This window comes from Ixodes scapularis, unplaced genomic scaffold, assembly GCF_016920785.2.
Source record: "Ixodes scapularis isolate PalLabHiFi unplaced genomic scaffold, ASM1692078v2 PGA_scaffold5__190_contigs__length_132052651, whole genome shotgun sequence".
Taxonomy (NCBI): domain Eukaryota; kingdom Metazoa; phylum Arthropoda; class Arachnida; order Ixodida; family Ixodidae; genus Ixodes; species Ixodes scapularis.
In genome coordinates, this window is record NW_024609880.1 from 93,873,318 (window position 1) to 93,979,877 (window position 106,560).

A 106,560-nucleotide genomic window follows, 5' to 3' on the forward strand; every position below is an offset into this window, starting at 1 on the left:
AGAAACCTTCAACGCGCCACAGAGGGTTGCCCACGCGCGCACTACTACTGCGGGGACTTTGAAACCTTTCAAACTCCCGCCCATAATCCCATAATCACGTGCCCCCCTAGGTGTTAGCGGAACAAAAATTATTCGTGTTGTAGTCCGAGTGAAATGTATTCGAAGGAGGTGCCAACGGGTGTTAAGAGAATGCACGCAACAGCGGAAAACTAGAAATAAAACAAAATAGAAAGGAGACCGCTGATCAATGACATCCGCCACACTGGCATCACCAGGGCGGCGTCACGATCGCTGATGCTCGGCGACTTCCGGTTGGCGATTCAAAATGGCCGCCAGAAAGAGAACGCAAGAGGAGAAGAATTTAAAAACTCTTCGAGAACTCGCCGCTTTGCCAGCGAATAAGCAATGTTTCGACTGCCACCAGCGGGGGCCAACTTACATAAACATGACAGTAGGATCCTTCGTTTGTACGTCGTGCAGCGGAATCCTGTAAGTGCCGTTTTGTGACCCAGTGTCAGTTGTGAAGTATGCGTAGTTAGGGCTACATTTCGGCCCTGCTCTGTCGTGCCCTTCATTCATTTGCTGCTTCGTACCTTTTATTCAGCTCCGGGCCGAGTTCGGCAGCGATTTAGGTTGTTCGTGTTGCTAACGAGGTCCCAGCGCCGCGAATGTACGGGTCGGCCGCCGGCGTACTACGTGGGCCGTTTAATGACTAATTAGGAACGACCGTTTCCTCGACGCACTCATGTGCTAGTCTGCGCTCGTTACAGAGGCACATTGAATGCGCGACGCCGCCTAAGCGCGTGACATTTTAATGTTCAATATCATCCGAAGTGCCCTCGAACACAATGCGACTACTCAGCCGTAATCGTTGAGGTAGCTTGTATTCTTAAATCCAAAAGCTTCTCGTGAAATCGTTGCTAGGAGAAAAACTAAGCAAATAAAACCAACTTCGGCACATCTGGGATTGGCAAAAATAATATGAAATATGCGTATATGGCAAACGGACAGGCGGTGTCTACGTATCGAGTGCATGAAATTCCTTTCTTTTTTTCCTTTTTTTTTTTTCTTGTGAGTGTTACCAATATTTCGATTTCCGATCGATGACAGTTATCGCTCATAGACATTCCTCAGCCAGAATGCCTATCAGCTGTTTGAATTCCGGCACTGCGCAATCAGAGCAACGAGCCAAGTTCGCGTGTGAGGGATGTTGGCCGGTGCGCTCAATCGCACGCATAGAAAACCGTCCAAGCATTTTGTGATGACGCCCCGTGACACATGCACCTGGCTTGAAGGTGTGTGCGTATGTTCTCCATAGGTTAACATCTGAAAGTCTCAGAATAAAGCGTTAGGAAAAAAAAAAAGAAAGAAAACCTCGAGAGGAATTGGAATCCACACCTGTTTACGGTTAAGGAACTTAGATAAACGACTTTTTAAGAATGATCACTGTAATTTCGTCAAAACACACACTACAGCGCACACTGTAGTGTGTGTTAATATGAGCAACCAACTCGCGTGTTACTGAAATCACTGCTCGCATGTTGTCACACATTGTTCTGTTCAGTTTTGTTCTGTTTACCATGAACACAAACTGCTCTTGTGCTTAGCTTCAGCCAAAGGGATAGTGTAGATCGTTAGGTGACGAACTGCGACTAAGTGATGAAAATTTGAATGGAGCTGACTTTTGTGTGACTGATTGGATTTGAGCCCTTTACTGATGTTAGCATAATATAAATTGGTCCTGATTGGATTTGAGCCCTTTACTGATGTTGGCATAATATAAATTGGTCCTCATGTTGTCAAGAACAAAGAAGGTGCAATAGGTACAGAAGGTGCTATATCTGTGAAGTAGGTCACAATTCACTCTATCCTGGGCTTGTCATACAATGTGTGTCCCTAGCGCAAGTCACCATGACCTTTGTGCTCTGAGCTCTTAGAAAAGATTGTGAATGAGCAAGTATAGTTCTGGGCTAAAGCATGCAACTGAAGCTACTCTAGAAGATCTGAATCAGAACATTTATACTCATCACTGTCATAGGCAGTGTTGGAAAGTACTTCAGGTACATTGTACTTAAAGCACTACTTCAAGTAGGTTCAGGAAACTTGTACTTTACTTGAAGTACATTCTCTTACTATGTACTTGTACTTTGCTTGAAGTAATTTTTTCTGGTACTTTTCAAGGAAAGTACAATTCTCGACCTCAAAGTACATTCCCCAAATTTGGTTTGTTAAATTTGTATCATGAAATGATGCTCTGTCAACTTCGAAGAAAAACTGGGAGGGATATTCTACTCTCACTAGAAACGCAAGCAGACAATGCACCGCTACATTTGTTTTGGGGGCGGCTTTCCTGTAGGTTTTTGAACGCTCACTACTTCTCGGTCGGTCAGCACAAACCAAAGCAAAAAACGCATCGCTCCGTTTTTTGTTTTTTTTTGGAAAAGAAAGGGGCGGTTTTTTTTTTTTTTTTTTTTTTTTTTTAGATTTTTAATCTCTTTCTAGTTCTCAATCGGTCAGTACAAGCGAGGAGCTTAAAAATATTAGGGGAGCAAAATGAATCATATTGTAGCACTTGAGACTGTGGTGCGGAAAAATTAAACTTTCAGGTCGAAGAAAAAGACAACAGAGGAAAACGTCACAATGTTTTGAGACATTCTCTTTTGTCTTTACCTTCGACTTGAAAGTTGCCTAATTTTTTTCGCACCACCATCTCAGCTGTCACATTATGATTAATTATCACCAGCTCGCTTGCACACTTACTGTTTGTTTCATTAAGGAGAGGACACTCCTCTATGAGAGGATTGCTTGCGGAAGCTACGGGGCTGACGTCATGCTCACTCCTAGTACATTTAACCCCCTTGAGTGCAACAATCCAGTGCAAGCAGCACCAAATTCAGAAAAGGGACTTCCGAATTTGGCTGCATTTTTGAAAATAACTACTCTGTGGCCACTTGGCTTTATCAAATATTTGCTGCTGTTTTTGAAAATAGGGTCATGGACCCCTGATTACCCCTGGGCGATGCATATAAGTTAAAAAAATCACTGTTTAGGGGAATGAAAGGGCATCATGAAAGATTTGGTTAAAATACTTGTACTCTAATTTGAAAGTACATTGTATTTATAGTACTTTTTTTCAAGTACATTGCACCCAGTGTACTTACCATTTTATTTGAAGGACATCACGTTTCATTTACTTTGTACTCAAAGTACTTATTAAATATACTTTACCCAACACTGGTCACAGGGATCCATTAGGAATGGCATATCCATTATTAATAGAACTTTTATTTGGCAATTTTCACTGATGTAACACACCTCATAAAGTGCCTTTGAGGATTATTGACTGAACTGAATTTAATATTAATAAATATGCTTCTCTAGGACATGAACCAGTTTGACAGTTTGTCTTCTCTGCATGTAGGATCTACAAATATTACCCAGAAAACGGTCAAAGTTTTGCTTCGATTTTCAAAGAGTATTTTAGATGCTGTGGTCAATGCCAAAGGGCCCCTGAAAAGAAAAGTTATTTTTAAACAAACTAATTGGGACACACGTGTCAAAAAAGAAATTTTACGCGAAAAATTTTTTTTTAGCAATATTGACAGTGCGAGACGCGATTTAGTTGGCAATCACCTCCTTTCCACTTGCTTTCTCTCTCGGCATTTCAGGCACGTGGAGGAGAGGTGGAGTGGCCTCGCCCTTAGGTCCGAGATGGTCATTCCAGAATGACCAGTGACGTCATAGACTTCTTGCGCAGAATTTAAAATAAATCTCTCATCGTCAATATTGCTCTTATAAATTTTTTTATGCGTACAATTTATTTTTGACATGCGTGTCCCTTCCAAACTGCCAAAAAAAAATTTTTTTTTCTTTTTAGGAGCTTCTTAAAGTTATGTCTGTAAGGTCCCCGTATTGTGTGCTGGCATATGAAATGCACTTCGTCTGAGTTGAGTTTAGAATGCCTATAGAGGTAGAGTTGTTCTCTAATGGAGCATGGTAGCCAATACAATCGTCCTGGAGAAATTTTCGACAAAGGGCATCTGTTGATGGAGTGCACAGCCTAAAAAATTATATTTGAACATCTGTAAGCTCTGAAATGGAAGGTATGTTTTCTTGTTTTTTTCGACTGCTGTTACAGGAGATTGCTGCCGTTTGCTCATTTCTGTGTTTTCTTTTTCGTTTCTCTTTGGCCACCCAAGACGCGGCTTGAATCCCCCCCATCGTGTCAAATCCATCACCATGACGACATTCACACCAGAAGAAATAGAGCAAATAAAAAACAAGGGAAATGAGGTGAGTGTCAGTTTTATAACCTCAAGGTTATGGCACATTATTGTTTTGATAAATGAAAAAAAGAAAAAAAAATGAAATTTTTTTGTTTAGCGTGATACAATTTTTGCATGTGAAGAAACGTTGCAATTCAGAAACAAAAGGTTGTCTGCTTCAATATACAATGCAATTTTTATTGAAGCAGAAAGCCTAGAATGCACGCATATTTCACTTTGATTTCTGAAGCTTTTTCAATAGAACGTAAATTTTCTATCCCTTTGGTTATTCGAAAAAAGGTAATATTTACAGGAAAGTTCCTTCTCTGGAGGAAGTAGCGTGGTTTTCTGGTTAAGATGGGTAGCCAATCAAACTTGGGATCAGGTAAATTTTCTCTAGAGAATTATCCCCAGAGAATTATCCCCATATTGGCGGCCTGGGTATGTTTGAGTTTAGAGGGGTTACATACAAAAATGTAAATCTCTTGTCGCTGCCAACTTCAATTACAAGTATTCTTGATTCCTGTTGGGTTAAAACCATTTTGCTGTTTGAACTCGTATAAAACATTGCAACGCCAGATACATTCTCATACTGGATGAGGACAATTGCTTTTAATTTTGACAAAAATAAAATAAAAATATTTGACAAAAATAAAAAAAACAGTGCAACACCAGATAATTTTGTACCGAATGAGGTAATTTTTTTTCTGGTCTTAATTTTGACGAACAGTAATATAAACCTGTCCGAACTTAAATAATGCATTGCAATACTGCATACAGTTTCATACCGAATCAGGTAGTTTTTGACAAAATTGTAAAATTAAACTGTCTTTTTTTCAAATATTTGCTGACACCTGGGTGCACATCTGGGTTCGAGATTGAGTGGCTAGAAAACTATGCACTCGCATGCTTTTCATATCCGCTCGACCACACTCTTTGAATGCATTCTTACCCAAAAACATCAGCTACATCTTGTAGGCTCTTTGGGATGCTTTGACCTAGATATGGCTTCTCCAAACATGGCTTTTTTTCCCTATTGTGGATTACCTTTTGCCTGTAGGAAGAAGCAATCTTCCCCCTCTGCTTGGCCTGTAGAAAGAGAGGGAAGGCACCAAATTTATTTACTCTCAAACCCATATTTCCAAAAAAGGTTCATTAAACATGTTGAAACTATACGTAAAGTTTGATACCGAAAAGGTAGTTTTGTGTCTATTTAGAAGGTTTATACGTTGCATGGTGTGTTTATCTTGTTTTTGACAATGCCCTTGTGTGCACAGTTATCACATTCAAGCAGGCAACAAAACCTAGTCGCATGTTAGTAGCAAACATAATGTTTGTTTAATCTGAACCGAGCAAAATATTGTTAATTGAAGGCTAAACGTGGGATCTTCGTGTATACACATAACGCTGTCACGCTACCATTCAAGGTTTGTGCAGTAATTGGCAAAACTGCTTCCAAAAATGAGCAGAGAGCAGAAGTTCTATACCTCACTGATAGCAGCAGGTCATTGTAACGCCGACGGTATTTTGTGCTTTCCGGCTAATACAAGTCTTATCTTTGCCCTGCATAGTTTCACAAGCTTTTCCCATTGTTTCCGCTCTCAATGGGGTATCTGCATACTTTCGCTTCATCGGCCTTGCCACCAGGCAGTCAGGCCAGCTGCCAACCGCAAGATAAAATTAGTTGCACTTTAACTGAGTGGCCTAGTGCTTTCCGAGGAGACTGAGTCGGCACGTGTCGTTTCTAGCCAGCTCGGTGGCTCCGAGACAAAGTGTCGGCCTGCGATTACCCAGTCGGCAGGTTCGAATCCTAGCCAAAGTGCTCACACTTTGACGGAGGTTTATTGCGGAAAACACGCCGGGAAACTGAGATATTGTTTGCATCCCAAAACGTCCCCCCAGGTGGTTGAAATCATTCCCTTCGTTGGTTTGGCACGCAAAATTCCCAAACTTGACCTTTGTCCGTCGTGTTCGTCGTCTGTTCAGTACTGCAAGTACGTCTGGCTGGGCCTGTACGACTCGCGGTGCCCGATGGAGCCGGACTCGAGGGACGAGCAACGCACGAGAGACCTGATGATCCAGAAGTATGAGCGCAAGCGCTGGTACGTCGACCCCGAGATCGCCATGCAGAAGATGAACGCCGAACGCCAGCAGAGCAGGGTTGTCCAGTCTCCGGTCGGCAACAGCGTGGCCCCCAACAGCGTGGTTTCCAACAACGTGGTAGCCAACAACATCGTCGCAGCCAATAACTTGGTCCACTCCAATTCGGCCGTGCCGGACACGAAGCCCCTTTCAAGTCTTTTGGGCAAGAACAGCCTGCCTCTAGTCATTCACAAGTCACAGGTGCATTCTACTTTGTCGTCTGGTTGCAGTTGTGCCCCGTCTGCAACGTCGTGCGAAATTCTGGCACGAGCGCGTGGCTTTAGCTATACTCCGTTCACCCCCAAAGCTGATGGTGCGGCGGAAGCTACATGCTTGTTGAACCTGTCATACATTTTATTTTTCGTCGCATGATCACGGTCCCGCCCACACCCACGCACAGGCAGCAAGGTCAGGTGATAAAAGGGAGGCGATTGATCGGTCTGGAGAGCGCGTAGCTCCCACTGCACTGTCGGCTTAGGAGTGAACAGAGTATAAGGATGCGCTTGCGAGACAGCTTGCACAAATAAGGTGTTAAGTGTATAGGTGCAACAAAGTTAGCGGGAATATGGGACCAGTGTATTTCTGCAATGTGCTCGAAGTGCATTGATGAAGACGAAATTTTGCTGCCTAATTGGTGTCGAAGATGAGTACATTCCACTGCGCTATTGGTTTTGGTGACGGACTTGCAAGTCTACAAAACTACAAAAATAACTACAAAAACTGACTGTTGTTTGTTTCCTCTGTGTTGTGCCATGTCAATGTTTGCATCAGCACTTTTTGCAGTGTCGTATGTTGTGTATGAAATGGATTATAGTGTTGCTTATAATCCTCAACAAAGGCCAGCTGCTGCACAGTTTTTGCTTGAGACGAGGGATTTGTTTTATAGTCTTGGCTCAAATTTCTTAATGTAATCATGCTAGGGCTGCTCAGAAGTAAAATATCCCTCAGAACAATTGGCAAGTGAATAGTCACAGACACCTGCACATTACATTCCTTTCCATGCAATGCACTCGTATTTCACTGATGTGACGGTGTAACACCTCGTTACACGGGTATGTTTAACTCAATCAAAACAGTTGCAGTCTGCAAGTGGCCGTGCCGCGAGTCATATCGTTCGCTGTCATTGACAGGAGGTTCCAGAAAACCACCGCACGGCCCACTTTTGCCAGATCACGAGTCAAAAAAGCTTTATAGTTACGTCTTGAAACGACGCGGTTTTATCTTTTCGCGGTAGGGCAGCTAATCTCTCGTGGAAGCCGTGCGTGACCGTTTCATTGCCTACCACCCTGGTCTTCTTTTATCGTTGCTTACTGACAAATGCAAGTTGAACGTTGGGAGATCAGCACCTATGGGGATGGTTCGCACAGATGCGTTTGAGTGCACTCGACCGCATTATAACAGCTTGTGGCCGCTTATAAAAGGAGAACACTGGCGCCACCTACTGGCTAGCCCAGAAACATTTTTGATCTGCATATATTTTATGCATTCTTCTTTTTCACCGTGTGCTTGAAATAATTCTGACAGTATTACGAGAGATAATTTCTCATAGGCGGCGAAGAGATTTGATTTAGCAAATACTGCAAAACCTTCAGTCTGCTTGTACGCAGACAAGTGTTCTAAGGCCACTTGATAGATGATGCCAATATCTGAGTGTGCTCCCTCCTCATAGACCGTCACAAGCGCTCGCAATGCGGTTAATCACGCTCAAATGCAAACATGTAAGCCAGGCTCTAGTGTGGATCTTGCGCAAATAAATAAAGCTTTTTGTAGAGTCTGCTTAACATTTTTTTGTCATGCTTCGTGTTGCCCAACAGCCTTCCACTCCAAGCTCGGCGACGTGGCCAACGCCAATCTCGTCTGCGGCCGCCACGACCACTGGCAGCCAGCCACTGTTCAAGTCCAACGTAGACATTTTCGGAGCTTTTGGAGGGGACCCCTTCAGCTCTGGCTCCGTCGGATCAACCCCCACAGGTAGTGCTGTCCACCGTTCTGTCAGACTGCATTCGGTTCGTCGTAAAGACACCGCCAAATGTTCCCGAGTGTGTGACGTTCCATAGCATCGGTTGCTTGTACAGACCGTTCACAAAGTATCCACATTCGCACTGCTGACGTTGTGGTCCTGCATTGCCTCGCATTGTTGCCACACTTTTTACACGTGAGCAGGGTGTGATGTAGCTAAATCGAATGTGCCTAGTGTTAGGCATTCTGATATAATTTATGAAGCTTGATGTCTCGCTTTTTTTTTTTTTTAGTGATAAACATGCTTCATTTTGCTTCTAGCCTTGCTGTCCTCATTGGTGCATTTTTAGCCGCTTGCGTCACAGATTGTTGTTGCTTGAGCATTCCCAGAAAGTGTAAAAAGTCCAATGTTACAACTTGAGCTCGTGTTATGGTGCTAATTCATTTATGTGCGTACAGTAACGGGAAATGTTTTTTTTTTTTTTCTTTCCACTCCTGTAACCACCCTGACCAGGGTGAACAGTGTTGATGACTAATATAAATAAATAAATGAGCACCTCATTCATGGATGTGAGTATGTGATCCTGTCAAGAAGCTGCCTAAGCAAGTTTCACCATGATGCCCTTTCTCTTACGATGCCATTACATATTAAGGAGTGGAAGCTTAGGAAACCTGGTACTGCAGGTATGCTGAGGGCTTTAGGGACTAAGACCAAATACACAATGTTCCAAAAATCCTCAATTTGGATTGGAAGATAATTTATTTTATTTCTGCCACCGTAAAAAAGATAAAGCTTGATGGCAAGTTTGCTAGGATGAAACACAAATGGCTGATATCACGTGGTAAGACTTAAAATCTTGTAAAGGCTAGAGTGACTCGAATAAACGAAGGAGGGTGCCATATGGTCCAAAATGTCATACCGTTTTTGAATGTCGACCTGTGTTGTTTGAGGTTTGAGTAACTGGCCAAATTTAATTATGAGAAACATCTCGATTGAAGAAGCACAATTGAATCAACATTTTTTTCTTTCATTCTCGCAGTTCCTGCAAAAGCATCCCCATTCTCTGCAAATGGAAACTTTGCCAACTTTGACAGCGTCTTCTCAGGTGAGATATCTGCCTCTTGAGACGAGCTACTCTGCCCCCACATCTATACTGTGTTTTAGTGCTCTTCTTCACACTGTTGAAACTGAACCAAAGCATAAAAACGTGTGGCAACGTTTCTCTTATAATACGCGGCAGCCTACCGTAAAATACCTAGCGAGCGCCCACTCAAGATTGGGAGATGGTCGTGGAAAACTGGGGGGACGGGCACTTGCTAGGTCCAAGAGCGAAAATGCAGAAGGCGCATACAGCCGGGTGGGCCCTTGCTCTGTTCGAGCATTGGACTCAGAATGGCCGTCGTTCGAAGAGTAAGCCGAGCACTTCAAAACAGAACTTTAACATTGTTTTCGCCGACGAAAAAGTGCCATGCGACACTCAACGGAGTTTACGGGTTGGCGGCACTTGGCATAAAAGCTGGCACAACCCTGCCTAGGCCTAACCCCTTTCCTGGTTTCACCATTTGAAAACGGACCACAGGCCACAGCATGTTTGTTGATGTCAGTGTGGAGAGCAAGTTGTCTGCTTCTTGCGCAGGGATTGCGGTGGTGTCAGAACGACGCTGAGCTTTGATTGAAAGGATAGTGGGCAGACCTCAATGCTAGATGCCTTCAGGTTTACTTACTATTTTGTTCAATTTAGCCAATAAGAGCTCGGCGTTTTGACATCATCGCAACCCCTGTGCAAGAAGCAAACGAACTTGCGCTCCGCATATATCTGATGGACGAAATGTGTTCGAGGGCCGGGCAATTCCTTAAAAGGGTACTTTGGTGATTTTTTTGTGGTCATCGATTTGCCTCAAAAGTTCCTAAACGGACCAACAAACATACCTAGCTGAAATAGTAATCCAAATATTGGGTCGAATTAAGTTTTTTTCACAAAGTTATTGAATTTACAAGTTTGGTCCTGACCGCATTTTTTTAAAATGAAAGCCTCCTCTGGCAACAACGAAAAAGTGACGTCAGTGAAAGCCTCTACTTGTAATAATGAAAAAGTGACATCAGTGGAAGGCAGGAGTTCACTCTTTTGACTGTAGATTTGGTTCCTAACTGATTAAAAGCAGTTTCATGGTGTCAAATGAATGCTCTGGATGCTCACTCCAGCACCCGCGCAGCAGCACGAAACAAATGCTCGGCATACTCAATTTTTAGACTGGCTGCCTGACCTGTATGCCTGCCTTCCCCTAATGTCACTGCACTGAAAAGCAGGGGTATATTTGAGCGTTGGTTTTGGCATCTTTTTCACTTGCCGATTTCACAATAACTATTCTGAATTTCGCAATACTAAATAGCATACGAAAAAGGGTAATGGCCAATGATTCCGAAAATATAGTAGTTGGGGTAGCTCAAAAATTTGCCAGAGTGCCCCCTTTAAAAGCACAGGGTAAGGGGGAAAAAAATTCCATTTTAGTTTTTTCGCAATTTGAAAAGTTTATATTTTTCTCTGCATTTTCCTTTGTCACACTTTTTTTAGAAAGTCATATTTCGGGCTGAAAAAATCTTTTAAGGCAAAAGCCATAGTTGTCCCATTGCACGAAAAAGCGGCGTCCTTGTGCCTAAAAGATGGCCATAAAAATATGTCATGAGCACGTGCCGCTCAAACATATACTCAAGGACGATGCCGTCCTTGAGGTCGTCCTAGAGGTCATCCTAGACGTTGTCCTCTAGGCATCATTCTAGACGTCGTTCTCTAGGTGTCGTCATTGAGGTCGTTCTAGAGGTTGTAGACGTCATTCTTCGTGTCGTCCTAGAGGTTGTATAGACGTCTTCTAAACGTTGTTCTCGACGTCATCCTTAAGGTCCTCCTAGATGCCTTACTTGGCTTCGATATCCAGGACGTCGTCCTCGACATACTAGACTTTAATACGAATGGAAATATTACTCGAAAACATTTCTTCCGTGGGACTATAATGCCTTCGCTTTCCTACACGTAAGCAGTCTCAAGTGTACTCCTGTAATTTTGTCCGAAAGCAAGTAGCGGGTGACCACGCCCCTTTTGAAGATACACTCCCCATTAATCGATAAATTTTCCAACAATAAAAATTAATACCAGATTTAAAAGCATCCCTGGAATGAGCTACCTTTTAAAAATGATCTTTTAACTACAGTAAAACCTCGTTATAACAAAATGGGATATAACAAACTAATGCAAAGCAATCATAATTCCCCTTGCTTGCTAATAGTGGGAAGAAATGGACATTGGCTATAACAAACTAATGGTTATAACGAAAGAATTGCGATCGCTCCTTCAACTTTGTTATAACGAGGTTTTACTGTATTGCAAAGCTCTTTTTGAACCAAGACAATCCCAAGACGCTGTGCATGTTTTTTCCGTGTAGTATACTTTCATGCGCCTGTGTTTTTGAACGACAAAATGGCGACATTGGATGCTGTTCTTTCATTCAATGGTGGTAGCATCGCATGAGCCAATATTTTGAAGTCCTATGAATTAAACCCTGGGTGAAACACCATGAAGTGGCTGAGGGAAATTTACGTCGCTTAAATACTTTGTGGACCGAACAACACGACGGGTCACAAAAGAGGCCCCGGCAAGCAAGGCGACAAGCCGAAAAGCGAAGAAATGACTAGCAATGACTACCAAGCTGGTGGCCGTTGAAGAAATACCTCTGAGGATGTTGGTGCCTATAACAATGTTATTCACCTGTATTTTTACTTTAAAATCATTTATTTCAAAATAATGTTTTTCAGCACATACTACGTACCATTATTTCCTTAACCTGCCAAAATAGAGGGCCGATTTTTTATTTTTGTTAACACGTCACGGGGCGTCTGTCATTGCGCCAAATGCGAGGCTTGGAGAAATTGGCTGTCATCTGCTGGCCAAGAGTTGTCTGCTGCAAAAGCAACCAACTTCGGATGACCGTCCATTGCTGCAACATTGTCGTCTGCTAGAATAGCGAGCTCTTCGGTAAAAGTTCATAAGACAAGCATACACTCAATTTACCTGCGAACCTGTGACGGGTGCTAATGCCAGGGCCCAGTGCGATGTTTGGGCAGAAGCGGCCAAATACACGGCTGCGATTCGCAGCGGCCACGGCGCTACAAGGAGAAAAAAAATCGGGAGTGGATACGGATGTGGCAGCACTTTTTTTGGTTTAAATTAAATTGAAATTCATAAATATGTGATTATTTATTCCCTATTTTTCAAATCTTCTCGATAGAGATGGAATCTCACGACTTCAGTTGCGTTAAAAGAAAAAGAAGCCTAGAACTGCTTTTTGTCGCGGGAGGAGTTGTTGCTGTAGGGTAACGAAGCCCTTGTGGCCACAACAACGTAGTGTTATCACCTACCTTGCTCCGACGATCTCAGTTGGGTCGCTGGGGCCACAGGCTCCACAGTTCGCCAAGTCACTGTGAGACTGAGCATAATCTTCGTCGCTAAAGCCGCTTTGTCCGTGCCATGTCCATGCCGTCCGCTGGTCACGGAGATAATGGCCACCTCGGCGACGGGGCGCTCGATGCGTCTCTCATATTTTTGGAACTTGCTTAAAATAGGAGAGTGGGCGCTCAACGTGTCCTTCAATGATTTGTTAAATTTCTCAAAAGTAGGCGCCTATAGCGACATGGGTACACCCTCGGTATTTTAGGGTAGTTATGTTGTCTGAAACGTCTCGCCAAGCGGCGCGTTCACCGTTTGTCTGTGATTCCTCGATTTCCACCCGATGATGTCGCACTTGCGTCATGCTGTTGCCTACCACAGTCCTTCCTGGAGGTGGCACAGTGGCAAAAGGTGGATGGGACAGACACCCATTTTGCCATAGTTCACTCTCCAGTTCGACAGTCCACGGAAGCTTCGGCAGGAAGGAGTTGGGCCACCGCAGTGACGGCGACACTTGCATTCGCTCATCTTTTTTGCCCAAATTTTTACGACTAACCGCCGGGATTGCGACATCTGACGGTAGAACCGGCCGTTCCTGTAAGATAATTTGTGGCCACTTTGGGACCGCTTCCGTCGTATGGGCGGTATGGGACGTTGAGCGCGCCAATCAAAGACGTGCTCCAGGTCCCGTAGCCTAGTGGCATCTGTTAAAAGTCAAACGGGCCTTTTCTTCCAGCCAATGCAGAACCGCAGCCTTGTACACCCCCCGTTGCCAACAGCAGCAGCAACCACAATCACATGCCCGTGACAGAAGGCGGCGGATTCGTCGCGGCCTTTCCACCAATCTCGCAGCCGCCGGCCACAGCCACGAGCCTAGCCGTGGCCTCTCCCGTGACGGGGGCGTCGGGAGATCCCCCACAGACTAAGGTGCCCTCAGCGGACCGCTACGCGGCGCTAGCCGACCTGGACAACCTGTTCCATCAGGAGACTCCCTCCCAGCCGCAGCCACAGCCTCAGCCCCAGCCGCAACAGCAGCCGCTGCCGCAGCCAACGTACGGTGCCGCGACATCTGCCTTCGGGGCCCCGCCTGGTGAGTGAACTGCCTGCTCGGTGAACAGGGGTAATCCACCTTGTTTGGAAGGACTCGTGCCTCTTGTCAAAGACCCGGTTCGAGGATTTTTTGTAGGAAACTAGAGGAAATGAGGGGTGTTATTAGGAAGAAGCAAGGAGAAGCTTCTGTGTAAGAACTTGGTGGTGAAAGATGATCCGTAATGGGCCCAGAAGCAATGTTTAGTAGCTCGGCGCAGGCTGCCGTTGCTCGGTAGAGCCAACGAGTTTGATCTAGCTTTATGGCTCGAAGGAACGTTTGCACTTTCTCATCACGCTCGTGCAAGTTCTTACCGAAAAACTTTCAAACCAGAAATTCTGAAAATGGTAGATGTAGATTTTATTTCAATATGCAATATATAAGGACCATTTAAGTTGACAGTTTTCTTTTCAATGCACCCTCTGGGCTGGTCTTTCCTCTTGACATTCCTCAATGCCTTTCGACGCAGCATCTGCGACCTCGAACCCGTTTGCCGCACCTGCTCCAGTCTGGGGCATGGGCCAGCCACAGCCCCAGCCGTCCCAAAACTCGGCCTTTGGGACTCCAAACCCTTTCGAAGGCATGGCACCAGCAGCCATGGGTGGAGTCTTTGGAGGCCTGGACAACGGCACGGGGTTCGTACTCTTGCCTGATTGACCTCGAAAGACAGTCGACTTTCGAGTGGCCTTAGAAACCCTCATATAAGAAAGTGTAGGCTGGTTCACACGGCCCCGTTTTCTTATGTTGTGTTACATTACGGAAGCTGACATCTGCTTACGTCGAGAGTCGCTGGAAGATCGCTTTTCACAAAGCGTGGTAACCAATTGAAGGAGTAGTTTTGCACGTGACATACGAAGCACGGAAGTCTCGGCGACATGTAATGTAACATAAGAAGACATAAGTTAACAGCCCTGTGTGAATGGGCCTTATGTCTGTGCCAGGGTAAAGCAGGGGGCACATGAGAGATGAAAACGGGCGCCGCGCGGTAGTATCATAGCAACCAGTGGTGGCGTCCCTAAGTCACTTTTGCGCGGTGCGGCATCGCTCGTATCTGATAGATACAGATAAAGCCGCGCAGTGCGCCTGTGGCGCGCGGCACCCAGTTTCACCGCTCATGTGTTTCATGCTTAACATCTGCTATGGTTGTGACCATGAAGCTCCAGTGTTATCTGTTGTGTCAATTAAAGGCTGTTTCTTGTTTCTGACATACGAGTTTCAATGTGACCGACCACGTTACGACTTGCATTCCACTGCAACGCGTTGCATGGACGTTGGGTTGTCGTAGCAACTGCATCGTCACAAGCAGTCTTAGTGCATTGGGTCGTAATCAAACGGAGATGTCTGAACCAACGTTTAGAAGCTATAGACCAACAGACTGTTTACAAACTAGCCCGCATTTGCCCACACCAGGTGTGGGCACTGCACGGGTGCAGAAACCACATTCGTGTGAGGTGAAGTTCCTGCGCGTGTGCCATGGCGACACCAACGCCACCGCAGAGGCGCAATGTCAGAGCCACGTAGTGCCCCCTTGGGGAAGTTTATAAACCTCTCACTGTACTTGTCATGAGTACGTCAAAATAAATTTGAACAGCAATGGAGGCTTCATTCGACGCAGATGTTTCGGGAAGAGGCTTCCTTTTTTTAAGATTGAACACACTATGGTCTGTTGCAACTCTAGATCAGCAGCAGGTGCTCTGCCTCCAGCACGAGCTCTCTACCTTCCGCAACAGTTTGGCGCACGTGAAACCAGACACACCGGAAGGCAATGAGCACTTGCTCTAGGCAGAGCATCTATACTGCCAATCTTACGTTCGAGCAGACTATACAGTTGCAGAATGTTTTGCTCTGCAACTGTTGTTCAAATTTCTCTGAATGCTTATAATTTTATTGATAAAAATTACCTACCGTAAAATACCGGGCAAGCGCCCACTCAATATTTAGAGATAATTGCAGAAAAACGGGGGATGTGTACTTGTCCGGTCATAAATTTTACACATAAATGTACTGTAGATATTTTCTGAGATCTTAGAAATTTGGATACAGGCGCTTAATGTGGAATGGGCGGATGCACGGTATTCTACGGTATATAAACATAAAAAAATGCGTGAACTCTGCAGCAGCAGCATGGTCCCGGCAGCTCCCATGGGGGGCGTGTTCGGCACCGGAGCCCCACCCAACGGCTATGCCATGGCCCCGCCAGCGGTGGCGCAGCAGAAGGGGGTGTACCCCGGCTGGGGTGTGGCCTCGCCCCCTGGGGGAGTGGTCTCTCCGCCCGGTGGAGTCAATGCCTGGGGCAAGGTGGGCAGTGCCATGAGCCACGACTGGTCCCAGATGGCTGCGCCGGCTCCGGTCAATCCCTTCCTGGTGCGTGATATTTTTGAATTGAATGCAATGGTTTGACCTTCCGTGTCGGTCAGTCACAGTGTTGCTAGATGTCATCGCGGAAATCTGCAGGCTTGTTTCTTGGCAAGTTGGCTGGTTTCATATGGTTGAGAAAAATGTCGAAATGGTGCGAAGTCTGGATTGAAAAGCGACAAGCATGGTGTAGAGGGCGCTAATGTAGCGACCGAATTGTATCTAAATTGTGTTGCCCCCTTTCGGCGATGATTGTATTTATAAAAGCCGTGCATAATAAATGGGGGGCTTTTTTTGACCGATGCACTTGGCTGGCGGGCTCCTTGCCTTTGGTCGCCCCAAGTACGAGCGGCCTCGGACTTTCGGGCGCTCTCGCGCCTCGCGCCTCACTATTACGTGACGTGGTGCCCTTACATTGTGGAAGTAGTAGTCTGTGCCCTGGTTTGCGAGCTGCGTTATTTAGTAATACTTATTTAATGCGCATTCTTTAATAATGACAAGCACAGACGTGAAACAGACTTGCGAACAATCCTGATGCTAAATGTCTTCAGTGATTGTTTTTCTTAGCTCCCAGACAAAAATAAAATAAATAGAAAACTGAATTTTCTTTTTATGTTGCAAATGCAGGCACACTAAAATTCAAAGCCCGATATTTGAATCCTAGGTATATACAAAATGTGTGCACAGGGCAAGTAGCAAAACGGCATTTCTGCCATTTTATGCGCACCCCGGGTTGTCTGCCCGTACATATATGTCATCATCTCCTTTTCAGGTTATTTTCGTATTGCCAAAAAGTTTTCTCAAATATCACTTTTGATGGTATCAAGATAGTGAACCGAGAGGCAACTATTGGATAGTCGACTATCGATGGTACTATTGACAAGACCTAACTCTCAGTGTCCGTCTACTAGTGATGCAAAACTATTGATAGTGCACCATCGATAGTTGTCGACACTATCGGTAGTTTTTTATAGTTTAGAACCACAAACAGGGATTATGTCTTTTGCCCTTACAAAACGTAGTGTCCAAGTGTGCTGGTCCATGTTCTGACCTTGAGGTTTTCTGCTGTTGTGACCAATATGTTTATTACTCATGATAAAGCCTGTAGCTGATCAAGTCTTGTCTCTCTCCCCATCAGGTAGCCGTAAGGGCAACATACCCTTGCAGTTTCACAGCCCTGCAAGAAGTTTACATCAGTCCCAGAGTGCCTCACACTATATGTGGACTTATTTTTGCAGTTACATGTTCAAAGGGTCAGTAGGCATAGTACTACTATTCATTGCCTCCACTTAGTTCCCTTTCCTCAGAAAATGCTGTTCGGGATCAGCAACATCACTGAATTTAGATACGGCTCCTGAAATGAGAACCAGTCGCCTACAAAGTGGAGCATTTAATTAGTATTTGCCTGGGAGTACTCTTCTGCATCAGCAAAAGCACATTCTAAAAGGAAGGTTAGAGACACTGTAGAAAAATGCCGATACGCTCGTTCGCTATAGTTGGTTTCAGGTTAGGAAGTTGGGATATGCCTTTTTCTCGAGTGCCTCGTTGCCTACTGCCAAGCTCTGCACGCGACGAAGTGTTTTTAAAGACGGAAAGTTTGTGCTCAAGGCAGAGCATCTGCTGTGTTCTTAACCTGTATCCGACTATATAATATTGCACTTTCTCTCCGACAAGTTCTAAAGGTTGCCCTCAGTTTTAAGAGTGCAGATTTTAACATTCATATTGCTTTGCGGCGCTTGTTGCAGGGCGGCCAAATGCCAAGGACGAACTCCAGCAACCCATTCCTCTGATAGCAGGCACCGAAACAAGTCGCTCGACCGTGGGGCGGCGTTGGGGGAACAGCCGGGGGACTACGGACGAGGAGGCTTTTTTTGTTCCAGCGTCAACCGCGCTTAGGTTTTTGCCTGCAATTGATCTTCTCGCCCTAGAGGACGGTTTCGATGTCGTCGCTCTCTCAGCAGTGATCTTTCTCCCACCTTCTTCTCTTCTCCGCCCTTCTTTTTCTCCTCTTTTTGTAAAAGAAGCGCTGCGTCTTTGTCTAGTCTCGTTTTCTCGTCGCGCGAGGAAGAAGAAACATGTTCAGAGCTCGGAGGGAAGTAAAAAGAAAAACACGAGTCAAAGCAGTTTTCAGGTTTTTTTTTTCTTCCGCTCTCTTCCTCTTTCTGGCGAGTGTTGTTACGCTTGTTCCCGCCCGTTCTCTACAACGGCGGGAAGCCACATTGGAGTGCTTTTTGCGCAAAGTTTACATCCTTTTTTTTTTTTTTTAACCGACTTTAACTTGTTACCTGGTACATAACGTGTTTAGAATGCCAGCTTTTTCGTATTGCCAGCGAGATTGACGTTGTTGAAGATGGCGGTTTTACCGAAAAACAAACATCATCTCCCCGTGGGCTTTGACATGTCCAAGGGGAAACATTTTAAGGATGGGGGGAGAGGGAGGAATGTCAACAGTGGTTGTGAGCTAGAGGGGTTCTCTTTTTCTCTTTTCTAAGTGCATCTTTTGCTCCCTTCGCAACCACTGGTAACCCAACACGAGAGTGGTCGTTACTTGAGAACGTCTTATCGCAGCGTTGACTTCGTGGTCGCCAAATTTTTTTTATTGAGCCGTAGAAAAGAACTAATTGTGGGGCATTATTATTATTACTGTAGGCACGTTTTAAGTATCTCGTTTTCTTTTTTGTCTGGAAGCATTGCGTTCTTGACACAGTAAACTGCGGTTTTTCTCGAGGTAGGCAAAGACTGCATTGACGAAATTCCAACGAGGCACACAGTACGACTTTTTGAACTGGGATAACGGTTAATTTTTTTTTTTTTTTTTACTACTAATCTAACACAGGCTGCACTTGGTGCTTTGTCTAGTGCGACGCGTGGGGAAGGACCAGATTTCTTTTGCTGTGTCGAGAACTTCGTCCAAATTGTGCTTCCAGTTTGAGCGTTTACGTTGGCTGCGTTCTGCCCGTATAGTAAAAGAGCTGGTCTCGTGCATCCATCTGTTCATCTGTTTTTGGTCTCCGAGCGGGGACGTCTTCGAGGCCAGCGATGCAAGCGTTGTAGCGGGTAGTGTCGCACAGATCCCGAGGTATCGAAAGTGAGTAAAGAATACCAAGTTGTGTGTACATACAATAAAAAAAAAGAAAAGAAGGCTTTAAGAGCATGTAGCATGTGTTATATGCCACTATTCCAAAAATTGTTTATTACAAGCAGTTTTTTTTTTTGTTTTTTTTGCGTCTTTGCAATAAATAGTGTAGCATGCTTTCGTAAACCAGCGTCATTTTTCCCCAAGTGCCTACGAACTATGCACGCCAAACACGTGCGAGAGCACAATTCAAACATATATTTCTGGTCTTTAATGGCATTTAATGGACTGATCTTGCGAAGCATTTTGCACATGCACGGAACCGCCATAGCTTTAGTTCACAAGAGACTGGCGGCAGTGCCGGATACTTCTCGGGCTCTGCACGCGCACAGCTCTAGCGAGGTTGTCGCATTTGTAGAAAGACTAAAGTTATCTCGATACATTGCGGTCGTGTAGCCAAACTGGCTGGTGAGATTGGTCTATTGAATAAAAGTCTGCTGAATGCAGAGAATGATATGGAAAGTATGCCTTATATTCACAGAGGGCTTGGCTAACTCTGGTAAATTGCAATAGGGTCTGTTGTTGCATGTGCAGCAGGTTATCGACAGGGAGTCTATCTGTGCTCAATACAACGACATGAGCCGCCGCTAGCAATGCAAAGCTCTTGCGAACAGTCTACAAAACGTCCTTAATGCTTTTGAATAGCTGTCGGTGATGGAAGTGCTGCGCCAAATTGCGCCATGAGCGAATAGAGAGTTTTAGTAATATGTATAGGGGCAAACGCAAACCCCCTACGTTAGCGTTAACGTTGCGTTTACGGAACGTTATGGAGCGCGTCGAATACGCACTTTTAGTACAGCGGAAGAACGCATATGTAAAGACTTGTAGCGCCATCTAGATGTGCTCCTGTAAACTGCTTCAAACAATCCAAGGCGGGTATTCGGTCAAGCCAATCCAAAGCCCCGATTCTCCTCGCTTTGTTACGGAAGTGCGTGTTTCCGTGTGCCTGTTGTGTACGTGTTTTGTCTTTTTTTTTTTTGTACCGACCGCACGGTAAACACGTTTGTACCGACCGCACGCCAACGTTCTTGGCTATCGACACTCATCTTTGTGGGTGCTCGAAAGGGTTTGTCGCGTTGACTTCTTTGAGGAGGTTGATGTCATTTTTAATGGTAAAGCGAACCCATACAATGCGCGTAACACTTCCGCTGGTTTGCCTCACCGCCGCCATTTTTCAAACTGGACTAGTCTCGCGCTCTCCCGTGCACGACGAGAGCAACGAGATGGCTCGCAAGGGGCCGCTACGTACGTTCGCAAAAATCGATAGCGAGCATACATACGCAAGGCTCGCCGCAGTGTGGCGCATGCGCAGTGTGGAGGACGCAACGTTAACAAATGGGGTCTGCGTTTGCTCCTATACATATTACCAAAACTCTCTAATGTCTACTATATTTTGTGCCAAAGCCGCATTTTTAGTGAGAATTGCGCCACACCCTCGGTGGAAGATAGTGTTCGGAGCTAGCCTCGAACCAGGAGTGGTTAGTTCCACGCCGCTGCGGAGGGTACTGCAGTATGGGGTCCCTCCTCGGCAGCCACGGTGCCAGCGGCGTAGCGTGCTCACCTTTTTCACGGTGTGGTGGTGTGTGGCCAGCGGCTGGCCTCGTGTTTTGCTTTGGTGCTGTGTCGATCACAGGTGCCACCATCGTGCACGAAGATGAGCTTTAATCCGAAGAAGCCATGTTATAAGAATGGGAAAGCAATGCTTCGTTCCCAACTGCAGTTAGGGGTACCAGAACTGTGCAGAGCGAGTGCCCTTGGTTCAAGCTCCATCGAATGACGCTCGGCTGGAGCAGCGGTGGAAGACAGTTTGGGAGGGACCCCATACTTGGGCCACATCCTATCCCTGTGCGAGTGAAGCCTGGAGCACTGTGGAAGAAACACAGTTTGGGGGGACCCCATGCCTGGGCGCCATCTATCCCTGTGCGAGTGAAGCGCGCTCGGTGCCCGAACATAATGTGGCCACTGCGTCGGACGGAGAGTCATCAGCCAAACGTATTTCTTTCACTGTGGCCACACTTGTGCTAAGGTAGGCTTGAACAAAGAATTTTTTGTTATTGGTTCATTCCAATATTTAGAGAAGGAAACAAAAATGGTACAAATAGGTGTTTTATAGCATCTCTACCCGCCTTATAGTTTGTTTAATGTTGGGTCGAAGCACAGTTGAACGTTCAGACACACTAAAAGCGCAGGTCACGGGACTTTAGCTGCACTTGATTTGTCTAGCTGATGAAAAAGCATGTAATATAGTGCTGCCACAGCTACCAGTCCGAGCTAACCCGTGCTCCTGGCTTTGAGACGTGTATTTCTGTTGCGAGCGCTCATTCTGCGGAAGAATGTCGCCTGCGCTTTGAGTTTAAATGAAACAAAGTAGATACTTCTCGACAACCACCGTCCTGACATTCGTCATATTCCGTCATCGTCTGAATTTCGAGCCAATGTCTGGCGCTAAAAGTCGCGAGAAAAATTTGCAATATAGTGGTACGTCGGCTACTGTAAGAACACAGTACCCAGGGTTCTTTTACTCCTAAAGATATCACTTGATTATCATGTCTGCCACATGCCTTTATGTCCTGGCTACAGTGTACCGTGGCACTTCCGCCACTGGCGTCAATCTTCACGGCCTCGCACCGGTGCGCGCACTGCGAGCTTCACTGCTTTGCACCGAGGTGCTAGGAGCAGCGACTGACATAGGGAAGCGCATGGGTTAGTGTGCTTGGCTCGAAAATTATGCTCAGTTAATTTACAAGTCGACCATCTTTGTTTTGACATCCAATTTTCAAAAACTGTCCCCCAAATGGAAAAGAAAGTCTATATTAGTATAAATACGGTAGTCAAATGAAAGGGCAGCAAACTGACTCGACTCTTGTTCAAACGCCACTAAAGTGTAGTGTCAATTTTAATGCACAACTGTAGGTTTTCATTATATTGGCTAGTTATTTTGCAGTTTACGATATGAGGACCTTGAGTATGGTGCTTGTAAATATTGGGGAACATATCTTTATTGATAGACGTTTCAGCAGATGTGCTACTTTTTGCCGGCATTTTGCCCGAATTCTTTTTGAAGGCTAAATTAACTAGAAAGTGTAAAAGGGGAGGGAAAGAGGCTTTATCTCGACTGAAATGTTGAGCTAAACTTTGCTTTTCAACCATTTTTTAATACCCATTGTAAATGGATGCCACTCTGACCCGAACCTTATTTCTAAAACGAAGTCTGTGTTCCTTTTGCGTCCTATCTATTTTTACTGCAAAAGGTAATAACTAATATGCTTCATTATGAAAGAGGAGCTCTCTGTCATCACCAGATATGAACTTGTTCAGCAACCCAATTGCATTTTCATTTTTAAGTGATCTGCTCCAAATGCGTTGCTGGCCGCTTCAAACCAACATTCCGTCTGCTACAAAACCTGCAATAAAAAGATCAAATGCCGCTTCACCCACTGAGCTGTGCAAGGCTGCAACCATAGCTGACCTTCCCATTTTGTTTCCTTTTATTCAATTCACTTTGGTTCACTGTCACTACTACCGTAATATTCCAAGAGATAGCCCACCTAAAATCAAAAGCAAGTCAGGTAAAAATAAGGAGCCAACTAACTTTCGGTGAGCGATCAAAAAAAGTTGCGAAAATGCTACTAGTTTTAGATTTCGTGGCCTGCGAAACTCGTGATTGCAGGGAGGGGCGATGAACCAGGCGACTGTCCTTCGGGTATCTCCCGTCGTGAAGATACCCGAAGGCACCATTGGCCAGGGCCCTGGAATTACTGGAAGTAAGCTATCTTTTGTTGTTCTTAAAACAATAGGGGGCAGGTTATCTTTTGAGGGTGAGGCATCTCTCGTGATGTTACGGTAGTCCCAAAAAGGTTACTGCTTTTCTATACACCTTGGTGTTCTCATTGAAACGGGCTTTGTGCAGGTCTATCATTGTTGGTCTCGGCAGCTCCCAGTACTGAAGCAAACGCGTGTTGCGTCTCTAATGCACAAGCGGATCTGAAATTTCTGGATGAGCCCCACTCCTGCGTGCGATGCATCGCCACTCTTTGGCGTGCATGTAGTGTGGGGGGTGCACCCACAAATTAGAACACCGCCACCGCCGTTCTGTTGCTTCGCTCACTGTCTGCAAGACTGCAATCTGTACTGCCTGGTCATTGTATTGCCGGCCACTGTATCTTGCTGCTGGTTTAGGCATGTGTTCTTTGAACGAGTAATTTTATCCAGACAGATTGTGGAAGGTCTTCCTCTGGATAAATGTAGAGGTGCACAACAATGATTGCAGACCAAACTGTGCCAGTAATAGTTAGCATTTATTTACATTTCCTCTATAGTGTTCACTCAAACATTTATTGGCTCTGCTGGTATGTACATCCTCTTGGAGACGTAAATCTTCTGATTCGACAGCGTCACAGCATAGAAGTAGTTGCCGAGGTGAACTGGAACACAATGGCAGCAATTCAGCGGCAGTAAAGAACTGCATGACCATGGTTGGAACAAAGCGATTGGTCTCAAAAACAAATCACTTGAAAGACAGTAAGCGAGCTAAAATTGTACAGTCGAATCTCATTAATTCAAGCTTGCTGATAATTCAAACTAATATGCAGGTCCCATCCTATGCATCTCTATGGGAGGAAACTCCCAGTAATTCTAACTTTGCTTTATTCAAACAAATTTTCGGTCCCCCTTGAGTCAGAAGTAACGAGATTCGACTGTACTGTTTGTTAAGACAGGGAAGTGAGTCGTCCCCAATGGACATCTGGTATCTCCACTGTAGATTAGAAATATTGCCAGTGCAGTATGACCACGAACCTGGGATCTAAGGTGTAACACGCGGTAGTGATGCACAACCGCACACCGGTACAATGCTTGTCCAGATCGAAACGGGCATTTTCTTGAAGCTTCGGCTCGGAAATCAAGCCCCGTTCATACACTTGCAACTCCTTACGACCGAGTGCCTTGAAACGTCTGAAAATCTCTTACGACGAGAGGATGCACTGTCGCCACCTATCAGGTGGCAGTGGAACACTTGGCAATCTTGTATATTTAACTTCTTTTTTTTTTTTGTGCATTCTTTTTTGACTTGATAAGCTTTTGTCAATGTTATAAACGACCATTTCTCATAGGTAGTATGCACATTTGACCTCGCAAATAGTGCAAAACCTTAGTTATAGAGAAATGCAGTTTTAGGGTCACCGCATAGATGGCGCCAGCGTGTTCACTCGACGTAAAAGATTTTAAGAGGTTTTAAGGCACTTGGTTCTAAAGCGCCGTTCATACACTTGCAACCCAGTAGGACTGAGAGAAACGAGACCAGTTTTTAAGCCTCTTGTGATGGCATAGGACCAGATGCGCTGCTGCGGAGCAGGTCCTACGCTGTTGTAAGAGGCTTAAAAACCGGCCTTATCTTTTGGTTGTACTCAGTTGCACATGTGTAAACGGGCCTTAAGGAGTCCTGAGTGTGTGAACGGGCCTTTAGGACTAAACGTCGTTTGACAGTGGCAGCTGTTACGGTCCCATCCCTCCGGTTTCACGACAGCGTAAATGAATTGAGGTTTCCCGCCAAATTTAGTGGAAAACTTTACGTCACGTGACCCATCCACTAATTCAGTTTGCTTATTAAACTTTGCGGGAAATTGATGTCATATGAGCTTTGCACCAATTCAGGTTCCTTGCTAAATTTTGGTGGAAAAATTGATGTCGTGTGACCTCTGCACTGAAAGACCATCTACCGAATTACCCGAGCATCAAAAAGATGTAAGTACAAGTGCTGTGCATGCTTCCATCTTCAGCTCTAGCTGTTCTAAAGCAAAAATCTAGAACATATGGCACTTTGCATGCGCGTTCCAGAGACGCTTTGTTTTGGTTATTTACTTAGAATTTTTTCTACAGGGAAGGCGAGCATGTGCAGCACGTGAACCTATGTTCTTAACATTCTCTTTGATGCTTGGGTAATGTAGTGAAAGGTCTATTCAGTTTCGCTGCTAAATTTGTTGGGAAAATTGATGTCATCTGACGACGTTATGGGACCTACAAACAAAAAATGAAAGACGTTTACAAATCTTTGTAATGCGAAATTGAAGTGCAGCTCTTGAAGAGAAGGGGAGGGTACAAAGAAGAGGGTATGCCCCTCCTCCTCCTCCTTCTTACCCTCCTCTCCTCCCACTGAATTTGCTCATGGGTGACGTGACACCAAGTCATGGGACGTCATTTTCCCGGTTAAACTTAGTGGGTAAGCTGAATTGGTGTAGGGGTCCCATTTGACGTCAATTTCCCCGCTAAATTTAGCAGGGGAATTGACGTCATGTGATCTCAACACCAATTCAGTTTTCCCGCTAAATTTAGCGGGGAAACTGTGACGTCCCGTAATGCAATGCGCGCGGTTATGTTGACGGTACCGCCGCTCAACCCGGAAACGGGTGCCCAAGAACTGTGCTAGAAAACAGCTTCCCTGCTAAATTTAGTGAAGAAATTTACATCCGCGGCCTATGCACCAATTCAGCCTCCCTGACAGATTTGGCGGGAAAATTGATGCCGCGTGACCAGACGTCACGGGACCTGAAAACAAAAACAGCTTCCCCGCTAAATATAGCGGATAAATTTACATAACGTGACCTATGCAGCAATTCAGTTTTCCCGCTATATTTGGTGGGAAAATTGATGTCTCGAGACTTATGCACCAATTCTGTTTCCCTGCTAAATTTGGCTGGAAAATTGATGTCACATGACCCGACGTCACAGGACCTACAGACAAAAACAGCTTCCCCGCTAGCGGAAAAATTGACGTTGCGTGACCAATGCACCAATCCAGTTTGCCCGCTAAATTAGGCGGAAAAATTTTGGTGACGGCGTGAGTGTAAACTAAAATAATTACAGCGGCAGCTGCGAGTGGCGCGTCCCCCGTTTTCGTCACAACTTGAGCGTAAATGAAAATAAACAAAAAAGCTGCCTCTGTCTATACACATTATGCCGTCTGATCGTCAAACAACTTTTAAAAAACTGAAAAGAAAAAGTTTTTTTTCTTCAAACAGTCTGGTTGGGACATGCGTGTCAAAAAATTAATTTTACGCGAAAAAAAAAAAAAAATTTAGTGCAATATTGACGGCGCCAGACGCGACTTAGTGGGCAGTCACCTCCTTTCCACTTGTTTTCTCTCGGCATTTTGGGCACGAGAGGTGGATCAGCTTCACCTTCACGCTGAGGTGGAAAGACCGAAAGACCATCTCGTTGGGCAAATGACCATTCCGTGACGTCATGGACTTTACACGCAGAATTTCAAACAAATCTCAGCGTCAATACTGCTAAAAAAAAAAAGGTTTTTTTTTTGGCATAAAATTAATTTTTTGGCATATGCGTCCCAACCAGACTGTTAAAAAAAAAAAAGTTATTTTCTTTTCAGGGGCTTTTTAAGGCAGATTTCTGCTTCAGTAGTTTTACACCATTCGCATTTGAGCAAAAACAGCCTTGTGAAAAAACGTAGGGTTCCTCGCATGGGCTGCGTCAAGATAAGATTCCCTTTGATTGTAAGCTCTGCTACGTGGGCCAGATGGGTTGGTGTGTAAAGGACCGCCTCTTGGAACACAAAAAAGTGCTAGAGATAGCTGAATGTAATGCATGCTTGCTATATGGGAAGAGGCTTTAATCCTGTGCAAGGAGGCGATTCTTTCAAGAGTCCATAGTTTTTAGCAAAAACGCTAGAGAAAGTTCCTTCTGGGTTTTTGTTGTTGTCGGGTTGGTCGGAGGGAGTGTGGTCTTTTGCTCGATTCACATAGCCTTGACGGGGTTTATCTTGTCGGGTAAATCCCCACCCCTGCCCGTTTCGATCTGGATAAGCATCGTGCCCGCATGCGGTCGTGCACCACTACTGCGTGGTGCACTTTAAAGACTCCAGGCAAGCGGTTGTACTGCACTGGCTGAATTTCTCATCTACTGCTGGGAGACTCGTCGCCCGTTGAGGCATACTAAGTTCTAGGCTGTATAAACATACACACAACCCAATTTGTTTTTGTCGGGTAACTTGGCGGCGGGTGTCTGTTGGTGGTGTGGTGTCTGGGTGGAGGTCAGTTAGTCTGAATCAATTCAGCCAACTTTGTGGCGGCTTTTTTTTTTTTTTTTTTTTTTTTTTCTCTTTCTTTTTGTACATACGGACGGATACACGAATTGCGTTTGAAATTTCGTGTCGTCTTTTCCGCAATTTTACTTCTCCTTGTCTCTGGGTTTAGATTACATTTCCCTTTAATTTTAGGCAGGTAATTTTTATGTAGAAAGGCTGTTAGACTGCTCGCTGCAAGTGTTTACTTTTTTTTTACCTTACAGAAAGTCAGAGACCTTGCACTCGTGTGCCCAATGTGCCTTTTCCAATAAAAGCTCGAATTCATAAGTAAATATATCACGAGCTGTGAAACGCTTACTAGACATTCTGTTGACGGGATCTCTGTTGTCGGTTGGCATCAGGTCGCTCTTGTCCGCGCAGTAGACCATCTTGTGAATGATTCCACCGATTCTCTCTTCATTCTCCAGTTCACCTCCAGACTACGAAAGAGAACGCAAGTTTGTAAACATTCTTTCCCGCAGATCGCTTGCGTTGAAAACGATGGTTGTCGTACGACGTAAACAAACTTACGCTGATGACACCTCCGTCGGAGTTCAAAATAAGGAACCCAACTTGGTCCGGTATTTTCTCCATCCACCCGTGCATCATATCAACACAATAAAGGGCCGCAGAAGGCTGCGTTTAGAGGTAGTACAGGTACAGTTTCTTAAATATGAACTACAACCGAGAAAATTCAGATTCGATAACGACAGTCCAAGACAGCCCCCCTCAACTGCAGCCGGAAATTGAATGACAGGAAATGGATGATGACTAGTTTATAATCCTTGAGTTTAGTCGTAAAATCATTTCATATAATATTTTCAATACAACTAAAATGTAAGAATAAACGTTTTTGGACAACTAAAAGTTTAATTTTTTTTTTAAATTGTTTTGCGTATTTGTTTATGTTTTTGAGCTCGTGACGCAATATCCGCTTCCGTATCCGCTGAGGAGAGGTGTGTTTTTGTGGCTGGTCGCGGAAAGTCACTTGGTCAAAATCGGGAATTTTTTGAGCGTTGTTTCACTAATTAACGTAGTTATCGCGGCGACGCTCAGTTTGAGAGGTTTTAAACCACGTCAATTTTCAGTCCAAAATATGCCGCCTCTTAGGAGAAAAAGGAACGGTCCTCCAAGTTACTGAAGCACGGTATGAGGCTAGAGGTTTCCCTGCTGCGAAATGTTCACTTGTTGTGTAGACACGCTGGGAGCAGGCAGATACATCTGATTCGTGCCGCCGAAGGAGACCGTTATGGAACTAACGGACTACACGTTCGACACACGCATCAGGAGGAGGCACATTCCGCTGCTCAGTCACCAGGTAAATGCCGTGTAAACTCGTGTAAACTCAGTGACTCCAGCCGTGCCTGTATGTTTACTACTTCAAACTTTGCTTCAATCTCTTTTTTCACAATCCTGCAATGTCGTGTTTTTGTTGCCTTGGTTTCCTCATAGCAGAATGCTCATAAGGGGCTAACCGTGTTTGCTTTGGTTTGCTGCACAACGTATGTCGAGATCCGTTCTGTATCCGACATGTCACAGCGCTTTGATATGAATTTATGTTGGTCTTATAGAGACGACTAAGGCACCTTAATGCCGTGCTGGCGCGAAACATCACCTCGGCAGAGATTTCGGAGGACGACAACTTCGGACTGTTGTACACCATTCATCTGCACAAGGACGACGGTGGTAAGCGTTTCACGTTGACTTGGAGGCGTCGTCGTGGGCTCCTCGCTCTCCGAGTGACCCGGTCTTGTTTTTTAACCTCGTCTTACAGCTATTTATACCAGTGAGACGTCGGAAGGGAACCTGGTAAGCTGACAGTGTCTGCATGTTTGCCAACTAAACCTTTTTAGGTTGGCTTGCATCTCTACTAGCGTTTTGCCAACTTCCACCATTAATTATTCTGTTTTCTTTCTCTTTTTAAACACTGTAGAATCCCATTTGGCAGCAACTGCAGCTCTCGAAGTTCAACAGCCTGAAGAGTAACTCCTCAGCATGTATCCTTTGGCACAAAAATCTTGATATGGCATCAGCTGCCCGCATAGAGATCATACATACTAACTCTAGAGGAAAAGGTCCGCCATTTTCCCATGCATTCTGGTTGCCGCAAGCGGCGGAGTATGCAGGCAGACCCTCGAGGTCCCACATGGTTACCAACTGCCTTCGATTTCACAAATATATCATCAGAGCAGTGTGATGAACTTCAACAATCCACAAACTTACCAGTGGAAAGATATTCGCGTTCCTTTCGAAGTTTTCTTTTTGCATAGCGCGCACATGTACGGCCTAGAGTCAACGCTAAACTAAACCAGATACCCGGCTTCGCCGGTGGGGCGCGGGGGGGCACGGTTGAGGAATACGAAACCGCGCAACCACCAGATTTCCGAGATTTCGACAGAAGGAAAGTTACTGCAGCGTAATGACTATATTGCTTTTTATAAGCGTTAGAATAGCTCAGAATTTAGTTTACAACGTTAAATTATCACTGTTTATATTGCTGAGAGTTTTCAGTCTTCGCGTTTACCATTGCGACTGTCGTCCTTCAGCTGGCAACGTTGCTTTCTTTCTCTCGTGTTCTGTCGCTCTCTTTCGCGATCGTTCACTCGGGACCCAGGATGTCGACGCACGGGATTTGCCACTCCTCCTCACCCACCTTTACCCCCGTGGCTGCCCGTAACACAGCGTTGCCAGATTGGAAAGATGGTTCGGCACCAAATTCTGGCCGAAATTTCACCAGATTTCACCAGCACTAAAATATTGCGTCTATTACGTATTTCCAATTCCTTCAGCTTTTTTACGCATGCACTCGCAAAGCGTTGCTTTCAGGAGGTTCACTAATATAAAGCATCGCAGCACAATAAAAAAGGAAGAAAGCAGACATGTGGCGCATTATCAGCATTGTTACTCTTTAATATACCATGTTTATGAGATGTTGGTGCTGGGTAGTCCTTAGACGGAAAATTCAAATTAATGAAGGCCACCGACACGTAAGAAAGACCACATAATATTGTACTTGAAGACACTCGCAGTCTAAATTAAGCATACATTCTCTGCTCAGCAGTAAGAAAAAAAACCGCATAAGAACGAAGTGGAAATATAACACCACGATAAAGTTCAGTTCATAACAGCTTTTGAAGTCAAGCTTCAAGAAAAAAACTGATAAGCATGACATCTAGTCAGATAAAACTTCACACAAAGTCCAGTCACACTGGCACGGACTATCTCTTGACACATAAAGCACATCCATCGCTGATATCCATAAGAATATGGAACATAAACAAATAGGTTACATAAATACACTAATAAAACGGTGTAAAATTGATTAATGCAAGTGACAAGCCATTTCTCAAGATTTTTCACCAGTTTTCACCAGATATTGTCTGGTGTAGCTGTTCTGGTACATCAACACCAGGAGCCCCCCAATTTCACCAGCCGGATTTCATTATCTGGCAACGGTGCCGTAACATGCTCAATTTTTCCAAATTGATGTCATATTGATTTTTGGAGTGTCAGTTACGTAGTGCCATCTGTTGACGGCGCTGAAAATAAATAAATTAACGAAGCAGTCAATAGTCAGTTTAAAATAAATGTGCCTCTTAAATACCAACCAGTGGCTTTACTTCTGGCCGTCAATTTAAGCCTTGGCATTTATCCTGCCCTTTTAAAAGATGTGCCATTGCCCATCTGTTGAGTAAAGGCAGAAGCATTTGGCTAAGTCGCGAGGGCTTGCGTTGAGTTAAGAGCTTGAGTCACAGAGGCATCTTCGAGGAGTAACTTTGCATTCGACATACGAAGCACAGATGTCCTGGTGGCTCAAGCTTGTAACACAATGTAACGTAAGAAAACATAGTTGAAATCTACTATGTGAATTGTCCTCTAGGCATATGGTTGTAGTCACTGTGTTCGGCTTTCGTGTCAGTTTCAAGGTTGCTCGACTTCCCCAACGTCCTTGACTTTGTCTGACAGCGTTCATTATCAGAGTCTGGATGGTCAAGAAAGGTGTCACCACTTGCTTGATTGAATGGGATGTCAACCTGCGAGGTCTCTCGTTCCTTGGCGAACAGGCAAGACTTTTCCCTAGTAGCTTGGTACTTTACTTGTAGTACATGGGAAATCTGAGGCTGAGGCTTTCCTTGACAAATAGAAACTCCTCCACTGAAAGAGGGGGGGAGGAGGAGTTTACAGGTTTTTTAAGCTTTTCAGTTTTCAGTTAATATCTTTTTGGTTCTCTTTGAACCATTTAATAATAATAGTTTATTACACATTCATTCGTGTGCAATGATTTCGATGACCCATTTAGGTGCATGAGCACTTGTGTGTGGGATTTCTTGTATTTGATGATCTTTATCAGTTTGGTTCAGCCTTGCTTCAGCTTGAAGCTGCTGCTCAATTTCAGTTTTTGCATGAAGGTTATATCTTTTATTCAGCTGTTTTTTTTTTTTTCTTTTTTTTATTAACCGTTTTAATGTGCTGGGTAGGTCCCAAAGGACGGACGGAAGTTTCTTCCCAACACGCTTCTCTTCTCCATGCCAGAAGGCATCTATGGACCGGGGGATTGTGTCGTCAAGGTACTGTGGCCTTTGTTCAGAAATCAGAATGAAAAAAAAAAAAAAAACTTTCCCTTTGGCTTTGTCATTCATTCGCACTATGCTGTCTGCAGAATTTCTTGTGTTAATGCTGCTATCTGTGGTAACGGTGTAGTTGACGTCGGATTCTCTAATACATGTACAGGTCAGAAACAATGTTAAATAGTATACAGAATATGTAGAACATTTCTCTGATGTTATATTGAAATGAAAGTGTATAAATTGGTGCTTCAAAGGGACCATGAAGGCAATGTGGAAGCTTTAATTGATGATTGAAATGGGCTTCAGGCAACTCTCGTTAGAGGGAGCAGACTCTGGAGCCGCGTCGAGGAAGGCTGCTGCCATTCTGGCTGCTTGTTGTTTATAAAGTATTATATTATACTTGAACCCCGAAGTATCTGAAGTACATAACAAAATTCAACCGAAAACCGTTAGTGCTCCTCAACGTCACGTCCGAAAGTTTGTTTCGGTTTATCAAATTTATTTGGAGGCACAAATATAAGAGCCACGGAGTTATATACAATAAATTTTAGTGGCATGCTAGGATCTTAATGCGTCCGAAAACACCTTTTTTTAAAAAAATTTGAAATTGCCTTTATGGTTTAAAGACTTTGGGCTTGTTCTGCATAGTGACAAGATGCAGCACTATCCCAGTCGTTGCAGTCTAAAGCTTCTCTCTTTATTTTTTTTTTTCAGCTGAGCTTCTTTATTTGCTTCTGCATATTCTATTTGTCATGAAAAATAATTATTTGTTAGTAATTTTTTTCAAGTTGAATGTTGTTAGAGCAGTAATAATAGTGGTGATAGCAGTAGTAGTAATAGTAGCAAAAACAGTTGTATAAGTAATGCAGAGATTTGACACCTGATTTTTCCAAAGTGTTCAAGACAGGAGTTGTTACTTATGTATGGGTTGTTGCTGCATTGATAGTAGGTGCATCCAACTTTTCAGGGGCCAAAAACTGACCATCCTGGCCACAACGCTTTTGAAGTCTTGTACTCGGATCCTTCCATTGTCAGGAATTCCTGCACAGTGAACACCTTAAGGAGGTTAGAAAGTCTTGACCACTACATTTTTACTCCACTCTAATTTTTTTATCTCTGTTTTACATGTGCAGATGTTTCGTAACTTCCAACTTCAGTTTCCTCGATTTATTTATCGAATTATCCCGATTTTTCTGGCACTGAGGGGCAAAGGAACACGTTTGAAAATTCTAATCACCTACAGCCACTTAACGTGATACCTTATCTTAAAGAACATTGGAGATAGCAGTAGCCGACATGAAGTAGAATGATTTGTACCGTTGTGATCGCTTTACAACGTATAATGCCAATGAAATTACAACTACCCAGGGACATGCTGGTGATGTTATGAACCATACATAACTCTATAATGTGGTGGAAACACCCACTATTGCAAGTTATTGCGTAGTCAAAAAGGGAGTCGCGGGCTACGTCCCTTTGTTTTTGCATCCTGGTTTTTCTATTGTCCATTTAATGGCTCACGTGATCGTTTGGGTAACCCGGGGACAATTGCCTCATTTAGAATCACGTTTGCTGCCTGTGAATAATGCGATATCTTTGTAGAAGTATTCAGATGATTTTTTTTTGTTGTAGAAATAGAAAGATAATAGAACGAAGATGACTGGAGGCCGAAAGACATCACTAAAAATTCTTAATTTGGCGTTTCGACAATGACGGCAAGTATACCGTGACTCTTGCAGGATGATGACGACGGAGCGTGCCATCAAGCAGACACAGGTGTCGGTGTCGCGCGTGAGGCGCGCAATCGAGAAGAAGCTGCAGCAGCGGGTGCGGCTGCACAGGAGCAGGGCCCGAGAAGAGAACCTCAGATTGCGGATATCTCTTTTAGAACAAGAGATTGTGCAACGGCAGTCGAAACTCGAGCAGGAGAAGCTTGTCTGCCAAGCCAGAAACAAGGAGCAAGCAGACAGAGGTGCGAGACTAGCCTTTACGGCATGTTTGAAAAATAAGTGGTTTCCTGGAAGACTGCAGAGCAGTGGGCGTCATTTTGACTGGGAAGTTGGCTTTACTCTTGGAGAACCTAAATGCTGGCTCTCTTGAGACCCTGGTATGCTCTGTTTTATGTTACAATGAACCACGGAGAACGCTACAAGCCATAGAAGCCGATGAAGTGCCGCGATAGTGACGTGACTCTTAGAAGGGGCGCGTGCAGCAACGTTGGGAGCTGCTTAATCACGTTATACGTTCACACAGTGCTAGATTGTCTTTGATGGCTTGTGGCATCCCTCTCCTGTGGCCCACGGTAAAGTGAAGCAGAGTGTATCCCGCAGTTGGCTTTTATGGGTGCTCTGAAAGTACACGTAATTGTGACGTTTTATAGAACAGCGTTAATCCTTGACATTTATATTGTGAGTTACAAAAGGCACGCACATGTTCTTGTTACCAGCAGAGGGTTCGAAGCATGTTGATACTTGCAAGCTTTGGGGGCTGTGCCTGAAATTACCATGTCTGTCTGCCATGCCCGACAGTCTTGCCACTGTGGCAGTGCTGCTGTGGACATTGCGCGTGCGCCGACACTTCTCTCCTGGATCTGGTTCGTACATGCGTGCACTGCCCATACCTGGTGGAATCAAATGTGTGGAAACAATTATAATGCAATTAAATGCAAAGGGGCAAGCGAGCTAGAGAGGTCCCGGGTTCGATACCTTGACCAGGTGGATTTTTTCGGTCGCTCACCAGTCACCTAGCTGTGTTTGGAGATTTGTGTCTGTCCTTTGTCCCTTTGTTCCTTTTCTCCAGGGATTTTTTTCGTCATGTGTGGAAACAGTTGTTGGTGCATCTTTAATTTCACAATGCTATAGGCCAGATGCCTGACCCAAGCAAATGGGCATTTTTAACAAAAAAAAAAAGGAAAGTAGATATGATTGCAATGCAACGAACCACACAATAAAAAAAAGAGATTAAAAGCAAAAAAATAAAATTTTATATTTTTAACAAAACATAATGAATGCTGCACAAAAGCAATGTTAATGTGTAAAATGCTGTTCTGGGGCCTGTTTTAAATCGGGTGATCGAAAAATGTCTTTCGAAAGAGAGTTCTACTATTTGGATAGGGTATGAGGAAAAAAACTACCGTAATATCCCGAGTCATCGCCCATCCCCGAGCCATCGCCCACCCCATTTTTTGGGCCAATATCGATTTCCGAAAAAAACACCGAGTCATCGCCCACCCCTTCAAATACCCCAGCGCGGACTCTGCGATACGCGAACACTCATCCTACCCGAATGACGAGGCCGCGGACCTTACAGTTGGAGGACGTCCGTGACAAAGTAAAACGAAGGAGGGAAAGATACTTCTATTTGTTTACGCATTTCCTCCGTGAGCGACCCCAAAGTGGTCGTGTATCCGCGCGAAAAGAAAACGATGGAGATAAAAAATAAGAGTTTGTTAACGTAACCGTGGAGTGTTAGGTCAAAGTCTGTCTCCGCCGAAGTAAGGTCACCGCGAACCCGCTCCTTCTTCCCGCCTGTCGCGACCGCGGTTGTGCAATATTTTAGGCAAAGCCAAAGCGTAAATAAAGCTTTGCTGAAACGTCCTACACAGACGTTTGCAGAGCGTCCCAACCGTGCACTGATAGCCCGCCGTGCACGGACGCACGTATGTACGCGGCAAACAAGAAAGTTGCGCAAAAAAGGCGCCCGACTTGGCCCGACGCCAAAGTATTTGCCAACCCGACCGCCGGCTTTCCCGCTTTCCCAGCATTGCTCTTGGTCGCTTCTTTAGTCCGCTCGCTCGCTCGCTGCGCCTGGTCGGTTTTTCTATTTTCTTGTAGACTTTTTTTTTTTTTTTTTTACTAACTAGAAGAACATAATGGTGACATTCTTTCACGGAACAAACGTTCGTGCTATATGCAGATCGGCGGTGTTTCTAGCGCGTATGCAAGCAACGGACTTCGCTATAGTAAAATATTCTTTCGTGAGCATTTTTTTTTTCTATAAAACAATGAAACTAAATCGAGTTTTGAGTTTGATGTATCTCTTGTGCATCAGCGCTAGATACGCAGAGAAAAATAGGCGGTTTTTTCCGCTTTTTTTCAAGTGTTTGTGCTCACCCACCGAGACATGGCCCACCCCACTTTTTTAACGAATTTCAGGTGGTTGGGGGGTGGGCGATGACTCGGGATATTACGGTACAAATTTGTTTTTGCGAAAATGGATTGCAGTGAATGCTCCCCGGTGTGACATGTTCTAAGAAATGTGGGTGAAATCGTGTTGGTTTTCTGTGACAATATGTTGTAAAAAAATAATATGCAGCTTATTTGTCTTTATAATTATGGAGATGGAATGTTGTTGTCTCTCACAAGTTTAGTTTGCGAGTCTAGTCTCATATTTACCTAAAGACGAATTGAACGGCCTTTCTTTCAAGTTGTTTTTTGGTATACAGGTCCCATATGTCTGATGCGTACTTGAGTTTAGACACAAAAGTGTTGTGTGCCAGATGCTTAGTGTTATTAGGGGCGTGTTTGAGTTTTCTCTTTAGAAAACACTGCATTGCAAATGTAGAGGAACAAATGTCTAAAATCTGTGTTATCCTAGGTCAGTTGTTAGTAAAAGTAGCACCAGGGTACTTATATGTACAGTCAAACCCACATTTATTAAATACAGGGGGATTGCAAATTTGTGTGATATATCCCTAATTCAATGTACAAATGTGTGTTAACCTCCCATGCCTTTGCCAACACTGAAGACCGTCAAAAACGGGAGCATATCAAATGGCCCATCCATGAACTGCGAAAAACGGTAGAATCCTGTTAAAGCATGGTTAAAGTGTTAGCCGCGGGTGGTGCCTCGCTTGCGTGCGGGGCCACGACCTCAACAGCACGGGCCACGAAATACGAAAACAATAAACGAAGAAGAAAGCTGAAGATTAAAAAAAAAGTAGGATGCATAAAAAAAAGGCACTCTTCATCCGTAAATGAAAGCCAAACAAGGAACAACAAAAAGTTTGTAAAATAAGTAAAAACAAGAAGAAAAAAAAAATGCAGGAAAAAAATAACCCAGCTAAAGGCTTTCCTTTTATTTGGGGGCTAAGGAGTGAAGGTGGAGTGTCATTTGTCCCCGCTGCCTCCTTGCCTCTTTCTCTACCCATGGTCGGAGCTAGAGGGACTGCTGGTGCGCACTTTGATGTGCCTTCGTTCAATTTCGGCAATATAGTTATGGAACACTGCATGGTCTTCAGCAGGAATAATTTCCTTAAAAAAATATGATCGTTAGCAAGGAATCTTATTGACAGAAACTGAGAAACAATTTAAAATTAAATCATTTATAAAAATTAAAAACAGCCATGGTCCTACTAGCACTCTCTACTGGTATACACTGGACGTAATGCCAAGAATTTCGGAAACAGAACCATTAACATCAACAAACTGTGTTCTGCGTTGTAAGTACTAAGCACCTATCCCATGAGCAAGATCTGAGCTTATAAAGTAGTTTTTTCATATGGAAACTTTCCTCATAAGTAAGATTTCATACTCGAGCTTATAAAGTAGTTTTTTTATGAGGAAACTTGCCTCATAAGTAAGATCTCATAAATAGCTACAGATAAGGAGGAGAGGTGCAGAGAGACATGCTCCGTTGCTCGCGCTCCTATGTTGCAGGAAAAGAACTGGAAAACATTGCGTCGGAGCTCGTTGCAAAGCGGAACAGCCTGGTGGAGCAAAGGAGACAGTACTTCCAAGTGCGCGAGAACCTGCTCAAGGCAAGCTCCATGCTGGCGCTGAGGCAGAAAGAGCTGATATCTGAACTAGCCTTTGTCTATCCAATTGCCCAGGTACCTAATCCCTTTTTGAGGCTTCATTGACGACTCATGCTTTGTGCGTGTGTGAACTGATGTCGCTCTTTCTAGTTTCCAGACAAGAAAGGGTACAGCATATGTTTCGTGCATCTTCCAAATAGTGAAGACTTTAATGGTGAGTGTTAAGAAAGGCGTCTCAGATTTTAATGCAACCACATCCTAAACGTTGACTTGAGTACTGATATTGCCACGTGCTTACGTAGCCGAGATGGTAGCCCGTTTGGCTCACACGCAGTGCCGGGAATCGAACCCGAGCCACCTTCGTGTGAAGTAAATGGACTGCCGACTCCTTTTGTGGCGAACTTGTACCAAAAGAAAATAAGCATGAATGGCAAATAACAAACGTCACAGGCATCGATGACGGTGAAATGGCAGGATTGAGCGCAGACAAAAGGGTGACTTTGGCTCGACGCACGGAGCCCCTTACGTACACGCGTGGAATTCTGGAACAATTGTAGAAGGTTCGACGCATAGAACATATGAACCTCAAACAAGCAACAGAGTTATTGGATTTACCAGAACACAATTACAAAAATAACAAAAAGGTATGTTCACTATACCAGGAATCGAACCTCGGCCCCTTGCGTAAGAACCAAGCAGGATAACCCTTCGGCCATGGTTGTGCTTGCTTGAACACGCGTGTGGCTTTACTCCCCTTTTTAAGAGAGCATTGTCTCTATGCTTTGTACGAGAAAGCAAAACGGAACAATCCAAACAAAAACATTGGGAATCTATGGAAGCTGGTAAAACACGGTCCTATCAAGCATAGTACGGGATCACGGTTGAGTCTCATCGAACGTAGTACGGCTTGAGGCGCACGACGTGGACGACTTCAGGCCGCGGTGGGCGGCGTGATGATATTCTTGTTCCATCAGGTATTACCTTGTAGTTCAAGTCTCCCAGGTGGTGGAGTACTTTGTAGGGTCGAAAGTAGTGCTTCAGGAGTTTCTTGTTTGGACCACGTCGTCGTATCGGGGTCCAGGCCCATGCAGAATCTCTGGGCTTGAAGCGAACGTCGATCTGATAAAGGTTGTACCGGGTAGCGTCGGCACATTGTTGATCTTGAATCCAAAGTCTGGTGAGCTAGTGGAGCTCCTCTGCTCGCTGAGCAACCATGTGGGCATCATCGCTGCTGTCGTGACCAGATTCGTGGGGTAGCATCGAGTCGAGCATCGTCGTCATCTTTCGACCATGCACCAGTTGATGTGGTGTCACTCCTGTGGTCTTTTCCACTGCCGTGTTGTAGGCAAACGTGATGTAGGTAACACCTTGTCCCATGTCTTGTGCTCTACGTCGACATACATAGAGATCATGTCGGTGATTGTTTTGTTCAGCCGTTCTGTTAGTCTATTTTGTCTGCGGTTGGTACGCAATGGTTCAACGATAATTGGTGTTACTGAGACAAGGGATCTCTTGTGTGAACTGGGCCATGAACGATCTACGGTTGGTAATGAGGACTTCGGGGGCGCCGTGCCAGAGGACGATGGACTCAATGAAAAACTTGGCGATTTCAACAGCCGCACCTGATGGAAGGGCTTTCGTCTCGGCATACCGTGCGAAATAATCAGTTATGACAATTATCCATCGGTTTCCTTGCGTCGATGGTGGGAACAGTCCAAGTAGATCCGTTCTGATTTGCTGAATTGGGGCAGATCGCAGTGCAATAAGCTGAAGAAGTCCTGCCGGTCTCGTCGCTGTTTTTTTTCCATAGCTGACGCTTGTGGCAAGATTGGGTGTAGTGATGAACTGTCTTCACAAGCTTGGACCAGTTGTACTTCTCGTGTATCCTGGCAAGAGTCCTGCTGTGGCCAAGGTGTCCCGTCGTCGGGTCATCATAACAGGCTTTAAATCCCTCTTTTCGAAAACTGGAAGGGATCACCAACAGCCACGCCGTGTTGTTGTCGTTGAAGTTCTTCTTGTACAGCAGATTTTGTTGGATGAAGAAAGTTGGTTGTGTTCTTGTAAAAAAGCGGGGAACCGCACTCCTTTGTCCCTCTAGGTGCTCGATGAGTCCTCGCAGTTCAGGATCATCTCTTTAGACTGCTGGCATGTCACTGACATCCAGTGCGCTGAGGAAACTCTCGTCGTCATCGTCTTCAGTGCGGGCAGGACTGTCCTCGATGGGGGCCCTTGACAGACAATCGGCGTCACTGTTTTCGGCTGGACGTGTACACTACGGTGATGTCAAACTCCTGCAGTCGTAGACTCCACCGGGCCAGGCGTCCTGAAGAGTCCTGCAGATTAGCGAGCCAGCAGAGCGTGTGGTGGTCCGTAACCGCTTGGAACGGACTTCCATATTAGTATGGGCAAACCTTGGTGATGGCCCAGACAACGGCGAGGCATTCTTTCTCTGTTGTAGAGTAATTACTTTCCACCTTGGACAGTGTCCGGCTTGCATAGGCGATTACCTACCCGCTCTGTACCCTCCTGCATTCGGACATGCACCGCGCCAAGCCCCGTGTTACTTGCGTCCATGTGGATTTCTGTTTGTGCATGCTGGTCGAAATGGCAAAGGACGGAAAGTGTTTAGAGTCTTCATTTAAGCTCGGTGAAAACCCGCTGGTGCTCTTCTGTCACTGAAACTTTACGGCATCTTGTGTAAGGTATGTCAGTGGTGCAGAAAGCTTTACAAAACCTAGAATGAAGCGTCCGACGGCGGGGGAAATGCGGCTACGGTGCGCGTCTTCTCCGGGTTAGGATGAACACCTTTGCTGCTCAAGACGTGGCCCGGGAACTTGAGCTCACGATAAGAGAACCAACGTTTCGTTGGCTTGAGAGTTAGTCCAGCGGCCTTGATAGTTTGAAGTACAGCCCTTGCCGAGGAAGTAATGACGCACGCTTACGTAGCCAAGTCGGGAGCGCGTGTAAATCACACTCCAATGGCTCAAACTTTTTTTTTTTCAACATTGTTTAACAAGGAGGTTGTGGTTAAGATTGCCATACTTTGTGCATACTATAGGCGGTCCGTATGAGATTTTGCAAGCTGTCCATGCCGCCGACACATCTCGTGAAAGATGCTGTAAAGTTTGGGAGGACAAAAGAGCAGCAACGGTCCTTCGACGAGCTAAAGCAAAGACTCCAGATACCTCCTACCCTTGGACATTTCAACCAATTTGCAGAGGCCAAAATTCACGCGGACGCATGTAATACTGGGCTCAGAGCGGTGCTGGTCCAACTGCAGGATGGCACAGTACGACTAATTGCCTATGCCGGTCGGACACTTTCAAAGGTAGAGAGTAATTACGTGACGACTGAGAAGGAACGCCTTTCTGTCGTCTGGGCGATAATCAAGTTCCGCCTGTACCTGTACGGGAGCCCGTTCCAAGTTGTCGCACACCAGCATTCGCTGTGTTAGCTTGCCAACATTAAATACCCGTAAGGAGGCCTCGCTTGTTGGAGTCTCCGGTTGCAAGAATTCAACATGACCGTCGTGTATAAGTCCGGCCGCAAGCACAGTGATGCTGACTATCTTTCTAGAGCCTGTACCGAGCCAACTCCTGTTAGCACTGTCTACGACAACGACGAGGTTTTCATCGGAGCCATCAACATGAGTGACATGGCAGCTCCCCAGCAGGGAAATCCTCAACTCCGCGGGCTCATCGAGACCAGCAGTCCGCAGAATCTTCTCCAGAATCCTGCCAACCTTTGTGCTGGTAGAGTGTATTCTACAAAGAGAACTTCAGCACCAGCAGCTCGGCCGCGGCTACTGGTGATTTCCAGTAGCCTTCGCCAAGACATTGTCCTAGCCTGTCATGACGATCCTACAGCTGGACACCTTGGATACAGCAGGACACTCGCCAAGATTTGCGAGGAGTGCTACTGGCTCAAGCTCCCGAAGACTGTCCATTTCTACGTCCGATCATGCCATGTGTGTTGACGGCGCCAGAAACCGCCGACCAAGCCGGCAAGACTTTTGCAACCAATTGAGCTTCCGACCACACCAATCCAGGAGATCAGAACGGATTTGCTTGGACCGTTCTCTTCGTCGACGTGAGGCGACCAGTAGAGAATCGTGGCAACCGATTACCTCGTGCGATACGCCATGACGAAAGCCCTTCTGGCGAGAACTGCCATGCAAGTTGCCAAGTTCCTCGTTGAATGCATCGTCCTTCGGCACGGTGCCTTCGTGGTCCTGATCGCTGACCAAGGATCATAGTACGTTGCACAGCTGACGCAAGAAATCTTTCGGCTCAGTCACACCAGCCACTGTCGTACCACTGCATACCACCTGCAGACCAATGGGCTGACTGAGCTACTCAACAAAACAATCGCCGACATCATATCCATGTACGTCGACGTAGAGCACAAGACGTGTGACGAGGTGTTGCCCTACGTTACGTTCGCCTACAACGCAGTGGTTCAAGAGGCCATTGCAGTTACACCTCTTTATCTTTGTACATGGTTGGAAGGTAACGAATATGCTCGACGCGATGCTGCCCCACGAACTAGCTGACGATGGGAGCGACGGCGCCGAGGTGGTTTCTCAGCGGGCCGACGAGTCCGCCAGCTCACCCAACTCTGTATTCAAGACCAGCAACGCTTTGACGCTGGACGTCTACTTCTAGCCCAGAGACAGAGTGTGGGCGGGGAAGCCTATTTGTTGCCGTGGCCTCAGTGAGAAACTGTTGAAACGGTACTGTGGGCCATACAGGGTACCTACTCCGTCGTCTCGTGGAGGTCAACTACGAAGTGTTGCCTGATGGAACGTAAGCATCATCCCGACACCGACTGCGACCCGAGGTGGTTCACAGCGTTCGGCTCGAGCCATTCTACACTCGATAAAACTGCGGACTTCTTGTGTTCCAGACAGAGTGTCGAACCGAAATTTTTATCGGTTCGGTTCGGGTTCGGGTTCACGGCTTTCGGTTCAGTTCCGGTTCAGCTCCGGGGAGTAAAAAATAACGGTTCAAACCGGTTCGAACCGGTTCAAACCGGTTTGAACCGCTAAATTGAAAATTTGTTTTCCGCGGTTTTTTGCAATATGCACTATTTCCGCCGTGAAACGAGTAACTGTATAGTGGTTTATCGTTCGTACAATCTACTTTTATTTTCAGGTACCAAAAATAAGAAATTGCGTTATTTATTTTGACACAACAGTAAAATAGAATCTAGATTAACATAAAGAAATGTCGTGTTTATACGACTGAGCATTCATCTGTTTACCTCAGTTACATATATTTTACCTTGATCGAAAGGTAGTCACGAAGTACAGTAGGCCACCTAAAATACCCGTGATTGGTACAGCTTTGCATCGCAGGATTAAAAGCTGAATCGTTAATGTGTTCTTGAACTAGGGAATTAATTGCAGTGCCTAAAATCATGGAATGGGTATCTCGTCGCCGTAAATATCATAAAATATACTTTACAAAATATGTTTTACAATATACCGGGAGCGGCCGTAAGGAGCAACATATTTTGCACGCCTTGCAACATTTGAATTCCAAGCGGACATATCTGAAATTGGGCGCGCGGACATAGTTTTTAAGAAGTTGTATCTCCAATTTGTTTCTTTAGAGCTGAATTTTAAGGTCGTGAAGTATTAAAAATAAAGCAAAATCGGAGACCGTGCATTTCCTGTGTCCTATACCAGCCTGTTTGTCGTCTGCACACTTGTTTCTGAGGTCACTCCCAGGTCGCTTGCTGAACGCAACAACGCCGAAACTCAATAGCAGAAGCTGGCGATGAGCAAGATAATCGCGATAATTAATACTTTTAACGAAATATATAAACAATGTCTACTTGCGAGCAATCTCACAAACCAGTGCGAAGACGATGAACATCCGGTACAGGGCATAGGAAATGCACGATCGCCATTTTTGCTCTATTTATAATACTTTACTATAACCTTAGCTCTAAAAAAAAAAAAATCAACACTTTTCGCGAGATTAGGTTCGTATGCCCAATTTCAAGTATGTCCGTTTTAAATTCAAATTTCGCAAGGCGTGCCAAATGTGTTAGTTCATAGGCCGCACCCTGTATATGATGACGACGCGACTGAGCTAAAAGCAGTTGAAATATTTATGACGAACGCATGCATTTGTAGTCACTCTGAATCAGTGACATACCTTTTATAAAAACGGTGACAATCACAACACTCGTTTTCCTAACTAACACCCTTTACACTCAGCGTCGTGATGCAGGCGAAGAATCATGCCGATAAAAGGGATCCGAAATGGTGCACTATCATTTATACGCAGCTTCGCACTCAGGTCGAATCTGGCCTAAAATAGCGCGTACTCAAGTGAACATTTTTCTTATGCAGTATAAAGTGGCATAGCCGGGGTTTTGAGGTTTGTTCTTGAGTAGATGCCAGGTGAATTCCATTTGAAAATAAGAATCGCACTTGCTAATTGATATTTTATTTATTTATTTATTTATTACATACTGCAGGCCTTGATTAGGACCTTGCAGGTGTGGGGTACATTTCCAAAAGATGTAATTAATAAAAAAGGGCACATTTCAATATTTCAAATATCGTTTTACATAACGAACAGTAAAAAGAATAGCAATGACTGTCGGAATAAACGATGAACGTACCGATCTAAAAGACGCATATATATATATATATATATATGAAAGGCACATTTGAAAATTTCAATCGTCATTTTACATAACTAGCAGTAAGGAGAATAGCAAAGACTGTGATAATATGCAATCAACGCTCGAATTAAAAAATGTGACAGAAAATATAAATATAAACTTCAGTTGCCAGTCAGCGTTGTGTTCGGTCACTTCTCGTTCTTGTCCCTTGTTTTTTGTGTGTGTTTTTTTTTTTTTTTGCGCTGTTTCCAAGCTTGTAAGATTTAGTGCTTTATTGAAGTCAGGGAGATAAAAACATTATAGGGCAGTGTGTTCAAATTAGATATAGTGCGTGGAAAAAATGACAACTTGAAAATGTTAGTTCGAGCAAACATAAGCTGGAGAGAAAACTCATGGTGGTTCCTTGAACAAAATAGTATTTTATACTCTACTCGACATGACAGCCCTGACGTTCTGCGTGCGTAATCGTCATAGTTCCGTCACGCTTTCCTGTTGACTTTGTTTTTGTCTTGCCCAAAGACGCATAAAATTGCTGTTCATGACATAAAGGAGGCAATAACAGATTTCTATATGTTTGGCAAGTTAGATATGGTGTGAGGAACACAGTAACGTTATTGCAAATCGCTTCGGGTCTATCGAGGATAAAAATGCAAAAGAGATTTGCAGAGCATCTTTCAGATAATTTGCGGGTGAATTTACTAATGATATATATCTTCAAGGTGATCGACCTTTCATTTATGTTGTGAAACCTTCAGTCAGTAATTAAATATAGTTTTGTTATCATCAATAAATGTGACTGTATTAAGTTCACATAACTGAACATAATGGATTGACGGGCTCGTTAGTTGTTGACAGACGTAATCAAAGAGCAGCGCATCCCTTACAAAAATTATATATCTGGCCAGATCTGAAGATTTCAGATATGGCCATATCAAAAATTGGCCACATATAACCTGATATGGTATATCTGCCAGATATAGCCTGATACCCCCGGCCAGCTATGGAAATCCCAGATCTGGCTAAGTAAGGAAATTCCAGATCTGGCCAGGCATTTCAAAAGGACACAAGCCTGAAATCAGCACTTTATATCTATATATTGTGTACAATTCTCCCAAGTGCCCCGGCTCGCACGAGTCCTTCGGCTCCTTAGTGATCGCTAGTTTTGACCAATTCCATGGCTACACAGTTTCCAGTGTAATTCGTAGTCACCCTGAACAAGCGTCCTATAGGGCTCAAGTACCTGTCATATCACTTTTAAATTTTCTCGTCAATGGCAGCGTTTGTGATACTGTGCATTCTGTCCAACCTTCAACCAGGCTGAGCAGCCGAAATCTCTTACCATATTATCATTCTCGTGATTGTTGTTTCAGCAGGAATTACTTAAAAGCCGAGAAATTACAACAAACAAAACGGGGATTTAGCTCGGATTCAGCGGAGATGTTTAAGACATTTTTAGCGTTTCTAACTTTATATCAGCGTCTTTGAAGCTGTACGAGAATGATAATAATGTAAAGGATATGTCTGCGGCTCATCCAGGTTGAAGGTTGGCCGGAATGCACAGTACTGACATTGGCGGGACATTTTAAAAGTGGTATGGCAGGTATTTGGGTTCTGTACGGCACGTGTTCAGGGTGACTCCGAATTACACTCAAATCTGTGTAACCATAGAATTGCTCGAAATTTTCGATCACTAGGCAGCTGAAGAAACACCATCCCCATGATTCCTGGAGTACGGGCCGAAGCGCTCGGAGGATTTAGCAAATTGTCTATTCGGGCGTAATGTTAACACTTTGAAATAATTAAGCTACATTGAAATCCTCGCGAAAACTAGCACAAATAATCTTAAACTGAAGCTTGTCAAAGCTGAAGTTTGGGATTATTTGTGCTAATATTTAGCTCGCGAGCAATGAGTCATTCAGAGTTTGCTAACAAAGAATTTTTTTTTAACTTTTTTTAACTTTTTAATATATTGAAAACCGGCCGCCAGATAAGTCTGTATATACGCCCGATAAGTCTGTATATACTCCATATCAGGCTGTATATATGCCAGATAAGTCTGTATATGCGCCAGATAAGTCTGTATATATGCCATATCAGGCTTTATATACGCCAGATAAGTCTGTATATACACCAGATATGGCTGTATATAGGCCGTATATAATCATATAATGTTTGATATGGCCAGATATGGCCCAGATATAAGATTTTCATACGGGATAGAAGACGAAATAAACCTTTTAGTTGCAAGTTAGCGGTGGTCCTGTGTTTTACTTCTCTGTCCCGTCTTTTATGCAGTACTCTTTTACCCTGTCACATAACTGCTTGAGACCGACACGGAAGGACAATACTCGAATACACCAGCGGTTGAGGGCTGTGGCAACATTTTTTTTTTATTTCGCAGTTTGGAAGTGTGAAACATCGGATCGCCGGATATGCATAATAGGACTTTGTGCTAATATAATAGTTCTGAAGTGAAATACGCGAAATGGGAAGAAAGAGAACGAAAATAAATGGTAATCTTAAAAAGAATATGATGCACGACGCATTAACGCAAAAACAATTGTAGAGACGTAATGATATACCCATTACACATAAATAGCCCAAAGGACAGACGAAGATTCTTATATCACTAACTTAAATTACATTTGGCCATAAGTTTGCCTAAACTTGAAACTTCGGGAAATACCGCCTCGGGAGGTTAATGTTACATTCGGCCTTGACGTGCACTTGTTTTTGGCACTCACTTAACAACTTTGTGCTTTCAGTCATGCGCTCTAACATTTTGTTTGCCTGCTATATATCATCGCGAGACTGCTACCTATACTGCGCAAATATACAATTCGATTATCTGCTTTTGCCAGTTTTGCGAACATCGCATTTCATAAGGAAACTGAACTGTTTAACATGGTTTGCATGTGACGTCATCGCACTATGCTGGTGGTATTTCCTTTCCGGAAATATGTGGCGCCCCCATTGTGTGCTTGACGCATTGTGACGTTCCGATGTACGGCACGTGAGATTAATCAGGAGGTAGGGACGAAGTTGACGTTGGTTTAATGTTCTGTGGTTTAATAACACAGAGAAGGCAGAAGGAAAGCAAAACGGAGAATGCGATGAGCTCTTTTTGTGTTCGCAATATTTTTTGGGCGTTCTAAGCTCCTAATTATAAGAGAATGAACCGCGTCGCTACTAAAATATACGAATCGTTCGAGCCGGCACGAGCGTATATCGGAACAGCCCCACAATTCTCACTGCAGCGGAATCGTATGGGATTTTCCGGAAGGCTCTATTGCAATTGCTCTTAGTCAGAAAATAAAAACAGGTAATGCAAAATGCACGCTGCAGAAGGTTTACTTTGAGTACAAGCCATGTATTTGAGAGACAAATTATTCTTGCTTGGAGCAGCGTCGTGATGAACGGCGCGAGAACCTGGCACCACGAAATCGCGCTTTTTGGTTAGAGTATCTTTTGCAAAGATGCTTTTTTCCGGGGCCACGCTTTCTTGTCTATGCCGAAAATGCGGAGCAGAGAAACCGTTACAACACAGTACGCTCTTAAAAGTACCCCCCCCCCCCCCCCCCCCCCCCCCCGGCCCCATCTTTTTTTTTTTCTTACTTTTTTTGTTGCTCCTTTAGAGACTACTTTTTTTTACTGAGGGACTCTCTACTCCGTTTGTGGGTGTTAATTCGGCTTATTAGGATAATTTTCCATCGCTTTTATTTTGCACCCAAAAGTTAACAAGCTACGGAGATGGTCGAAGCTTGGGGGAAAATGTCCCTCCGAGGCCACTAGAATCTTTCTTTTCCGATATCCCTCTCGTACACAGTTGTAATTCTATATAGCATAGGATTAATTAATAATAAATTTCGTAAATGCTTCACGGGGACAACTATCTGAGGCAGTTGAGGAACAACGAAAACATGTTTGGGTGTCTCAATGATGTATAGGCGTAAAATAGGTCGTGCAACAATTTTTGTACTTTCAGTAAATACCAAAAAGAGCTAATCCCTGACTTTGATAACTTGAATAAATAGTAATACCGATGAGACGCAGAAAAAATCAAGGAAAGAAACGATACCCCCCCCCCCCCCCCCCTCACCTCGCAATTCGAACAAGCGGTCGCGTGAACGGACGCTAATAAGAGTAAGGGGTGAGCTTCAGACATTGTTAAGGTTCTACTATTCTCATCTTTAATTGACCACGACCCATTACGCGAGAGTTTCGTGATGCTGTCTGTCATAAACCCGAGCACTCGACTCCGGCTCATGACAAGCGAGTACGCTAGGGTGCAACATGACTTGCGGTGCGAAGTCGTGATGTCATGTGACGTCACGATGTCAACAACGCCAATAAATCTCGTGACGTTCTAAATTTAAATCAATTTGACAAAGTGAGTCACATGAAGTCACTGGGCCAAGTGACGTGACATCACTTGATAGCATGTCTTGACACTAGGGTGCCTTGAGCGCGCTTTTGACTGGTGTGTTTAGAGTCTCATCTCTCTTAACAGCAGTCCCAAAGTGTTACCAAATGACGTCATAAAAGCTTGAGTATTCTGCTGTCGAATGACGCGATTCTGGCGGCTCGTCGAAGGAATGCTGGCGAAAAGCACAAGCGAACTCGAGTGTCGTGGTCGTCATGGCGTCCCAACTTCTGGCTGCCGAAGCTACCGTGAACTGCCGCACTGGAGAGCGACCTGCAGCAGAATAGGCGTCTGCCACATCAACCACCGCTGCTGGGACACCGCCAAGATCGCGACCGGCGACTGCACTACACTTCTATGATGTCATCAAGCGGACATTGAGGGACCACTTTTTTTGGCGCAGTAAACACACCAGTCGGAGACGCGTTCCAATCATTGTACATGACACTAGGCACGTCAAGTGACCACGTGACACATGATTAATCCTACTTCCAAAACAAAAGCGCTACGAGAACCCATAATTTCTCACAGGTAGCAGTTCTTAATATGACGATTTGATCAATATATATAGAAACGCAGCTGCCAATTTCTTATTCTCGAATATTTGTGTTGTGATACTAACAAAAAAATATCCGTGCACCGTTTTGAACCGGTTACCGTTATATTTTTTTTCGGTTCAGTTCCGGTTCAGTTCCAAGATGGCGGCAAAGATTTCGGTTCGGTTCAGTTCCGGTTCGGCTAAAAATAACGGTTCGGTTCCGGTTTTCGGTTCGGTTCGGTTCCGGTTCGACACCCTGGTTCCAGATGACCTTTACTTCACCATTCTTTGGATTTGCCTTGATTTTGTTTCGTGTTGCATCGGAGCGATACACTTTTTAAAAAGGGGGAGTAATGCCGCACGCCTACGTAACCGAGTCGGCATTGCGTTTAACTCGCACACAAGTGGCTCGGGTTCGATTCTCAGCACTGCGTGTCGTTTTATCTTCCTTTATGAAAATAGAAGATTCGAGAAGGTTGGAGAAGTGTCTGGCCTATTCGTCCTAAGAATGTATCGTTCGAGAAGGACCGAGGCAGAATATTCTAGGCTCCCAGGGAGGGCTTAAAAGAAGCTGCGTTGCAGCATACAAGTCGGCCTTGCTCTTGCGCTCGATCGTGCTATGCCACCTTCCTTCAAAGCCTGCGACGCTACCTCTTTGCTCCTTTTGTTTTCGGCACAAGTTCGCCAAATTAAACGTTTAGTTTCTGTTCATTCGTCGCCCCATCACCTGTCATTCGTGACAATATGGCACACTACTTCGAGCCTGGACTTTGTAGTACTTACATTATAAGTTTTGTTATATCTTGTAAGATACCGAGTACTGTCGAGACCAGTTATAACGAAGTCAACGGGAATCGGAAATCACTTCGCTATATCCGCTATTTCGTTATAACCGACTTCGGTTATAACCAAGTGCAAAAAGGAATGGGGAATCGTGACCGCTTCGCTGTAACCGCTATTTCCTTATAACCGACTTCGTTATAACCGGCCTCGACAGTACTATATACTTAATGGGGAAAAAAATTGTGTTGCACTTCTAATACTGGAAGAGGCACTCGAAGTGCTGGTGCAGTAAAATACCGATTGAGCTTGCGTGTTTTCTTTTTCTCAACTTGCTCTGTTATAGTTGTTTTACTCTATACTAGCTAGGGAATTAATTATCTTTTGTCTCCCCCGGACTGCAAAAGACAGGGACGACCTGATGATTTCCGTGGCCCTGGGATATGTCACCCACGTGCTCCTGATGATGTCGCACTTCCTGGACGTTCCCCTGCGCTATCCACTCATCCACTACGGGACCAACTCGTCGGTGCGCGACAATCTCGTCGAGCATTTCTCTGACAAGGAACGAGAGTGAGTGCCTTCATATTCCTCCACACCGAATGTCTGTTCCATCGTGACGTTATTGATAACACGTGACTGCGGTCTTTTCTCTTTCCCTCCTGTCACATACCATAGGTTTCCTCTGTACCTCAAGGGAAAGGAGAAAATGTTGTTCAACTACAGCGTGTACCTCCTTAATCGGAACATTGCTCAGGTAAGTGTAGAGGTGTCTTTTTTAATTTCTTTTTTTTTTGTTTTAACGCACTGCAGCTTAGAGCATGTAGAGTAAAAGCTTGCGCTGTGGAACCTAGAGATGCTGGGTTCAATCTCCGCCCCTACCCATTTCTATCTGAATGAGCATCGTACCGGTGCGCAGTCGGAACAGACTGGTTTCCTGTTGTCTAAACATACAGCACACAATTACTTTACAGTACGTGCTACAACAGTCCTTTGTGCTTCTTAGGCATACCTACCAGTTTTCCAAAAATGCTTTGGTCCGAAATAGCAATAGAGTGCAAACTTTGTCAAGAAATAATGGGGCTTGTGTTGATTGCAGACGCAGAAAACGGCCGGATTAGCTGTTGCAGCTCACATTGTTTGGGGGGAGTACTTCTTTTAGAAATGTCTTTTTAATTGGAATGAGAACAACTTGTGACTTTCTGTTTCTTCACCCATTTGGGCATCCCAGAACATGTTAATACTAAGTGTGTTGTTGATTTTCCCGCTATTGTCATGACCCTACAGCAAGGGAAGTTACAGAGTGTACCCACGGTTGAGAGGTATATTTATGAGGGATGCTGAGATACGACCACGGTGCAAGAAAGACTGTTTAGGTGATGAAACTACTCCGACCAATGTGGTCAGATAATGTGCGGAGGCCGGCCTCAAACCCGGAGTTGCCCGATTGCGCCGATGTAGAGGGCGCTGCAACTTGGGTGGCTGGGAAACCTTCAGCTCTTCCTGGCATGCGCTCCGGCCGTGTTACTGTCAGGATTGTTTTCAGGGTTTCTTTATCATTTAGGGGCCTGAAAGCATCGTCGGCGAATGTGAAAAGTTGTTACGGACGTTGTTTTAGGTAGTGACCATGGTGGAAGCTACGAAGAGCTGAAAGAATGCAAACTGGGCACAGCGGTCTCTCCTGTAGTGATCTGGCGGGCGGGCTTTTCTCCAGTGCCTTCGAACCACGGCGCATGCTTCTAACTGTGTTTTAATTTTGATCTTCAACGGTACGGGAAATAGCGGAGCCGTGGTGTGTACCCTGTCGACAGTTACCAATCCCGTAACTTATTCTGCTACTCCCTGTTCTTCGTTGTTGGTTTGCATGCCTGACGGTTCTCTTGCTTTTACCGTGCTCGCCTCTTAAAGCTATGGACAACGGGTGTGGAATGCACCAGTTGTGCACTTGTGCATATGCTTGCAGGGCATTTCTAGTTGTATTTGTGAAAGCAGCCGAATTGAGGTGTAAATTACTTGGAATCAGCGTGGTAGATGTCGTGACGCTTGGTAACAACAGCTACCATGCCGCTGCCACCAACCCACCTCTCGGAGCTCTATCGACCTTTAAAGAACGAAAAACAGCTTTTGCCTGCATGTTTTAGTTTTCATTTTAAAAATGGACAAAGATTGAGGTTTTCGGCACCTCTCAACTTCTTCACCATCTTCCCAGTCACGTGCGCTGTGACGTCAACAGGGTTTGCGCGGGGTTCCGGTGAAGCTCTCTCTCTAGAGCCATCAGTCTGCAGCGAGAACTTATCCGCTCGCGACCGTGTGACCACATGCTGGCGGGCGCCGCGCGAACAATATGGTGAAAGGAGGAAAGTCTCATCCGGGTCTGGCCATACCCATCCGGCCCTGTCCCCCTCCCCCTCAGGCTTCCGGCGGTTGTTCGCTGTTCACGGTAGCAGATAGAGCTGACGGTTTTGAGGACCTAGGATAGATGGCACCTCTAAAACACCAGATAATAAAAGTTTTGTCGATGATACCAGCTTTTGACGCATTTATATTTATATTGGAACAACAAGATTTATAGAAAAGTTTCCTTTTATCGAGCAGGTATTCGCACAACTTGCTATCTTTCTACAAGACCCGCATCGACGTCATGCCGCGTGTTTCTCATGGCCGCCGCTCGCAGCTGCTGGTCGAGGAATATTCTAATGTTTGACTCGTGATTATGCGGCGGAATCGCAACATTTCGAAGGAAGTAGGTGTGTTTTCTGTCCTTTGTGACAAGGTGAACAATGTCAAAAGTAGAAGATGCCAATTCTTTCAACGTTAAAATCATTGCACAGCTCTTTTAATCTCATTCACATGGCATCGTAAATTTTTTTTTTTTTTAATATCACCTTTATTAACGGTTTTGTGGTTCATCCGCAATAACACCAGAAACGTTCTGCAGTGAAGCCAATATCAAATCGAATTTTCGGTTCATATTTATTGTGATGGTCTCTTTTTGTGCTTTTCCGATGCTGCTACTCCCATTACGTAAAGCTGAAGACTTGATTGTTAAGCCTCTGGTGAATGTCATCCCCTTGCTCCTTCATTCTTTTTGGGAAATGAGTGATTCAGTGGAGCCTTAGAGTGACTCTTGTTTGTGTGTAAGGGTGAAAAGGTCTGGCTGAAACATGCAACATCAAAGACAAATTTAAGGGCTTACTTGCATAACCTGCGAGGACATCTGGCACACCCCAGCAGAGGACTGAGGATTAATTTCGACTACCTCGGGATCTTTTGACTTGCAACCAAAAGCTTGGTTACATGTGCCTTCTTCGCAATAAGACTCCGTCGTATTGCGGGCACCTCAGTCGGCATTCGAACCCGCTACGTGGGGATCTGTAGGCCGGTGCTTTACGTCGGAGCCACCGAGGCAGCAGCATGCAATATCAACTGGTGTTCTACTAAATACTCAACATTTGAGCAGAAAACATGTTTATTTGTGAAGGTAAGAAACAATATTGAGTGCAGCAAGGGACAAGTCAAATTATGAAAGCAGTTAAAACGATTGTGTCGTTTACGAAAATCTGTCCACATTCTGTAGTGTCGGCTTAACGGCAATAGGGAAATGCAGCCAATACAGTGTACTGCGCTGACTAGATTTTTCCCCTACGGCATACTTTACTTGCTTCCACCACAGTGTGATTTCCCACTTCTTAACATTTTCACTGTCATCTTTAAAATTTTAGGATATCTTCCATGAGCACAATTTTGACAGAATGTTTTTTTGCTTCTTTCTTCAAACTTTGGTTAATATGCTTACTCTGTTGCCTCATCCGCATGCTTACAAAGTAGTGCAACACATGAGCAACTGTCTCTTCTTTGTGTTCGGCAGGTGGAAATGTTACTATATATCAAGTACGCCCTTAATTGTCTCCCAGTAAACAGTCTGGCATTTTTTATTTTTTTTTTACAAAACTCTCTTGTTTTCTTTAGCAGGTTAAACAGATTTTGGTTTGAATGAACTAGGCCTCCCCTCTTTTTGATGCTCGTCAGCGCTGCCTCAGCAGACATGCTAGGCTCGATGCTGAAGGCAGAACAGCATGTGGTGCATCTCGTCGCCTTTTTCAATTTCCTGCTAAATAATACGGTATGCAATCTGCGACATTACTCCTTCAGATTTCTTTTCGTAGAAAACATCCTCACACTCGCAGTCATTAACAGAAATCAGATTGTCCAGTTTCTTCTTCACCTGGTCGAAAAAGGGGGGAAATGACCTGCTCTTGTCATCTGTGCTGTTGAGGGCTCTGAGGTCCGATGAGTCAAGTAAAGGTTCCTCTCCTTCGACCACTCTGCAGTTTCCAAACTTTTGAAGTTTTAGAAGATTGTAGTAGTTACTCAACGTCTGGTACAGTTTTAGAAATGTTGGCATTGATGAATGGTCATTCTGACTGTCTGCCATTCTGATTTTCCCAAGGAAACGTTCAGTAGCATTCTGGTCCATTTTGCTTGTGAGGATGAATTTGAAGTTGTGCTTTTCCAGCAGGAGCTCGGAGAGTTCTCGCATAGATTTCAGGGTGACACAAAGTCCTGACGTGCCCGTTTGTTAAGAGCGTGTCCTTAATGATCGCACCACTCTTCACTTTCTTTTTTCATTTGTCAAGCCATTCCGCACCATGGTTCAGGATAGCAAGGTCCAGGCTATTCCTGACAATGCCTTCATCTGGATAACGACGATTCATTGCGTCGAACAAGTCATTCAAGAACAACGTGAACTCTTCGGTTCCTTCACTGTTCGCCCGACTGTACGCACCATGTCTTCTGTAAAATCGAATTCCTGAAGCCATGGAGTGATTAAACACTTGCGTAGCAAGCTTGACACATTTTCTCGCAGGTACTAGGGAAAAATAGGTGCATGTGTAATCTTGGGACGTGCCTTTAAACCTCCAGCTACAACAAGGTCTTCTTTGTAGACAACAGCGTAGTCCTCCCACTTTATCTGCTGTCTGTCCTTCTTCAGGTACCTCTGCTGTTTAAGCTGAAATCAGATGCACTTGAACAGGTGCGGTGCATCAGAAAAGGCAGACACCTTCCTATCGGGGTTACCGTATTTATTCGAATATAGGTCGACCTTTTTTTTTTTTTCGGAAATGTTGTCAAAAATTAAGGGTTGACCTAATTCGCGACCAAAATTTGAAACCCTACCGAGGGTATGGAGCTATCAAACACCTAGCCGGCGTCGCGGTAGAGCCGCGCGGCTTCTTGTTTCAAAAAGCTTTTGATGCACAAAAACAACCGAACAGCAGCAGCCGACAGCCCGTGGCCGCCGGCTACGGCTCTCGCGCACATTCCCTCGGCGTCGGGTTTCGCCATCATGCCTGTAGCGTTCCCCTCGCTGGGCAAGGGGGAAGGGGAGGGAGAGGAACGCGATGCGCCATGCACTTTGCCCTCCTATGCGCTCCATTCCTCTCCCTTGCAAACGCGCACAAAAAATAAAACAAAAAAAAAACGGAGGTACTTTATAGTCGGTTACAAGTCAAGAAGGTAGGAGAAGCTCCTCCCATAAGCGTGATGCGCCCGTTTCAAATCCCTCTGCAGTCGAAAGAAGAGTTCCCTGGAAACACCCCTTGTTCCGCGTCAATGGATAGATAATGGCTACAGAGTGATGCCAACTTGTCTCCGACCCCCCCCTTTTTAAGAAAGTGACCTTTGTATTCATCGGAGAGGGGGAGCCGAGCCCCTGAAAGCAGCCTTTGTATCCATCGGAGGGGGAACCTAACCCCCCCGTAAGTCGTATTTGTTTCCATCGGAAGGGGAAAACTCTAACCTCCCTCTCGTGGCTTCCACAACGCTAAGTCACAGCCGAAATATGAAGCAAATATTCACAGGAAGGCAAAACCCTCTCCCACGTTGGCCACGACGTCACGAAAACGAAGGGACACTATTGGATGCGGAGGTGGCGGAGGGATATATGAATCCCTTTGAGGGGCATTTGCCGCTACCTTCTTGCCCTGTAACTTACTATAGTTTTTTTTTTTTTTTCGGCGGGTCGCGTGTTGCTCACGGGGCTCGCAGCGTTGCTCATGTCTTTGTATTTGGTCTTTCGTTGCTCGCCCGTCTCCACCTTCTTTCGTTTCTTCTTGTCATTTTACAACGGTGTCAGTTAGGTATTGTTGCCCATTTGTGAGGATGTCTACCAAGCTGACGAAGCTTCGGACGATGATATGTCCGGAAGTTCTGACGATGAATAAGTTTTTGACATCGCCCTGTGATTTAGCTGAGAGTGCTGTAAATAAAGGTTTGTTTCTTTTGCCCTAACTTTCCCCTGTTCCTTAAAAAAAAGAAAAGTCGACCTATATTTGAATTATTTTTTTTTATTCTCGGTGGGCTCAATAAATAGGGGTCGACCTATTTTCGGGTAAATACGGTAGTTGGGTGTGTGAATAAGTTGCAACAGCCATCGAGTCCTCCACTAATGCCCAAGATTTTCCACATTCTTCTGTTGGTGGATGCTTCATCACTCACAAAACCGTGACATTTTGCACCAGCGTTTTTATAAGTGAAATGGCTTGCACCAGAAGCTGTGCAAGCACAGTGCCTTTTGTTGCACTTTTAGCAACAAAAACTCCAATAGGCTGCAGGTAACTTTCTTCGGACGGACAAAACAGAAAGACCAAACCATGATCTGCAAGTTCATCAGAGTGTTCAGTGTCTGAAGTCCACTCTACATAAGTCATTGTCTTCTTGTTGACAGGCTTGCTCTTCCTGACTTGAATTTCGTCAAACATGATCATGCCATGTCGTTTGAAGTCATCCTTTTTGTCCATTTTTCAGCTGTGCTTGCACAGAAGCTGTGCAAGCACAGCTGATTCTGTGAAGATAACTGACTTTACTCCTAAGCCACCAAGTACCTGTACAGCCCAAGCTTTGCTGGGAAGGGGAAGGCTGGATGCAGAGCTAAACAGGAGTGAAAATGTGAGGTGTTCTTCCCCGAGGTGTCCGCAACCAGTTGGCGCAGGAGGCTGCTTGTCAGTCGGTCGAGCGTGACGTGGCGCTCCCGAACAATCTTGTTCCAGCGAACCACGAGTCGAGCCATCGACCTGTGTGGTAAAAAAACTGGGGCTTTTCAAGTTAAATGGGAGATCCGCTGGTTTTTCATTTGTGTGAAAGCAATACAGTTCTCTTTGTCATCATCTACAAAAACCACATCACAAATATTGCAATGTAATTCCGCCTAAAAGATTCGTAAAATTGCTGTCAAAGTTTGACAAGCATGAATCCGCTAGTTTTGCATGTGGTTGTGCGTTCAACAATGCGAGGATTACTATTGGATAACGTTCACCAAGGATTGTGAATGAATTGAAACAATGGTTCGCCGAGGGTTGTGATTGAGAGGAGAAAACGCGATCGAAACTCCTGGCGCTTTTCGCGGTACGTAGAGAAGGAGTCTCGACCTTGCCGACGACAAAAAGACGTGGTGCGCTTTTCGTCGTCGACGTACAATGAAATATTAGCTACTGTGTGAAGTTTAGCTTATCGAGAGGCTTTTCGTGTTGTTTGATATCTTTTATACACAAGGTGGAGAAGACGAAAGATGATTGGTGCAGCCAAAGCTACTGCCGGACGTCGCCACGTTTCCTATCGTCATGGTTCCTACGCGGCATCTTGAGCTTGGCGTAGACACCGTGGGCTTGTAGTAAGATCTGTTGCACTACGCCCCGTGTTTCAATGCATATTTAGGTGTGATCGCTGGGAAAAAGTGCAAAGGCGAAGACTCTCTGTTGTGTCATTGGCTGCTCCCAATACAAATTGAGCAGCATATTTATGTGCGATTTACTAAATATCAGCTTTACGAATCCTTACAAAATATGCCTTTGGTAAAACACCAGTTGGTGCGTTTGTTTTTCACGGAAGCCGTCGAATGCAGCGATGAGATGTGTTATGCGGACTATGTGATGATGTTTGTGCAGCGCATGTACGGCGTGATAGATTACGAGGGTGATTCAATAAATAAGGTGAATTTTCTTGTATAAGGACTTCTAATACAGATAGAGGCTTACTTTTTCTTTTCTTTTTCTACATAGTCTCCCAGCACTGTCACACACTTTTCCCATCTGTGCAGAAGCTTCCGTATTCCCTCAGCATAAAAATCTTTGGACTGATATCTCAGCCAGTCGCTCACAACATTTTTGACTTCATCGTCACTTTCAAACGTCGTGCCTCTCATGAACGCTTTCAAGGGACCAAACAGGTGAATGTCTGAAGGGGCAAGGTCTGGGCTATGAGGGGGATGAGGGAGCAGTTCTCAGCCCAGCTCGTTGATGGTCTGCACCGTTAGGGCTGCTGTGTGAGGCCTTGCGTTGTCGTGATGCAAGATGACTCCTTTTGACTGATGACCTCTGCGTTTGTTCTTCATGTCTTTCTTGACCTGCCTCAGCAGTTCACAGTAGTTGGCACTGTTCACAGTGCTTCCTTTTTCAAGGAATGAAATGGGGATTGGGCCTTGCATATCCCAAAAAACGGTGAGCATCACCTTCCTAATGGACCGCTGTGACTTGAACTTCTTCTTCACTGGAAAGCCTTCGTGCTTCCACTCCACGGACTGTCGTTTAGACTCAGGCTCATGGTGCCAAACCCATGTCTCGTCAGATGTGACCATCTTCTTCAGAAACTCATCACCATCTTTCTCATAGCGGGAAAGACACTGCTGGGACAACTCGATTCTCCTCTGTTTGTGCTCCGCAGTAAGCATCTTTGGCACCCACCTGCTGCTGACCTTCGAGTAGCCAAGGTCATCATGGACAATTTTGTGTGCTGTCTCCACAGATAAGCTCAAAGTCCTTGCAATGCCATCCACTTTCACCGTTCTGTCAGACTGAATAAGGTCATTGACTGATTCGATCACCTCAGGAGATCTCACTTCTGTAGGCCTCCCAGGCCTGTCTTCATCCTCAACACTGCTCCATCCTTCTTTAAACAATTTAGCCCACTTGTAGACATTTTTTTGGCTGAAACATGTGGCACCATACACAGTTGACATTCTCCTATGAATTTCAACAGGTTTGCACCGTTCAGCAACCAAAAACTTGATAACTGACCGCTGTTCAATCCTGGAGCATGCTTCTTGGTCGGCCATCTTTGTTACTTTGTAAAATTCTCACAGTTTTTTTTTGTAATCTGCATAAGAAATTAAATCCACGTGGAAAAGTATTAAAACAATAAAAATAACAAAAAAGTAAGCTTCTATCTGTATTAGAAGTCCTAATACAAAAAAATTCACCTTAATTATTGAACCACCCTCGTATGTGACCCTTTGTATATCACGGAGGATGCATGTTTGGTGTGCCAAAGGAAAAATGTTCTCCGTCTTAGCCAATGTTTTGGTTTGCGATCATGGTTTAAGTAAAATTGCACAAAAAATATTTTATTTTTCGCAAAACAAACAATTGAGGATTGTTCTTGAATGCTTCTCAGAGCAAGATCACCCGATTTCGAGATACTGGATCACCCACTATCTCGAAATTGAGTGGAGTCGCCCTTTAATTGACAGTTCTGTATTAGAAGAGAGAAAGTGAAAATATGCACTGTTCTCTTACCTTTCCGCAACCAGTCAGTGCAGGAGGCTGCTTGTTAGCCGGTCAAGTGTGGCATGGCGTTAGGGAACCACGAGTCGAGCAGACAACCTGTGTGGTAAAAGAACGGAGCGCTTGAAGTTAAAAGATGGTTCCATTATTAGAAGAGAGAAAATGAAAATGTGCACTTTTTTTCTCTTACCTGTCCGCAACCAGTCGGAGCAGGAGGCTGCCTGTCAGTCGGAAGAGTGTGATGCGGCGCTCCCGAACAATCTTGTTGTTCCAGGGAACCACGAGTCGAGCGGTCAACCTGCTTGGTAAAAGAACAGAGTGCTTTAGTTTAGAGACTGTTCCTCTACTAGAAGAGAGAAAGTGAAAGCGTGTGGTGTTCCTCTCTTACCTATCGTAACGATGATGCAATGCAGCTAAGATAAAGACGTCTCTTACATGACCCTGCTGCTGCTTGTGGATCATGTTCTGGATACAGCATGGGTGATGCAATGCTGCCGGGATCAAGGCGTGCCCTCTTACACGATCCCACTGCTGCTTGTGGATCATCATGTTCAGGATCACGGTGTTGAGGATATACCACTACCGCTGACGATACGGCACTAGTTGAGGAAGCCTGGATGGACTCCATGGACACTTAAGTGGCAGATGGCTTAGGATGACGTTTACAAACATCCGTCGGGACAGGTACTCTTTTTCGAGGTGGTTTTCTGGGCTTTTCGTGCCGCGTTAAATACTTCGGGCATCCCGGAAAAATGCTGGGTATAGCGTCCACTGACAGCACGGGCTTCTTTGGGGCACCCAGAAGAACTTTACTATCCAACTCTGCATAATGCAGTCCTGACAAGATCTCGGCGAGAAAATGCTTGGCGCAGACATGGTCACTAGACAACAATCTCCGATCAGCTCTTGGGATTGCACAACACCACTGTTTCAGGCGAGCAGGATCCAAAGATCTGACACTGGCTCCACACAGGACCGGTAGTCCAAATTGCAATTCTGAACAAAGCAATGCTTGCCCATTTTACAACATGGCTGCAACTACCTGCGTATCTCTGAATTGTTTACTGTGGCTCCGTTCCTCGCTTCCATCGTCGTCAGTACCTCAAGCTACACACAAAGCACATTTCCAGCTTCGTGTACAATGTTATTAGGCCACTAAATTAAAACAAAACCCACTGAAAGCGTTCCAGCATTTACATCGTCAACGCACGCACAATAGAGAGTCTGTGGTTTTGGGCAGTTTTGGGCACTTCATGTTGCAGCGCCCCCTATGTCGATGCTGTCCGGGTGGTCCGGGTTCGAGGCTAGCTCTGAACATTATCTGGTTGCGTGCGCCTGTTGTAGAGCGTGGCCAGTGTCATCACCTAAACAGTCTTTCTTACACCATGGTTACGACCAATGTTTGAAGCTAGTCCGAACAGGATATGAATGTGGCAGCCGCTGGTGCATGCTGTCCTGAAGAATATGTTACGTTTTAAGAAATATATTTGTGTACTTAGTGGACCGCACATTTGGTGCACAACCGTACACAGAGGCCGTGTCGGCAATGATTCCACACTCCCCTAAATGTTGGCCACAAAGTTCAATCTCTGGTTCAATGTAGGTTTTGAAGATTTAGCTGTTCTCTAAGTTGGGAAGTCTGATGTTCCACTGCGCCAATGCCAAGCCGACGGGACCTTAACACATTGCTCAATAAATATCAGTCCAACTAAGTGCCACGGCTGGCAGAGTTCTGCATGCCACTGGTGCTGACGTAATATAAATGCCTGCATAACTTTAAATTTGGTTTGCACTTCCAGCTAAGATGCAACTGCAACCTTGCCACAAAGGACCTGCGGTTTACGTTGCATAACTTGCACGGACTTTTCGAGCACTACAGCATCAAGGCGTAAGTATGAACCCGATTCTTTACAGCTTTTTGTGCCGCCAAAGTGTGGCAAATGTCTACAACTGACTTTACAACACCATTTTTTTCCTTGGCTTTTGGTTTGCAAACTTTGGTATACAGCAGCGGTAGCGGCCAAGTGAGTAGCTCGGCACTGCTGCCTGCCCCTAGCCATTCCGTTCCTGTTCCGATCCAGAACAACAACCACCATGATGTTACAGACAACTTGCCATCGTCGGACGAGGTATGCCTGAATTGGGAGTCAAAGCATATCATCCTTATGTGTGAGAATCGGAGAAATGTAATCTTTCAAGCTAGAGAGAAGTCATTTGGAAGAAGGAATAGATAGTGATAGCAGTGGCATTCACGGTCCCTGTGCTAGGATTAAGAGCTCAAACTGTCTGAAAAAGAGCTCAAACTGAAAGGTCTCTTTTTTGTCAGAATTTTGTTTAATACTAGTTGTTTTAATCGTGCACGAACACATAACCAGAGCAGAAACCAAATTTCAATTACCAGAATGTTGACTTTTGCAGTTTTTTTTATAGTAATTAGTCTCTAAATTGAAACCTGTGCACAACATTCAATTACATCCGGGGAGTGGAGAGGCTGAGGAGACGTTTGTTCCTGAAAGTTCAACCTTCGTTGGATTCTAAGCATGTAAACTGCCTTGCTCAATCCTGCAGTAAAGAGACCATTTTCTTGTAGAGCTTTTACCTCTTCCTCGTCATTTGCTGAGCTTGTTCTGTGGGTTGCTTCAGTTAGTTATCTACATTCTCTATGAGAATGTAAATAACTAACTTTATTTTTAATACAGAATCTGTCTGGTGAGTCGTTTCCTATGAGCAAATCGTCGTGTACGAGTGTCATGTCCAAATGCCTGGAACAAGCGCAGTTAACGAACGTCATGAACAAACGTCATGAATGAATATCATGAACGACTGACGTGGTAGGAGTGTTGCATGACATTAAGATTATATATAAAGCTTCTATTTAACAAGCTTGAGCCCTACCGGGGCTTGAACCTGGGTCGGTGCGGTGGCAGTGGGTACTATACTCACTGGCAAAAGCGGCACGACGTCACACCGTGTGACTACTCGACTCATTGACGTCACACATCGCGCAAAAGCCATGTAACGTAGCACCCGTGCGGCGCGCTCGTTCTCTTGGTCTCGCCCTGGCTAACATCTGCGGTGCACAATGAAAAAAACTAGCACGATTCACACGGAGTGTGGTGTGTTTTAGTGTCCCCCGCGCCTGTACGGTGCACGGAACAGATTCTGTACTTCTTGGTCTTCGCCGGCATGATCAAGCAAATTTTTTATGTGCGAGGAAATACAGCATGATGAACATCAAGTTCAGCTTAAGCCAGGTTGCTCCTTTGGCATTTTACTTTCTGTTTGCATGGTTACTGAACTCCGGGACGGTAGTTATTGGCAAGTAGGACAAGGGATGAAATACCTGGGTGTAGGGCACATAAGAAAATGCTGCATATATATCCTTTGGAGCTTCTGTTCACATAAACGTGGTGTGTGAAGTTAAACAAAACAAATATATGTGACCGAACTTCCAGGGGGGAAGTATGTTGCTTCCGGTTGGCTATTGTTCGTGCTTGTTTTTGGGCACCCTTGGCGAGTAGCGCATACTTAAAGAGTCTCACTGCCGAGGACTAACTGTGGTACCTCCTGAAATATACTTATATGGGATCGACTGCCTTCCTCATTCAATAGGTGAAAAGAGAGAGCACTTGTTCCTCAAAGAAATGACAAATCTGCCGATGCTATCGGGTGTGAATCTTGTCGACTACCTATTTGAGCCACCTGGTCCACATATCTGAGTACGACATAGAACCTACAAGCCCACGTTCATCTATTTTGTGAACGGGAGAGCATTGGCGATTGACACCTACACCCCCCACGAGTTGAAGATATGCGCCGAGCTTTCCCGCAGGGGTCGCCGAGTTGGGCCTTGGACTTAACAATCTTCTGCAAGTTTTACAGCGAAGCTGTGATGCGCTAGGATCTGGGAAAAAATGTGTCCGCAGATGTTGACAGAAAATTCCCCATTGGTCGTGGCAAGTAAGAATAAATTAAAAGTGAAAGCCGTTTACAACTCCCTGTAACGCCAAATTGGAGCGCAGCTCTTGAGGAGGAGGGAAGGGTATTGAGGGGGGGGGGGTAGACCCCTCCTCCTCCCCTCATTCTTTAATATGCTCCGGGTGGGTCACCTGACCTCGGGGGGAGGGGGTCACGTGACCTCGGGGGGGGGGGGGGGGATGTCGCGTGACTTCGGGGGGGTGGGAGGGGGGCATGTGACCTCGGGGAGGGGGGCATGTGACCTCGGGGAGGCGGGCCACGTGACCTTGTGGAGGGGGTCGCGTGGGGGTCACCTTGTGGGTCACGTGACCTTGAGGTGACCTTGGGAGGGGTCACGTGACCTTGGGGTGACCTTGGTTACGCCGCCGGCGACACCGCTCAAGCCGGAAACGGGCACCTAAGAGCTGCGCTCTAAAAGAAAAAGAGGGGGCAACCAGCATGAGTCAGCCTTCTTTGTCATCATTAGATAGTGAGGTCGTCATCCCTTGTTGTCATCTCTAGGCATTGTCCTCGAAGTCGTCCGAGAAGTCGTCCTAGGTGTCGTCCTCAAGGTGGTCCTAGAAGTCTTTGAGGTTTTCCTAGAAGTCGTCCTTGAGGTCGTCCTAGAAGTCGTCCTTGAGGTCGTCCTAGAAGTCGTCCTTGAGGTCGTCCTAGACGTCATCCTGTAGGCATCGTCCAAGGCGTCGTAAAAATAGCAGCTTCGCTGGTCCTCCATCTTCACGTGAAGTGGAAGGGCTCCACAATTTTTGTTACGCTTCCTTCAGCGCAACATGAATAGCTTGCTTTTGTATTCTAGGTTTCTTTCCCAGAGCACCGCGTCAGCTTGCATTTATACGTGCTGTAATGGTCTGGCTGGCACCTGCCGTTGTACGATGATGGACGGTGCCCACCTACTTCGATGTGCTGGCGACAGATGGCGCAACGCGACAAACACGAGGATGAGGTCGCTGCATCCTCGCATTTGTCGCGTTGCGCAGTCTGTCGGCAGCACATCGTTGTAGGTGAGTACCGTCTTGTTAGTTGTGATCACCAAAGCTCTTCAGCGTCAGTGGCGTCCCTCGTCTAGAGATAATCGAAAGGACTTCACTTGTGACATTTTGTTTGTGCCATGTGTATCGGCAACTTCAATGCATGAGACTGGGGTACTTTTAAAGCGTAGCTCTTGCGCAATTGCTTGCTAGTGAACAAAGAGCCGTGGTGCGCCCACCCAAACATGAGGTAAACATAGGTGAACCAAAAGTACCTCCCCCCCTCATGGTGGCCGGAAGTGGTGCGAACATCCTGTATAAACCCGTTCAGTAAAACAATTATCTGCTTATATGTGCATGAACATTTTTTAAAGTTTTGTTTTTATAAATATGAAAAGATTGCATATAGTACTCAAAGTGAGATTTGCTTTGGAAAATTTGCTGGTTTACAACTAATAGTTTCCTTTATAATATAGATACTTTTTTTTTTTTCACAGCTGTAGCTGTTAGTGTTTCTTCCCGGAAAAAAATGTGCATGTATGAAAGCAAAGCCCCACTCTACAGTAGAGGCACTTCTCTCTCCCTCTCTCCCCATCGTTCCTCACACATGGCAAGGCTTCTCGCTCTGCCCCCCTTCCCCCCTCTAGGCCGCTGCTGTTCCGAATAACCCAGGTGATTACGGGGATAACGCTCTCCCTTTCTCCCCACAACCTCTCCGCCAGCCGCCATTGCGAAATACCCACCTAGTCACACTGTATGGACACGCTCCCTCGCCTCCCCTTTGCCGCCACCCAAATTATGCACGCGAGCTGTACTGTAGAGATGCGGGAGCACCTGTACAGAACAGCTCACTCACATACTTTCGCTTCTTCCACCACAGGCTTGGTCACGGGTGCCCCCATTCCAAAAGAGCCTATCAACAAAAAAGAAACCATGTCTCTGCAGTGGCGTAGCCAGAAATGTTTTTTGGGAGGATGGCTGAGGTGGTTGGGATGTCCATCACTTGGGGTGTGGAGGGGAAGAAGAGGGCTCAAAATGCATGTGTATAAAGTATTATGGGGTCGGCTGGATTTTAGGGGTGGGGGGGGGGGGGTGCTGAAGCCCAGTAAGCTCCCCCCTGACCAGGGTGTAAGATAGACAGGTGGGGAAATGAGAGACAAATGAGCGACCAAATTGTGTCCCCCTCGGTTTTCTCTTTTTCTGTGGCGCCATCTATGTGGAGCACCGCGAACTCTCACTCCGGGTGGGCGAACGGTGGCGACCGGCTAAACTGACGGAGATGGTTTCTCGTGGATTTTCAATGGAGGACTGTCGTGCTCTCGGTTTATTTTGCGCACTCTCCCATAAAGTTCCACACAAATTCGATTCCAATTTTTTTCTTCTCGCCGCAGCGCCATCTGTCGCAAATCGGGGGTATCCGCGAGCAGACGAGTACACAATCCGGTCACGGCGCTGCGGTAGGTTTCTATGGGCCGTTTCCCCACCTGTCTATCTTACACCCTGCCCCTGACTATGCTACTACATCTCTGTGTCCTCCAATGCATGCAACATCTCGCGCAATCGTTCCACCAAAGCACACATCTCCTCGTACATGTCTCCTACATCAATTGCGCTGAAAGCAAAAAACCCATTACAAACATTGTAGAGCACACTGGCTGAAGGATTCTTTCAATGTGCCTTTCCACAGTGCAGCGGCTGCCGCTGTCAATCGCAGCACACTTTGTGTGGTCGTTTGCAATTTTTTACGTATACAACCACTTTTGACAACTAACAAGAATGTTTACTTATTTTATATGCACTTGTAGATCATTCTGATGAATCCTTCACTTAGCTTGAGCATAGAGCATCACATCCGTTGGCCTATTGCACGACTGAAGCAAAGAGTGGAAGAGCCAACCCTTTCTGCATTTACATACCTCAAATACAGACACATCAGAGATGTCACCGTGTTGAGCAATGACGGGGCAATGCGGAGGGCAAGTTCGTCTGCTTCTTGCGCAGGGGGTAGTGGTGACGTCAGAGCGCCGAGCCCTGATTGGCTGATCGCGACCCCCTATCTGAGCGTCGTCTGTTCCTTTGCAACGTCGTCTGCTCGCAACGTCGTCTGCGTCTGTCTTACCGTTCCTGCGACTTTCGGAAGGCCAGATTCACGAAACGACCTTACGCCAAAAATGTGCGTAAGACAGAACTTAAGAACGAATTCGTATTCACGAAACGAAATTTTTGTAAGTTTTGCGCAGTTTACGACGAAATCCTGCGACAGCTCTGAAGCTCGCATGGCCGACAGCGTCGCGGTCGCGACGACCCACTGACGTTTATTTTTCTATGTGCGCTTCTCACGCGTCCCGACTTCAAGCAGCAAGAAAAAAGTAAAAAGTACTTGAAACAGACCACGACGAACAAGAACACTGGATCCACAAACACCCGGGAAAACCTCCAACGGCCACGATTCCACCAAACGCGACCAAGCGAGCTTTGGCAGTTAGGCCTAGCAGGCACTCCGCGACTCGGCGACCGTCTGCCCACGACCGGCTGGCGTGCTGAATGGAATATGCCCGCGCGACCGTTGTGAATCCTTCCCGTATTATACTTTGATCGCTGACCTCAATTTTAGATTAAGAGGTCAATTTCTTCCTCTTATTTCCCGAGGCAACGGTGACTCTCGCCGATGAAAAAGCGGTGAATCTCCGACAGACGGAGGAAAGGTAAAGCAGCCATCGCTTTGACTAGCAGACGTAAAGCAGACAACGTTAACTGCGCCAACCCACCGACGCCGTTAAAAATTGAGGAGTCTCGCCGCACACGAAAGGAGGGAAAAAGTATTCGGGAGGGAACTTGCGGACACTAACACGCTCACTCTCGGTTCTTAGCAAACAAACCTCGGCGCCTCAAGACACCTCGCCACCTTTGACTTCCCTCCTTGATGCGCGTCTGCTAGTTGTTAGACAAAAACAACGTACCGCTCGAGCTATTTCGTCTGCCCTCTCTGAAAGGTGAAGTCGAGCTCGCTTGTAAAGTCGCAGGAACGGTAAGACAGACGCAGACGACGTTGCAAAGGAGCAGACGACGCTCAGATAGGGGGTCGCGATCAGCCAATCAGGGCTCGGCGTTCTGACGTCACCACTACTTCCTTTCTCATGCGCAGAAGACGAAAATGAGCCCACTTGCGAGGCGTATAGCTGCCAGCTCTCACATGCCGCTGATAGCTCAAGACACAGAAACACACAAAAACAATGAGCCAATCAAATGGTATCGTGGTCGTCCGGTACCCCTACCTTGTCGTGCACTTTTAATAGCTCAAATTACGAAAGAAGTGTCAAACTCCTGCAGGTACTTTCCCCTCCGGTCCAGCCGCCCCCCATAGAGGGCTCCTTCCCGTCGTGCACATCACACGAGACCGACGGCGAACTGGCGACCTCCCCGAAACTGAGCAGCTCCCTGGACGAGGGCCTAGACCAGCTGCAAGTGAGTTCGGCAGAGACCAAGTTGCGTCAGTCCCTCGCCCCCAACTTCCAGAGCCTGCAGGCGAGCCAGCACTCCAGCGAGCCCAACCTGAGGGAGTTCGAAGCACGCAACGCGCTGCGAGTGAGGCAGGGCGGAGCATCCATTGAAGAGTGCCTCCTACCCGTGCCGCCCGTTGTCTACGACGCAACCGAGGAGAGTGCGTCGCTGCACAGCGGCGACGGCGTTGAAGTCGAGGTCGCCGTGGACACGCTCTTCGACGCGGACCTGACGGCACGGACCGAGGTGCTCGCCAACATTGTACGGAGCTTCCAGACTTATGCTCCGCCATTTTCCTCCAACGTGCCCAGCACGAAACAGTAGAGACTGGTTGTGAGGTGTGACGACTGTGCGAGAGACGGACGCTCTAGCTAGAAGTGGAACTGGGGCCTTGTTAGCTAGCAGATGCGTGCGTTGGGTAGAATTTCCTGCGTTTTTTGTTTTTTTTGTTTGTTCTGTTTCTGATGTTTACTGTGCAGGCAACTAGTTTTATGCATTGACGTTGGAGGGGACAGAGTTCCAACGTTGAGGTTGGGTTTGAGCCATTTTCGAGCGGGCGACCGTTGGGGATTGCGGCGAAGGGTTTGAGGACGGATTTTGCATCTAGAGGATGCTGTTGTGTGTGATGTTGGTGCAGATTGTGATATCTTTGTTGTTGTTCTTTTACCAGGAGGTACTGGGGACGCCATGTTTACCCCTTCATACTAGTCAGCATCTCTTTAATTTTGCGTGTTAATTAGATCGGGCAACTATGCATTATTTTCTCGTTTTGCTCAGGTACAGAAAGTATACAGTGGTTACAAACTAGAGACTTTCCGCATCAGCCGTAACCTTTCCACATATCTTGGGGGCAAATGCCTCCATGGTTTGTTAAATACATTACAGTATAACATTTATACTGCATAGTGAATGTTTGGAGGTCTCCTTGGACTCGCTTTTCTAATCAGGTACATTATACAAGAGGGCATGTTCAGTAAGCATAGCCTTGCTTCAAGGGCCCTGATATCTATTCTAATAAAGCCTATGTAACATATTAGTTTGGCTATTGCTTGTCTTATGTAAGATACGTCTATGCTGTTAACTTCTAGTTGTTTCAGATTTTATTTGCATTCCATTTTGATCCATTCTGGACATGCTTTGTTCAAAGCTGTCCGACAATGTTATTCAATGCGAGATCCTGGTTTTGCTGCTACTGAAGGAAAAGATTTACTTGACATTTTTTGTAGCGCATTGCATTATAAATCATTGCTTCCAAGAGGTTCATTGTGTTCTCCATTTATCGCCGATTGAAATGGGCATAAAAGTAAGAAAACTCAAGCGAGTTCGCCTTTTTCAGCCCAAATAGATTTTATTTTTTAATTGTTTCTATTTGTACTTAGATATTTTTTTATATGAATACACGCATTCTGAAGAAAATTCCCAGAGTCGGGCAGGCTTGTGCAAATTGAGTTTCTGCGCAGGCGACTTAGGGCCCTAATCTGGACACTTGGCGAGAAAGTCGGCGAGAAATCCGGCGGCTCTCATTGGCCGGCGCCAAGGTCAAGTGCGGCGTTGGCCAATCACAGTCGCTAGATTTCTAGCCGACTTTTTCGCCAAGTGTCTTAGGGCCCCTGGTGAACGATCATAGTAAAAAAAGCCTCAAGACAAGAAATAAAAATGCAAACAACCATAGCACCACACCACCCAGATGGCGCGAGCTGCCTCCTGTATACATGTGTGAAGTTGGTGCTAGAACTTTTAGACCCAAAAATTTCCACAGAAATAGCTAATTAAAAAATATATATATATATCTTAGCCATCTTTTTTTTTTTTTGATCCACGAAGGTCAAAAGTCGCAAGGTTTTTTTATTACATCATGGTATGGTGACGCACGCTATCACCCAATTGAAGGTTGCAGTCATTGCATACGTCCATAGCTCTCCGAGGGGGAACTGGTTAAATTTTCTCTCTCCCATCTTGGGTTCACTCGTTCATTCGTGATACCTGTGAAGCCGGTTCGAATGTAAGTACTCTGCTTGTATTATTGGAACTGACCCGTGTAAGTTAATATTTCTTATATTCTCAGCAGTTTTGCGTGACAATTTCACTAAGCCGGCTCTAAAACAATGTTTCTTTCACACGTAATCGGGTACTGCGTCTTGCGCGGTGTGTTGACTAAGCCTAACGCCGGATAAAGCTTTTGAAACTTCACTTTTCCTTTCAAACTGACCAATGCGCGACGTTTTGTGTGCTAAGAAGTGTTCTTTGACATGCAAGGGTTGCTTAAAGCTCTTAGTTCAGGTCCGCGACCGCTTATTTGAGTGGTTGCGCACAAAAATCGCGCCGGTCACCTGTCAATCGCCCTTTGTGAAAGTAGGCCTAGCGAACGCGCTCGATCCGTGACGTTGCGCAACCAAATGACGCCCGAATCCTGTGGTGCGGTCGATAGCTCGTGGTTCGTGCCGCCATTCATCATGCCCGAACGCCGAGACTAAAGTGAGCCGCTGAAGGCCGCATAGTGTGCATGTTTTGGACCGCCTCGGTGGCGTGACCCTTTCCGGGTTCACTAGCGTTTTTATGAGCACGCTTCGCGCGCTGCGTGTAGTGTCGTGCTACCACTATATTCGCTTCTTCGGTGTGGGAAACGCTCATGATCGTTGCCCCCTTGATTTCTTTAGTAAGCGGCGAGATGCACTACTCACAGTCAAGTAGTGCCAGCTCCTAAAGCCATTCAAAAGTGTAATGGCCTATTTTAGAAAGTCGCCGGTTCAGGAGGTTCTGCTATGAAAATACGTCAGCACGTGCTCAAGCGAGCGCGGGCACTTCCTCGGCAACACAAGCAAGATCCGGCTGACTCATTTGAGCTGCAGTGACCTCGATTGGGCTCCCTGAAATCATCATTTGTCCCTATTGTGGCTTATCCACGTTCGCTCTAAAACGCTTTTTCCGTCTCCTTCCTAATCAGTTCATTGTTCACGTCCTGAATAGGCGACTTTCTAAAATAGTCTATAAATAAGAAAACAAAAAACAACGATAGGAGAAAGAAAACAACCGGGGAGCTAATTAAATGTAGGGATGTTATAATGTAATAAATAATAAAAATTCCACACAATATTTCTTAATCGTAATAAATTCTTAAATTTCTAGTAGTAACTGAAACAATAAACTTGTGCACCAGTTGCTTACGCGCGTTAAAATAAACACAAGTGCTATCCTGTCATACGATAGGGTAGCTCTTGTTCCGTGTTCTGGTTTTTGTGTTGTGTTTATTTCGATGGCCAGATAGGTTGACTTGTTTGGCGATCTGTTTTTGTTCACACAGATTGCTGCACCAACAAAGTATAACAACAGCTTCCTGTTCTTTGTTACCTTTTTGTGGTAGTGAAGCCAAGGCCAGTCTGTGCATTGCTTTGAAGAAGGTGCTTCTTACCTTACTTTCATGGCGCTAAATGAAAGTTAATATAAAATGCCCGTCTTCTGACTACATATGGCAATTTATTTGCGAGCTATCCACTTGGTGTTCAAACTTTGCTTGTGAGTGACTGAAACAGACGTTTACCTGGACCAGTTCTTGCAGGCTTCTCCATACTGGGGGTAAGGAAATGATCTTCAGCGAGAGATATAAATAATTTTGCTTGTAAAGGGAAATACAGGCAAGGAGGCATTTTTATGGCGGTTCAGTCATTACAGTTTTTCATTTTCAGATAACAGTTTCGTTGACTCGATGTCATGCTGAAGGCTCCACTTGATTCTCGGAGCTCTGATGAGTTGTGTATCATGTTGCAGAATCGCTGCAGACATGGACGGCGGCATGGGCAGGGGCGGCATGTCCAGGGGCATGGGCAGGGGAGACTTCTCCAGAGGCCGCGGTGGCCCCATGAGAGGCCGTGGTGGGCCCCCTGGGTAAGTCATATCCCTCTTTGGTTCTCTAGTGCTGTTTCGGCTTTAGAAGTCTTGGTTTTCGTGTGCCTTGCTTTGTAAAGAAATGTTAGAATGGTTTGAGAACCCTGATTAAAGATCAAGCAGTTCAGCGAGCACCCTAGTGGAATTCTCTTCGGTGTTTCTCTAAAACACGGCCAGCGACCGGAACAGGCAGATTTTGCTTATGTGAGACAAGTAAAAATTGTGCAGAACTGCATTTCTGCACAGTTCTGCAGTCTTTGTTTCTGCGGTGCCATCATGGCAGTTGCGAACCAAGCTTACTGTTTCCCACATAACGTTTTACCTAATGCACATACGGGTTTTCAGCACTCTTCGGAACTGAAACTTAACATCAATTGTTTCTTTGCTTCTATTTTCAGCCGTAAACAAAGGTAGGCAACTCAATTTATTGGTCACACCACTTCATGTTAAATACATTAAACACTTGCATGTTTCTGGTTTTGTGAAAATGGGGAAAAGTGGTATTGGTGGTGGTGATAACGTCTTTATTGTAAGACTTTGTACTTTGTTAGGTCTGATGTGGCACCTTGGCAGGTCTTTGATTATATGCACGGTTTTAGCAAGATCTTGCTATACCATTTTTTGTGCATGCCTCCGAACACTGCTGTGTGTTTACCTTAGGTGAAACAAAACTGTTGACAGCAGGTCAACCACTCTTTAGCACCACTACTGAACGGTGTCTCCATAGCAAGCACATGATGCCTGTAACCTGAGCACACTATTGCTGAATTTTAAGGTTTTATCACATGGCGTGAAAGCCTTCCATCAAAACTAGCCAGTTGCAAGGAAGTGCAAGTCAGTCTTTAGGGAACTTGCTTGAGAGCTACACTTTCTGCAGGTGTGCAGGCAAGGCAGATGAATCCAGCATTGCTTTGTTTAATAAAATTTACAAGACGACACTATAAATGTATGAAAATTGATTGTCATAACCTGGTCTATTTACAATTATCAATCCATGAACTCATTTTCTGTACACTAAGGGAGGTAAAACCTCTAGAAATTATTTTTCATGTAATGTTTATGAAGGTCTTCAGAATAAAGTGTAGCAATATCACTAAAGATGGGAGTAAAATCTAAACATCTTAACGAATGTCCAGCTCAAGATTGCCAGGACATTTTTTCAGCTAAGTGTCTTGGTGACGAAAAGCACCTTCTAAGATTCGTGTACCGCCCTGCCAAACATTTTCAACCACCCTCCGTCAAAAAGAAAAAAGTGTAGCTCGTGTGGCAAGAGTGTTTAGGTGTTGCGACACCTTAGTGAAATGATTCTGAACCCTAAATGGCTAATTGTTTTTCATTATGCCTAAGAACTCGTGAATGTGTTGCGGTGACATTTCAAACCTATTCGAAGGGCAACAGTCGTGCAGGAATTTCGGTTCAGTTTTAGCATCTGGATGACAAGTCGCTACCCACCACCAGTGGGTAGTAAAATGTTCCTAGAAAATCTGTAAACGGCACCCTTGGAGACAAGTTGACATCAAACTAGCTGTCTTTCAGCCGCCTCTTTTTGCTTTCAAAGAGCTCTTTTAATCTTGCAACCTAAAGCATCAGTTCAACCTTGTTTTTCCACAAGGAAGATAATCCTCTTAGCAACTCCCATTCCTAAGCTGCGAGGGGAGCCAAGTTGGGGCAAAGTAAAAAGTGGAGAAGATGAAGAAAGGAGGTGGGCAAAAGTGGAATGTGCTCAGTGTATGCCTGCCTTTGAAGGAGCTGTGCAACAATTTCAGTGCTGCGCTTAAATAATTTGGGAGTTGATGTCTCGACCTTTCTGAAGTCAGGAACAAACGCTTTTGCCTGCATGTCCTAGTTTTCATTTTAAAAATGGCCAAAGATTTTCAGAGTCACGTGCGCTGTGATGTCAATGGAGGTCGCGCGTGGTTCCGATGAACCTCTCTCTCTAGAGCAATCGGTTAGCAGCGAGAGCTCATCCGCTCGCGACCACGTGCTGGCACAGCACCAACAATATGGTGAAAGGAGGAAAGAATCATCCGGGTTCGGCCATCCCTGTCCGGGTCCGGTCATCCCCGTCCGGCTCTGCCCCCGTTCCCCTCCGGCGTCTGGCAGCTGTTCGCGGTAGCAGATAGAGCCGACGGTTTTGTGTACCTAGGATAGATGGCGCCTTTAAAACTCCCATAGTAAAAGTTTTGTTGATGATAGCGGGTTTTTGACGCATATATATTTATGTTAGAACGGCAAGATTTATGGAAAAGTCGCCTTTTTTTGAGCAGGTATTCGCACAACTTGCTATCTTTCTATAAGACCCCCATTGACATATGCCGCGTAATTCTCGTGGCCACCGCGCGCGGCTGCAGGTCGGGAAATATTCTCATTTTTGCCTCGCGATTACGCGGCGGAATCGCAACATTTCAAAGGAAGGTGTGTTTTCTGCCCTTTGTGACAAGATAAACAATGTCAAAAGTAGAAGATGCCGATTCTTTCAACATTAAAATCGTTGCATAGCTCCTTTAAGACAGGTGGCGGGCGGGATCTACATAATTGTTGCTTTCTTTCGGCAATAAAACCATGCATGGCAAAAGCCAAAAACCTGCTCGTGACATTTTTTTTTCCTCAGTGCGTATTGCAGTTTTGTATCCCAAGATAGTGCAAGAGTGTGCTGTTATCATTTGCACCTGCATTTTTATTGTTTTGTGTACCGTAGGCACTTCTCATGGCGACCTAAATTTGTACGGATTCATGCAAATGTCGTAAAATTGATCACACCTTGCAACAGTGAATGCATGGTTCGTGATCCCCTTTTCACCTGGTTACGAAGTTTCGTTGTTGGGAAATAATGTCAGAAGCTATGCTTTGATTAGTGTGAACAATTTCAGACCATGAATGCCGAGTCTTAAGAACTTCCTATTTGGATGAGTTCAGACTTCCATGGCACGGTTGCCGCGTAAAAACTGCCTCGCCCCAAAATACTAGAGGCATGCAGTGTGGTTCGAGCTGTAACAATGTCAAGAAAAGGATTCCTGTTGTGGTGGTGTTGTAGATTCTTCCAGATGTTGATTTCTTTGAAGCTCACGTTTTTAAATTTGGGTAAGTAAATGTTTTACTCCCTAAGTGTGCAAGTCCTACTTGAGCCCCCCTATAGGAAGAAGCTTACTGTGACTAATAGAAAGTGGAAGACTAGTGGAGAGTCATATTTTGTGATAATTAACGAAGGTACTTACTATGCACCATGCAGGTTGATAATCTGATCAGGCTAGTCGTGGCAAAACAACTTTGTTTTTTTTTTTAATTACATTTTATTGTGTTAAGATGTACTGTGCAAGTTCGAAGACTGCGTTCGAAAGCTGGTTTGATATTGTTGGACAGCTGAAGAAACTAAAAAATGTAAAAGAAAACTTTTGTTGACATTACATTTCTGGCGCATCAAGCTGAGCTTCCTGTCAGGACGCTGGAGGCTGCACGAGTATGCCCCAGCTGTGCACACTCGCAAAGCCACGATTTTGCACATGCTCGTTTTGGAAGCGTTGAGGTGACGTGTAACTTCAGTTGTCAGAAATTTTGCTGGAAGCATTAGCATATATTTACGGTATTATGAGATTGAGGCAGTTCGAAAGGTTTAGAATTATAGCCTAATAGGCTGCTCTTTTGCAAACGAGCGAGTATGCTTTGTCAAGCGTCTGCATGAAATCGTGTCGTGAAGTAGAGTGTCACTGTGGCACTGGGGAAGACAACAGTGATGACATACCGTAGAATACCGTGCATCCGCCCATTCCGCACTAAGTGCCCATCCCCAAAATTTGAAACATCTGAAAAAATATGCACAGTACATATATATCTAAAATTGATGTTGTCTCATGTGCCCATCCCCTATTTTTTCACGATTATCTTCAAATTTTGAGTGGGCGCTTGCCCGGTATTTTACGGTGGGTGCCCTGGAGTGGCATAGATTTTGGATAGCCTCGGCAGTTGTGAGCTACAATGTGACACATTGCGAGATACTATCACAATTGCTACACTGGCATAAAGTGCTCGTTCTGGCACCCAACCTCAGCTTTCAAATTTGGTGCTTCTTCGTTTGTCAAAATGTGACAAAGTGCCTGATGTCGGCGTTTCTGCCAACTGTGTTGCGCAGTGTGCTCGTTTTGTCACTGGTGACGAGCAGCACAGCGGGTCAGGATGTAGTGACGGTGCTCCGGGAAGGATTTAACGAGCTTGTCGGCAAACTCGTCCTGAAGCCCGTACTGGTCCGTCTTCGTGCATTTTTGATACGCGTTCATCTTTGATGAACAAGCGATGCGGCCGTCTTGGCAGCTGCCTGAGTATCGGTTTCCGATTGTTTCCCACAGGTCCTTCAGAGGTGGCCCGCCGAGGGGAGGGGGCCCTCCCGGCCGTGGGGGTGGAGACTTCATGGGCCGAGGACGAGGAGACTTCTCGCGGGGCCGTGGCAACGGAGACTTCTCTTCAAGAGGCCGTGGGGGTGGCGGCGACTTTGCCCTCAGGGGCCGAGGGGGTGGAGAGTTTGTGCCCCGTGGACGGGGGGGCGGAGACTTCGTACCCCGTGGGGGCCGAGGGGGTTTCACCCCGAGAGGCCGCGGCGAGTTCACCCCAAGGGGCCGCGGGGACTTCACGCCGAGGGGCCGTGGCGACTTCACTCCGAGGGGCCGCGGCCGCGGCGACTTCACGCCCCGAGGGCGGGGAGACTTTTCCTCGAGGGGACGCGGAGACTTTGCACCAAGGGGTGGTGAGTGGTCCCGTCGTTTTTCGAGGCTGCTGTTTGCTTAGTTGGTGTGTAGCTGAATACGGTCGTGTCTCTGTGCTGTGGCCATCTCGGTCTGTAAGGGAAGAAATACTGTTTGTCCCCAACAATGTTTTCTCTTTACATGGCTTGACTTAACACCATCCATAGAGCGCTCCGATGGTCTCCAGAGGAGCTCTCCTCTTACCAAGACCCTCTTGATTTTCCTAGACGTCATTATTCTTCCCCCAGAAGATTATAGAAGATAACCCGTCACTCAAGATGTCTCTACAAAAGCAGCTTCCCCCTCCCTCCCCTCTCTCTCTCTTTTTCATGGTGGCCAAAAGTATGCAGTGTGATACACTTTTGGCCACGCAAGCCCTGTATAGTGGGGCGTCTACTATATTAACTGGGTCTCTATTAACGAGATGATTGTACTGCGCTTGATCTAGGCTACATCTGCTAGGAGCTGTTTGTGGGGAATAGGATTTCAGTGTCCAATTGAATTGACCTTCTTTTTTTTTTCTATTTTGAAATGGGTTATTTTCTGCATGGTAACAAGGAGACCTCTGTTCAGTTGCGCTCATTTTTTTTTTTTTTTTTGTCACACCAGGAGGCAGCTTTGATTTCTACTGTTAGGTCATAACGTCATACTATCGAATTTGAAGAAAGCGAGCTGATACTGCAATCTGCTTGTTGGCGTGTCTGCAAGTCTGACGAGAACAATGGACTTGCATAGTAAAAATATGATTGGCTAAGGATGAGTAAAGGTTTTAAGCTGCAAAAGCTTCATAGCCTGAACTGCAACTAGTATCTTGACAGGTTCTACGGTCTACATAAACTGTATTGCATAAAAATTGGGCAGTTCCCGCGGTTTTGACGAAGTGCTCCTGCTGTGCTCGAGTTTACTTTTGAGGATTCTCCACAGTGTATCAAGTTTACACAGCACATTTGGCAGCCAACCATCTCACTTTCGGTCGCATTTCTTCTCCCGACACGTTTACGGAGGCAAAGTGGTCTCCGCTCGTCTCTGTAAACTGCCGAAAGGGAAGGCCTCCGCTTTTTACCTGCCTCACTGGCACTCGTAGGCCAGCTGTCAAATCTGCCGTCCGTGCAGAGTTGCAATGGTGTCGACGAGCGGCACTCAGCGGTGTTGCACCCCGCAGGTGGCTACTCCGGGGGCCCCCCGAGCCGGGACCTGGGTGGCATGGGTGGGGGCGGACCCCCGGCCGCGATGGGACGCGGTGGACCCTCGCTGAGGGGAGACGGACCCCCGAGGGGCATGGCGCCCCGGGGAGGCATGGGGGGAGTGGGAGGACCACCCGCCAAGAGGGGCCGCTGGGACGGGCCCTCGGCCTCCTCCTCCTACGCCGACTCCTACTACAACAACGGCAGGTGGGCCCCTTTCTTCAGTCTTTGAGGTTCCGTGTTTTCGGTGATACCCCATTAACCCCCTAGGCAGTTTGATCAAAATAAGGGAAAACCGAAAAACCCCCAAGTTAAAACCATCCTCTAAAGGGAAAAAGATTTTTACGGGTAAGAATGTTTGTCCCTGCGGCTCTATTTTGCAGCGACCTGAAACACAGTTGCCAATATAGTGTCAACAAAGATTTTTTTTTTCTAGCTTCAGAACTGCAGATCTTGTCTCATTGCTTTTTTGTTATCGGTACAAGGACGTTTTTCAAGTATTTAGGTCACGCATATGTTCCCTGAAGGTCCCGTGCCCCTGGCCTATTTTCTTCAATACTAGTCCCTTTGTACCTTGGTTTTTTGTCCGACACTAGTAATTGGCACCGAAAAAAAAATGAATTTGGGAGGGGGGGGTGAATGAATTAACTCCGAAGACTCTGAACCCTAGTGATATTGTATGGGCGTTGTAGTGGGTGACAAGACGAGAACGGCAGGGTGGTCCTTCGTTTGTCTCGCATCCAGCGTGGGCTTTTCGGCTTCAGTGGTGCTTCGATGTCTCTTGGGCCTCCAGCGTTCGGACCTTTAAAAGAGGCGTCCTGCCGTTCTTGTCCTGTCTGTAACCATAGTTGCTTTCGTGGGCTACAGTTCGTTGCAAGCCTGAAAAGTGGGTCGAGCTCCTTCCGCAAAGCCCTCTGTTCTTTTTGATTTAGCAGAGCAAAGGCCAGATGTGTGATGAGTGGAGAGGAGGAAACAACCGATTGTAGTGAGCAGAGAGCTTTGTGGGAGGGCTTTGTTTTGCTTGTCTTAACCTGCTACAAACTATAGTAAATGAATGGGTGTTTTCTTTGTGATATTGAAAAGTCCATGTGAGAAACCGCTCGCTTCCACTGCTGCAAAGTGCCGTTTTTTTTTTGTTTTTTTTTTGTGAAGGCAGCATCAATTTACTAATCCCGAGCTGTGCGAGTTTATCAGCGCCACTTGAGAGTTTGCTGTTTCATAATACTGTAAGCGGGGGAAGATGCACAGATAGTACCTTTGTGTACATTTGGCATGAGCTGTTTTGTGCTATGCTGCCGGGGCTACACTCAGTTCACTCCCGAGACTACAGTAGCAGCTACGTGCCTGCCGGATCAATCGGTCTCCTCCCTCTGATCACCTGACACGGCTCTGCGCGGGGGTATGGGTAGGAGCATGACATGGCGAAAGAGGTGTATGACTAGTCCAACAAGGACATAGTACCTTCAACTGCAGTCTTGGTTTACGACTGAATGAAGTATAGCATAGCTTCCTCAGTGCATGCAAAGAAGACACCGAATAAAGCCACGTGCTTGTGCAAGTAGCGTTCAAGCGCTGCAGAAACTGTACTAGCCCTGACAACCTGGCACACAAATTAGGAGTATAGTTGTTTTGTCTTTTACTCTGATAGCCTGCTTGCAATGTGGTTTTTGGGCTCTGCCTCTTGTGTTGGAGACCTGCCCAATTATATCTACCATGCTTGCCCTCCCTGTGGGTTGGCTTAGGTGCCCCCTCTTGCCCCCTCCCAGCCAAGACTTTGGAAACGCTGCGGGCGGCTTCGACGACGGCGGTTACGGGTCTGCTGCGCCCACAAGTCGGAGCTCATACCAGGACCCCTACTCCGCGCCTCCGGACATGATGGGCAACGGCTACCAGGCCCCCAGCACGGGTGGATATGGGGAGCCTGCCGGCGGATACAGCTCCGAGTTTTCCAAGCCCATGGACCGAGGAGTGGGCGACTACAGGAGCAGCAGCGTGGGCGGATACGCCGCCCCTCCCATCGCGGGCGGAGGCTATGCGAGCAGCTACGACGACAACAGGGGCTACGGCGGGGGCCGACAGGACGGCGGCTATGGCAGTTCCGTGCCTCCCGCGGACGGCTTCGGAGCCAGACCTGCGGTGGATGCGTACGGCGGAGGTAAGCTTGCTTTCACTACGGTCTCGACGGGTATCCTTCTCAAGACTGCGTCTGGCTGTCTGAAGACGTGGAGGTGGAGAGGAGCTGGTAGAAGCGATCTGCAGAAGTCTATTCTGAAGAGAATTGGAGTCTTCAAAGTACCATATTTTCTAGTTTATAAGTTGCATCTTTGGGGAACTTATAAACGGCAGCGTTCACAGAAGTAGTTGGTGTATAGGTCACACCTTTTACGAGTTGTAGTTAGCACAGTAGGCGCTGTGAGACCGCAATGTTGTGATTGTGGTATATGTGCAAGTTGGAGCTAGTGGATTGAGCAAAAAATAAAAAACCTCTACAGCAAATTTGTGTTTGTGTGCTAGCCATCGCTTCTACAGGAAGCTACCATAATAACGAGTGTGAATTATCGTAACGGGATGAACTTGTTACGATGCGACAGTGTGTTAAAATCACTGCTCTCCATTTGTTGTAAAAAATATGACCTAGATGTTCCACATTTATACTGCACCGTTGTACAAGACACGCTGCTGGAAATTTCGGAAAAGAACTTTGGCTGGTACACCGGAAAATATGATAATTGTGTTGCGTGTACATTTGGATTGGGGGAGGTCACTCGGGCTTAATGAGCAGTATACAGGAGAACACGTTTCGCGGCAATGCTGTAGAGTTGCTGGCTTGTCTGTTGCCCTTCCGCATTTGTTTCCTCAAGGTAGATCCTTCGTCCTCGCACTCCTCCACCTCCATCGGAAAAAAAAAAAAAACGCTCAAGTTGTTTGACACGCTAATTTTTATGTTGTCGGTTTTGTTCCTAGCAATGTACAAAACACCTCATTAAGTGTGTTCCGGCGTCTCTGTGGGTTGACATAGGTAATGCTTCGTATAGCTACCTCAGGGCTACACTTCACCTGTGAGCTTGCGGCCCAGAGGTGCATCCCCCACGTTCTGACATATACTGTCACGTTGCAATGCGGTCCGTTGAATCCACATCCGCTGTTTTGCCTCTAAGGAAGAGGAAAATGATAACATTATGGAGGGCAGTTGTCTAGAGAGCATCAAGTGCTTGCTCCCTTCTCTCCCCTTGATGCTCGTTCAGACTCATTGCAAAAACTGTGACAAGGAAGTACCAACACCAATTGTGTCGTGAGCCTTCCTGGTACTGCAACATGACCGGAACAAGGGCTTAAATTTGACGTTTATATGTGGAAGTACGAAAGTCGCACCTGTGTCCAGTTTATGCGAAAAAAGAAAATATGTATTCCGCAAGATCCTGGCTGTTTCTGTTCAGCCAAAGAATTTAAGTATAAAATGCATTTCCAGAAAGTAGGAAGCCAAACATGTCTTGCTTTAGAACCGCATCACCGAGTTAAAGTTGGAAAGGTACCATCTAGCATAGCCTGTCCAAAACTACATCACTATACCCTGTTGCAGGTTAGGAAAAGCGGGGCAAGCTTCTCCCATCAAGCCCTCCACTCTTACCATTTTAGTGAGTGAACGTTGAAGAAATTGTGAAACGATGCATAGATTGTGCACAGGCCGTTAGTTGGCCTATCGGTTCCGACATGAAGCCTGTGATTGGTTCAGAGTTTTTGCCGAGCACCGACTCTGCACTCGTGTGGAATGCGTTTCGATCCGCGTACACCCTGAATGCAGACGAAGCCTCGTCTCTAATACGTGGCCCAAGTGCTTGATAATGGCTGCCACACATAATCTGTGCATTATTTTGAAACTTCAAAAAAGGTCTATTGGACTTGCCTTCTCTCCAGCATTTTTTTGCCAAATAGAATGAATATAGGCCTTTGCGGGGAGCAGCTTGTCCTGCTTTTCTTAATCTGCAACAGGGTATAGTTCCAATTCACACAATGCAGTTTTAATCACGAGGCTTGCTATAAAAGTTGGCTGACTAGTGCTTGAATTAGTTAAAGTGCAGTTAGCATGAAGGCCTGATTATGGCTGCTGCTTTTTTTCTGGACCTTTGTGGATGAAGTGAGTGTAGAATTAAACTTGGAACTTGCAGAGGTCTATGAGAAAATAGTACATTCTTGCATTACATATGCTCGATCAATAGCTGTAGAACTCTCGAAACTCTTTGGCGGAACTAATAATCCCATCTCTAGGCGTTTCATTTTTGGGGTACATTGTCCCGACAAATAAGGGATTGCCTCTGCCATCTCTACAATGCAAACATGGCGTCGAGTGAGTGCCTTTGTCACCTTAGTCTCGGCAATGCTACTTATTGTACCAGTAACGATGGTACCGTAGGGGGCGGTTGCCAGAACCTCTGAGCAAAACAGCCCATGATAGCAGATAGTACTTCCTTTAAAGCAACGCCACTTGATAAAAGGAAAAAAATCTTTTTTATATAGTATATCTCCTTACCGATAACCATGTCTCTAGTGGCAACAGTATCAAGGCTCTCTAGCAGTCTTCTTAAAAGTACATTGCTTCGGTACGGGGGTTTTTGCAAAGAGACACCACTGATAAGACATTGAGCGTTAACCCGTGTTACCACATAAGACAGAACGCTATCTGCTTGTTTGTTTATTGTGGCGGTGGATGTTGCCTAGCGACAGCTCCTCCACATGCGCCGAAAAAGACCGCGAGGTCTGGGCAACGTAGTGGCCGTCGCTCGCCGCTCACTTTGTCGCAAAGGCGGCGAGGAGGCAGGCTGAACCAGATTGACCGCTGTGAAGCCCCCCGATGCGACCGGGTCGTTGTAACAAATGTCGGTGTCTGTCATTACTTGCAGGTGGCCCGCCCCGTTCAGACGATCGCTATGCGTCGTATGACAGCTATGGTGGCGCTTCGTACAACCAATCTCGGGATAGCTATGGTGGGGCAGGCCGCTATTAGGAGAGAGAAACAAGGCCCCTTCCTCTCTCTTTGGTCTCCTAGAAAAGAAAAAAAAAGGCAAAAAGCAGAGAGCGGCAGTGTTTTGGGAGACGAAAAAAGCACATCCGGCATTCCCCTACCACCCCACTCTTCACGATACCCATCTCTCTTCGGAAACGCCTTGATCGGAAGAAGTGCAAACAAGGCTTGTTTCTCAAAGGACACACATTTCTAAGCATCGTCCATTTGTTTCCCACTCTCTTGTACATTTTTTTTTTTTTCTCTTAGTGTTTTGAGAAAGGACAGCATTGACCTGTACCCGAAAGCATCTTTTTATATATATGTAGTGCCCTGTTTCTTTAATTTACGTGGTGTTAGCGAGACCCCTTCCATGTCTTTAACTCGGTGCGTTGTACGCGCTGCCTGTGTCTGTGTACTCTGAGCGATCCGGACGGATCAGTGGAAATAAAACGTGTCGAGTGAAACTCATAGTTGCTGCGCAGTCTGATTTCCCAGGTTCTAAGCGTTTGGCAGTGGAACCAGCTCCCAAGCACGTGAGCGATACTGCATTTAGCAATACGCTATGCAGACTGCATTTTAAATGTTGCTAAGTAGCACTGAACTACTCATCAACTGGCCCATTGCACTGTTCACGTTTCTTAGTGGTGACCCCTGTTAATTGCATTACCTTTAGCACTTCTCTTAGTAACTGGTAATGTTTTACTTGATCTGTAGGAAGACTATGGTATTAGATAAATGAGGTAACATGGCAATCAAACTTTGTGTAGTATTGCTGTGGAAGTCTGATATTGGTCAATGTACTTACTTAAACACTGTCAACAGTGGCCACATTCATGCAGAAACAATGTACCAAGGTGCTCAATCTGATTTATGTCAGTGACTGCTATGGAGACCAAGCATGTGCCAGACATGGCTTAGTTAATCTGTGCAAGAGCCTGCTGTGGCCCATAAGGTGCTGTGACAAGGCTGGGATTAGTAATGTTGCTAGAAAAGTCAGTGATAAATAAGATAAATTCTGTCACAGGCAGCGGGCAGAAATAAGCTATCCTAATATCCTTATAAGATAGCCCATCCCGATCTTGGGCACGATTTCCTCTTCATGCAAAAACGCTAAGACTGCCCACTCCTAGGAATTGCACCACTCAGTTGACCTTGGCAGTCATGGGGCAGCTTTTTTTTAACCACCGTCGTCTTGCTGCATTTGTAGGGATCTTTGTTGGTGTCATTTAGAACAGCTTGTGATAACATTCAGTTGACCAAAATCATTTCACTGCTAATATACCTAGTTTTTGTTTTTATATATATATGTGCGAGCAATGCTTAAGCTACAAGCATGAGCTTGTTGCCCCGAACGATGCTGGCACCGTAACTGTGTGTATGCCTGGCAGGGATGCTAAAAGTCCAGAGCTTGTTTTTATAAATTTTGGTGTGCTCGCACTTGAAGAGAATCGGAGTGTAGGCATTTGGCAGAAGACACCAAAGAGCATTGAAAGAAGCAGCTGCGCCGTTATTGTCGTGGGGATGAATGGCAGTCATGGTGCCTATAACAAAGCCAAAAGATCCCACTGTAGCCTTAATCAAACTTTGTGTAGGACGTGGGATGTAGTATCGCGGCTACAAGGCAAAGGCAAAATGGTGGCGACTCGATTCACAGCGGCGCCAGCCGAGAGAAACAAGAACAAGGTCTCAAATTTTGGTCGCTGTTGCGCACTATAGTAAGTAGGAGTGGGAACGCCGGGGCACGTGGCCTAGGCGGAGCTCAAGTTCGCCTGCTTCTTGCACAAGGGTTGCGGTGATGTCGGAACACCAAGCTCTTAATGGCTGATGGAAAAAATAGTGGGTAGATCTCAAGGCATCTCGCATTGATGTCTACCCACTATGTTTTCAATCAAAGCCAATCGGAGCTTGGAGTCCTTTTGACGTCACCGCAGCTCCTGCGCAAGAAGCAGTCTACTTATTCTCCACATACATGCCGTGCCACCTCGAGGCTGATAAAACAGCATAGTGGAGAGGAGGTTGTGACGGTGTGCACGTCGGAGTAGGCCCACACTGTCGGCCCCCTCTCCGCTACACAATTTTGTTAGTCTAGACTTAGCGCAGTGTGTATCGAAAGTCATTCACTCTGGCATTCCTTTTGATACTGTTCGCTATAATACAGGATTTCCCCCCCAAAAGATCTGCACGGTTTTTTTTTTCACCACAAAATTTAATTACATATCGCCACCTCTGTTCGAATGTAGCACCAGCAGTCCGAACCAGGTGTAAAAGTGTCGGGACTAACTGTTGTCTCATTCAAAAGTTACAGATGATTTTCTGAAAATTTCAATGGGAAAATAGGGCCTGTTTTTTGTAACTGGCTCCGTCAGCCGCCAATTTCCCATAAAAAAAAAAAAAAAATCCTGAAATTCGCGTAACCTTTTATTAATGTGCCAGAATGCTGTTTTGCAAACAAGCCCACACGAGGTGTGGGCACTGCGCATGCACAAGAACCAGATTCACGTGATGAGATGCGTCTATGCATGCACCCTACCAACAGCGCCGTAACGTCAAGACCGCGTGTTGGTGTATATAGTGGTTCTGAGACCTTGGCTTCAGATTCGGATTGCTCGTGCTACATTTGGGCGGATAATGAGCGTTCGGTGCTGCATAATTCATTTTTGCAGGGGGAAAAAAAAAAAACTGTAAATTGGGAGGACACGTTTTGCATTACTCTATGGGGCGAGTGACACTGTCACAAAAACGTGCAAGTAATCGAGCATTTCTCAAAATTTTGGCATTTGAAGTCTGTTAGCGACTGTAAACCAACTTTTGCATTTCAGGTAGCTTGTATGACGAGTTGTGTGAATAGACGTTAAAGAAACCAATTTCCAGATTTCTTGGAATACCTTACATTCCCGGTCTGGCTACAACACCAACTTTCATTTGTCACCCTACGGAAGTTAACCCTTCCCGATAATTTCGCCCAATTTTCTCTTTGTTTTAAGTGGGCTATCTCGGGATGCATTAGCTTGTGTGATGAAAGTTGCTTCTAGAGACAAGAGCTCATATTCTTTACTTTCTCTGTGTACCACTCACTGGTGGGGATTGACCAGCCTTTGCTTGCTCTGCAAGTGTAAGAAACGTTGACAATAGAAAGCTACAAACAAAAACGCATGCTCATGTGATTGAGTGTTGCATTAGGCCACAATGTAAGCGTTTCTGGCTAAAGCAAAGGTTCAAATTAGCACTTTAGTTTCTTTGTAGAGCATATGTCCACAGCTCAATTAGTGGTCACCCCTATTTACGAAATGTTTAAAAAATGCTCAAGTTTAAAACGACACGATGGACACCTCACAGAGGGTAGCCAATACCTTTTGTAGTGCTAGTCGCAGTTGGGGCTTTAGCGGAAACGAGAAATTGAGGTAGATTATTCCACAGGCGTTCTGCTTACTGATTGCAGAACGCATAAAACTGCTGCCATCTTGAATTTTTTGGTCAAACCAAGCAAGTGCCCACCCTACCATGTGTGACCCTTCTGCATCGCCACTCAAACCTAACAGGCACCCATTCCCTAGTTTATCCCAGTTGGGGACTTTTAGAATAGCATGCCCAATTTAAAGCTTCTTATGAGACATGGCAAACGTTGGTGCAGATTATGCCAGGGAGTTTCAGACTACACCCTGTTGCGGGACAAGAACAGTATGAATTATTCCTGCAAAGCCCTCCACCCTTTCTGCTTAGCAGAGTGAACACCAAAGAGACGAACGAGGCAAGGAGGGACTTGCCTCTTTCCTCTCTAGCGTTCGATCTGTTAAGTACAAGGGGTGGAGGGCTTTGCGGAAGAAGCTTGTCCTTGTCCGGCTAAGTAGAAAGGGTGAAGGGTTTATAGTGTTTCCAAAAATAGTTGCAACATTTGTTGCTAAAAAAAGAAAAAAAAAAGAAGTTGAGAAATTGTATTGCATCGGCTTGCACATGAAGACGTGACGACAGCTGTCGTGTCCACTTGTTTTGACACACTGCTCTTGTCTCCGAACTAGCCATCCGATACTTGCTGCTGGTGCCGATAACTTTGTGCCTGTTGCGAGCAGCAGTTTGCTGGCAACTGTCGGCCATCTTGATAAGTCTTCAAAACTGTTTAAGGCATGCACCTCCCAAGAAAATGCAATGTTCTGTGCCAAAAATCGACTGCTAGGCTGTGTTCCTTAGGAGCTGCCATCGCACAGTTCTCACAGTTTTGCTCCCAGAATTCCCCGCACCTCTTTATCCACGGTTCCAAATTCTCTGCATCTCTTTATCCAATCTGGGATTGTCGCAAGGCCTCTTTGGCTTGGAACACGACTCATCTTGGCTTTAGCTCTCTGGCAACATCTCATGCCTGGCGAGAGTTGCCCAATTTGTTTGGGGAAAATTCGGCTGTGTGCATGAAACCCAACCCAGAATGTGAGTTTGGCAGAGGTGACTTGTTTTTTTTTGACCCAAGGAAACCATGTTCAGAATCTCCCTGTTATCCCCAAGTTTTGGGTGGGCACTTGCTCTGTTATAGAGTAGGATTTTTGTTACCTTTGATTTTTTTAATCCTTTAGTGGCTGTAATAATGGTGTAGGGCACATTTCATGACACTGTTTTGCTTGGAATTAAGTGCATCAATCACCTGCAGGTGGTATTAAAGAGAGCCCTTGGGTGTGAAGAACTGTTTCTGGCTGGGTTAGTTATAGAAACAGTTATTCCAGCTTTCTGATTGAGAAGTCTGTTTGTTACTAGCCTGTGTGCTGCAACGCTCATAGTAGCAAGTCTTGTCTATTACTATTTTAGCTGAAAGCTTGTACTGCTAGCATAATGTAATGTTCACTTAGCAGTTTAAATGTAATAAATTGTGCTGTATAGATGTCGCAAGAGATTGTCAAGCTCAGTCCACCATGGCTTTAAATATGACTGGACAGTAGGGCCGGAGAGACGGTGTGCCTAATTTAAGCAGAAAACTAACGAATCTCGGATTTACATAGCAGGAATCATTAGCCTTAGAGCTAGAAGTTTCGTCGGGGTTTGTAGCTATACGGCTGCCGTAGTCCCTAACCCATTTTCTCTGGCACTGCAGGTAGTGCACCGAGGTCAATCATTTGCCAGAGCTCTGGCTGATGCCAATCTGTGCTCAGTGCTCACTGTATGTCTACTCTCCCGTGAGTGATGCTAAGGTTAGCGATAGCATGACTTGCCTGTCACTAGGTGAACACCTAGGTAAATCCTAGTGGCATCTGTTTTCTCTGAATCTTGATCTCAAGTGCAGTCATCTTAAGAAAGCCTAGTTGATGCTTCTCCATATTTAATGTTATGCAAGGTCCCATTAGTGTTCCTCTAGCCCTGTGATGTGTAGTATTAACTCTGCCAGTGCACACCAGCACCACTGCAGGAGCATTTTTGACTCTGCGCCGTGCAAAAGACGGCAAGCTTGGGACTGTAGGCATGTAGTTGTCTGCCAACAATCCTGTGACCGAGAAAGGTGCGGCCCGACCTTGAGCAAACGATACACTACCACAAAGAGCTCGGTTCCGCGATGCTGAAAACAAATTCATCCGAGGATGATGAGTACCACAGGTGGGTTAACCAAAGTTTCATTACATTGCTTCCATCGTGTTCACTCGAAAAGCAAACCGGCTCGAGAAAGCCGAGATTGACGCTGTAGAAACCGCTGTCTGCCAGAGGCAGAAACAAAATGGAGGCAGTTCGCTCTTTTTTTTTTCCCGTCTGTTTTATTTACGTTCTGCACCGACGTGCACAAAAGAAGTATCCGGCCTGGAATTCGGCAGCACTTCAAACTGTTGCTGTCTCTGCGAGTTTGATGCGAATTTACTTTGAGTGCTGCCTTCTGCATGAGCAGCCGTATAAGACCTGTCAAAAGTCACATTTGTTTCTGTCAAAGAGCTGAACCTCAAAGTGCCGAGCACATTTTATAGTTGTGTGATGTTGTACTAGCGTTCTCATTGCACATAGTAGTGAGAAAAATTGAAGTGCACACTCCTCGACGCCAATCAATAGTATTGAGAAAAATGAAAGTGCACACTCCTCGACGTGGATCAATAGTATTGAGAAAAATGGAAGTGCACATTCCTTGAGGCTGATTAATACTACCGTTCAAACTGCTAAATCTGTTGGGGTTGGGTAAATGTCTCCGGTTCTTGTTGCATGGTGTAAGTCTGCCCGTATGTGCAATGCCTTGTGCAGATGGTGTCCTAATAATGCGTTACTGACTGCTCCCCAGGTTGAACGTCCTTTCTTATGCATGGATTTGGATACTGTTCTCGGTGAGTATAACTTCTGTTGAGCTTTCCATGTGTTGAGGTTGTCACCGTTGCTGTATGCTAATTAGGTCTTTACAAAATAGCTAGCTTGGGGTTAGAAAATGTTTTTTCAACTGGAGTTTTATTGTTGCATCTTTATGCATAGCTTGCACCGACTTGGCTAGACATAATAGGGGAAAGGGTGCATAAGAGTGCAGCTTCCGCTGCACTACTGAGACTCTTCTGGCTACCTGCAAGATGGGCAGACTGATGTCGCGTGCAAGCCATATATAGGCGGCAAATCAAAAATTTTGTTGGACGAGGTAGGTAGGGACATTACCAACTTCAGTGACTTCCTTCCACGGGAATGATGCTTATTTGTAACTTTGGTGGACAGTCCAGCAACATGCAACAACAGAGCAATGCTATGTAGCTTAAAATGTCGGGTTACACTTTGTCACAAGTTCCATGCCGAATTTCAAAAGACTTCGATATACTTGTTAGTGAGCGCGTTGGTAATGATGTAAGTTTAGAAAGAGTTATATACGTAAAGACGGGGGACGGGACAACACATCTTTCATGATCTGTTGTCCCGTCCCCTGTCTTTACGTATATAACTTTCTAAACTTGCACTTGGATATAGCTTTAGAGTCATTAATGCGAAAGCCTTAACTGTCCCATGGAGCGAGCTGACGTCATCAGTTTGAAGCGTAAAAATGGCTCCTAGTTTCCCCAATCCCGAAGAAGCAAAGTAAAGCTGATGGATTTTGCCTTCAGTTCCATTGGCTGGCGCGCGTCGACAGGGCCACTATTGGTGGCTGCTTTCGTCACTTTCCACGACCGCTCACCCCATGGTGCTGCGTGTCCATCAGCACCGTTAACACAGAGCGTCCAAGGTCGGCGTGCCCAGGTACCATGCGCTTTGACCAGCGATGAAAAGTATGCAGCAGGCAAAAAAGGGAGCGGAGAGCGGCTTGCATGCTTTCGCATTCACAACTCGTAAGAAGTGCTTAGGTGTACTTCGCGCTTTTTTTCCTTGATCACATGTAAAGAAGTGATTCGCAGAATATACTGTTGCACCTGTGCTTCTGATAACAGTATACACATCATGGGAGGTGTATTGTCTGGTCATTGCAGTTCTCGCTACCGTTGATGACGCCACTTCCGACTATTGCCCAAGTTGTGGTAGTTGCAATGTCTTATTTCTAGCATATTCTGACATTGTGTGGATATGTTAGATCTTTGCGTGCCTGCACAGACAAACTATTTAGGACTCGAAAACCTGATTGTACTCTGCTTAACTTCCAGTGCGAGCATAGCAGAAGCTACAAGGGTGGGCTCTTGGCATTTAGCAGCTCTGCCAAACACACAGTCGTGCAGTGCAAGTATTGTTCAGGACAGCATGCTCGTGCTTGTAGCTCCAACTTCACTTGCACACAGCGTGAAGCATGGCGAACTTCCGGGGAACTGTATTGCTTTACTTCCAAAGCTTACAGTAACTGTAACCTTTCCTTCGCATTTACCGTTGAAAACATAAAAATGAACATATTCCCCATCGATTACTACTACTTTGGTTTCGTGTCAATACATGGAAGTATATTGTCCATGTGCATTGAATTGAAATGTATTGGAAGCAGTATGACTAATGCCATTAGGAATAAAAGTTGGTGGGTTGTCATAGCGTCTATAGTCCAGACACTACGATATTCTACAAGAACAGACTTGTGAATGTCTAACTGTATTTTTTAACTGAATTACATTTCAGCCTAATTACTTAAGGGCAGGTAGCAAACAAATCACGAACCTCCATTAATACTCTACTGAGCTCCAACAGACTGGTGATGATCTGTCTCCTTCGGGACACCACCTCACGCACAGAGAGGATTGAGCCCCATGAGACATGAAAGCACCTTGAGGCTTTTAGAGCAGGGGTGCACAACCTCAAGGCTGACAGGCAGCTGCATATTTTTGGTGTGTAAGTATGCTACATCAGCAGTTGAGGGAAAGGATGTATGAAAGCTTTACGTGCTATGGGTCTGTTTTTAGTAACACTACACAATCTAGAAACAAACTGTTGGGAAGAAAAAGTGGGTAACTGGATTGACCGAGACAGTGCAGAAGACCAGGATTCTAGGGGAAGATAATGTACAGTGGCCGGCGATGCGAGCTGGAATGTGCGAGCAGTGACCAGGTGGTCAGCGAGCGAAGCATCAGAGGGGCAGTGGTGGTATTCAATCTCGTTGATGCACCCTCAGACACAATATATCCTTACCCTCTGTTGCACGCGTGTTTTGCATCCATGTCGGCCGACGTCATCAACATGCATTTGAATGGCATGTTACGAAACGTGAGGGCAGAAAGGGGGGGGGGATGAAGTGTGTGTCCACTAATTTAAACGCAGCCACTGCCGCTGGGGCACTTCGCTCGCTGCCCGCCACACTGTTGCATGTAGAGAAAAGCGGAGCAAGCTCTCGCAAAACCCTAAACTCTTTCGAGTGTAGCAGAGATAACTCTGGAGAGGAGGTGAGGAGGGTCTCTTGCATTCACACTGATGACGTGGGAACAGTGCAGGATTTGGCGAGAGGGGCTTGCTCATCTCTTCTTGACCCACACCTGTTAATAAGCCGTGAGGTCTGTAGTGCCTAATTGCTGCTCGCACATTGCAGCTGATATAGCCGGCCACTGTACACCGCCGGCAACTATCTCCAGGAATACTTTTCTTGTTCGCAGTTCTCTGGGGCTTTTTGCACTGCTTTTGCCGTAAGGTGCCGACTCGCCCGCTGGCCCAATCTGCTGCATTCGAAAACTTTTGCTTCTCTGCATGTCCTAAGGAGAGAAAACCCACTTGGTACATGAAAACTTGCCGCATTCTTGGGGAAGGAGGAGACCTGCGCTGGTATGCCTTGGAAGCACACGCAGATGAGAAGTAAGCGTCTTCGACACATACTGAAATGACGCAAAGACGAGAACGAAAGCAACACAGCCCGATGGAGAAAGGTTTTCTAGGGACCTACCTGCCCGAAGCCGCCTCATTTCCAGTGTCTCACGCATATGTACTATGGTGAAGCTCATAAAGGCAGTTCGACTCTAATCATATTCGTCATCTTCTTACTGTTGTATTCAAAGGTTGTGCACCCCTAAGCTTTGATGGCTGATGTAGTAAACTAAAACTACCTTCTGCCTTTTTTCTTTTCTTAATATACAAATGCAGAGAAGACACGTTTTTTGTTTGTTTTTAGCAAAAATGTTCATTTGTTTGGTTACAAACATGGAGGTGAGGGGGCGATTTTTTAATTTATTTGAGGGAGAGGCGTGCCATTTTTTGTTTTTTCTCTGGCTGATATTCTATCATTGACACGTGCAAGTTTTTAAAAAAAAAATTTATTACCTGGTTTTTAATATTGCTTGACTCTAAGATGACATGCTGCGGTAGCACCATAGAAAGCAGTTTACTGAAGGGGGACGCCATCAAGGTGCAGCGACATTCGTAGTCCCTTGGTTATCGTGCTTGGTGGGAAGTGTAATCTTGAACTGTGCTTCGTAACTGGATTAAACCCTCACACCATGGTGTACAGCAACACTCGTGTGGGCAGGGTTGCGTCTCATCTTGCAATGCAGATGTGTACATTGCTCTTTGCATCGTACACAAGCTCCAAAATGGGAACGAAAGCTTGTTCCTTCTCAATCTTGGAATGAGTTCCCGTTGCAAGTGGAAAGGAATGCCTTCCCGTTACTTTTAAAAAATCCCAATGTGTCGTTACGTTATTGTTAATTTCCACATTTTAATGCAATGTTGTGCTGGATAATCTGCATGTAAAATAAAGCAAGCGAGTGAAAATATCCACATCAACCCGCGTGTTGTGTCTAAATACCTACTAAATTCTGGTAAAATTCCAGATAAACAGACAAAAATAACAAATAAAAGGAACGCCGTTCCTCCTATTCTTCGCTCAAAAACATTATGCGTTCTTGTTCTGCCGATGGTAGATGGAACGTTTCTTCCTTCTATATATATATATCTGGATATATATTTTAAAAAAATGTTTTGGGAAGTATTTTTTTACAGTTTCGTACAACATTGAATGTTACCGTAGTGAGTGATAGCATCTTTCTTTATTGATACTGTCAACCTCTTGCGAGATCGTAACAGGGGTGGTACATCGAAACTTCAAGCAGGATGCACCTGCTGTGACAACAGAAAACAAAAATCTGAATATGTGGTAGCATTTTAAACGTCAGGTGGTAGGCTGTTCCAATCAATCATGGTACGAGGAAAGAAGGAGAACTTAAATGCATTGTTTTTATATTTATATGGCTTTTTTGCTATGTATATTTGGTAGACCTGGGGAAAAAAAAAAAGTATCCTTCTCTACTCCAAGCTCGTCATTGGCGATAAGGTAAACTTATTCCATAGAAAAGTGCAGTGTAGTTTTACTTAAAGGTTCAGCATGAAAACTCTTGACTTCTGCAAAGCACATAATGTCTCCCTTGCTGAAGTTCAAAGCTTTTAAGTTTGTATGTTTTTTATGCTAAAGGTAGTGAAAGTGAAGAACCTGGCTCTGCTTAGCATTGATCACTGTCAAATGCTTAGAGGGAGGGGGAGGGGGCAGGTAAAAAAAAAGTGGTGAATATGTGTCGGAGTAAAAATGTAAAGGCCGTGTTAGCCTTTAATTGTTTGGGTAGTTCGTTTGAATTGCCAGGGGCCTTGCAAACTGCATTGGTTAAAAGTCCCAACTGCGCAATATCGGCTGCCATTTGGAGCCATTTGGAATTCATTCTCGACAGGAACAAGGTTGAGCTCTGTAAGGAAGACGTGCGCCAGAGTTGATGTGCTCTTTCTCTGATGCAGCGCTACTACCTCGTCCATCACTGCTTCTGCCTCCGGCCTGACGGCTTCATTCAACAGTCCAGGGTGGACCTCTGGCATCTGTCAAAGCTTCAGGTTGGTCCTCACTCCCTGGTAGTTGCCGAGCTCTTGTTTGTTAAAGAAACACTCGAGACAATTAGTCTGAATGTAGAGAATGATTTTGGCAAGGGTAACTTAATGAAAACACTAAATGCAAAAGCCAGCGTAAAAGCGAGATGCCGGTGGTACCTCACCACCCTTCCCACTGCACGTATGCAATGCGCATTGGTGTTAAAAGCAGTGGTTCAAAACAGAGTAGATTGCACCAAGTTGCTGGAACTTTCTCACTACGGAAACTAATGGCTCTGGCTGGGCTGGATTGTTGCGGTAAACGTCGGCACATGGTGTGCGGTTATCACTTCGGGTAACTCATCGACTTGATCATATAGAACACTGACAGTACTCGGAAGTTCCGCAATATTCATCATTGGTCATGGTTCGTTCAGAGAAACATATTCGCGTGTGCCTTCGAACCTTGTTCGAAGGCACAAGGTGAGAGGTTGACTCCCCGTGCAGCTTTACAAATTTCTTTCTTTTATCTTTTATTTGATAAATGTAATCGACTTGATACTTCAGGTAGACTATGCGGCAAACTTGTGTTCCTTGAGGTGACGAGCATACCGTAATCTCCCGAGGGATGCCCCTACCCCAAAGATAACCTGCCCCTCTTTTGCTATGATTTCTTATTTTTTCAGAAGCACCAGGAGATAGCCCATTTCTAGTAATTGCAGGGCCCTGGCCAATGGTGACCTTGGCAAAAGCGGTGTCACTTAGCCATGGCAGGAGAGAAGGGAATATTGCTGTCTAGGAAGGACAGTCATTTTTGGTTCACCGCCCCTTTCTGCGATCACGAGTTTCACAGTTCACAAAATCTAAGACTAAGAAAAGTTTCCCTTCCTCTTATTTTCACCCGATCTGCTCTCGATTTTAATTGGGCTATCTCAAGATATTACGGTAGTTAGCTCCGTTGAGTGCACTGCCCACTGGTGCACTGTAAGTAGCAGCGGTGCACCTGCGGAATGAATGAGAGCTAAATATTTGCTTGTGCTCCAAAACAGCTCTCTACAAATAGAGCTCTGGAAAACTGGCAGTTTGGCATGAATTTCAGTGTCGGCAAATATTTACTGCACTTTTCAGGAAGTGTAAAGCTATGCCCTACCTAATGTGAGGTCTCTGATATGCAGGGTACCAACAACCTGAAACATTCTGGGCCACTGGATCCTCTGGGACAAGTGCTTCTGTGGTTGATCTCCGATTTACCAAATAAATGGTGTTGTGTTGGTTTTTATGTAATTGCATTTCGATTGCATTCTTGTAAGTGTATTGTGGCAAAGCCTACAGGCAGTAGTTCCACCCGGTTCTGAAGAGCATGTTATGAGACCTTGCACGGTGCATTTTGTTGCATGTGGCTGCTAGATTTTCTGTTTCATTTTTGATCAGGATTGTCTTTGAAGACTCGCTGTATGTCACAGTATGCATAGGGGTGAAGCAGAGTTGTGGTATCATCTGAGGTTGACTGTTCTGTAGAAATAGTATCTAGCTGAGGCAGTTAGTATTCAATATGTCCATCCAACTCCTACTTTGGCAGACGATGTTCTTGGGTCCTGTCAGTTCTTTACATATTATATCCTTCAGGGCCTTGGGGAGTGCAGAAAATAATTGGTTATGAAACTTGTAACCAAATGAAAGAAAGCAAATTTCAAGGATCTGTATCAATCGCTTTCAATTTGTAAGTAAACTATCAGATATGGATACACCTTAATGTGAAGGGATTATGTGCAATATTGTTTAAACCACAAGGTTGTAATCTTTAATCGGGACGCATCGAGGCTAGTGGTGCTTTCCTACATCTCTACGGTAACGTTCATTACGGTTGTGCTACATTGGGGTGGGATGGTTATCTCAGATTCCCAAAAAGTAGTGGGCTTGAGGATGGGAGGTGTATAATGATCCCCTTGCAGAGCAAGTAGGTGACCCGTTTCTGCACGATTGAGTCAGGATTACAAGGTGCCATTTTCTAAAGAACTATCTAGTAGCTGCAGTGCCATATCTGAGTTCACCATTCCTAGTCCTTTTATGAGGACTTCCTGCGGTAAGTGGTGTAACATACCGCTTGATTAAAAAAAAAAAAATGCTGTAGCGTTTATACCACCTAATCGTCGTGCCTGGTTCGAAATATATCGTGCTTTTTGCATAGAGATGACATAATAACGAAGAAGAGTTAATATCGCGTCACATAATCTCCAATTTTCCTAGAATTATCGCTGATTTTTTGTTTGTTTTCTTACCCGTCTTGGAACTCTTTGTTGCTCTCCGAAGTGTATTCATACCTACGCCTCTCCAGAACCGGAAGCCACGCTGCAGGTCTGTACATAGATTCCATGTAATCTGCTGCTCTTTCCTTGTACGATGTCTGACATGTAGGCTCCCTAAATGGGAAAGGCCCATTTGCCATGGCAGTTTGCGTGGCAGTGCTGAGCACAATTTGCCAGAATAACGTAAGCAATTTTGGTGCATGCTAGCGCTAAATTTAGTGCTTGCGTTGACTCGCGCTATTAGGAGAGTTTTAGAATATATTTTCTCTGCGATGCAAATTCCTACCACCTCCCGCTTGCAACGTCGCCAAGATGCAGTAGAAATTTTTATTTCATGATTTATTTAAATATGATGGGATGTGAGCTGTCGATCGGACGTGTCCCCTTGCGTTGACTCTGCAAGACAGGTCTCGTGTACTGAACCTGCGCACTGTACCTTCGCCGAGAAATGTTTGCGAGTTGCGAGCAGCAATTGTCTCCGATTGTTGCACACCTTATTTGGTCTCCCGAAACGTTGACGTGCACTTCCCGTGGGAGTCCGTCTTCCTGCATTGAAAATGAGTCCTGAACTTTACATTGAATGCTCAGAAAACTGGAAATCTTAGGTAGAACTTGGTGAAGACACTGAGGCAGCGATGGTATCATGGACATACCGTAAAATACCGGGCAAGCGCCCACTCAAACTTTGGAGGTAATCGCAAAAAAATGAGGGCTGGTCGCTTGTCTGGTCATTAATTTTGCATATAAATGTACTATGTGTATTTTCTCGGATCTTGCAAATTTGGGAATGGACGGGTGCGTGGTGCTCTACGGTATGCTTAGAAGGCAGCATTTAGACTTTGGGCTAGGGTATTTTACATAAAATGCTCGGAATATCTCTTGAGAAAGCTTCTCCTTCAGAACCTGATCCTCCGGCATCTTTGTTGTCTGCACCCTGACAGGCGTGTTAGTGAGTCCTCCAGGGGATCTTTCAGATACTTTGCAACGTGCACCTCGGGTGATTCAATCAAGTCGGGTGTCATGCCTCCTGGACGAAGTAACATTGTTTAGCTTGGAGCCACTAGCAGCAGCTTCCAAAGGACCACTGGATAGACATCGGCAACATATCTTCGAACTCGGAAATGCTGAAAATGAACCAAAGTATCCGCTCCTGTTTAAGCTTGTCAAGGCACTTTCCTTCCCACGTGGGAATCCAGATGTTGAGCGTGGCATTAACCACAACAACGCAGCTCTGCACGAGAGGTCCAGCATCTCTTTGGAGAGTATTACTGGCATCTGTTGCACTATGGCATTTGCCAAGAGGTTTAACAGCGACCCTGGCCAGTTCTCCTTCGGCCCAGATGTCCTCGGAGTTGTTAAAGGGACCATGAAATGATTTTAAAATCTAATTTCATCCACCCCACGTCGTAAAAGGTGTGAAAAGGAACACAAAAACACAAGACTAGGGAGCCAAAAAAAAATTATTTGCTATAGAACTTTAAAAAAAAAAAAAAAAAAAAAACTGGACTCTTTTGCGACTTCTTTCCTTCGAAAGCTCTGCCTTTTCACTACGATGCATACGCAGAAACGGTGCACGTCAGCCGAATCCACATCGCCTATTGGGTAAGAGCCTACCTCACCAGCACCGCCATCGTAAACAATAAATAGCCGGCGAATGTTTCCTAAAAGTTTTGTTAAATAATATTCAGATCCACATTTTGTAGCATAATTAGAGATGTGTGGCAAAAATTGCCAAATTTGATAATGCTGAGAGCCAAGCGCCATCTATCGTGTGGTAAACGAAGCAACTACTGCGCGTGCGCAGTAGGGCAGGGCCAAGTTCAGAACGGTTATTTCCTTTGGTTTCCTTCCTCTCAAAACTCTGACTGACTGAACGTTTATTTTTCTACGTGTTCATCTCGCGCGTGCCGACTTCAAGCAGCAAGAAAGAAATGTACTTAAAACAAACCACGACGAACAAGAACGCTGGATCCACAAACACCCGAGAAGAGCGACAACAGCCGCGAATCCCGCTCCGACGAAGATCTCAGAATATAGGCCTAGCAGGCACTCCGACTCGGCGCAGCGTTGCTTCGTCGCAAGACCGTCTGCCTACGACCGGCTGGCGTACTGAATGGAATATGCCCGCGCTACCCTTGTGGACCCTTCCGTATTATAGTTTGATCGCTGACCTCAATTTTAGTCCCCTTGTTTTCCGAGGCAGTGTTGACGAACACTCGTCGAAAAGGGACCCTCGTCGATCCTCTCCTTGTTTTGTGTGATATAGAGCTGAAATAAACGCTGTATGGATTACCTTCGTAGCACGGTATGTACACTTTGTTATTGGTATGCCATTTTTATTCTGACAGACTGCACGTCACTGTCGAGCTGTAACAGTTCGTGGGAGGTATACGTGCAATACCGGTCCAACCTTTCTTTGCCGAGTGTCGCGTCAGTATCGAGTTGCAATTGTAAAAGATCGGTCCCGAAGCGCTTACCAACAGCGCGAATACAGCACTTCATCAAACGCGCGCGCCCGCTCCGAGTGTGAGCAGGTATTTACGTGGCTCTTGCTGACAGTTCAAACGTATCTTTTTTAACGTCGGCTCGCTCCTGCATCTCCGAGACCGCGAAAAACGCCGCGGCAAATTGTTCCCATCTGCACTTCCCAACAGGCATACCGGCGTATGGGACTAGTCCCATGCTGTCGCTGTAGCGCAACGTATCTCATTGAATTTCGCTCAGCTGCGATGCGGCGATGAGAGGCGCCGATTCAGAAAATACGTCGGTGACATCGGCGCAGTAGAACCCACCGGCGCACCCCAACTCGCTAACGCTCCCATCTCCTACTGCAGAGAGAACTTCCGGTTCCGGAAACATCGTACGTCACGGCTTGTTTTGCGGTCAAGAAAAAGTCGATATTTCATTAATTTTTGGTGTAGAAGTTAATAAACCGAGACGAAAACGGATGCCTGTTCGGCATTCAGTGAACATTGACGGTTTATTGTAAAAGTTATCTGGAAAAAGTAAAAAAGTCATTTCATGGTCCCTTTAAAGGTTCTGCAAAACGGTTATCCGAGCGAAACAGGCACAAACACAAAACGAAGCGGCTTTCGCAGAACGCATGTTAAAGGGACACTGACAGGGTATTTATGCTCGCCAAGGTTTTTATCTGTACGTGACATATGAGAGCCCAACTACTCAGAACAGAACTTGCAGCTTGAAATTCGTTTTCTTCCCGCCCGAAAACCGCCGATCGAGAACTGGCCAATTTGAGTCGCGCTCACTCTCTCCGTGGTCACGGGCCGATTTCTATGGTTTAGACACAACCACCAAATATAATCAGTCGTGGGTCATCCAAGGCACACACACAATTAAAAAATAGAAAAGAAATATACTCATTTTTTTGTGGCTTGTAAAAAGCTCAAAATACGTTGTCTATTGGAAGAAAAAAAAAAAAGTTGCACAGCCACGTGACCTTGGCCAACACGCTCCTCTATTTGTTCCTGTCCAGTTTTGGAGTCAAGCAATTCCGTTTTTTTTTTTTTTTGTTTTTTTTTTTTTTTTACTTTATTAAAAATATATGTTAAGCTCAACGTTACTAGAACCACTGAGTTGAAACACTGCCATAGAGACTGCTCTGAAAAAGTAGCCCCGATCTGTCCTTTAGAGCCGAGCTAATGGCGAGCACAACGCCGCCATTTCTCCCGCAGCGGCTACTCGAGGAACTGCACGTTACTTCTATCTTGGCTTTAATCGTCCATTTCGGCGCCGAAACAAATACAGCGGAAGAGGTTACAGGGGAGCCACCCCCGTACCCCCGGCGGACGCGCCGCGGATTACTACCGAAGTTGAAGTGCACCTAGGTCGGGACGCGCTACCTGAAAGCACCGCTGAGGCACGCCCTTCATTTTGTACTAACCTCCAAAAAATTTCATACAAAAAGAGTTTTCCGTTTGTTTTTACACAAAAACATGTTTTCTAGAAGCTCAAGGTGACCACAGTACAGACAAACGATAAAGAGTGGCGCTGTTGTCGGTATTTAGCTCGGTTTCGGTGGACGCCAGCGGCCCAGGTTTCGACGGCGAGTTTCCCAACTGAGGGTTCTAGTAACGTTGGTTAAGCTGTAGCAAAATATTAATTGTGTAGTCTTCTGACATCATAATAAATCGCCTGGCAAAAAAAAAAAAAAGAAAGTAATTTTTTTTTTTTTTGGGAGGTGTTGGTGTGGTATGAATGTGGTATGAAGTTGAAAGATTTTAGCCATGTTCAGAGTGGCCACCACTGTAATCTTAAAAAAAGTTACTGTACTTAGTTATAGAACTGACAGTTTTGCCGTTTCATTATTTGTTAAAACCTCGATTGAGTGGATCGACCTTCCGGAAGAGATTGTGTCAAAATTAATATTCTCACTTTGTAATTAATAAATATACTAGCCGGAATAGTACCCATTAAAAAAAGTCTTCTTTCTGGTCCATTATCCGAAATGCTGTTGTCTATAGATATGGCACTCGGGTTAAAGGGCAACTCCGCTTAATTTAAAAAATTTTGAGATAGTGGCCGATTTTGCTTTTTGAAGCACTCAAAAACAATCCCCAATCCTTTGTTTCGCGAAAAATCAAATATTTTTAGTGTAATTTTACTCTAGCCATGATCACAAACGGAAACCGAAACGGTGGCAAAGCCGGACAACATTGTATATTCGGCATCACTAATAGCGAGTTCGTTTCACGGCACTCGTGCCCATGCGTGCCCACTCGCAGCGTGGAACGGGTTCGTTTCAGCCGGCACTCCACGAGTGGTTGCACTCTCCGAGTTCGTTTCAGCGCTGATACCCCACGCGTGCATGCACTCGCTTCACCGAGAAAATCGGGAGTGCGCCAAAATGCAATCCCGTCATGCCTCGCTCCGGCGGGGCCGGCGAGGAGCGGGAGCAGGCGACGAGGGTTCGTCTGCTACGATGTGTCGCGGAACCGAACGGAACAAAAAGTAAATTTTCTGATAGAAATCATGTCCCGCGGGCCACGAAATCAAACGCGAGCTTGAATTGTGAGCGTCTGCTATTTCCCGAAGGAAGCAATTGACAACCCGTGATTTATTTGCAGGTTTTAAATCGCTCTGTTGCCGTACAAACGCTGAAATATACCAGTGTGTAAAGAAATGCTCAGAACAAACGCAACAGCGGCCCCCGAGATGTCTATCATCATCCGTGTGCGGGTGGAAAATTTAATATTTGTCGGCAACACTCCCCCAGCAGAAACCTCTGTCTGCCCAATAAGCGTCAGAGAAAGCTAAAGATGGTAACTTTACCCGAGGATTGGGCAACATCATCATGTTTAACATTTACCTACGTCAGCTAACTTGCCCCGTCGTATTTTGTTCGAGAAAGCTCTCGTTCTTGACGCCCTCACTAAGGCTAATTTCTGATCCACCTATAATGACAATCCAAATCGAAAGTCCCAGTTTTGCTGGATATTCCAACAGGCTAGTTTTAAGCCGTACCCTTTCAGTGGTTCACGCATAATACCATGCTCAAACAGGTCAAGCTTCTGCTCGGACAGCATCATCAGTTTTCTTCTGTGTAAACGGTTATAAGAATTGAGAGATCGTAACCAGCTGCTTTGTATAAAACTGGGTGCGAAAATTTACGCCGTCTGTAACTATCTCTACGGCATCTGAGCTGCTTGAAGTCATCGCAACTACAAACTACAGGTTGCAGCGACCACAGTTTGTAGATAAACGTTGGTAGCCGACTGCATTCTCGCATTCCCACGCGTCACTCCGAACAGAAAGGCGCTAGTTTCGGTTTGAAGTCGGTACCTTTTCTACAACATAGATGGCGGCAACATCAGTCTTCTGCACGCGGTGCATTTGGCGAGTTCGTTTGAGTCCAGTTTTCCGTGCGACACTCTGTGAGTGCGATGCATTCTGGGAGAGAACTCGCACGGTGCCGGTGCGTGTGAAACGAACTCGCTATAAGCATGTACACCCACGTGATATACAAGGGGAAGAAGAAGCTCCCCTCTTATCAGGATCCTCCTGGATTAGCACAGGCGTCCCTATTCTCCTCCCAGAAGATTATAGAAGATTAACCTGTCACTCAAAATTCTTACAAAAGCAGCTTCCCTCTCCTCCTTTTACTTGGTGTTCAAAAGTATGCGATGAAACACAAGCCGCGCTCAACGAGGCGATCGGCTTATCAGTAGTATCAATAGTCGAGCGCCGGGCCTGCCGAGCGCGTAACTCGCGTCTTTCACGGCGCTGGCGCCACCCGTGCTCTCCCCAGGAAAGAAAACAAAATAGAAAGAAAAAAAAAAGAAAGAAGCTGTACATGTTTGATGACGTCGCGGACGTGCCGAGAGAAGGAATTTGGAGGAAGCGGAAATGCAGCCGGGCAGTGTTGTCTGGCCCGCACGTCTCATCCAAAACCAGCGGATTCGTGCTTGTCAAACTTTGACAGCGATTTTAATGAACTTCTAGGCGGAATTCCGTCGTAATATTTGCCATGGGGGTTTTGTAGATGATAACAAAGAGAACTGTATAGTTTTGCACTACTGGAAAAGAAGCGGAGTTGCCCTTTAAGCTCATGGTCGTTTTGTAATAAAAGAGCGCGAAAATCGAACTTCCTTGCAGCACGCGAAAGGAAACCGCGATTATCAAAATAATATCAATCCTGACACCGCTAAACTATCTTCATGGTAACTTTGACAAATGATTTCTGTAATGAGAATATTATATCTACTTTTGAATTTTTTCCGAGGGCCGCAGTGTGCAGCCCCACTAGAGAAATGTGTATCGGAGACGTGTTTCGGTGAACACCATCTCCCGTGTCTCGACACAGCCCACGCAAGCTTTTCAGGGTCTATGGGAACGTGCACCGTGATATACCCGGTGACGCGATGTTTGGTGTGTCGTACACGCAGACCACCGCAATTTCTAGATTTCTTCGACTAAGAGATATGTGTAGAACGAACCTGCGTTTCGAAAAAATCGATTTTATGATGCATTACTTTCATAAATTAAAAACTGTCTTTAAAAAATGTGTGGCATTGTGATTGGTTGAGTCTGGTTTTGCTGTTAAAACTTTATGCTCACAACCCAGATCGCCACCGAACAAGCGCAGATATGCGAGATGGATCGAAATGCATTCGTATGTCCTCTCCTCCGTCCTTGCATTTGCCTGCTAGATTTAGCCGGGGAATTTACGTCGCGTGATGTCAGGGTGCGTAATACCGTGATCCCGTCGTAAAACCTCATGGTTGAAAAAACCCCGAGACTGCGGGTAAACGACACAACACTAAAAAGTCTCTAACACAGCTGAAATTTTTATTTTCCAAACCTGGTTATATAGGCACTTCGATACAAAAGAAAAAAGGGGGGAGAGGGTGAGAACCTCAAAGAATGCCACTTTCCACCAACGTAACCTCTTGACTAAACAACAAGGACAACAGACTCTGCGTCACGCACTTCACTTATCTTTGACCCCTCGCTTCCCGACCGCCAAACACACTGGTAACCTCAAGCCCAGTAACACATATACAAAAAAGAAAAAAAGAAAAAGAAAAAGGAAAGAACGACCCATCGTCCCTTCTACCCGAAAACCGACAGACATAAACCTTGAAGGTCAGAACTTTTCACAGCCTAAGAAAACGCCGCAGTTCATTGTCCAACCCAAACGACGGCTTATTAACTGCATTCCCGTGACCTAATATCGTTAATGACTCTTTTATCAACCGCTTATGATCATCTTTTTCCCGCAACTCTACTGAAGTTAGATGCCACAACGGTACACAGTTTCTACATTCGATAACATGTTTTTACACTTCGGAGTACGGGTCTTGTTTCATTATACAACGTTTGTGTTCCATCATGCGCTCATTTATACAACGTTTAGTCTGTCCAATATAACAGAGGCCACAATCAAATGGTATCTTGTAAACGACACCCGACGAACATTCTACATCCTTTTCTCTGTGTTTTATCGTGCAACCTGAAACAGTTGAGGCAAAAGGGGTCAAACGGCTCAATCTATAATCTGTAGAAAAGGCAGTGCCAATATTAAACCTGCTGGCTAACGCTTTGATGTTGTGCGAAGTTTTATGAAAATATGGAAGGACTACTCGCTTTGAAGGCCTAGGATTTTTCCGAATTGACTTCTTTGGACATATCATATACATCAACTGCCTTAAAATATGTTCCTGTGGATATCCAGCAACCTCGAAACGTTCTGTCAGTCGACAAAGAGAAGAGCCAATAAAATGTGAGCATGACTTCTGTACTGTTGAATTGACGAGATTCCGAATTATTCCCAGTTTGACATGTTTAGAATGGCAGCTATTGAAAGGAAGAAGAGGTTTTGCGGCGAACTTTCCGTACTCCCAACAAAGGCCTGAACTATTCCTAAGTTGAATATCGAGATACTGTAAACGGTCGTCATTCGGTCTCTCTAGCGAAAACTTTAATTCGGGCGCTGCTTCGAACTCAAACTCACTAATGAAAACCCAAACTCACTAAAACTCAAACCCAAACTCACTAATGAGTTTCACCAGATAACAAACGACGTACTCCAGACCAGGGTATGTCACAGAGGGAAATGGAGCGCAAGGCTCTTACAGTTTTTTCAGGTCAGTGGTAACCTACGAAGCTCGAACACCAGCGCAAAGCGGCTCGAAGGGACCCTCCGAGTGGGGTGAAGTGGGGTAAGGTGGTCGCGCCCCTGGCGGCAAGCAAGTGAACTACATACGGAGAAAAAATGCCATTGCCTCCCGGGCGATTGCAAAGGCCGTAAGAAGAGAAAGAGAGCGCGCTCTTCCAGTCCGGCCGTGGTCAAACATACAAAATCAGTTAAAACCGAATTACGCAGATAACACCGTTACAAAGTTTATAGAATTACTGTAAACCGTGTTTTTCAAATTCCATTTGCATTTGATCCTGTATTCTTTCTCGTTTCGACAGCATAGCAGGATAGCAGTGGTTCTGCACTGGCTAAGTTTTTAAACTCCAGCGTGAACCAGTGTTACCATACTTTGACTCACGCTGGGTAAACATCTAACGCCTAATTTGCTTTGCTTTTTCCTATTCGTGCCTTGTACGAACAGCCGGCGGTAACCATTATTCTTTTAGTCTTTTTTTTTTTTTTTTTTTTTTTTTTTTTTTTTACATTTGTTGCGTACGATTTTGGTTGTAGCAGAAGGGCCTACTTCGGAGCATTTGGTCATCCGGGAGTCCGAGATACTCGAGCTATTTCTATGTTGAAACAGAGGTTACTTCCAATTTCATCAACCTTGAACACCACTAGCGTAAAGGAATGTAATCTGATGACTGGGCACAAGAGCTTTGTGAAGATTCTTTGTTATCAGTTCGAATGTACACGGCATGTGCCTTCGATTATTGTTCATTATTGTGGTCAGCATATTGTTATTGTTAAAGTGACTATCGCTTTTTTTACGTGCATTTAGTTTATTTTTTCTTCATTGTGCTATGAGCGCGTCTCGTATCACGTAAATGCGGTATTTTTCAAAGTTTTTGTTGGACGTATGAACTGTATCACCTTTGTTATATGTTGTTCCTCCCTGCCACGGCCCACGGGCCAGCGGTATGTATAAATAAATAAATAAAAAAATGCATTTCATGTCTATCTGTAAACGACTGCATACTGCACAAACAAAACACGCTGGTGGTGGAAGCTGGTAGAAAATAACTTAAAAAGGGGGGCCCTAGAAGCTTTAGAGCCGCTTTAATGCCTCAAATACTTCACCTAGCGAAGTGAAAGCAGCAGTTCACGAAAAGGCTCGCGTTCGGCACGCGTGTAACTTCACCTCAGGCGAAATAGCAACTTTTTATTGAAAAGTGCAGTACAGCTTTTTTACATGTGCACATTTTTGAAAACAGTTTCTGATTCAGCGCACGCAGACTGTTGTCACGCATATAACGAGTTAAGCAATAAAACAACTTTTAACGACTTGTGCACTTTGACTTACCGAGATACCAACACTACCCAGACTGAATGCAATAAGTTGCAGGCAGGGTTCTTCCCAGGAATTTCTGAGGGTTGGACATTACCGGGAGGGAGGGAAGGGGGAGAAGGGGGGGGGGGGGGGGGGCGTTCGTTTTTTTTGTTTTTTTTTTTAAAGTTTTT

At 45.4% G+C, this 106,560-nt stretch overlaps 4 protein-coding genes across 9 annotated transcripts; 3 read left to right on the top strand and 1 right to left on the bottom strand.

Annotated features, from left to right (window-relative positions):
• The first annotated feature begins 249 nt into the window (after positions 1-249).
• Positions 250-19,509, top strand: LOC8033589 (arf-GAP domain and FG repeat-containing protein 1). The gene is made up of 9 exons (XM_040207592.3): positions 250-489; positions 4,200-4,293; positions 6,252-6,608; positions 8,222-8,378; positions 9,407-9,472; positions 13,542-13,895; positions 14,362-14,527; positions 16,010-16,256; positions 17,993-19,509. Exons 1-9 carry the CDS (start codon positions 326-328, stop codon positions 18,035-18,037), a joined length of 1,650 nt encoding a protein of 549 aa, XP_040063526.1. The 5' UTR covers positions 250-325; the 3' UTR covers positions 18,038-19,509.
• A 4,151-nt stretch (positions 19,510-23,660) lies between these two features.
• Positions 23,661-28,217, bottom strand: LOC120837942 (ragulator complex protein LAMTOR4). Its single transcript, XM_040207591.2, has 3 exons — positions 27,992-28,217; positions 27,780-27,900; positions 23,661-23,807 (listed from the first exon to the last, which is right to left on the bottom strand). Exons 1-3 carry the CDS (start codon positions 28,067-28,069, stop codon positions 23,710-23,712), a joined length of 297 nt encoding a protein of 98 aa, XP_040063525.1. The 5' UTR covers positions 28,070-28,217; the 3' UTR covers positions 23,661-23,709.
• Positions 28,218-28,386: 169 nt separating this feature from the next.
• LOC120837943 (UV radiation resistance-associated gene protein) lies at positions 28,387-69,424 on the top strand. 2 transcript variants are annotated; one of them, XM_040207593.3, is made up of 15 exons: positions 28,387-28,778; positions 29,032-29,146; positions 29,235-29,269; positions 29,394-29,457; positions 31,427-31,524; positions 31,939-32,028; positions 32,996-33,093; positions 33,768-34,000; positions 37,686-37,858; positions 37,934-37,997; positions 50,571-50,736; positions 50,842-50,920; positions 61,520-61,608; positions 61,729-61,849; positions 67,997-69,424. In XM_040207593.3, exons 1-15 carry the CDS (start codon positions 28,710-28,712, stop codon positions 68,489-68,491), a joined length of 1,989 nt encoding a protein of 662 aa, XP_040063527.2. In that variant the 5' UTR covers positions 28,387-28,709; the 3' UTR covers positions 68,492-69,424. The 2 variants fall into 2 exon arrangements, with proteins under 2 accessions (XP_040063527.2, XP_040063528.2); XM_040207594.3 differs by having other exon boundaries at positions 28,417-28,778; positions 61,732-61,849.
• Positions 69,425-70,063: 639 nt separating this feature from the next.
• On the top strand, positions 70,064-95,416 carry LOC120837952 (RNA-binding protein FUS). 5 transcript variants are annotated; one of them, XR_006078385.1, is made up of 8 exons: positions 70,064-70,169; positions 71,933-72,049; positions 76,390-76,784; positions 77,945-78,173; positions 79,709-80,121; positions 89,204-89,246; positions 94,072-94,164; positions 95,313-95,416. XR_006078385.1 is itself a non-coding variant. In XM_040207604.2 (6 exons), the coding sequence occupies exons 2-6, from the start codon at positions 71,946-71,948 to the stop codon at positions 82,966-82,968; spliced, it is 1,245 nt and encodes a 414-aa protein (XP_040063538.2). In that variant the 5' UTR covers positions 70,064-70,169; positions 71,933-71,945; the 3' UTR covers positions 82,969-83,438. The 5 variants fall into 5 exon arrangements, 2 of the variants coding, with proteins under 2 accessions (XP_040063538.2, XP_040063539.2); XR_006078383.1 differs by lacking the exon at positions 89,204-89,246; XR_006078384.1 differs by lacking the exon at positions 89,204-89,246 and having other exon boundaries at positions 79,733-80,121.
• Positions 95,417-106,560: the final 11,144 nt, after the last annotated feature.

Excerpts from the sequence above, each read along its gene's own strand:
- LOC120837943 (XM_040207593.3), top strand. The coding sequence starts at position 28,710 with ATGGAACTAACGGACTACACGTTCGACACACGCATCAGGAGGAGGCAC. Across the intron at positions 29,270-29,393 it reads AGACGTCGGAAGGGAACCTG|AATCCCATTTGGCAGCAACT; the intron begins GTAAGCTGACAG and ends TAAACACTGTAG. Across the intron at positions 50,921-61,519 it reads TTAATCGGAACATTGCTCAG|CTAAGATGCAACTGCAACCT; the intron begins GTAAGTGTAGAG and ends TTGCACTTCCAG.
- LOC8033589 (XM_040207592.3), top strand. The coding sequence starts at position 326 with ATGGCCGCCAGAAAGAGAACGCAAGAGGAGAAGAATTTAAAAACTCTT. Across the intron at positions 13,896-14,361 it reads TGCCTTCGGGGCCCCGCCTG|CATCTGCGACCTCGAACCCG; the intron begins GTGAGTGAACTG and ends CTTTCGACGCAG. Across the intron at positions 16,257-17,992 it reads CTCCGGTCAATCCCTTCCTG|GGCGGCCAAATGCCAAGGAC; the intron begins GTGCGTGATATT and ends CGCTTGTTGCAG.
- LOC120837952 (XM_040207604.2), top strand. The coding sequence starts at position 71,946 with ATGGACGGCGGCATGGGCAGGGGCGGCATGTCCAGGGGCATGGGCAGG. Across the intron at positions 72,050-76,389 it reads GGCCGTGGTGGGCCCCCTGG|GTCCTTCAGAGGTGGCCCGC; the intron begins GTAAGTCATATC and ends TGTTTCCCACAG. Across the intron at positions 80,122-82,864 it reads GGTGGATGCGTACGGCGGAG|GTGGCCCGCCCCGTTCAGAC; the intron begins GTAAGCTTGCTT and ends CATTACTTGCAG.
- LOC120837942 (XM_040207591.2), bottom strand. The coding sequence starts at position 28,069 with ATGATGCACGGGTGGATGGAGAAAATACCGGACCAAGTTGGGTTCCTT. Across the intron at positions 27,901-27,991 it reads CCGACGGAGGTGTCATCAGC|TCTGGAGGTGAACTGGAGAA; the intron begins GTAAGTTTGTTT and ends TCTCTTTCGTAG. Across the intron at positions 23,808-27,779 it reads TCCCGTCAACAGAATGTCTA|TTCACCTCGGCAACTACTTC; the intron begins GTAAGCGTTTCA and ends ATTGTGTTCCAG.